The 117,722-nt window shown below is 38.1% G+C and overlaps 2 protein-coding genes and 1 non-coding gene across 3 annotated transcripts; 2 read left to right on the plus strand and 1 right to left on the minus strand.

Annotated features, from left to right (window-relative positions):
- The first annotated feature begins 18,346 nt into the window (after positions 1-18,346).
- On the plus strand, positions 18,347-94,537 carry LOC113189946 (calcitonin). Its single transcript, XM_077797256.1, has 5 exons — positions 18,347-18,432; positions 19,015-19,152; positions 20,053-20,224; positions 21,185-21,269; positions 94,419-94,537. Exons 1-5 carry the CDS (start codon positions 18,347-18,349, stop codon positions 94,535-94,537), a joined length of 600 nt encoding a protein of 199 aa, XP_077653382.1.
- Positions 94,538-96,571: 2,034 nt separating this feature from the next.
- Cyp2r1 (cytochrome P450 family 2 subfamily R member 1) lies at positions 96,572-114,343 on the plus strand. Its single transcript, XM_026398992.2, has 5 exons — positions 96,572-96,819; positions 106,344-106,485; positions 110,418-111,050; positions 111,904-112,233; positions 113,592-114,343. The coding sequence occupies exons 1-5, from the start codon at positions 96,595-96,597 to the stop codon at positions 113,765-113,767; spliced, it is 1,506 nt and encodes a 501-aa protein (XP_026254777.1). The 5' UTR covers positions 96,572-96,594; the 3' UTR covers positions 113,768-114,343.
- Positions 98,852-98,958, minus strand: LOC113189969 (U6 spliceosomal RNA). The gene has a single exon (XR_003301713.1). It is a non-coding gene; the product is annotated as a U6 spliceosomal RNA (small nuclear RNA).
- Positions 114,344-117,722: the final 3,379 nt, after the last annotated feature.

Here is a 117,722-nt window from a genome sequence, read left to right on the forward strand (position 1 = left end):
GTCCTGGATCTGGCAGAACTATCCAGGCTTCACGGAAAGACATCTCCACATTCTGCCTTCTGTTAAGTGGCACTCCTCAGTTCTAACCAACTGCCCAGGGCCCTATAAGGATATCTCCAAATATTCCTTTCCCCTTTCAATTATTTTTTAAAAAGTGAGCATGAGTCACCAAAAAAAAAAATGAAACAAATGAAATTAAACTAAAAAGTAAAGTTTTGTTAAAACTAGATCTTGCTGTTATGTAGAATGGGACGTCACTTTTTTATTTGAGTATTAAGTCATTTTTATTTGAATATTAAATAAAAAGAATGGTCTCAAGAGGTCAGAGGACTTAGAGACATTAAGGTTACTTTTTAAAAAAAATCACTTTATTGAAGAGTCACTAGAAATTGTGATTGACCAAAAAGATAAAGACATATGAACCTATTTAAAAAATCCTACCTAATCACATCTATAATATTTGATGGTTCCACAGGGCAAATTGATACATCTCTTTCCAAAGCAAAGATATTAGGAAAGAAAATTGATGAAATCCCTGCCATTTTGTTGAACTTTTTTACTTATTTCTGTAAATGATAGTTCACCAGTGAGTAATCATATGAGAAATGACTCTTAATCTCTCCCACATGGACTTCTTAATATTTTTCTTTAATAGACAGGAAATTAAACACTGTATTTTCAGTCACATCAGTATATGGGAGTCCCCTTTTTATAATGCAGAGATATTGCCTGACCCGTGTTTACTTTAAGGCTTAAGCAACTAACAGCTTCTGATTCATCAGATTGGCTGGAAAAGGGACCAAGGAAGGAAAGTAGGAAAAAAAGACCACAGTACAGGCACCAAATGATACCCATTAGCAACACTGATGAATTATTTATCAATAGGCCATGTGTCCCTGGAGACCAAGCCCATGGATGCTGTATTCTATCAGTGTGCCCAGAACACAGTAATGCTCAATAAATCTCTTTTGATTAAGTGAATAAATTTCTCCCATTGAAAATAAAGATTAATGAATTGTCATTTCCTATGATATACTCAGTTGCATTTAGGATACATGAAATATACCCACAGTGTCAAAACATCCAAGTGAAAATAAAAAAATATAAGTCAAAATCTTTGACTACTTTAGTTGAGCACGAAAAAAAAGCTCAAGAATATGCACCATTCAAATTGTTACCCACTAGCCATATGGCAATTTGTAGTTAAAAAAATCATCTCCTCAGTTGTCCTAACAGATGTCAAGTCCTCAAAACCACATGTAGCTAATAGCTATGTGATTTCAGATAGCATAGATATAGAATATTGACACCTTTACAGAAAATTTGAAGCTATGGACAGAAAGTTCTCTATGATTGCTTAAAACTCTTATATTTCATTTTAGTGTTCTATGGGTTTGTACATGTATCAGGGCTTCAAGATAATTTCTAAGTATCCATTAAGGGAAATGATTTGGATAGTCAGGATTTCTTGAGATTTGAGCTTGTGAATATTGTTACATCAGTCTGAGGAGGGCCTGTTTACACTGAAGCAGATACAGTAACTCAGGGGAGCAGGGTCCTTTTCTTATTCATTTCTATTCCCCAGCAGCTAAGAAATTATACTTAGTAAAGGCCGAGAAATATTAAACATGCATATATCCTAGCAAATTATAGAGTCTTGTTTAAACATTTCGTATACCTCTCATATGTGGCACATTAATTTCAGATGTCAGGGGTATAGTGGCTGCTATTACATATAGGACAAAGAAAGGGCTTGTCTATCAGAAACTTTATCTTTTTTTCTGGGCTTTATCTTTCTTCCTTCTCCCTCCAGGGCAGTTTCTCCTTCTTGTCCTTTATCTAAAGATGTTACTTTTACAGAATTAGTGCTAGCTGACCATATGCCCACAACTGGGGATCTAGTACAAAGTGAGAATAGAATTTATTATCCAAAATTTATTATCCAAACTGATATCCTTCTGAGAAGGAAAGGGCAAAGTATGAATAGTTCCCCTGAGACACTAGGCAGAACCCAAGATCATTCAACTGGGTTTACTCTCACCTTTCAGGAACTCCATCCCTACCTTTGTCTTCAATCTTTGTACCACCAGGTGATGCCACCTTTTTCTGGGTTTTTAGGGTATCATTTCAAGGAGCTTCAGATGTCCTCAGCAACACATTCCCACACAGATTTTGAACACTCATGGTGTTTGTTGATCTCGTATTATTTATGCTCATCGACTAATTCAATCCATGTTTCACAATTGTTTAGGCACCAATTAATATAGAAGCTTATATAATACAGATCCATACATGAATGCCAAAAGAATATTTCTCCACAACTTGTCAAGTTGCCTGATTCCAAAGTAAATCCTCTGGTCAGTATTTTGTTAAAATGCCAAATCATAGCCTGGGGTAGAAGCATTAGAAAATTTCCATGAGAACATTGTTCAGATTGAAGTTTAAGTAAAGGAGGCACCAAAAGAGAAAGAATCCACAAAAATAATCTTGAGATCATTCTCGCCTGAATTCTATGCAGTAGAAATTTTATTGTTTAAGAAAGGATCCACAGTTAAACCATTTTTTAATTTCAAAAAGGATTGATTTCCATTTAGTAAATACCCTCCAGCTCACTTAAATTAAGGAGCATTCCTTCTTTGGCACCCTTCCCCTGGCTGCATTAGCTGAGGAGAGCTCAGAGTTACCCCTGGCGCAGCCCCTGTCTTGACTGACAGCGCTGATGAGATGCCCCCCCACTGCCCGGAGGCGGGTAATGCAGGGGTGTCTCAGGAATAACTTAAAGTCTTTCCGAACACGAAGCCTTCCCTGTAACCATTTATCATGCTCTCTGGGTGCTCAGCAAAGAGAAATAGCTCCCTGCATTCCCCCTCCCTGTATCTGCTCTTTGAGTGACAGAAATGATCAGTAATATTTGTCTATGGCTTTTATTGTGACAGGGAGGGTTGGGGAAGTAGGAGGGAAAGGATCTCACTGTTTCACACCAGAGATACCATCTTAAGTACAGAGGGTAGAAAGGGTGCCTGGAAAAATATGAACATCCTATCCAGAGTAGCACTTGGCTACTCTGGTGGAAGTGGTGTCATTGCACTCCAGTCTTTGCCATTTTCGTGTGCAAAACAGCAATGGTTTCAACAGAGAATAGCACCTCACTTCTCCAGCAAGAGTCTTTTTCTAGGACAATGGAAACAGTTCCTCCAAGACTCATTCTGAGGGGCAGCCTCAGGTGAGAGAGTCTCAGGGGCTCCCTGCCATTTCTTGGATGGCTGCATTGTCATCCTGGGCCCTGAGGGCTCACTCCACAATGCTCCTCAGGTACAGAAGGATGTAGTCAACACAAATGTGCTTTCTTTGCACATTCTAGTGTGTGCACTCATGGTTGTATCTCAGTAGAATGGAAAAAAAAGTGGGATCTGAGATGGGACCCCCTCATTGATTATCTCAATTATAAAATAAGAAAATCATGAGAATATCTTGCATACATAAGCATAATAAATAAAAAGATTAAGGGCTCTGCCCTTGATTTGCTATTCATAACCATAAAACAACTGTAGGCCAAAGGCAAAATTGGTATATAATCATTGATGTGTTAAGATCTGAAGAGCATTCCCACCAGGAAAAGAAAAACTTTCAATTATCAATGGATGAAGTTCTGTTATTAGAGGCTCATTTCTTTAGCTTAATCCCTATTCATGGCAGACTGGGAATATGCATCCCTTTAAGATCAATAATTCCCAATACATGCTACTCTTCATTTTTTTGTTTGTTTTGTTTTTCGTAGTGCTGGGGATCCAACTCAGTGCATGCTAGGCAAATGCTCTAGCAATCAGCAACATCCAAGTGGGAAATACTCAAAGGACTTGGCTACTCTGGTGGAAGTGGTGTCATTGCACTCTGGACCCTCTGGACCCGCCTCCTCATCATCTGGAAAACTAAAGCAGGACTGGTCTTTCACTTTTTTATAAAAGCTAAGGTCTAGGCTGGGGATGTGGCTCAAGCGGTAGCGCACTCGCCTGGCATGCGTGCGGCCCGGGTTCGATCCTCAGCACCATAAACAAACAAAGGTGTTGTATACGCCAAGAACTAAAAATAAATAAATATTAAAAGCTAAGGTCTGATTGCATATTTCATCATTTAGCTTAACCCTAAGTGAGACTTGGAAGTCAGGAATGAGTCTATCTTTCTGCTCTTCCCTCTGTTTTCTGCCGGGGGGCACAGTGAAGGCTCAGGGGTGCAGTACTGAAAGGCAATTGGGGCAGTATCAGTGGCCACCCCATGGATCACTGATGACTGCATCAACAAAACTTTCCTTATGTCCACAGTTTAGGTGAATGAGGGTGTAACAGATGTGCATAAGGGAGCCTGCTGGGGAGAGGGGATAGAGCCCTGGGAGGGAATGGAATTCCTTACCAGGGAAGGAGCTCTCAAACTCAGAGGAAAAACTAAAGTTCCCAAAGTACACTGAGCCACTTCAAAGTGACCGAAAGATGCTTCCTTGAAGCCTGTGGCTTTCAGAAGAGTTCACTGGCATTCCTCATAAATAAAATAAGCACCATCCATGTCTCCCAGCCAGGTGATAAACAAATCTAGTTGCCATCACATAATGCCTTAATATTCTTTATTCTTCCATTTCTACTTACTTTGACCCCTTCCTATTTTAATAAAAGAGTAAGACTACAAGGGGCTTCAGAGATGATCTAGTTACATGTCATTACTGTCTAAAAATACAAAGGCCAAATCAGTAGAATGACCTTCCCAATATGATCTATATATGAACTAATGACTATATATGATTTAACTTTGCCCCACACATAGTAGGGGTTATGTTTAGATGTGGTATCCCCCAAAAGCTCACGTGTGAGACAATGCAAGAAGGTTCAGAGGACAAATGATTGGGTTGTAAGAGTCTTAACCCAATCAGTGACTTAATCGCCTGATAGGGATTAGCTAAGTGGTAACTGAAGTGCTAGGGTGTGGCTGGAGGAGGTGGGCATTGGGGAGTGGCTTTGGGGTATATATTTGTATCTGGCCGTGGACTCCCTCCCTGCTTCCTGATCATGATGTGAGCTGCTTCCCTCTGCCAAACTCTCCCGCCATGATGTTCAGCCTCGAGGAATAGAGCCAGCCTTCTATAGACTAGGATCTCTGAAACTGTGAGCCTTCAAATAAACTTTTCCTCCTCTACATTTGTTCTGGTAAGATCTTTTAGTCACAGCGGAAAAAAAAAAAAAAAAAGCTGACTAAAACAGTAGGACTGCAGAAAAGAAAAAGTAAAAGCCAGAGGGCTAGTGTAGCTATTTATGCTCAACATACACGACAGATGTAGGAATAAGTTTCTCAACAACCTCCCCCTTATCCTGCCTCTTGACCTATAGGAATCTGGCATCTCCATCTTTCCACAGAGAAGAGGAAGGATTTCCTCATGATATTCTGGGCAGTGAGATCTTAAATTCTGAGACAGACAAAAGGATGGAGTCATTCCCAAGGTTTATCAAAAATGAAGAAGGAAAAGAAGAAAACCATCATTCTCTAACCTGGACTTTTTGCTCAGTCCTTGGACTCCACAGGCAGCCTTGTTCGCCATGTTTTCATTTAACTGGAGGTTTTCTGTCAATGGTACTTACTGATGCTAAGAAGAAATTAGGCATTGATTACTTAAGTGTGTTAAACTACTGCTTACAAGTATACCGAGGACAATTGGCCCCAGGTGTGAGGGTCTTCCAATAGCCTCTTAAGATCCTCTAGGGTCTATGATGCCAGAGTAATTTTGCAATACAGAAATCCATTTAATATCTGAACAATTGAAATCTGATTAATTTCACACCAGCCCCCTGGACTAGTTACATATGTACCAGGAATTGAAAACACAATTTCTACTTGTGAGCTCAGAGGCCTATTAACCAGGGACACTCTCTTCCTAAGATTGCAGTTTGGATCGCTGACCCACTTCACCATTACCATACCTCCTGAAAGAAACTACAAAGACCCCCCACTCACCAGGTGCTACTTGGTTAGTGACCTGAATAACTGACATCGCCATCACAACAATTCATCACTGACATCCTGACCAGTGTCAGGTCCCCACTCAATGTCAACAGCTCTTCACTCACACACAGCTCGAACTTGTTTGCTTGTTCTATTTGTTTTCCTGGGCACAAATTGGTTGAAGCAATTGTTACAAAAGACCATGAAGTTCCTGACCACTACTCATAAGCACTCACTCAGTATCTATTTGCTCTGTCTACACATTATTCTGTCAACATGTGCTTCGGTTCTCTTAAGTAGATTAATTAAGCAGATGTCCAAAAAGCCCCGTTTTTGTACTCCTTGACCAGTATTTACAACTCAGTGCCTGGAGGCTCTTTGTGCCTATACTATCCCACTAAGCTTAGCTTCTATTTTTATTGTGGTTTGGTTATTTTTTTTTTCACCGTATACCAAATGAAAATGGAAGTAAGATGACTGCTAAAACATTACAATGATGCCAGAGAGAAATGAAATAGAATAATCATAAAATTACATAGATATTAAACCTCAAAAAGAAAGCCTGGTATCACCTACTTTGGGGCTATTAGACCTACATGTCTTATATCCCTTGACAGCAGTACTGTATTAGTGCCCGACACACTAAATGATATTCTTGTGATGGTGACAATAAATTATAAAGAAAAGATGGAAGTTAGTTCGGTTTATTCTTTTTAAGAAGGTCGAGAAATGTGCAATGCCTTTTTCCTAATTTTCCATAATTTGTAAGTTGATAGAATTTGGCACCTGAAGGGGGACATTTTAGTTATAATGATAGTCACAGCCACCACTCTGAAGTGCCTGTTCCTTTGTAGGCAATGTGCCAGGTGTTAATATATATGGTCATTAATTCTGCAGGGCAGTTAGGCTGCAACATGGCCAGGCACATATCTGAGAGGGTTGGGGACAGCAGATTCATTCTGTTGTGGCTTTGGCAATTGGTTTTATTTTGAGATTTAAAGACTTTATAGATTGTCTTCTTCTTCAGAAGGTGGAAGAGTATGTAATGATTTTATTTAATTCATTGTATTAAGCTGATGTAACTTGGCCCTTGAAAAGATAAGCTTTTGTTATAATAATAAGAGCCACAATTCTTAAGTATCTACTCCAGGCCAAGCAATGTGACAGGTGTTTTAGCATAAAATGTCTTTAATCCTGCCATGTAGTTATTATTATAATTCAATCTTACATGTTGAGAAACTATAGCTCAGGCAGATTATGATTGGCTCAAGGAGAGTAAATGAATAGCAGTGCCAAGACTCAATTCCAGCTTCACAAGACCCTAAAGCCGTATTCTTCAAGGTCCCATTCAGACTCCATTTATATAGGAAATCCCCTTATATGCAATTTACTGTTCCTGGCAAAGCCCATAAAGAAGTCATCTCTGTAATGAGTTTGCTGGTACAGTGCGAAGTTTCCTATTTCTAGCTCTCTCATTCCATGGAACAGAGTTCCTAGCCAGAAAAAGAAGTCATTCTGGGTCCAGTAAGTCTGAGCCAAGGGAGAATTTTAATCATGTTAGAGGAGCCCATCCTGAGTGATTCCTTGACGTCACCCACTGAGTCCATCCACCTCTCAGAATGACCAGCCTGGCCCTTGTCCACCATACTCAGCTCTTTCCTGGCAGCTGAAGCCACCCTAAAAATAGCTTCTGGACCTTGGAAGGAACATCTCCTGGTGCCTACAGCAAAGAAGGTGCCTTTGGGGTTGAGAAGAGCAGTCCCTTGGGCAATAGTCGGCTCCACGCTACAAGAAAGAGGCCAGGAGAACCCCTCAGACATTGTCTGTCATTCCTTCCATAATAAACACCTTTCTCATTCCTGGTCTGTCCTAAACCTCACTGACTTAGTGCCTGTGTTTCTAAGTACGTGGGCTTATGTGATGGCAAACTTTGCACTCCCCACCCTGACTCAAGTTTCACCAGAGAGGTATACACCAAGTTTGACGCCAGTTGGTTACCCATCTCCCTTTCTTCTGCAGCATATCTGAACAAGGATTATCAAAAGGATAAAAAAAAATATCTCAACACTTAAAAAAAAAAAGATAACCCAATCAATAAATGGACAATTGAACTGAACAGACCTTTCTCAAAAGAACAAACTGCCAACAATTATATGAGAACATGGTCAACATCTTTAGCCACCAGGGACTTGCAAGATTTTATCTCATTCCATCAGAATGGCAATCATCAAGAATACAAATAGCTATAAATTCTGGTGAGGATGTGGGAAGAAGGAACTCTTACACACCGTTGGTGGGAATGTAGAGTAGCATAGCCACTATGGATATCAGTGTGGAGGTTCCTCAAAAAGCTTAAAATAGAACTTCTGTATGATTCACTTATAACACTCCTTGTTATTTATCCAAAAGAATTAAAGAGATACATGCATACCCATGTTTACTGAAGCATAAGTTACAATAACCAAATTGGATTAGCCGAGGTGTCCATCAGCAGATAAATGAATTTAGAAAATGTGGTATCTATACACAATGGAGTTTTATTCAGACATAAAGAAATATAAAATAATATTTTTGCAAGAAAGTAGGTAGAACTGAAGATGATAATTTCGAGCAAAATAAGTCAGACTCAGGGCTGGGGATGTGGCTCATTGATGGAGCACTTGCCTAGCATGTGTGAGGCCCTGGATTTGATCCTCAGCACCACATAAAAAAATAAATTAAATAAAGGTATTGTGTCCACCTAAAACTAAAACATGATAATAAGTCAGGCTCAGAAAATATTACATATTTTCTCTCATATATGGTAGCTATAGGGAAAAAACAGAAAGAAGACAGATGCTATGAACATAGAAGGAAAAACATTCAAAAAGAGGTAGATATCAGGAAGATGAAGAAGGGGAAGATAGGAAGGCTTAGGGGAGTAAAACTGATCAAATTACATTTGTATGTATATACAAATAAGGCACTATGAAATCCACCATTCTATATAAACAATATCAATCAATGAAAATAGTTTAAAAAAGGAACACATAACAAATTGGAAGGTGGTAGAAGACGAACATCTTATACATGAGATTCCCATGATTTATAGACATGATCACCTGAAGGGTGAATGCAGACAACCATATAGGACACATTCAGCAGGACTCCCCTCCCAGCAGGAAAGACACAGAGGGTGTCACCTGATCTAAAGAAGAGTGGTCTTGTCTCCTCACCTTCTGACCCACACCCCATAGATGTGCTTCCTCTTCAGAGACTGTAGATTTCCCTCAGTTTAGCCACTTTCTGCCTCTGGCCTCACCTTCTCCAGGAGGCTTAAGTGTTCCAGCTAATAAAAGCCTCTTTCTATAAGCTCTCACCAATCCTTCCCAACCAGTCCTTGCCACTTAGCACTGCACATACTTATTATGGTAAGAAGAATAACGGCCTTCCCAAAATGTCCACACCCTAATCCCTGATGAGATTAATAAAATGGGACTTTGTAGATGTGATTAAAGACCTTGATATAGAAAGATCATTCAGGATTATCTAGGAGTTGGTTCCAATGTAATCATAAGGGTCCTATCTAGTGGAAGAGAGAAGCAGATGAGGGGGTCAAAGTGTTAATGATATAAGAAGCATTCAGTCCTAGTTTTGATGATGGAGGAAGGAGGCTACCAGGCAAGAAATGTGGTTAGACATTAGTGGCTGGCAATGGAAGGAAATGGATTCTCCCCTAGAACCTCAGAAAGAATACAGTCCTACAAACATTTCAGTTTTAATGAGACCCATGCTGGATGTTGGGCTTCTACAGAGTGTGAAATGATAAATTTGTATTGTTTTTTTTTTAAGATTTATTTTTTTGGTTAGACATAATACCTTTATTTTATTTGTTTATTTTAATGTGGTGCTGAGGATTGAACCCAGGGCCTCACACATGCTAGGCGAGCCACAACCCCAGCCCAATTTGTATTGTTTTAAGTCACCAAATTTATGGCTATTTGTTACAGCAGCAATTTTTCTTTATTCTTACTTCATCTGTGGGTCATTTCTCCCTAAGATACTACATATGCTTTTAATAAGCTGGTCTTATTCATTTCCTCCTTTACCTACTACAGTGACCTCTCAATCCTGTTACTCCATTATCTCACTGGTTCTAGACAACTCTAACCCTCTTGACAACAATAGGGTCATGAACAACAAATGAGACAACTGGCCACCCAATTATAGCAATGTAACTTAGTTCCTAGCAGCCACCAAAGAATGAGCTCTACTATTCCCTAGTTCAGGGTCCCTTCCATGAAGGGATGACAACAAACCCAGATAGTAAGGCAACATGAGTTTGTTCATGTTCAGGTTATACCAGCAGGAGATCAAGAAGCAGGCCCAAGATGGTCTTGAACACAAAATTCGGTATATGTATCCCTTTTATTAGCAATGAAAAGCCTTACTCCTACGATTCCACTCTTTGTCCTCTACTCACACAGTACCCAAACCCTTCCAAGATATTGACAAAGGATGGAACTATCTGTCTGCTTCACTTGCACACAGCTTTTCTTATCACAGCATCATTAAGGAGGAGCCTAATTGGGGGAATCTGGTGGAGCCCTTCTTCACTGAATTTTAGTTAACTAGCTGTATATTTCCTTCTTTTGGTAACAAAGATATAAATAGTCCACACTCCACTCACTCAGATCCTCATGTATCTGACTTAATGTACTTATTGGGTTCATTATATTTTCACTAACAAACCACACAGTATATTTCCAAATATATATAGCCATATAATTAAAGCTCTTCTAAACAAATGCATTTTATCTATTGATTGTATCTATTAGTTAATCTAATATATCTCCCTATGCATATTAGTTGACTTATATCCCAATCAAATTATTTCCCAAACACATCATACATTTCTTGGACTATTGGCTAGGGGTGCCTGAAAGTTAATCTCTCTGTTCATGCCTCCTCACTCTAGAGATTTCCACTGAGCTGATTTTTAAGGTTCCATAAGAAGGGCTCTTTAAGTTCTAGGTGGACAGGCCAGGTAGTCACATTGCAAAGCTGCTGCTAACAACTTCCAGGAAGACAGGACAGCCGGACAAGGACCAGGAGATAGCTGCAGATGGATTTTCATGAGGCAGAGGAAAACATGGTGCTCCCAGTCCAGCCACATGCTCTCCGTCTCCCCTCACAGAAGACACTATGTCATCTTTTGGTGATAAGGAGACAAAACCCAGAACATTTGTTCCCCTCTTCTTCCTATCTATTCTGAAGCTTATGTGTTCCTCATATTTGGGGAGGGGTGGGGTAGTACCTTTCTGCCTGCACCACTCAACGGAGTGACATATCCTGTCTCCTTCATGTTGACCTCTGCAGCTGTTCTTTCATAAGATAGTACCTAAAGGAGCACGTGAAAGAAGCCAAGTAGCCAATGGCCCACTGCTTTTAAAAGTACTGTAAAGACAGCATAGAGTTCACAGCATGTTATAAAAAGTCCGAGTAAGAAGGGAATCTAGGGATCTCCTAATCCAAAAACTCATGCATCAAATTGGAAACAGGCCTAAATAAATTTCTCAAAGTCATACCCTCTGGGTTAGGGGCAGGAATGGAACCCTGACTCCTACCACCTCTCCCCAATCTTTCACCCCAGGGACAAAACAAAGCACTCTACTAAGTCAACCACAGTTCAGACAGGGTAAAGCGGCACATCATGCTAAATATATGAAGTTAAGTCATTTGGATTTGGGTTTGTTTGTTTTTTTAACTTTGAAGGGTTTTAAATTTTTATTTTATGAATATTCTCATGAATCTGATTTGGGTTTTATTCTTCAGCAATTTACTTATCTTAAGTGGTGGCACCAACATTCATTTTCCTGCTGCAAAACTGTAAATCTCCAAAATGTTGGTTCAGGAATTAAAAATGATTTATGCCTAGTCATTGAGCCTCTCACCACAAATCACATTAACCCTGAAGCAGGCAGACATGCCCATATCTTCCTCTGAGTCACTGCCCAAATCCAGGGACCAGACCTCCTACCTGATGTAACAGATAGATAAGCCATACCCTCAAAAGGAGCCCAGAAAAATACAATTCACTGAAACCAAATACTCTTAATATTCCTTTACCTATAAAACAAAGATGATAATACCCATCTTATTAAACTCAGAGAATATGAAAGATAATAAATACATAGTGCATGGCACACAGATGGAACTCAACTGATGGTAGTTTTAATATTTATAATATTTTATTTTCTTCTACTTCAATATGGTTTTATGAAACATTTCATGCATACTGCACATGCAACATCTTTCACATAACTTTATATCTAGGTTGTTAATAAAAAGCTGATGTTCTTTCCAATATTTATAGAGATTGACCCATTCTAAAGGCCTTAGCAAAATCCCCATCAGGGTTCATTTACAGTTGTCTCTCTCTTTTTAACTTCTTTTCCTTTCCATATTAAAGGTTTGTATTATTTAAGGTGTACTATGTGATATTTGCATATACATACACAGTGCAGCCAGCTAATTAACATATATATTCCCTAAGTGGTTACCTGTGTGTGTGTGCACACGTGTGTGTTGAGAACTACCTCAACAAATTCAAGCATTATTATTATCTGTAGTCACTATGCTGTACATTAAGTCTCTAGAACTTATTTATTTCATAACTAAAAAGTTGAACCTTTTGATCATTTATCTCCCTTTCTGCCTCCCCTTAGCCCCTGGTAACCATCATTCTATTGTTTCTATGAACGCCATCTTTTTAAGATTGCACATTTAAGTTTGATAATGCCTTACTTATTTCACTAAACATAGATATGTCCTCCAGTAGAAAATACAGTAGTGGGGCTGGAGTTGTGGCTCAGTGGTAGATTGCTTTCCTGGCATGTGTGAAGCACTGGGTTCAATTCTCAGCACCACATATAAATGAACAAATAAAAAAATTTAAATAAAAAAGAAAAATATGTAGTGCTATTGTTGAGAGTAATGCATACTCCCAACAGTAAGCATATAGTTTCAAATGACAGGAATTCCTTTTTTAAGACTGAATAATATTCCATTGTGTATATAGATGCACTACATTTTCTTTCTCTATTCATCCATCACTGAGGTTGCTCCATATCTTCGTTATTGTGAATCTGGCAGTCACCTTGACAGCCATTTTTGCCCTTCCTCCCCTAACAGGGGCTTTATTACACTCTAAACATGTCTTAGGAAAATGATTCAGAAGCGATCACTTTTCTTCAGTAAACTCAAGGATGGAAAGTTTTGGTTTCTGCCCTTCTCTAACCAGTAAAATCAATTTTCAGTAGAACTTCTCCTGTTCATTTGATAGCTCCAATTTTCTGACAAGCTGAAGAGAAAGAGTTTAGATTCCAATACTATTGTCATTGTTGCTGCTGGAGTTGATATTGTTGTGATTTTCTTCTTGTTAGCTCTGCATCATACATAAGTGTACCGAAGCAATAAATTTAACTTGAGTTCTGAACTTTGAAAGTGCTTATTTTGTTCTTTTAGGTTGTTTGTTTGCCTTACAACTGCTTTCTTAATTAACAGTTATCTTTCAGGAGCAAACCTTTTAATCACATGGAAATTGACATAAGAAGTTCCAGCCAGATTTAGTCTATTTTTATTTCTAAATCAAAGCATACAAGGAGCTGGGTATGGTGGTGCACACCTGTAATCCCAGCAGCTCAGGAGGCCAAAGCAGGAGATCTTACAGTGAAAGCCAGCCTCAGCAAATTAGTGAGACCCTGTTTCAAAATTAAAAATTAAAAAAGGCCTGGGGATGTGACTCAGTGGTTAAGCACCTCTGGATTTTGAATCCCTGATTCAAAAATAAAATAAAATACTGTACAGAATCTGATTTAAACAAATGGGAATAAACATTACAGTTGGAATTTATCACAGTGTTGTTTTCCAATCTGGTTTGTTTCAAAACTGACCCTGATGTCCAGATTTTAAGCTATGAAATAAGACAGTAAAATCAAGGGCTAAATAGTGACGTGGCTATTTTAAAATCAGCATTTTCCTTAGCAACTTTTGCTATATCATGCTGTTTAGTACTAAACTCAAGGGAAGTTCCAGGGATAGCCCGTTGAAATCTAAGAGATTCATCCACTCAAAGTTGTAAACTTTTGTAGGTTCATGCTGCATTCAGGGTGGGCTCTCAAGAGAATAAGTTTGCCTTTTGCACCAGGAGACTTTAGTCTTTAGAAGGAACCCTATCAGAAACCCTTGCCTCAGTCCTGGACACTTCCATCAAGGAACCAATTGTGCCTGGGAGAAATCTAGCTGAACAGTTTGCGCTCCCAACTTCCCCAATTTCGGAACCCAGAGGAATGAAGCTGTATCTCGATTCAGATTTTTTTTTTTTTTTTGTAAATTACCTTTAGAGAATGGTGAATTTGCCAGAATGAATTAATTTTCATTCATTTAACATTGGTGGTGTGTCTACTGGTGTCCCTGGCACGTTTCTAATTGCAGAGGAAAATAACTTTTGCTGTTGTTATTGTTTGTTTTAAACCATTGGCCACCAGCACAGTGCTGGGCACTGTGATTGATAATGTCTGCCCCTCCTTTTGCTGAAGGCTACTCCAGCGCCCTCTGGAATCACCAGCCTGTGATTTGTACCTGTCAAAGATTTCGTAGTGAGGAATTAGTGTCTGTTCTGAACGCTGAAGTTACATACTGAAGCCAGAGACAGCGTTGCAAACCCGCAAAGTGACATGATCAGGAAATCCGCTTCCGGAGTATTCATTTCTTACCGTTTTGCGGTCACCCTTGGAAAATGCACGTCAAGGACACACATCCTTACAAACGATTTCAGGAAGTTCATATCTTAGAAGTCTCTGGAATTTTAAAAAGGAAGTCATTTCTGCAGAAGTTTTTGGCACCTGAGCGCAAGTGCGTTTCCACAACAGCCGGGAGTGGCAGTGGCCCAAGCGCTGCGCGCCATGTAGTGGCACCTCGGCCTTCGCCAATTAGTCACTAAGCTCGGCCAGGAAACCCAGGCCAGGGCTCGGAACTAAACTGCTGAAAAGCCCGAAGCCAAGAACTGGGTCTCAGGAGTGTGCGTCTGCCTCCAGGTTTCTGCGCTCTCCATGCCTAGTGACCCGCCACCCTAAGCCCTGCCTAGCGTGCTGTCCGTGTTTCCTGGCGCTGTGCCGGACTCGCGCTGGCGTCCTGCCTGACCAGTTCTTCCTTTCCCAGGTCTCGCCGCCGCCCAACGGGAGAGCCCTGCGGAAAGAGAATCTCAGACACAGGGTCCCAGCACCGAGTTTTCATTCTCTCACAGTAGTGCTGCCCCAAAAGTTAAGGAAGAGCATCTTGGAAGTTAGGCGTTCCAGATGTCTTCTTGAGCACGGAAGCCACAAATATGCGAAGGGAAAGAAAATGTGGCGCGAGAGACAAGCGTGCCCTAGGAAATGCAGAAGCTTCTGGGGACTAAGAACAGGTGTGCGATGGTCATCTAACTCGGGTTAGATGCCTGGGGCATTCGAGCACCCTTGGGGGCTAATTTCTGCCCCTGGGTCCTTGCATTCCCGGTCTTCCCACCCTCCCGCGCCTAGTCTCCAGATGCTGTATCACAGCATTGGCAGCTTCTTCACGGGCTGCTGCGTATTTCTCGCTGAGCGCCCAGACCTTGAAATCCCCCGGAAGCCGAGAAACTGCTTTCTCCCCACCCTAGCTGTTGAGACCCTCAAACGCCTTAGTCCTGACCTTGGCGCTCCTGGAGCTCAACGCTTAGGCTGAGTAGTCTCCAACCCCGTGGGCTGCGCGTAAGTGGAATGGTAGTCAATCATAATTGCGTGCGATGGTGCGCGCCAGTTCTTGGGAGTGTTTGCGGATATAGTAGAAGCAGACCACCATCCTACCGGTGTGTAAATGCGACTGCATCTGAGACTTAGGCAGACTTAGGACACATTTGAGAGTGAACCCCTAAGGGTGCCTCTGAAAACCGGTGTCTATTTTGAGTAGTGTTACTTTCCAGAGTGTGCGCGTATTTGGAGACTGTTAGAAATGTGTGTGTGTGTGTGTGTGTGTGTGTGTGAGAGAGAGAGAGAGAGAGAGAGAATGAGAAGTAGTATTGGCAAAGACTCCAAAGCACTCAAGCCCCCCCCCCTTGCTCTTTAGGCAAGGACTTTATTGCGGGTGGAGGGGGGTGCGGGCCGGAATCAAATGCCACTGGCACATCTCAGCAAACAGCAGCCTCCGGAAGCAAAGGGGCAGCTGTGCAAATGGCTCAGACAGGCGGACTAATGAGAAGTGATGGATGGCAGGGTAGGAAGAGGATGGAGGCTTTGGGAGCATCTGTCCCTTGCACCTCTCCCCTCAGATCCAGTTGGGTATGGGAGTCCTCACGTGATGAATCTGAACAGCACCCTGGGACAGACCAAAGTGAGTCAAGGCAGTCCCACAAGGTAAGGATTCGGAAACTATCGATAGAGATCTTTCCAAATCCCCTAGGTAGACCTGGAAGCTTCTGGATCTCTGACAAGTGGAGGTTGGGCAGTGGGCTACTTCTCACAAAATTTCTTCAAGATGGGACTGTGGTTCCCATTTCAAAGATGAGTACACTGAGGCTCTGAAAAGTTACTTGCCCGTGATCAGAGTCTGGAATGGTGCATCTGGAATTGAGCTCAGATCCCAAAAAGTTCACTTTCCCACTATCTCTGCTTCCCATGAGTTTTTTTCTCTCTGTGGGTGATACCACCTGCAGAGGTGGGTTCTTCACCGGCAGAGAATCCATCCTGACACCCACCCGTTAATCCTCCAAACCCTGCTTGGGCATGGGTCTAGGGTCAGAATTATGTAAGCCGGGAGTCTCTGCAGTCCTGCACCCTTCCTTCTAAAATCTCACACCTGAGGTTGGAGTGGGCTGAAGTTCAAAGCCAGGAGGAAATTAAGAAGTGAAATCTATCATGACGTCAAACTGCCCTCAAATTCCCGCTCACTCTCGTTCATTTCCACCATCCCCCTACTTCTATCAGTGACCTCAATGCAAATAAAAGTAGGGCCGTCATACTGGATGCTCCAGGTTGGAAGCATGGGGGTGACGCAATTGGCTGGGACATTGGACCCCTCCGCCCATTGGCCGCCTGGCGCTCCCGACCCACTGCGACCGGAATAAGAGCAACCGCTGGCGCTGGGAGCTACTGGAGCCACTGCCCAGCCCAAGTGTGGCTGCAACTTCCGCGAGGCTCTAGCTGGACGACACCGCAGCCCTCTCTGCTCCAAGTCACTGCCTTCCAGGTGAGCCGCGAGATTCCTGCTCAGGTGGTTATCCTCTCTCTCCCTCCCCTCTCTTCTTCCTCCCCTCTGACGGCATTAGTCTGTCTAGTAGTTTATCTCCCTGCCAATCTCAGATCTCTGTCCACTTCTGTCTGGGTCTCTTGGTTAAACAGTCTGTTAGTCCGCGATTTATCCCAGGTTCTGGCCCAGTAGGACTGGGCAGTGTCAGTCCGGGAGCTCCTTGTCCCTCTCTCCCTGAGTGATTGCCGGCTCCGGTTTCACATTGTCCCACTGCACGTTTGATATGCTAAATCTCGGGACACTTGGGCTCACCAGGCACCGCGCAAGCAGCAGGATGCAGCAGTAGCTTTCGGTAGATGGTGCATTCGGTGATCACTTCTGATGCCTAGCGTTCTTGGGAAACTGGTTCAGAGCCTGGGCCAGAGCGAATCCGAATCCGGGGCAAATGGGCTCAACTACGGAATGGCAGCAGCCCTAAACTGCAAGCCCCAGTGGCAGGTTCTGGGAGTGCCAAGAGATGTCTTGGGTCCCAACTTTAAGACTCTGTTAAGCTTGGTTCTTGCAGGCAACAGAGTTGCCAGAGGGAGGAGCAGCTGAGCTCTAGAAATGGTTCAATGTCTCAGATTGCAACTGCAGGGATATTACCTTTCTACTTGTCTCTCCCTCCCTATCTCCTGGTATGTACAAAAGCCCTATACCCCAAGACAGTTCTGGGTCTTGTTATGGGAACAGCTGTGTGGCAGGGCCCCTCCTAGAGTACACGCCAGACTTAGCCAACAGGTGTATGTGCCTGTGAGCAGCATTTGGGAAAGGTGGATAGGTCTGAGACCTCCCCACCTGTATGTCCTGCAAATCTTAGCTAAGATTGCTTCTCCAGCTTGCCAAACCCTGCCACATGCCCACTAGACCTCCCAGCAGTTGACTTGATTGATGAGTAAACAAAGATGAAGTGAAATATAGTGACCAGTCTGAAGCAATGCAACCAAGGAGTTGAGAAGAAGACAGGAACCAGGTCTTCTGCTTAGAAGAAGACAGAAACCAGGTCTGTGGGTTCACAGAACTTTGAATTGGTGGAACTGGTGCAGGAGATGACATCATTTTTTCCTTGCAGGGAGTCGTCATGGGCTTCCAGAAGTTCTTCCCAATCCTGGCTCTCAGCATTTTGGTCCTGTACCCGGCAGGCAGCCTCCATGCAGTGCCATTCAGGTAAGACAGCCTGAGGACACAGCTCTACTCCCCTCCTGCTTCCCCTGGAATCAAACAAATCCTTGTTTTTTTTTATTGTGGTATATACTAAATGTTCCTCTCTGGGGAAAATATATATAAAAGTATGTACTCATATGTATGTATAAAGTATCATACAGCTTACTACTATTTAAAAATTATATGGTACACATTTTATATCAGAAAAAGTTTCTAATAAATGTATATGCATGTATACATACATACATACATGAATTTCCTCCAGAAAGCTGGTTTTAAGTCATTTGGTCGTTATTAAATGATCATTATTAACTAGCTGCATTAACACTTAGTGCACAAAATTCCTGAAAATTTAACCATCACCTGTCTTAAACTTTTATGAACTGGCTCCAGTACACCACCGGCAGGAGGCCACACCAGTGCCTGCCTCCTGATGAAGACAGTGGCTTCAACCCTTGTTCATTGGGAGTTGGAGCAGCTGCATTCTTAGGGGAAGAATCAGAGAACAGGAAGCCTGGCTGCTTATCCCTGGGAGGAGGCAGGCAGGGGTTCAGAACCTGCACTAGGTTTGCTTCCCCTCCGCAGTTCCACCTTGGAGAGCAGCCCAGACCTGACCACACTCAGTGAAGAGGAAGCACGCCTCCTGCTGGCTGCACTGGTGCAGGACTATTTGCAGATGAAGGCCAGTGAGCTGCAGCGAGAGCAGGAGACAGAGGACTCCAGGTAAGCCTCCCCACTTGGCAAGCACAGGGCCTCTCTACCACCCCAGACATATCCAGGAAGGTGAATCCCAAGAGGTAGGAGAGAACATAATGGTCTAAATCCAGAAGTCTGTGTTCAGCAGGACCTGGGACTGGGACTAATCTGTTCTCAGGCTCAGCTAAAGATAGTGGTCAGCTGGAGAGACTATGGTTATGTCATATTTAAAAGTTCCATTTCTGAAAGTAGAAAAGGTATGGAATCGCTTAACTATATGAATCGATCTTGTGATCCTAGGAAGACCTTTCAGCATAGGATGAGTTAAGACTGGTAAGGATAAAGCCTGGAGCCAAGGATGGACCTGGTATATTTCAGAAGATTTTAGAAATTCAATTTGGCCTAGTTAATCTGCATATGATGTTCTTTCACACCCACCAGGAGCCTTCATTTTATATTTGCCAGGGGAAGGCAAAGCATTTGCAGGGGGTGGGGACAGATAGAGCAGTGTCTGAGGTAGGCCTAAGGCATCTGTGGAGATATGCATGTTGTCACAGGGCCAGGAAGAGCACCCTTTCCCAGCCCCAATTCCCTGTGCACCCTAAGCCTAGAAAAGAAATCGGCCCTTGCCTAGCCCCTTGCACTGACTGAGCAGAGGAATGTGTTGACCTGCATCCACCCTGATAATCCCCCTGTCAAGCATGAAGATCTGCACAGCATGTGGAATGCCAGAAAAAGTCACCCTTCCTTACCATTGCCCTGGCCCACTGCACCTCTGAGCCCTCCTAATAGAGGAATGAGCTATCCTCCTCCTGCCTGCATCTCCTTCCCACCTCATGGTTCCCCTGTCTGGTCTAACCTTCTGTTGACTGCCCACGGGGGCTGCCCCTGGTGCATGGTACTGTCTGGCATGTCTTTTCCCTGCAGCCTGGACAGCCCCAGATCTAAGCGGTGTGGTAATCTGAGTACCTGCATGCTGGGCACGTACACGCAGGACCTCAACAAGTTTCACACATTCCCCCAAACTGCAATTGGGGTTGGAGCACCTGGCAAGAAAAGGGATATGACCAGCGACTTGGAGACAGAGCACCGTCCTCATGTTGGCATGCCCCAGGATGCCATCTGAACTCCCCTTCTCCTTTATAACTTTCTTGCTTGCTTTATTCCTATAACTTGATGCATGTGGTTCTTCTCTGCTTGCTCTTCAGGCTGTTAGTGGTAGCTTTTCTATGGCAGAGGATGTCTGGAACCTCGGGTGGGCAGAGAGAAGGGAGAACTCACAATCTGGAAAAGAATCAACCAGGAAGATATCAGAGCAGGGGCAGTTCTCAGAGGGCCCTGGTGATTTCATAGCAAAGCTTTTCAGTCCTGCTTCTGAATGTGCGGATCATTTGGGAAATAAAAATATTTTCTAAAAAGACTTGAGCTGTGGTGGTCGTTGCTCTAGCCTGCATCTCAGGTGCCATGGTGTTTAGGACCTGTGCTTAGAAGTAGTCTTAGCCCTGGGGTAACTGGACACAGGGTGTGGTGATTGGTTACTGTAACTCATCTCAAGCAGCAAGAACAAGGGCACTAAGGAGCAGGTAAGCACCTGTAGGACTAGATGCCACAACCTCTTCTCTTCTTCCAGGTAAGACCAGAGTATTTTCATTTTCCTAAGAAGGGATATTTTGTGCTGGTAACTGTGAAATGAATTCTACAATCCTAGTGAATAGCCTTGGATATGACACTATAATTCACTCTAGTCTCATAAACCTTTGCTGATTTTTAGCTATTTGTACAGGAAAGATTGCCTGTTACAGCCCTGTGCTCCATGACTAGTCACCCTTAGTCACCTTCGGGTTTTCTGACACTCCTGGGAATGTCTAAGGGGAGTGATCATGGCATTTTCCCTAATGGCCTTGTGATTTTCTGCTCTGATAATTATGTTTAGGAGAAACACTTTAGGTTAATTGATGCATCTCAGAGCAGCAACTTTACTATGATGGTCCCATGGGGTGGGTTCCTCCCCCAGCCCTCACTCACAGGCCTTCTTTCCTTTCTCCATTCTGCAAACCAGTGTCACTGCCCAGAAGAGAGCCTGCAACACTGCCACCTGTGTGAGCCAGCGGCTGGCAGGATTGCTGAGCAGATCAGGGGGTGTGGTAAAGGACAACTTTGTGCCCACTGATGTGGGTTCCAAAGCCTTTGGCCGGCGCCGCAGAGACCTTCAGGACTGAACAGTTTTGAATGGACCCAGGAAGAAGGTGACTACCTCATACTGTCAGGTGGGAGGATGGATAACCATGTATTTCAAGGATGTATTCCATACTGCGAGGCTCCTTGGGCCCATATCACTGAAAAAAATCCACAAGGGAAGGTGCACACATCAGTGTCTGGAGAAAGAACACCAAGACCCAATAGCTGAAACACTACTGAGTCCATCTTTTGTTTTTCTATTCTTTCTTTGTGACACTGAGATCATTAGGCCAGGAATACACATCCTGCTTATATGCCATTAAAATTGTGATTACTCTAGCCTTTGAGTTTGAAAGGTAAAGACATTATCTTTTTGGAGCTTATACTAAAATGCCTTGTACTTCTGAATTAAGAGCTGAGTCTTGAGTTCAAAAACTGTTGCCCTCTATTAGCTATAGGACCATGAGCCAGTCACTGACTCTCTCTGAGCCTCAGAAAGAGTAAATTGAGGGTTTAATAGAACCTACCTGCTAATATTAATATAAAGAGCAGATGAAATAATAAATGTCAAGAGCCTGACAATTAATAACTAAACTCTAGGTATTTTTTTATTTCTTGTAGGTCACAATGAAGCTAAACTCCACTTCTTTTAATGTGTAATGAAAGCAATGTATAAAAAAGTTGCCATGGAAGATATACATATTTGCATCCTTCTTGATATGGAAAACTACCTTCTTCATTTGAAAGAAACTAAAGCTGAGTGCAGAATAAGCTCATTGCAATTATCTATTGTACATCATTTTTATATTTGATTCTGTATCTAATAAACATGACAGCATGTCTCATTGGCTTATCTGATGGCAAATCTGGTCCTCATCAGCCATTCTGTTGATGTGGAAGCTCTGCTAAACCTCAGGGGGACATAAAATCACTGCCTCTTGGGCATTTGGGGACACCTGGTAATGTTATGCCTTGATGGAACTATTTGTTTAAAGAAATGTCAGTGTTGTCGTGAACTTCATCAAAATTTTAAAAAATGTATTTTCGATACCCTTAAATGAAATTTCTGCTGCTTTTTATGCTATTTTTCCCAGGAAAGCTTCAGGGGCCTGTGAATACATTGTTGACCAGGCTGACTTCCTTGAAGCAAAGGCAAAATGCTTGGGTTGGCTTCTCAGTCATGTACCCTCAGTTTTGAGTGAAACATCCATTATTCAAATTATAATCATGTGCATATCAAAGAGAACAGCCCCAGAGCTTATCCATGTACTTTCTCTTATCTCAAGGTTTCCCTGGACCCATCTTTGTCTTTCATTCTCAGAAGAGCCCCTTCATGCACCACTTAGCCTACAAAGCACTTTAGAAAGGATGGCTCCAAGTTCAAAATGGGGATCACAATGGCCCACCTAGAAAGATCACCAATGCCATTCAGTCCAGTTTTTTATTCTGTGAGGTACAGAAGAGTATCTTGCTTAAGGTCCTGTAATAAGTTTAACAGATACTTATTGTGCACCTGTCATATGCTAGCATTATTCTAGGCACTGGGAACTGAGCAATGAGCAGATGAGACCAAACTCCTTGTTCTCATAGAGCTTACATTTTAGTTGGGGTAGATTAAGAGGATTCATGCTGCAGAATCCTGGTCTCTCCATATGAGGAGGACTCTGGAATGTAATGGAGTCTCATGCCTTATTCAATGAAGTGAGTTCCCACTGTCAATATCCCTGGCATCTGGTATAATTCTAAGGTGACATGCTGGTTTCACTGGTAGACAGTCAGTTAATAGGGTTAGTTAGTTAGTCAGCCTCTTATACCACTGATTCTAATTATTTTCTCAGGATCACAGAGAATTATGTTCCTTGCGTGACCCCCCTCCAGTCTGTATTCAACACGGTAGCCCACATGTCTCTGTAAAAAACCCGTCTCTCGTGGGTTCAAAACACTTCAGTAACTCCCCATCTCACTGAATAAACTCTCGAGGCATTGCAATGCCTCAATCAAAAGCTGACTTGATCTCTCCCCACTCACAATCCATGTTTGGCTTCATCTCCTATTCTCTCACGCACTGGCTTTCTTACTTTTCTTCAGCCTCAACCATGGCATGTCTTTGCACTTCCAAGCACTGCTGTGTGGAACACTCTCATCTGATGGTCCCCATCTGCACCTGACCTTTACTCATATGTCACCTACCCTGGCCATCCTTTCTGAATGTACTACACCCATACAAGTACAACCTAACCCTCTTCTTTATTTTGTTCTTTTTACCATTTATTACCTTCTCCATACTGTACATTTTCCCTATTTATTTTGTTAATTGTTTGTATCCTTTATCATAAGTGTAAGTTTCACAATGGGCAGGGATGTGGCCATTTCATTAATTGCTATACACAGAACAGTTTGCCTGGCACAAGTTAGCACTTGGTAAGTATTTATTGAATGAATGAGTGAGTGAATGAATGAAATTAAATCTTCCCTTTTATGTTTGCAGTCAACTCTCAGGTTCTCTCTGGGCCTGATTTTCTTCAGTCTGAATTGCCCAATACCCTAAATCCCCAGTAGTCACTTGGAGAGTGAATTCCTCAACTCTCTGAAGGCTTCAATGGCTGCCACTCTGGCAATAATTCTGTTTCCTGCCACCAGGCCTTCACAAAGACATTTCTTCATTTAGACATGTCTCTGACCCAACTCTTCCTTCTCTTGATTAATTATGACCAGGTTTTCTTTTTCTTCCCATGCAGCAAACATAAAGACAGGCAGAGAGATCTCTAGGTTTGATACCTACCCAAAATTTACATGAGCAAGAAAAATAAATATTTGTAAATATAATTAAGCCATTGACATTGAGATTGCTTTGGTGTAGTGTTGCCATGGCAATTGTTAAATAATTTATAAGATTTGAGGCAATTCTACACCAAATTCTCTCTCTCTCAGGTTCATACATTGAAGGCCTAACACCCAATGTGACTGTATTTAGAGACAGAGCCTTTGAGGAGGTAATTAGGGTTAAATGAGGTAATAAAGGTAGGACCCTAACCTGACAGGACTGGTGTCCTCATAAGAAGAGAAAGCTCTCTGTCACTGTCCATGCATACAAAGAGAAGAGGCCAGGTGAGGACACAGTGAGAAGGCTGAACCTGCAAGCCAAGACACCAATTCAAATAGCACCTTGATTTTGGACTTCAGCCTCCAGAACTGTGAGAATATACATTTCTGTTCTAAGCTGGCTAGTCTGTGGTATTCTGTTATGGCATCCTGAGCAGACTGATAGAGGGGGCATTACAGAATGGAATTATTTTTGCTACCATAGCTTGTTTTTCATCTTATTGAGATTTTGTCTCTAGATTAATTTGCTGAATGGCTAATTTGGCAAAATTTACTTGGTTCCTTTTACTAATTCATCTTAGTAACCATTTTCGTTAGATCTTCTTAAAATCATCCCAAAGGATATTCACTTTATCTCTATTCCAGCCTCCTGTTACTGATACTGGAAAATATATACTTTAGACAAATTCATTATGGTTTATTCATATAATACACATATATAATACACTATACTGCATTAACATAAATGTGTATGTCAATTTGTATAAATCATACAACATTGAGTACAAAATAAAGTTAGTTGCAAAGGACACATACCAGGTTATACCATTTGTTTTGAGCTTGAAATATGCATAACAGCACTTTACATAATGTATGGATAAATATGCTGTGGTAAAAATAATCATGTCATGTATAGGGGTGATACACATCACATTTAAAAGAGGGATTACCTTTGAGGGGATGGAAAGGAAATATCATGAAAAGAGAGTTCTACCAAGGTTTTGTTTCCAAAAGTTTTAATTTCTAAGCTGTGTAGTGTGTATATGGATATTCATTATATTTGTGACTAATAGGAATAAATAAACATAGGGATGGAGCTTGTTAAAATTAAGGCAATCACCACAAAAAATAAACAATAACAAATAACTTTTAAACTAGCCATATAATCTGTTCTCTTTAATGCAACAGAGAAACTAAAGAAATAGAAAATGTATAATAAATGGACCATGAGAAAAATAATGGCAGTAATATATTTCTATATAGCTTTAAAATAACTAAATTAAAGTCATCAATTAAAAATCAAGATTATTGATTTTCAAAAGGATCCAGCAATATTTCTTTTAGTTTTTGCTTTTTTATAACTTTATTTTATTTATTAATATTTTTATGTGGTGCTGAGGATCAAATCCAGTGCCTCACACATGCTAGGCAACCACTGAACTACAACCCCAGCCCCATGGTTTTTTTAAAAGAAACTTTTAGAACAAAAGGATTCAGAATTGATTAAAAGGATAGTAAAGGATATATGAAACAAATACAAACAAGAATAATTTGAGACAACTTCTTAGTAGGTAAAAAAAAAAAAATCAAGGCAAAATGCCCTATGGAAAAAGGATGGGTATCACATATCAGAAAAAAAGAATAGAACTAAAGGTATATTTATCATGAACACATACACACCAACAATATGACCTCAAATTATGCAAAAAAGCAACTGAAGAATTGTTCTTAGAGAATGAATGTGCCCTTCTCAAAAAGCCATATACTTCTAGAATAATCATGCCAGTGCTCCACTTCAGCTGTTTGGGATCCTTCCACAAATCCAATCCCCTATCAAAATGTCATGGTAAGAAGAAATTCCAATTCTAGGCTATTTGTACTAGGATGGAATTGTTTTATGAGAGTTTAGTTTAAAACTCCAATTTATAGTTTCCACTTATTTATTTTGTATCTTAATACCTATTTTCCTTTTTTATGACATTAGAGAAAGATCAAAATCTTTGATTTTAAGAATTAGTGCAATAAAATCTTCATTCATCTTATTTTTTCTAGTCTATAACAATAAAGGAATTAAATTTGTTAGAATAAAAAAAGGACTGGGGATGTGGCTCAGTGTGTTAAGCACCTCTGGATCCCCAGTACCAAAAAAAAAAAAGAAAGAAAGAAAGAGGGAAAGAAAGGAAGAAAGAAAGAAAGAAAGAAAGAAAGAAAGAAAGAAAGAAAGAAAGAAAAGAATGAAAGAAAGAAAAGAAAAGAAAGAAAGAAAGGGAACATTTTATTCTCTTTTATGTACTAAGAGTTTTTAAAGATAAATAGATATTAAATTTCTCAAAATACCTTTGAATATCTAATAAGATGATCTTCTGGCTTTTCTCCTTTGACTTATTAATACAAGTAATACATTCCTAAATGTAGAAACCAGTAATAACAGCTAAGATTTTTGAGTTCTTACTACATGGAGGAGCTATTCATAAATGTTTTAAGATATTAACTCATAATCTTTACAACTTTTAAAAGTAGGCAGGCACTAGTATTAGCCCCATTTTATGGACTAGGAAACTGAAACAAAACTGTTAAGTGGGCTGTCTGTACAGATATTAGATTTATATCAAGATGGAAATCTGATCTTAGGCTATCCAATTCTACAGTCTGGATCTTTTAAACCTTTATACTGCTGCTTGATAAACTATACTTGGTCAGATAATAGGTATAAAAATATACTACTAAATTCAATTTCTTTGTTATTTATGTAAGATTTTGTACTATTTTTGTTGGGTGTAGAATTGGAGCTATGTTAATGTTAAGAAATGAGCTGAGAAACTTTTGAAATTTTTCTATTTTAGAATAGTGTAGATACATGGAAACTAGCTAAGTCTTAAGATTAAAATCACCTGTAAAACTTTCTGGCAGAGTGTCTGTTATTTTTATTGATTTTTAAAAAATAAACAAGAGCAGAATGCATTACAATTCTTATTACACATATACAACACAATTTTTCATATCTCTGGACGCATGTAAAGTATGTAGACATCAATTCCTGTTTTCATACATGTATTCTGGATAATGATGTCTATCACATTCCACAATCCTTGCTAATCCCCTGCCCACTCCTTTCCCTCCCACCCCTCTGCCCTGTCTAAAATTCATCTATTCTTCCCATGCTCCCCCTACCTACTCCACTATGAGTCAGCCTCCTTATATCAGAGAAAACATTGGTCATTTGTTTTTGGGGATTGGCTAACTTCACTTAGCATTATTTTCTCCAACACCATCCATTTACCTGCAAATGCCATGATTTTATTCTTTTATTGCTGAGTAAAATTCCATTGTGTATATTCGCCACATTTTTTGTTATCCATTCATCCACTGAAGGGCATCTAGGTTGGCTCCACAGTTTAGCTATTGTGAATTGTGCTGCTATAAACATTGATGTGGCCGTGTCCCTGTAGTATGCTGTTTTTAAGTCCTTTGGGTATAGAAAGAGGAGAGGGATAGCTGGGTCGAATGGTGGTTCCATTCCCAGATTTCCAAGGAATCTCCATACTGCTTTCCACATTGGCTGCACCAATTTGCAGTCCCACTAGCAATATATGAGTGTACCTTTTTCCCCACATTCTCACCAACACTTATTGTTGTTTGTCTTCATAATAGCTGCCATTCTGACTGAAGTGAGATGATATCTTAGAGTAGTTTCGATTTGCATTTCTCTAATTGCTAGAGATGATGAACATTTTTTCATATATTTGATTGACTGTATATCCTCTTCTGAGAAGTATCTGTTCAGGTCCTTGGCCCATTTGTTGATTGGGTTATTTGTGTTTTTGGTGTTTAGGCTATTACTTTTTAAAAAGTTCTTAAAGTTTCCAATTTCTGCCATGGTCATTCCACTTAACATTATTCTGTTTATTTTATTCTACTTTTTGCTTAGATGTATTTTTATAAAACTTGACAATTTTTTATAAAACTTGACAATTTTGACAATTTTAAATGCATTCACATGATTATACTTTTTAAATAATTTTTATAGAAGTTCCTGGAACATGGTAGTCTCTCAGTAAATATTTGTTGAGATAACAAATAAATTATGCAACTATGAGGCTCTAATTTTATTCCCTAAGTTAATCTCTAATGTATACCATATTTAAAACATAAAGGTATCATTTAAAATAACTATAATTTTTGTTTTGATTTACATTTCAACTCAAAATTTACTTAGAAAAATATTTTAAAATGTGAAGTGAACTTTCAAATTATCATTCAGTGATTGCATTCCAGGATATTTTTACAATGAGTTTTGAAAAAGTGATCACTATAGGTTTTAAACTTATTATGATCTTCTATCATGCTTATAATGTAATCTTTTCCCATAAATGTTTTAAGGTATCAGGAGAAAAGTATTTTCCCTGTGATGAAAAAAAAAATATCCATAGCTATCCATTTAAGTGTATCTACAAGTAGGTAATTATGGTGATTAATTATATTATTCTTGTGTTATTTTTGCCTGGATAATTAACCTTGGGAGGACTAAGAGAGAAAAACAAAGTTTCCAGGTGCTATTTTGGTTTTTCTGAATTGTTCTTTGCATTTCTAAACATTTTTAGATTATATATTTTTAATTTTTCCTTCTTTTATAATTTTTTTAATTGTAGTTAGACACAATATCTTTATTTATTTATTTTTATGTGGTGCTGAGGCCCGAACCCAGTGCCTTGCACGGCTAGGCGAGTGCTCTACCGCTGAGCCACAACTCCAGCCCCTAATTTTTCCTTCTTTTAAAGTCAGTTTTCATAAGGTACAAATGTGTACCATACAACACATACAATATCAATACAACAAAAGTATAGAATATTTCCATCATTCCAGAATATTCTTTGTACCACTCTGAAGTCCATGTCCCCTAAATTAATACTCTATGAAATCACTAACCTGATTTCTAATACTATATATTCATTTTTAGATAGATAGGGAATGTACTGTCATTTTTTTCCTTAGTCTAATGTTCATGGAACATTTATGTTGTTGGGCATATCATTATATAATTATTTGGGGGGATTAATTTGGTATTAATTCTTAAAGATGGGATGGGAAAGTTAAGTTGGATGAACATTTCAATTTTTTCAAGATTTTGATTATTTTGAATGATGCTGTTATGAATTTTGACATAATCAGTCTTTCTGATAATAGTTGAAGTCATTTTTCCTGGATGAATATCTAGAAATGGTACAAAGTTCATGTAACTTAACTGTTTTCAAATAATTAATAATTACACCATTTTACTCTTCTAGCAGAAATATATGATCATTTGACTTGTTCTACATATTCTTATAATGCTTGATGTTTCAGTCTTTTTAATTTAAGCCATTCTTATAATTCTGCAGCAATATGTCATTGCAGATTTTAATTTTTATATCCTTGCTTACTAGAGATAATTGGGCATCTTTTGATGTGTTTTTTGTTTATCTTTTGTGAAGTTTCCATTTAAACATTTTGTCCATTTTTAATTGGACAACTTATCTTCATATTATTGAGCTATTGGGAACCTTTGTATATTCTACATGCCAGTCCTCCTAACTTTTATGGTATGCTTTGACTCACTTGCTCACATTTCTCTCCCTCCTGAATCACTTCCTCTGTAGCAAACCAGATGCCATGTCAGGAAACCACTCAAGTAGGCTATGGAAAGGCCCATGTGACAAAAAATAGATGTCTCTGCCAACAGTCAGCAAGGAATGGAAGCCTGCTAATAACCATGCATGCCATCTCAGAGGTATATTGTCCAGCCCCAGTTGAGCCTTGAGATGACTAGAGCCCAGACTGAGAGTTTGACTATATCTTCACAAAAGACTGAGTCAGAACCACCCAGATGTGCATCTCCGTTTCCCAATCCTCAAAAACTGTGTGAGATAAGTATCTCTTGTTCCAAGCTGCTAAGTTTTGCTGTAATTTACTACAAAGCAAGAGATAACTAATAGCCATCTAAACTGTAACTCTAGCTCAATTCCCCAAATTTAGAAAGCACATCCATTGGCCTTGGATGGAGGTGCAGGTCTGAGTCCAACTTGGAGGCCATTGTTCCCAGAGGGATGTGTTATTAGATTTCTTTCTCCTGGTTCCCAAATGAAATTTAAATGCAATGACCTAAGCTTCCTCCACTCAAGATGAAATTAAGTCCTTCTCTTCTTCTTTATTATTGTTTTTTTTATTAGCACCTTCTTTCCCTTTCTGATGTCTCATTTCCTCCCCTCCTATAGCAATAGTTCATTCTTTAGGCCTCTAAGAGTCTCATGATGGGAAGAAACCCTTAGGCCATGTAGAGCAACCCACAGGATTGAATCTCCTCTATAACACCCCCTAGGTGGTATTCTAGCTTATATTTGAAATTTTTGAGGTCCATGTATCCTGATTATTAGAAAAGTTCTCCAACAGTGAGAGCAATTCACTTTCTTTCCTCTCCTGCTTCATTTGGTTCTAAAGCGATTCACTTTTGGGCAGACTCTCCAGGAAGAATTGTCTATGACTGAAAAGACTTCCAAAGCAAGGATTACCTATGAATTGTCAGGAATTTAAGTACAATCACTGTTTTTGTTTATTTGTTTGTTTACTTTGATGTCACTAGCTAGACTTCGTTTTCTATGAGCTATCTCATTGGCTGGATCCATTTTAAACTATTATCTATTCGTTCTCAAGAATGCATCTGACTGTAGGAAAATCAGGTTCTTCAATTATTTCAATCTTTACAATATCTTTGTCTTTGAAGAAATTTTTCTGAATATTCCTATCTAGCCACTCCTGCATTTAAATGATGGGGCAGAGCTTAACAAATATCTTGCCTGGGAACACGTATCAGAGATGTACCTAGGAACTAGGAAAGAAGCTCTTCTAAGACATAATCTGTAATTAGAGATCTGAGATTGGAGGAAGGTGGTGGGGGGAAGGAGGGTATAGAGAGAGAACTTGGACATTCAGTTACAGAGACCATGGGCATAGTCAGTATCACTAGCATGCTAAAAACCTGTTCATACCAGCTCATGGAAGCCAAGTATTAGAATGTCTTCCCAACTCTGTATTCAGTGATATCTCATTGGCAGTTTGAAATTAGTCTTCTCGGAAGTATTCACACAGTGGAAATTGGCTAATGCTACATATCAGGGCTTTTCTTTCCAGAGAGTTGCCAGCTGTTAAACATATACAACATACAGCTGCAAATATGTTTAATAAACAGAGAATAAAGTTGGAGCACAGAGTATAAAAGATAAAATGGAAAAAGATGAGACTAAAATTAAACTTTTAGGGGTGGAGGTGGGGCCCAAACATCTGTGTTACTTGTTTACTCATTCCTTTATTCATTCACTTATTCATTCATTATTGATTTTTGAGGTGTTGAGGATCAAACCCAGGTTCTGAAGCATGCTAGGGAAGAACTCTAGCATATCAATGTTTTTATTCATTTTTTTGCAATCAAGTGTAAAAACAATTGCATTAAATTTAGAGGGCATTTAAACCACAGTAAGAGGTTGGTATATGTTTTAAGATTAAAGGTGGAGGGGTGGCAATCTGTGACAAGCCATTGCCAAGTGTCTGCATGAATATAAAGGGTAAAAGTCAAGATGTAGACAAGGGGTCTATCAATCAAGGTTTTTCCAGAGAAACTGTATGTGCTAGAGGATGGGGTTCTCAGGAGATTTCTTAGAATTCTGCCTAATGGAATCCACTCGTTGATCCCCAATGATTCACACACTGCTTATAAGCAAAGGATCCAAAAGACTTATTCCACTATAATGTCAGTTTAAAGTTCAAATTTTCATCTTCTAAGTCAGTTTGGGGTACAGATTAGGCTCCAGGATGTAGCCCATCAAATGTAACTCCTTGGCACAATTTCTTTCCATCTGTGGACCTGTGAATCTAAAGAAACAGAATATTTGTCCCAACACACCCAACATGATGAGATGGTCATAGAATACCAGCTAGAAACATGCTGGTCTGAAAGGGGCAAAGTATGAAACATCAAAAAACAGTAAGTAGTCTGTGTCGATTCTGGATTTCAGCTGAGCAAACATCTCTTGACTGGGTGTCACGCCTGAGAATACTCCTCCCTGGCTCTCAGCTCCACCCTCTGAATCACTGATCCATTTTCATAAAAGGTAGCAGCTGTCTACAGTTTTGTCAGCCTTCCTCTAACCAATAGTTCGGAGGGTTCCAGAGCCTCCTTAATTTTGTGCTTTCCCAGTCCCTGCTGAGATGCCTAAGGAACAATGCTCTAAGTCTCCCAGAGACCCTCTGCTCTGATTAAAAGAACTTGAAGCACACGCTGAACCACTTAAAAGGAGCCAAACACAGACCCTTTTAGTATCTAATGGAATACTTGGGTCTTAGTGGAATTAATGCGACAAACACTCTGATCTTTTGTCTTTATGAGATTTTAGCAAAATGTATTATAGCAAGTTCAGCTTTTTCCCTAAAGCATGCTTTCCTAAGAATAAATCTTTTGATTTTTATATCTTTTACTATCTAGAGAGACTGAGAATTTTTAAAAGCATTAGGTCCTTTTTATTCAACATTTCCCCCTCAATTTCCCTCTTACATTTACTGTAAATGACAGGAAGAAACTGAATGGCACCTTTAATGATGTGCTTGGAAATCTCCTTAGCTATAAACATGTTTATCACTTATGATTTCTGCTTCCTACCTAACTTCAGGAGACAATTTTGCTGAGTTTCTGTCATTTCATAGTGAGGATTTCCCTTCCTCTAATTTCCAAAATCATCTTCATCCCTTCCTTCTTAACATTTAACAGCCGTGTCCTTAAAGTCCAGATTTCTACTAAGAGTCTGTTCAAGGCAATATAAACTTTCTCATGAATATTTTCCCAAATTCTTCTAGCTGCCCTCTGTCAGACTGCTACCATATTTTTAGGTATTTGTTAAGAAATCATCTCACTTCCAGATATCAAAACCTGTGTTAGTTATCTAATTACTACAGAATGAATTACCACAAATTTAGCAGCTTAAAATAAGATCCATTCTGACCACATTGCCTTACCTCCAGTCCTTATTCATTCCATGCCAAAATTATGGCAATTAACTCCTCCAGGCTTCTTGCTGTTGTTTGGCTTTCTCTCATCCAACCTCTCATCCAATCGACTGTCTTTATTTAAGTGAGAGGGATGTGGTCTAGTTGCTCCTCTGCTCAAAGAATTTCTTGAGTCCCTCTTGCTATGTTGTGTCCCTGCTGACACAGCTCAAAAGATTTCTCATTGCCTATATTATTACCATTACTTACCATTATAACTACCATTTCCCAAAATACACTTTCTCATGCCTCTGTGTCACCATCTGTGTTATTTCCTCTTCCTGGACATCTACCTACTTGTCCTTTCCCTTCATCCACTTGGCAAAGTTCTCTGTGTCCTTCCTTGCCCACACACCACCTCTTCCGTGCTGCTTTCAATGACACTACCCCTTTGCTCAGCTAGGCAGAACATCCCTTCTTTTGTGCTCTAAAACTGCATTTTTCAAGGTGTGATCCATGCACCAGCAGTATTAACATCACCAGGTAACTCACATGCATGTCATGTTAAAATTCAAATTCCAGGTTGGGGACAGAAATTTTGCACTTCTTACAAACTCCCCAGTGTGACAATGCTACTAATTTGAAGACCACACTTTGAGTAGCAAGATTTACAGCATAGGGCTGGGGTTGTGGCTCAGCAGTAGAGCACTCACCTTGCATGTGAAAGGCCCTGGATTTGATCCTCAGCACCACATAGAAATAAATAAATAAAAACAAAGGTATTGTGTCTGACTACAGATAAAAAAAATAAATATTTTTTTAAAAAAAGATTTACAGCATATAGCCCATTTTTATTATATTTCTACATACATGATATTATAGTGGGGTGATATTTATGTCTCTTCTTACATATTCTCAGTATCTTAAAAGCAAGGGTTGTTTTTCTTTTGTATTCTCCATAGTACCCCATACAGCACTCAGCACTTGGAAGATGATAATAGCATAATAATTATTTTACAAAAAAGAACAATGCACAGATCCCTTATAGAAGCTGCTGAGTTTGGAGTGCCTTTTTGAGACTACAAATTGAAGGGCCAGGCATGGTGGTGCATACCTGTAATCCCAGAAATTCAGGAGGCTGAGGCAGGAGGATCACAAGTTCGAGACTGGCCTCAGCAATTTAGTGAGATCCTGTGTCAAATGAAAAGGGCTGCAGATGTAGCTCAGAAGTAAAGCATCCTAGGATCAATCAGTAGTAACACACACACACACACACACACACACACACACATACACACACACACACACACAGACTACATATTCAAGAAAAAGGGAATTGTACACTGAGCTTGGGAAGAAAGGATCAGCAGGAAAAGCGGTCTGAGGTCAGAATCTTGGATGAAGGTGTAGAAAAGAGTCAAGATTAAAAAGCATCTTTGAGGACCAAACCAGGAGGCAGATGTATAGCCCTACAGAAGGAAGAGATAGTTCTAAAATCTCTAAAGTCACCCCTGGAGCCAGCATTCCCTTTAGGGATAGGCTGGCATGCTTGCCAAAACAAACTCCTAAGAGTCACTTTAGCTGGGATCTGGGCACCACCATCTTCCCACAGTATGCCCAAGCAAAGGGACTAGCACAAGCCCCTGAGTCACTAACTCAATCAAACACCATGAACACAGACTGACAACAGCCTCTTCCTGTATCTCTGTTCCTTCCTGTGTCACTGTGTTGTTTCTGGGAATAGATTTTGGTCAAAAGTGGCTCCACCTTGGCTTAGGACTCCCAGTCTTTGCTCAGATTTCTGTGGTTCCTAGACAATGGGACTGGAGAGGCTGGAGAACCAGTGTAACTGGCTATAGCCCACACAAGGCATGCCTGAGTACTGATGGCCTTTCTCCCTGAGCAGAGTAGCCACAGATTCTCAAGCAGACACTATCACCAGAATATATAGCAGTATACTATATGGAAAAGAGAATCAGCCTGAGGTGCAAGCTAGGGGTCCAGGATCCTGACCTAATTCTGCTCTGCTTTGGCCTCTCTGTGTGGCCTTAGTCAGGCCAGTTTCACCAGACCTCAGCTTCCCCTTGTATTAAATGGGGGGATAGAGACCACTCGATTTCTAAGCCCCTTTATAGCCCATAGTGTATAAGGACAATGGCTGAATATGAAATAAAAACTTGTGGTTTCTAGGATTTTTGTCCATCTCTTTTATCTTCAGATATGTCAATCGCTATGATTTTGACCTGAACTTCATTTCCATCACAGGGTCTGAATCCTGTCTTGTCATCAGCTATTTTTATGCCAATCTCACATCTTGATCACCTTCTCTATGCAAGCACTGATGGGAAAGATGAGGCTGTCCTAAATCTCAGGTATGTAAAAAACAAAGCGTACCATCACAGAACCCCTAAAAGGCCCACTAAGAGACAACAAAGCTGGTATTGAAGCTAGAAAGACTGCAGTTAGACAAAGAGGACAAACTGCCTAGAAGATTTGCAAGGAATTTTCCTTAGGGAGCTTTCAAGAGAAAACAATTGAAACCCTGAAATTATTCTAGAAACTTAGTTTTGGACCAGAATGGCCTTTTTTTTCTGATTCAGGAAAGGGTTTGGTGTTTAGTAATTCCCTTATTTTCTGGAGGGAGCAGAAATCCCCTTATTCCCTTACTTGTCCTTCTCCTTGTCACTAAGGCTGTTTGACCCTCTCTGGGGAACTAGAGGAATAGGGGGCAATGGAAGTCTCTGGATATTTCTGGGCCTAGGGGGGTTGAGGGAGGGAGAGCTGAAGCCAATCCCCAGCATGAAACTCTAACTTGCAAACCTTCTGGGCACCTACAGAGGTACAGCTTCAGCTGGAGGAGGCTTAGTGCCTGTGGTTACCCTCAGCTCAGCCTGGATGGAGAAATGAAGTTTCTATGAAACAGAAGATAGACAATAATCAAGCTTTTACAGCCTTGGCCTGCACACTAGCTGTGAGTATGAGTGAATATCTGTGCATGTGTGAGAAGATTCATCCGTGTGTGTACACAGTGAAACACAAGGCAGTGACAGAAGATCTGAGCCTTGTGCTAGTTCTTTCATGGACTCATCACTTTGGGCTTGGTAGGAGAGGCCTAAGCAAGTAACTTTGCTTCTCCAGGCTTGATCTTAATTTTATTAGTTTTTGTTTTGTTTTGTTTTTTTAAATGTGATGCTGAGGATTGAACCCAGTGTCTCACACATGCTAGGCAAGAACTCTACCAATAAGCGACAATCCCAGTCCTCCAGGTTTGATCTTAAAAACTGAAGGCACTGATTTAGCTCAGAGCTGATTATTCATGTGGGCCACAAGTGAGCTGCAAGGACTACAAATAAAAGATAGTGTTTCTCAAACATAAATACATAGGATGAATCACATCCCTTTCATTACATTCAAAGGTGATGCTTTTATGCTCTTGTTTTCCTTCAAGACTGCACCCTTGTCCCATGAACCTGCAGAGGTGATGAAGAGTGGATAAAGAGGAGTAAAAACTGTGGACTTTTGAGACTAAGTAACCACTAATCCTGGTTTCAGCCTTCCAGATTCTGTTATTTATAAATAGTTATCCCCTGGGCAAGAATGGCCATAGAGAAGAATTTGAGCGTGGGATGTTAAAACTCTCTGGTAGTGAGATGTTCTTCCAGAAGATTCTGGGGTTTATTAGATCATAGAAAATTATAGGAGTAGTAAATAGTGATATTATGGCACTGGCTCATGGTGGCTTTCATGAGCTGATTACTAAGTGTTCAGAAACACTGAGCCAGTTATTAAACACTATTGAGTTATTGATAAAATTTAATTATATAAAATTACAATAAAGTTATATTTAAAATGAATACTTGAACTCACCACTTCCTTCTTATTTTACTTTTAGTTACTATCATCTGTGCTCTGGAAGCTACTTATGTCTATTATATCTGTTTGGTAGAAATATTATAGAATGGCGTGCTAGTCTCTTTCCAACTTTCACTCAGCAAGGTCACATTGGTAGCTTGAATTTGGTCATTAAGTCATTATATGGTAGCTTGAATTTGGTCATTAAGTCATTATACCACAGAAATTATCGAAGAGTGCCAGTCAGGGCTTGATTTTTTGTTTTATTGATTGCCTAGACTTAAGATAGTAAGTCTTACAGAGACAAACCCACATAAATACAGTTATCTCATACTAGACAAAGGCATCGTAAACATACATTGGAGAAAAGACAGCCTCTACAATAAGTGGTGCTGGGAAAACTGGAAATCTATATGCAACAAAATGAAATAAGACCCCTATCTCTCAACATGCACAAAACTCAACTCTAAGTGGAACAAGGACCTACGCATTAGACCAAAGACCCTGCACCAACTAGAAGAAAAAGTAGGCCAAAATCCCCATCAACAAGACTGTGAAAGCACAAGAAGTAAAATCAATCAATAAATGGTATAGAATCAAACTAAAAAACTTTTTCACAGCAAAGGAAACAATCAAGAACATGAACAGAGGACCTACAGAATGGGAGAAAATCTTTGCCACATGAACCTCAGATACAGCATTAATCTCCAGGATATATAAAGAACTCAAAAATCTTAACACCAAAACAACAAATAATTCAATCAATTATGAGCTAAGGAACTGAACAGATACTTCACAGAAGAAGCAATGCAAATGGTCAACATATATATTTAAATGTTCAATATCACTAGTAATTAGAGAAATGCTAATTAAAAACTATACTGAGATTTTATCTCACTCCAGTCAGAATGGCAATTATCAAGAATGCAAGTAACAGTAAATGTTGGTGAGGATGTGGGGAAAAGGGGACACTCATACATTGCTAATAGGACTGCATCTTGATGCAATCACTCTGGAAAACAGTATGGAGATTTGCCAGAAAATGTGGAATGAACCATCATTTGACCCAGTTATGCCTCTCCTCAGCATATACCCAAAGAACTTAAAATCGGCATACTATAGTGATGTGGCCACATCAATTTTCATAGCAGCTCAGTTCACCATAGCTAAGCTATGGAATCAACCTACATGCCCTTCAATGGATGAATGGATAAAGCAAATGTGGTACATATACATACTGGAATATTACTTAGCCCTAAAGAAGAATAATGAAATTATGGCATTTGCTGGTAAATGGATGGATCTGGAGGCTATCATGCTAAGTGAAATAAGCCAATTCAAAAATTCAAAGGCTGAATGTTCTCTCTGATATGTGGATGCTGACTCACAATAGGCAGGGGGTAGGGTGAGTGGAGGTTCACCACATTGGACAGAGGAGAATGGGAATAAGGAAGAGGAGATGGGAATAGGAAAGACAGTAGCATGAATTTGACATAACTTTCCTATGCTCATATATGAATACACAATCAGTGTAACTCCATATCATGTACAACCACAAGAATAAGAAATTATACTCCATGTATGTATGACATGTCAAAATACATTTTACTGCCATGTATAACTAAAAAGAACAAATTAAAAAATAAAAATAATTTTGCCTAGACTTTACTATCTTCAGATAATTTGGAAAAAATATTTAAAATGGAGATGAACTTAATGTTTCATGTCTGCAGCTGATACACTGTGAATAGCATAAAAATTATGAGGAAACAGCCTTTCAGTATTTTTCATACTATTATCCAATTCAGCAAAATTACTCATGTCATTGATGAATGAATGAAGTTTAACCTGTCATCATGGTTTCACTTTTGTTTTATCTGTATAAACAAAAAATATTGACCAGTGCTTATGCCAGAATCATATTCTTTCATCAGTTACAAGTATAGATTTTCTATGGATATAAGAGTTCAGCAAAAGTCAATAAATATTCTGTGAGGATCAATTGCCTACAAAATTTACAATAAATATTGTAGCATATTTCACTAATATTTGCAAATTATATGCTACATAGCCCAAATAGCAGTAAAACTTATAATAAATTTAAAGTCATAATTTTTCTTTCAGAGATCCAGTAATTGAACATTTACCAGCATTCTACCAAAATTGGGCTCTTGGGGGTCTTGGAAAATCAGAATTTCAGATGAAAGGCATGAGTCATCCAGGATCAGACAGCCAGATGAAGTATTTGGTTTGAACTTATGTTAGAGGAGCTACTGATTCTTATTTTATTAATGAGTTTATGTATCTCTTTTTAGTCTGATATACAACAAAAGCTCAAGATATGTTTATCTCCATTCCTGACCTAGACAAGGTAAGATGTTGAACTGGCCTCAGGAGTGCTTAGAAGTAGGATCTTCAGAAAGGGCTGCCTGAGGTACTGAGGGCCCAACTCAGGATCCCCATGCTCTGAATTATGACCAATTTCTGCCTCTATTATTGTTACAACTTAGAGCAAAGTCTTTCTTGTGGTCATGAACATGAGTGCGTAAAAGGGCTATTGCCCTAGAGATTAGTGCTCTATCTGATGTATGAGGGGTAAAAACTCGCTCCCAAGATGTAGGCTCTCTATTAACCTTACAGATTGTTTCTTTTGCTGAGAAGAAACTTTTTAGTTTGAATCCATCCCATTTATTGATTCTTAGTTTTAATTCTTGTGCTATAGGAGTCTTATTAAGGAAGTTGGGACCTAATCCCACATGATGAAGATTAGGGCCTACTTTTTCTTCTATTAGATGCAGGGTTTTTGGTTTAATTCCTAGGTCCTTGATCCACTTCAAGTTGAGTTTTGTGCATGGTGAGAGATGGGGTTAATTTCATTTTGTTGCATATGGATTTCCAGTTTTCCCAACACCATTTGTTGAAGAGGCTATCTTTTCTCCAATGCATGTTTTTGGCACCTTTGTCTAATATAAGATAATTGCAATTTGGGGGGTTAGTCTCTGTGTCCTCTATTCTGTACCATTAGTCTACCTGCCTGTTTGGTGCCAGTACCATTCTGTTTTTGTTACTGTTGCTCTGTAGTATAGTTTAAGGTCTGGTATGATAATGCCACCTGCTTCACTCTTCCGAATCTCTAGGGTATATAAAGAACTCAAAAAGCTAAACACCAAAAAACAAAACAAAACAAAACAAAACAAATAACCCAATCAATAAATGGGCAAAGGACCTGAACAGACACTTCTCAGAAGAGGATATACAATCAATCAACAAATATATGAAAAAATGTTCATCATCTCTAATAATTAGAGAAATGCAAATCAAAACTACTCTAAGATATCATCTCGCTCCAGTCAGAATGGCAGCTATTATGCATAAAAACAATAAGTGTTGGCGAGGATGTGGGGAAAAAGTTACACTCATATTGCTGATGGGACTGCAAATTGGTGCAATCAATATGAAATGCAGTAAGGAGATTCCTTGGAAATCTGGGAATAAAACCACCATTTGACCCAGCTATCCCTCTCCTTGGTCTATACCCAAAGGAATTAAAAACAGCATACTACAGGGACACAGCTACATAAATGTTTATAGCAGCACAATTCACAATAGCTAAACTGTGGAGCCAACCTAGATCCCCTTCAATAGATGAATGGATAAAAAAAATGTTGCATATATACACAATGGAATTTTACTTAGCAATAAAAGAGAATAAAATCATGGCATTTGCAAGTAAATGGATGGCATTGGAAAAGACAATGCTAAGTGAAGTTAGCCAATCCCCAAAAAACAAAAGAGGAATGTTTTCTCTGATGTAAGGAGGCTGACTCATAGTGGGGTAGGGAGGGGGAGTATGGAAGGAATAAAGGAACTCTAGATAGGTCAGAGGGTGAGAGGGAAAGGGAGGGGGCAGAGGGTTAGCAAGGATGGTGGAATGTGATAGACATCATTATCCGAAGTACATGTATGAAGACATAAATTGGTGTCAACATACTTTATATACAACCAGAGATATGAAAAATTGTATTGTATACGTGTAATAAGAATTGAAATGCATTCCACTGTCATTTATTTTTTAAAAAATCAATAAAAAATAAAATTAAAAAAAAAATTTTAAAGGGCTGTTGCTGTAAGGTTCCTGCTAAGGTTAAGAGAAAGGTGTGTGGAGTCTCTTACACCTAATGTCACTGCAGAAGGCAAAAGCCTCCACTCAGTTTAAAGTAAGCAGTATAAAAAGTGTTTCATCACATCTGGGTGGACACCTACAATACATATATGGTCCTAAGAAAGTCCAGCACTTGGACCCTCTTTGTATTTATGGTAAAATCTTCCCATTTCTTTTTGCTTTTTAATATTTTTCTTGTTCCTTTCTTCTCTGAAAATACACACACACACAAATATAGATATTGATATTTTCCTTCAACATTTTGAAGATACTATTTTACCATTTTCTGACTTTCACTGTTAAGAAATTAGTTGTCAATTTCATTGGCTTTTATTTGCAGATAATGTCTCTTTTCATTCCACTGCTTTTAAGATCCCATCGTTGACATAGATCTTCAGCAATTTCATATACTTGTATCTTAGTGCTGGAATTTGTAGGGCTTCTTGAATTTAGAGTCATAAATTCTTATTAGTTCTGGAAATTTTGTATCCATTTCTCTCACCCACATCTCTTCTCTTCCCTTCTCCCTATCCTTTCCTTAATCAGTTGACATTAGATCAAGCTTCTTAACTTTTATATCATATTTTCTATTTCTTTGTTGCACTACTGAATCTGGGGAATATCTTTAAATCTGTGTTCCAGATCATGAACTTTGTGTTCAGCTTTAAAATTCTATTAAACCTACCTATTTATTTAAAAATTTTTATTGTTATTATTTGCTTCTAGAAATTTTATTTGGTTTGGTTTTTTATATTGAGCTGATAATTTTATAGACTTTTTGTTAGTTATACTTATGTTATAAACTAAATGTTTGTGTCCCCCAAAATTTATATGTTGAAGCATCAATTCCCTATGTGATTATATTTGTAAAAAGAGACTATAAGGGTTAAGTGAAGTCATAAAGGTGGAGCCCAGTCCAATAAGGTTGACACCCTTATAAGAAGAGGGAAAGACATAAATGGGCGCTCTCTCTCTCTCTCTCTCTCTCTCTCTCTTGCTCTCTCTCTCTCTCTCTCTCTCTCTCTCTCTCTCTCTCTCCTTCACCCCTCCCTCTCTCCCTCTTTATTCTCTCTGTCATTTGAGGACACAGCATATAGGTATCCATCAGGAAACCAGGAAAAGAGACCTCGCTAAGAACCAAATCAGCTGTCACCTTGATCTTGAACCTCCTGGCCTCCAGAACCATGAGAAAACGCATTTCCCTTGTTTAAGCCACCAAGTCTGTGGTATTTTGTCATGGCAACCCAAGTTGTAACATGATTTTTTATTCATTTATAAATACTAAACAAATTTATTTAAAAAGCCAATCATTCCTATGTCTGCCTTATATGTGTCTGCCTTATAAGTTAATTTACATTTGCTTCTTTCTGTCTGGGAACACAATCCATTCACAATAACTTTAAATTGAATTCCATATTTCATTAAGAATGTTTTATGTTGGGCTGGGGATGTGGCTCAAGCGGTAGCGTGCTCGCCTGGCATGCGTGCGGCCCGGGTTCGATCCTCAGCACCACATACCAACAAAGATGTTGTGTCCAGCGAGAACTAAAAAATAAATATTAAAAAAAATTCTCTCTCTCTCTCTCTTCTCTCTCTCTCTCCTCTCTCACCTCTCACTCTCTCTTTAAAAAAAAAGAATGTTTTATGCTTATTCACATTAGCCTCTCTTTTTGAATTTGCTCATGTACCTCAAATATTGGATAATTTTTATTTATTTATTTATTTATTTTAGATAGATAGATACTGCCAGTTTGTGCTAGCATGCACCCATCATCCCAGCAATTGGAAAAGCTGAGAGAAGAAAATCATAATTTGAGGTCAGCCTGGGGAACTTAGTAAAACCCTGTCTCTGCTGTCATGTATAACTAATTAGAACAACATCAAATGTAAAAAGGGCTAGATATATATCTCAGTGTTAGCATGTCCCTGGGTTCAATCCCCAGTACCACACACAAAAAAAGAATTAAAATAATGAATTAAAACCACCATAAATCTGTGTTGGAAATGTATTATATCCTAGTAAGTCTATAGGTCATTATTCAATTTATTTTGCACTCTTGGGTGTGATGAATGAGCAAGGCACACATGCACAGGTAGATTTTCCAGAGTTGCTCCAATGTACCTTGTAAAATTAAAAATGAAGTAAAAAATTGTTTTTGAAACTATAACAGTTGAAACTTCAGATCACACATCTTTCATCTTTTTCATGGAAGCACAGAAATCTTCCCAACCTAGGTCTTTATCATAATTCATAAAGGGAAAGAGGTTGCCAAGTAAAATCTCTGTAGGTGATATATAAAACATGATATATATCCAAATTCTCTCTACATTAAAGTTATTCATTTTCCTCTAATGGTTCTTGTATTAGAAAGAACCATAGCAGACAACACCTGTGAGTCGTTTGTTTAAATTTAGTGCTTGTTCACTTTCAACATTAGTGACTTGGACTTAAGGAATCTTGCAAGTCTGTCTAAAATAGCTGTCTTTCATATTAGAAAATTATAAAGTCAGAACTTTATAAGGATGAATAAAATGTTCCTCACAAAAGAAAAAAGAAGAGGAGGAAACAATGGCTCAACATGGTGCCATACTCTTCAGCCTCTGCTCTCTGATCTCTCTTCCTTTTCACTGATCTCAAGGATAGCTGCATGAGAAACCTAGTGTAACCTTATCTCTAAACGTGATACTGAAAAGGAGAATGTAATAATGATGATCAACATGTAATCACAGCAATCCAGCCTGGAGAATGTTTGCCTTTATAACAAAGCAGTTGTGAGATAAAACTTTTATGGAGGGAAACCATAATGTGGCCCTAGCTTGGAAAATTTAGCTCTTCTCCATTCAAAATCTCTGTCATTCTCACCAGCATCCCAAAACTACCAAATAAATATGTGGTTAAACAATATGCTTGCTGTAGAAATGCAACTGCAAGAAGAGGAACCCAGCCTCCCTTAAAACAGTGTTGTTCCATAAGCCTCCCACAGATAGACTCTGAAGCTGCCCTTGCATTACCAGGTGAAGGGCAAATGAAGCTACATACAAATTTTATGTTAAAAATTTTGTAGTTATTAAATCATTTACTATGAGTAAATTGCACAGAACTAAGATCTTTATGTGTTTATTTAGATAATATGACAGAACTTTGAATGTTTGAAAGAAAGAGCTCATAATGAAAATATCATTAGCTAACTTCTGTATAAGAACTAAACTACAACGAAAATGAAAGCAACAGGAAATCTCTGTCTTAAGGGTCAGAGATATGGATTATTAGTATGTATAATATGTAAAAATATATTCAAATATACACAAATATCATAAATGTTCCCAAAATAAATAGGCAAAGACCCAAACAGAAAGAAATGTAGATAGTAAGAAAACATGGGGAAAACGGTCTGAGTGCAACAAAATTCAAACTATGAGATGTTTTCTTTTCTTTTTTTCTTTTGATCTATTAACTTGACAAGGAATATGTAATAATAATACTAGTCCCAGAGAATTTGCAGCTAAATCAATGTGTGTATGCATTTCTGGTTGTGCATACAAAATGGGGAAATAGCAGTGCATACTGAAACTTATAAAAGTGTTCACACCTGTGTAGTTTGGATGTGAGTTGATCTGGTCAGGTCTTTTAGTCCTAGTGGCAAAAAAAAAAAAAAGCTGACTAAAACAAGACCTTTGACTCAATAATTCCATTCATTGTAATTAGAACTAGGAGGTAATTCAAAAGGAGGGCAAATCCCTATGTATGAGCTCATCACTGTAATGTTCTACAAGAGCAGAAATTAAAAACAGCCTAAATGTCCAGCAATAGGGAAAGTAAAAACAGTGAAGTAAACTGTAGTGAACTAACTGGATGGATCAACCTACAGCTATCACAGTAATAATGAAGGATGTGAAACAAGGAGTTGTTCAAAATACCATTTTAAAAAACAAAATATCCAGTTATGTAGATGTTTTATTTATAGCTGGGTAAAACACACCAGCATGTAGACCAGAACTCTAAGGGAAGAGAGAAAATAACCCAGGTGTGGTAGCACACCCCTGTACTCCTAGAGACTTGGGTGGCTGAGGAAGCAGGATCACATGATTGAGGCCAGCCTGGGAAATTTAGAGACACTGTGTCAAAATAAAAAAATACAAGGCTGGGGGTACAGCCCAGTGATACAGCACCCCTAAATTCAATCCCCAGTACCAGGAAAGAAAAATAGTGAAATTAGGCCATATTTGTTCCCTCTCCTTCTCTCAAAAAATATGAATCTGGTAAAGTTTCTCTGGCATCTACACACCCTTCCACCTGCATTCTCCCTCTCCTTTCCATGACTCCTCCTTACACGATTATTTAATGAATTTATGCTGTTCAAGGGCACCACTGTCACTTAAAAAGAATCTCAATCAATCTCTCTCTCCCTCTTCTCTTCTCTTTTCTTCTTCTTCTTCTCCTTCTCCTTCTCCTTCTCCTTCTCCTTCTCCTTCTCCTTCTCCTTCTCCTTCTCCTTCTCCTTCTCCTTCTCCTTCTCCTTCTCCTTCTCCTTCTCCTTCTCCTTCTCCTTCTCCTTCTCTCTCTCTCTCTCTCTCTCTCTCTCTCTCTCTCTCTCTCTCTCTCTCTCAGCTTTTTCATTGCTGCTTCCAAAAGACCTGATGAGGACATAGAGGAGGAAGAGTTTGTTTTGGCTCACAGTTACAAAGGTCCAGTCCACAGCCAGCAGATTGCATAGCTCTGTGCCCAACATACGGCCACATCATGGGGTAGAAGCAAGCAGCTCAGAACAAGCCAAACAGGAATCAGAGAGAGATTTGCTCACGGGGAAAAAATATAAACCCCAAAGTTATGCCCCCAGTAACCTACTTCTTCTAGTCATACCTTTCCTGCCAACAGTTACCACACAGTTAAACATTATCAGTGGATTAACCCACTAATTAGGTTGAAGCTCTCATAACCCAATCATTTCACCTCTCAACCTTCTTGCATTGTCTCACACATCTAACCCATAACAGATAAATTTGTTATTTAATTATGGAGTCTGTTTTGTATTAAGCACTAGAATACAAAAATGATTAAGTTCTGTCCTCTATTCAAAAAGCTCACAGTTTATACTGGATGGTTGCGAATATATTTACAATGTAGGATAGAAATTCATAAAGTGATAGGGAAATAAAGAAGCTAAGTGGGAGCCAGAATCCTTAAGAGTCAAATATTTTATCTCTTAAAGGTATTTTGCACTTAAAAGGTACTCCAGGAACTTGCTTCTTTGATAACTTTACCTTCCTACAAGTCATCCATTTCTCTTTCTGGCTCCTTTCTGGGAAACGTCAAAAGGCTCAAGTCTCCCCTACATGTCAAAAATCAAATTGCGAACTCCACACCCCCTGCTCATCATCTCTTCCAAACATCTCCTGTCTTTTAGTTCCAGTTCCATATTCATTGTTTTCAATTCCATACTGATCAGTTACTGCTTTGCCCACTGCTTTTCAATTTATTTATGATATTTAAATCCACAAGAAAAGATGAGATTGCACAGGAAGATGTAGGGCTCATGCAATCCAGTCAGAGGAAAGAGTAATGGTAAAGGGAAGGCTGACCTCCGTGGGTTTCAGACAAGAGAGCAGGCCAATGTTTCTAGAGCATGGTGAACACAGTAGAGAATGGCAGGAGCTGGACCTGGTGATAAAAGCAGGATTCCCACCATGAGGGGTCTGTGGGGCAGAGTAGAGTTATGGTTTATCGAAAGGGCAATGAGAAATCACTGGATGAAGGCAGAAGGAGTGGGACCTTCAGCAGGCAAGTGACATAATCTAGTTGTTATTTCTAAATGATCACTCCAGTTGCAGTGTAGAGAAAAGATTCTTGGGTCCAAGGATGAAAACAGATCTTGCTATAACCCATATAAAAGATCTTGGTGCTTTGGGTTAAGCTGATAGCAGTAGAGATGGGGATAAATAAGTGGATAAGGCATTTATTTTGGAAATAGAACCAACAATTTGCTGATGAATTTCAAGGATTGATACTAAGGAAATCAAAGGAATCAAAGAAAGCTTCTAGATGTTTGTCTTGAGAATCTAAGTGAATAGTTTGGCCATTTGTTGGGATGGACAGTACTGAGCTAGACATAAGTTTGGGAAAAGGGAGATCTTCATGGGTTGTACTAAACATTGACTGTCACAAAACTACCATAAGCCACACTTGGCGCAGGTCTTCTTAGAAGGATACAGGAGAGAAACCCAGTTTTCTAGTAGGGAACATTATAGATTCCTCTTCTGCTAGAGTCATTGAAGCTGTTCAATAGCACTTCATTCAATTGCCCAGAAACCATTTTATCATCAGGTGACAAAGATTCTGTCATCATACAAGGATTCTGGATCTATATTGGTAAAATGCAGGGACTTATCTAGCTTCATAGACTCATGGCATAAAGAAGTCAGTATCTCTTAACAATTTAAAGACTATCACTTCTAATTTTCCAGGAAGGTTCATGGCAATTACCATACTCAAGACAGATGCCAAAGCATGTTCTCCTACCAGATTTCCTCCCACTCCTGGTACAGATTGCCATTCAGATATTATTTATACTACAAGCAATGTTGCCTAATAACCATTTGATATTCTTACCCTTTTCCAGTTAGTAGATACTAGAGTGCTGCTCTCAACAAATGGTGCTGGGAAAATTGGAAAGCCACATGTAACAAAAAGAAATTAAACCCCTATTTCTCACCATGCATATAACTCAACTCAAAGTAGATCACACCCTGCGCCTAATAGGCCCAAATCTTCACTATGTCTGCCTAGGAACTGATTTCCTTAACAAGACTCCTAGAGCTCAAGAAGTAAAATTAAGAATCAATAAATGGGATGGTATCAAACTAAAAATCTTCTTTTCAGCAAAGGAAACAATGACATCATCAGAAAGCCTACAAAATGAGAGAAAATCTTTATCACATGTACCTCGGATAGAGCATTAATCTCCAAGATATATAAAGAACTCAAAAAACTTAACACCAAAACAACAGATAACCCAATCTATAAATGTGCTAAGGAACTGAACAGATACTTCATAGAAGAAATACAAATGGTCAACAAATACATGAAAAAATGTTCAACATCACTAACAATTAGAGAAAAGCAAACTAAAGCTACAATAATATTTCATCTCACTCCAGTCCGAATGGCAATTATCAAGAGTACAAGCAACAATAAATGTTGGCAAGCATTGGGGAAAAAGGGACGATCATATTTTGCTGGTGGGACTGCAAATTGGTGCAATCACTCTGGAAAGCAGAGTGTTTTGTCATAAAACTTGGAATGGGACCACCATTTGACCCAGCTATCACATTCCTCAGTGTATACCCAAAAGACTTAAAATCAGTATATTACAGTGACGCAGCCACATCAATGTTTATAGCAGCTCAACTCACAATAGCTAAACTATGGAACCAACCTAGGTGCCCTTCAACAGATGAATGGATAAAGAAAATGTGAGATATATATTTCTTAGCCATAAAGAAAAATGAAATTATGGCATTTGACAGTAAATGGATGGAGCTGGAGAATATCATGCTCCATGAAATAAGCCAATCCCAAAAGGCAAAGGCTGAATGTTTTCTCTGATGTGTGGATGCTAATTCACTAAAAGAACAGAGTTACTTTAGATTAGGTAGAGGGGAGTGAAGGGAGGGGAGGGAAGAATAGCAGAATGGATCAGACATTATTACCCTACATACATACGTAATTATATGACGATGGGATTCTACATCATGTACAACCAGAAGAATGAAATACTCCATCTATGTGTGACGTATCAAAGTGCATTCTATTGTCATGTATAACTAGTTATAACAAATAGAAGAAAAGAGAGCTGCTTTGTAGGATGGAGCAGATCAGAAACTATAACTATGGCTATTATGCAAAGGATGTACCATGGACTTTGATGAGTTCTGACTTCTGACTTTCATAGCTGAGTCCACTGAGTTCCTGTGTGAGTTCATGGGTGACCTGGGCACCTTCCCAAGCCCAGCTGGTAGTTTCAGTCTAGAAGCAGTTTGCCAAAACAAAACAACAACAACAACAACAAAAGTCTTTTTCTTCCTCTTCTATTTCCTTCCCTTTTTCTTTCTTCCTTTCCTTTCCTTTCCTTCTTTATCCCTGCTTGGTCTGGGGAGTTCACACCCAGGTTCCACTCTGCGATGGCTTAACCATCCCATCCAAAACTTAGAGTAAAATTTAAATTTAAAATTTAATTTCTGTGGCAGAGGGTGACACCATCATGAATTGTGGCCACTATGGCAGGAATGGGTTAATTATCATGAGAGTGATTTTGTTATAAAAATGAGTTTGGTTTCCTCATCTCTCTCTGATCCTGTCTTCTTGCTCTCTTGCACGTGATGCTCTCCTCATGTATGACACATTCAGGAACTTTGGTATTTGACTACAGAATTTAGACAAATAGATTCCATTTCTTTATATATCTGTGGAATTCCACATCGCAACATAAAATGGATACTCCCTAATCCAAAACCTCTTTGCCACCACCTATATTGAGATCTGGCCTCTGAGGTCACTATGTGGATAGTCTACTATGGGATGCCTGGTTTCTACCTCTAGCCATCCTCAATTTGCTCTCTCCCCACCTCTTCTGCCTCATTACAGTGACTAAGCCCTCAGAAGAAGTAGTGCTATTATTGAGTTCAAGGAAACCAGCATTTTGTTCCTGTCCTTATAAAAGAGGTCAACTACATGCATTAGTACCCCCTGAGTCTTTGCAAGGTTCTCTGGGCACAGAAGCTAAGTAGGTGGAGAAACACCCACTTAGGACATTAAATAGTGACTTCCACAGCATCTTGCTAAGATTCCTGTGGGCAGTTTGTTTTGTTTTGCTACACCATACTGGAAACAGAACCCAGGGGTGCTCTACCATTGAGCAAAATCACCAGCCCTTCTTATTTTAATTATTCATTTTGAGACAAGGTCTGGCTAAGTTACTCAGGCTGGCTTGCAATCTTCCTGACTTAGCCTCCCAAATAGTTAGGATTACAGATGTACACCATCACACCAGTTGACTCCTGTGGTTCAATTCAACACAGAGCATATGGCTTGTAGAAAACCCTGGCTCAGTGCAGGGCTGTAACAAAGTAATTTCTAAAGTCTCATCAAGGAAGGAGAGAACTAGGTGGGTAGGCAGGCTGACTGGCTTACAGGCTCTACAGAGAAATGCCTCAGTAATTTGGACTAAGAATCAGAATTCTCTTTGGAATCATTAAGACTGAAAATAAACAAAGTGCAGCAATGAAGCATGTTTGTTCTGGGTGCTTGATGGTTGGGATTGCAGCTTTTCAGGGGCATGGTAATCATTTTAGCAGTATGAAGGAGGTGCTTTCTAGAAAAGTGGAAACAGAGACTAAGACATTAAAGGTCCAAGAGTTCATGTACTCATACACCCAAAAAAACTTATTTACCATGAACCAGGTATGAGCCAGCTCTGAGCATGGTAGCTAGGGATGTGGGCAAAAGCAGTAGAAGATTCATGGCCAAAGGCTTCTTGGGGACAAATGAATTCAGCAAGGAAAGATGTATCCTGACTATAGAACTTAAAACACTCTGACCAGATTGCACAGTAGTCCTTTGGAGATGAGGGTAAAGTGTAGTAGAAGGCTTTGAATATTATTTTTTTAATCCATTCCTATCCCACCCCTATCAGAGCTCACCTAAAGTCTTTTATCTAAAAGCTACACCTTTGCTGTTCCAGCTGCCAGTGCACATCATCTTCATGAACCCTGATTCTCATGGTAATAAAGAAAATAAGTAGAAAAGGTGAGAATATCCATTTTACAGATGAGTAAATTGATACTTAACCAAAGTCACATGACTAAGTGCAAACAGAGTGATGATGGGAAAATTAATTGACCTGAGAACTCAAGAATTATTGGTTCTCTCTTTGTCAAACTAGCCCAGGTAGGTGATTTTCCCCTTGACTTGTTTCTTCGCCTGAGAAACTGTTCTGTAGGGTCCTTCCAGCTGATGACTATGAAATGATAAAATCTCTCCATTCCCTTTCAGATTCCTCACCTGAGGATCTTCCTAATCCTGATGCCCAGGCCACAAGCTAGAACAACTCAATCATAATCTGGGAGAGAGGATGGAATCCAGGTGTCAGCTTTTCATAACACTCCTGGGAAATTTCTATGTACATCCAAGGTTGACACTCAATGGGTTAGAAGTCTTGGAGGAGCAGGCACAAGAGTTAGCCAGACCTGCATTGCCCTACACCTCCCTCCTTACCTTCCATCACTAGCCCCCCAGGTCCCTCCTTCGGTCTTAGAACCAGTACTGAAGTTGCAATCAGGCCACATTCCTTAACTGTTTTTCAACAGTATTTTCTATCCTGTCCTTGTTGACAGCCTGAATGGACACTACAGATTAAACAGTGCTAGTGATCTTGAGCTGCCCTAGGATTGGCTTGTCAGACAGTGGCAGAAGCTGCTCTGCCCCTGGTTCTAATTGAATAATTTACTGTAAATAGCCTCTATTTCCTCCAGTGCCCAGACTCATTAGCCAAATGGAAGTGAGTGAGGGTTGCCTCTAATGGGATATGGGAGGAGAAATGAGCTGTCCAAATGGAGTGGCTGTTGCAACAGCTGCTGAATTAAGTCAGAAACACTTAAGACTTCAAGCCCTTTGTATAAACTAGCCATCCCTGTGGAGGCAGAGCCAGGAGTCCTTCAGAAATAAGGCTGCAGGATTTATGAAGAGACTTTCAACTAGGAAGGAGCTCATGGAAAGTGATGGAGAGACTTGACCTAAGTCACATGACCAAGTGAAAACAGAGTGATGATGGGAAAATTCCATAACATCCCTCTTCCTTACTCATTTTCTACAACACTTTTCCTACTTATCATCCTTCTACCCCGCTTCCTCCACCCTTAATACTGCTCTACGTTAGTATGGCAAGGGATTCCTCAGACCTTATTACTGCTCAGTTTGAGAGAGAGGTCTTCACTGTTCTAAACTCTTCCTCTTGACTCTGGTTTCCTCCATCACTGTATGGGAAGGATCCGACATTAAGATGCTTGATATCCACTATCACTAGTGCCTTTCTGGGATCCAGGACTTGGTGAAGAGGAGAGGACATTTTCCATGAACTTTTCCATCTGGAAGGATATTGCCACAGGGTTATTTTATTTATTTACCCATTATTAATTTGCTTATCCAATAAATTTATTTATTTTAATTATAAACAAGGTGAATCTTACATTCTTTCTGCAAGTTCCATGCAGCCCAGCAGCAGAGGTGAGCATGTACACATGGCAGGACACTATAGCTGCAGTTCTGATTCCACTGAATTATCACTCTCATCTTACCCAGATGTTCATGTTCATGTTCATTTGGTTTTAGAGACCATAGTAGGTGGAGTACACTTGGGGGAGACTTCTAGGAAGGAAGTGAATTTGACTGTGGCCATTCCCCTGATTGAGGTACAAAACAATTAGATGGATTGGGGTTGTCCTTGTCAAGGTTAGAAAGCAGGATAAAACTATGGTATTGAGCATGGTATGTAAGTACCCAGGAATTGACTGGGCTTCAAGGACTTGGCAATCAGTAAGAAATATTGTTTGTGGGGATGTGTGCTGCTGGAAACAGGGGAATCCCAAATTAGAAGCATATGTGCACATGGAGTGTGGGGACTCAAGAAGGGAATATGTAAGTATAGCTCAGAGCTGTTACAGAAGCACCTTAAGACTAAATCTCAGACGAGAAATTATTACTTGCACTTGAGAACAAGACATTGGCTCCCATTGATCTGGACTATGAGTTGCATTTAAGCAGGCCCACCCTCACATGGACGATGATAGAGCTCCCACAGAAAACACTCCTCATCCCCACTCTGTAAAGCTGAGGATCACAACCATGGTGAATCACTTTTAAATCATGTTCACTAATGGAAATGCATATTCATCAACTTTGTTGTCATAGAAAAGAAGGATAAGAATCATGGGCCTAGAAATGCATCAAGTGCATTTACTGTGGCATACAAACCCCCTAAAACCTAATTTCTCCTCCTGACAGCTTTACTGAAGCATAATTGCAACAACCCAGGTTTAGCTTACCTCTTAAATAGCCTCTAACCAGCTTTTTCCATAACATCCAATCTGTTTAAGAATTGTGTGATTTGGGTGAAATGAATAATCCCTTCCCCAGTTGTAAGAGTAGGTGTAATAAATTTTAAATGATCACAAATTTTTACAACTCATCCCATAAAGATGTGGGGACTTAGGCTGGGGTTGTAGTTCACTGGTACAGCACTTGCCTAGCATGTGCAAGGCACTGGGTTCGATCCTCAGCACCACATAAAAATAAATAAATAAATAAATAAATAAAATAAAGGCATTGTGTCCATCTACAACTAAGACAACAACAAAAAATTTTAAAAAAGATATGGGAACTTGCTTTGACCAATACACAAGATGGCAGAAGTCCCAAGTTAAGGTCAATAGTCCTTACCACTTCTTTTCTCACCCCTGTGGAACATTATGCTCATGTGAACAAGCCCAATCTGGCTTGCTGAAGAGAACACGGAGAACCAAAGCACCCCAGATAATTAGCAGATATGTGACTGACACCATCCAGGATTAGCTAGTCTCTAGCTGATTTTCCAAGTGACCTGAAATGCATGAGTGAACCCAGTCAACACCACGTGGTAGAGATGGAGCCATCCCAGCTAATCCTAGCCCAAATTCCTGACCCAGAGAATTATAAGCAAATAAACTGCTGTGGGTTTTGAGTCACTAAATTTTGGGAGGTTTTGTGAAGTAACTGAGACTAATGGAAACAGTGGGCTAAGTCAATCAGAGTAAATCCTTTCCTCCTACCACAGTTGTCCATGATAGAGTCCTAAGCTAATCAGTGAATGCAGGGATTGGATCAGGAATGGTGCGAACTTCAAGCCTTTAGCTGGGAATACCAGGTCAAAGTTATTCTTCTCTGCTCCGGATGGCACATTATGGAGTGGATCTTGGAACTATGGCAGCCATTTTGCTACTGTAACAAGAGCCAGCCTGAGAAAGAAATCAGTACATGAGAACTCTTCAGAATGCTGCAGAGAAATGGAGTAAGAACCTTGATCTGAGCTGTCTTAAACTGCACAAGAACTCATATCTCCTTTAGACCTTTTAAATTATATGAACTATTAATCTTCTAGGTTAGAGAAATCATTTGACCTAAGTTTGGGGTTATTTACAATTTGCAACTGATGAACTCTCAAAGCTTTGTATCTGTTGTTTTCATGTTCTTTTAATGAACAAACTTTGATTTTTAAACAAAATCTTATATGCAGAAAACAAGAGATGCTGTGTGCATTACAATTTAGATATGAGATGTCCCCCAAAAGTTCAGGTGTGAGACAATCAAGAATGTTCAGAGGTGAAAAGATTAGATTACGAGAGATGTAGCCTAATCAGTGGATTAATCCCCTGTTGTGAATTAACTAGTTGTAACTGGGGGCAAGTAGGGTGTGGCTGGAGGAAATAGGTTACTGAAGACATGTGTTTGGGATTTATATTTTGTCCCTAGTCAGTTGGTTCACTTTCTCTGCTTCCTGGTTGGCATGTCCTGAGCTGCTTTCCTCCACCAGGATGTTCTGTCTCACCTTGGGCCCAGAACCTTAGAGTTGGCCCCCCGGACTGAACCTCTGAAACCACGAATGAAAATAAACTCTTCTTCCTTTATGTTGATTATGTTGTTCTTTTCAAGTCTATTGGCCATTGACCAAAAACCTAACTTCAATACTGTTGTTTCAAGTAGGAATAGACAACCCAGAATCCTAAAAGCCTCTTCTTAATTTCCTGTATTAGTTTCCTTAAATTGGTGTCACAAACTGCCACAAACTGAAAGGCTTTAAACAACAGAAATATATTGTCTCATAGTTCTATGGGCTTGGAGACAGGAATCAAGGTTTCATGCTTGCTAGTTTGCCAAAATCTTCATCATTCCTTGACTTATGGATGCACCACTCCCAGCCTAAGTCTTCCATGGCATTCCCTTGTGTCTCTTTACATCATTTTCCCTCTGTACATGTCTGTTTGTGTCCAAATTTCCCCTTTGTATTAGAACACCAGTCATATTGTACTAGAGCCCACCCTAATAACCTCAAATTAACTTAGTTATCTCTGTTAAGAACCTATTTCCAAATGAAACCACATTCTGAAGTATTGGAGGTTAAGACTTAGACATGTCTTTTTGTGATTTTGTCAAATCTAACCCATAAAATTCCTTATCCTGCAGCAGTACTTGAGATAGTCATGCAGGACTATAGAGCACTGAGGGAGACAAGTCACATTTTTATTTATCTACCATTTTATCTGCCAAACCTCTTTCTAAAGTGTTCTTTCTGTTCTCTCTTATATTTCAAGGCTCAAGTTGGATGACACCTATTCTTTATGCTTTTCCTCCAAAAAAACAAATAATCTCTCATTCTTCTGTGTTTCACAAGACTTGCTCATATCTCAAATAAACCACTACCAACACATTACTACAGTTAATGTGTGTGTGTGTGTGTGTGCATGTCCCTAGCTGTACACTGACCAGTGATCCAATGGTAAGATTATCACTTGCACCTAGCTTATTACCTAGTAGATATTCAGTAAATATTGGATGAAATAATGTTATGTACCTAACACCTTGTATTTACTATTATAAGATATTATTCATTAAATAGAAAAATTAATTTTCTTTCCCATCCTTTTAAAGAATAATGACTTGGTGAAAGACTCAGGATTTGAGGCTCCAAGTTTATGATATGAAAATGATCTTGAGAATGAGTCGGGGAAGGAACAGTTTGAACATTGACAGGAAGTCAGCCTTGTCCCAGATTCCCCTCATTAGGCTTTTCCCCAATGCTGGGAATCCCATTACAAGAACCCCCTAGACATCAAGCACATCATTCTCTAATTGTTCATTGTTGTCTTTTGTGGTTTGTAATTATTGTTCATTAGTACTTCTCTAATGTTCATGTAAAGATTTGTATGAATAGAAAAACAGAAAAAATTCCAATTGGCAAACATTCATTGGGTTTACCTGTGAAGTTGTCACTGTATTTGTGTGTGTGTTGGGAGAAAGGGAAGAGTCTGTATTTAACAGTGCCATGTTGCTGGGTGCAGTGGTGGACATCCAGGAGGCTGAGGCAGGAGAATTGCTTGAGTCCAAGAATTTGAGATCAGCCTGGGAAATATGGCAGGGGGTGGAACCAGGAATCTGAGAGAGTCTATCTCAAATTTTTTTTTAAAAAAGTGCCATATGGGAAGTAATCCTGAAGAGTGAAACCCACAGGGTGTTGGGTGCAGAGCAGGCTGAACTGTGTTGTCTGCAGGGCAGGCTGAACAGATGTTGGCTGCAAGATAGCCCATGCACTCAAACCCCCCTCTATCTGGTCCTTTATCACCTGTTTGCCTCAAGTCTGAACATTCAACCCCGTTCAAGGCTGAACACTTAACCCCCCCTTGGGCCAACAAGGCAGCTTGCAGACCCAGAGGCCCCATTAGATTTGGGCTATAAAAACTCCCCCCTGCCAGGCCCCCCTCTCTCTTGCTCTCTCTCTCTTGCTCTCTTTCTCTTGCTCTTTATCTTTCTTGCACGCGCTCTCTGTCTCTCTCTTGCTCTTGCTCTCTCCCTCTTCATCTCTCCTCTTCTCTCTCTCTCTCTCTCTCTCTCTCTCTCCTTCTTTCCTTTCTCTTTGTTGCACTGCTGCAATAAAGATCTTTTGGTTGCTCCGAGTGTTGTGGTCACTTTCCTTTCACAGAGGATGAGGAGGGTGGAGAAGGAGAAGTGGCATCCACATGAAATTTTCTCTCTACTTAAATAACAGTTCACATTATGGTTTGGCTATAAGGGCTCCTGAAAGCTCATGTGTGAAACAATGTAGGAATGTTCAAAGATGAAATGATTAGCTTCTGAGAGCTATGGCCTAATCAGTATATTAATCCATTTGATTGATTCATAATTTGAAAGGACCATTGTGCTGGGTGGTAACTACAGGCAGGTAGGGTGTAATTAGAGGAAGAATGTCACTAGGGGCATCCTTTGGGGTTTATATTTTGTTCCCCATGCCTCAATATCCCTTCCCATCCATTCCCTTCCCTACCCTTCCTCCCTCTCTTTCTCTGTCCTTCTCTCTCATGTCTCTTTCTCTCTCAGGTCTCTCTGTCTTTGTCTCTCTCTCCCTCCCTCCCTCCTGATCACCATAAATTGATTACTTTCCTCCACCATGCCCTCTTCCATGGTGTTCTGCTTCACTCAGGTCCAGAGCAATGGGATTGGCCAAACAGGTACTCATCCTTTGAAACTATGAACCCAAAAATAATTTTTTTTTCTTCCTCTAAGTTGTATTTGTCAGATATCTGATCATAGCATTGAAAAGATGACTAATACAGCTTACTTGTTCATTGGCTGCTCTGGGTTCATATGTACATCATTGCAGAGCTGAGCTTAAGAAATAAATTCAACTCCCTCTTAATGCCTTAACAGAATCTTCCTTCTGTCTTGCCTGTTCTCCAGCTGACTGAATGTCAGAACTATTTTACATAGTGCCTAACCCAGTAGGCTCACGGTAGGCAAATGCTCATTCATACAACAAATATTTAAAATATCTGTCCCATCTAATTGTGAGGATTAATTGGCATAATGAATTTAAAAGGTTGATACCTAATAAGTGTCCAGTGCATGGCAGATTTACATTGAATTGTTGTCACCAATTCTTCACTTCTACCCTGTAATATTTTTATATAGTTAAGCTCTTTGCCATGCAACTTTTCAGTGTCTTCTACTTGGGTCAAATGTAGGACCCTGCTCTACTAACACTTGTCCATATGACTTGTTTTGGTCAATGGAATGTGAATGGATATAATATATGTCACGTCAGACCAAAGGCTTTAAATGTGCTGGAATGGTTTTCCAGGCCTCTTGAAGATTCCACCCTCCTCTATGAGAAAAGCATATCTCAAGTGATCACTGCTTCTTCTGCTTGGGTATAGAAATGGAATATTTGGAGCATCCTGAATCCAAGCCAAATTCTGGAGTTCACTCTGGCCACACAAGTAAAGATTTGATCAACCAAACCACAACCTATCTAGAGATTCACCAGGAAGAAAAATAAATGTGATTGCCAGTCACTAAGATTTTTTGTGGTTATTTGTTATGCAGCATTATTGAAGCTAACTAATAAAGTGGATATAATAAAGCGAAACGTCGGAGGGAGAGACCACCCAAGAGACTGACTCCATGCAATTGGCAAAAGGGGATATTTATTGGGGATCCATTCCAGCGCGCTGGGACTCTGTGCTCACTCAAGAAGGGAGAGCAGCCCAGAGCCCGGAGCAGAGGTTCAAACCGAGCTTAAGTACACTTTTTGGGGAGGGCAGGAAGCTTTGCATACATCAGAACAAATCATCATGAGGCGCGGGAAAATTGAACAACAACTCTGAAATGTGATTGGCACAATCATTGGTGGGAACAGGTGGGGCGGGGGTGATTGGTCATTCCTAAGCGGGTCACACATTCAAACTGATTGGTTTGGGCCCTGTGACAACTGCACAGGGCCCTAGGCTAAATGGCCAGTAGGGTGTTGTCTTAACTATCTCAGGAATCTGGGTGTAACAGAGGAACTTAATAATACCTAATCTTTTACATTCAAGCTTTCCAGCTTAGAAACTTTATCCTTTCAGATATCATTGTTCTTGTTTCTTCCCAGTGAACGTTTCAGCCTTCAAACTCCCCCTGAAGGAAGGAGTTCAGGATATCATACACTAGGAAGAGATCTGAAATTAATTGCCTGGAGTCTCACAGGTTATCCATGGACAGAACTGCAATGAGATTTGCTAAGAGCCACAGCCAAGTAATATGATGCATGGCATTTTTGGTTGAAAGGTGACAGCCAGCTAGCCATTGAGATGATATGATTATGTTAAGATTTGCATTCATATGGATATTGGACTCCTGCTGTTCACCTCAGCCTGCTACAGGACTCCTGGAGAGTTCCCGTTGGTTGGGGAAGTGCAGTAGGAGGGAATTCCTGGGGAAGACATCTCTGGGGTTCCGGCAGAACACCGCGTGAGTGGATCGGCAATCTTCCAGGGCGCGTATGGGGCATTGGCGGCAGTTTCAAAAAATAAAGTTTGTTTCTGCTTGAGTGGCTCGTGATTTTGTGCCCAGCCAGACTGCGGCAGAGATTATGCGTCAATAGCAGCTGCCTGTCCCCACATCTGTTTGCCCAGCACTCTCCTGGTTGACACTTGTTGCCTACATAATTATTTATAGCTTTCCTTACTCCCTTAAAATGGACCTGATTTAAATAATAAATCATATGGTTACCCTACTCACTGGCTAACTTTGATAAAAGTGAGTTTGGAAATTATCAGTGAGATAATTTCAGTTGTAAATAGTTGTAAAGAAGAGACACCCCAACTCCAACTAGATTAAACAAAAGGGATTTACTGGATCACAAGGTAGTGTGGGAATACCTCTCTGTTCCTGTGATACTTTCGCCAAAGCATGACACTATAGGGAAAAGTGAAGTTAGCTTCTGCCATGATCTGCACAGATGAACCCAAGAAATCAGTGAGGGGCATTAGAGGGTTAAGACACACAGAGAAATTGAGAGAAAGCTGGGATCAGGTGAAACACTGTGCTTTGATGGAGAAACAGTGACTGAAGAGCTAGCCCAGTACGTTTATTTATATGGGGTTTCATAATCAAGAAGTTAAGGACTGTAGAGGAATTATTCTTTGTGCACTAGAAAGTTCCAGGGCTGGAAACATACTTGTAGCTGTTTCACTGTTGATGCTCCCTAGGTGCCACAGGAAGCCCACTGTTCAAATTTCCACTAGGCAGGCAGGCTTGAAGTTTACAGCCCTGGTAAACACTGTAGTTATTTTGCTATGCTCAGAAGCCTCTATCCCTGGGAGCTGGCATTTGAACTCAAAGCTGTGAGGTAATGAATTCTGTGGCAGGCCCAGAATTCTGCCTCTTAACAGGGGTCACCAACACCTGGGCAGTTTTCAATTGGTGGCTTCCCACTAAGAGAAATTCACAGGAGTGGTGTCACCTCCGGCCAGGGGTCAGTTCAAAGCAATTCTTCATTCCCTGTTCCTGACAAGCTTCCTCCTGTTTCCTTACCCACACCTCTGTGCTACATGCTTTCTAATTCATATTCTAAAAGAGAGGAAAGAATGTCCCTGCTACAGGAACCAAGCATCTCTCCCAGAGGCTCAGCAAATGAATCCTTGGGACCCTTGGCCCAATTTTGCTCAAATCATGCCCATTCCTTAACCAAACTCTGGGCCCAGAGATGGGGGTCACACTAATCTGAATTATATGTTTTGCCCCAAGTGCCAAGAATGGTTAGACAAAAATCAGAGTAACTACTAAGAGAAGAGGAAATGGATGTCAAGGAGCCACATTCTTGTAGATTCACTATGAAGCTTGCCCTCTTCAAAAGATTTGCAATGAGTGTTCCATAATATAATCCCAGAGAGCAGGTTTTGCCATCCTCAGGTAGGATGATTAAATTGCATAGGAGTGCCGAAGGGCATTTTTTCTGTGCTACCATGTGGGCCTGGGAAGAAGGAAGAACAGGAATCCCTGCATTACATACACCTGGATTTGAACCCATATCTCTGTCACACACTACATAACCAGGTATGTTGCTTAACTTCCCTGAAGGTGTCTAATTTACACATGTAAATTAGAGGAAGATGAAGTCTACTTCATAATGTTTTAAAGAATTTTAAAACATAAAGCATTTATATTATCCAGCTCAGTGCTGACCACAGAAATACTTAATTTCTGTTTGTGCCCTAATTGTTTAGAGAGAGTAGAGTCAAAACAAAGGAACAATAATAGCCTGAGGCATTCTCTCTACCAAAGACAAGAACCTGTTGGGTCTATGAGACACAGCTGAAGCCTACCTCCCACTGCCCTACTGGAAACATGTTGGCGAATTCCTTCTTTATCCTCTATTCTTTTTCTGGATTTGATTGCCACCATAGTCAGATTCTTCCCTCAATCTGTTCATTAATAATGTGAGTCTTCTAAAAGATCGATCTCTTTCAGAAACCATACTTTGATCTCTACAGATGCCTTCTCAATCGTTATATGTGAAATTTCTCATTTTATCCTAAGGTCCTGGAAAAAGCTCCCTCTAGTCTCTTAGGAACTAAAGTAATTTGTTGCGATGGACAGGATCAAATGCATTTGAGGATGTAAAATCCTTCCATAAAATAAAAATATAGAAAATTATAATATTTAGTATATTTACATTGTGAGAGGACCAAGATTTCTTGGGTTCCAAATCAGGCAAGCATCCTGCTCCTAGAAATTGTATTTCCCATAAATGGACCTGCAGCCAAACCTTGTGTGGCATTTTTTAATTTCTTTTGTTGTTGTTTCTAAATAGACATTTACAAATGAGTTACAAAGATAGTTCCCACATAGCCTTTACCATAGTCCATTCATGAAAACTAAGAAATTAGCATTGGCATGGTAATATTAACTGAACTACAGAATTTATTCAGTTTATACTTCTTTCCACTCATATCCTATTTCTTTCCAGGATACCATGTGGCATTTGGTTGTCATGTTTCTTAGTCTCCTCTGATTCTTCACAGTTTCTCAGTCTTTCCTTGTTTTTCATGAATTTTTGTTTTGTTTCGGTTTTGTGGTGCTGGGGATTGAACCCAGGGCCTCACATGTGCTAGGCAAGTGCTCTACCACTAAGCTGTGTCCCCAGTCCTTTTCATTTTTTGAAACAGGGTCTCACCAAGTTGCCCAGGCTGGCCTTGAACTTGCAATCCTCCTATCTCAGTCTTCTGAGTAGATTTACAGGCCTGTTCCACTGTACCCAGCAATGACCTTGACATTTTTTTTAATGTACTAGGCAAACATTTTTTTAAACTATCTTCCAATTAGAGTTATCTGATGTTTTCTCATGATTAGATTGAAATTATGGACTAGGGGAAGAATATCCGAAAGTGAGATGTCTTTCTCATTGCAACATATGAGGAAGTCCATGATGTCAATATCTGTCATTTATTAATTTTGATCACTTGTTAAGCAGGTATCTGCCAGTTTTTCCTGTTAACCAAAGTTACTGATTTTTCCTTTCCATATCATTTGTTAGATGATACTTATGACATTAGCCCATAGCTGGGAGCATTTGAGCACTTTCTTATTTTTTGTCACTAAAAGATGCTCCAGGGTCATCTTGTATTTTGCCTGCCCCAGACCTAGAATCACCCTTTTATTCAAGCATTCTTGCCTCATTTTATTTGACAGTGGTATTTCAAAACTCAGATCTGGGTGCTAAGTATGCTGCATCTTTTTATCAGCTTAAATGTCCAAGAACATAGCTATTATCATAGCTTGGAGATGGATTCCTAATCTCTTTATTCCTGAGCTTTCCCCTGACAATTGTACCCTCCTCTCCCGGACATCCCTTCATTCTTTCACTCACTCACTCATTGCTTCACCATCATTTACTGAGCTTCTGTCGTTTGCCAGGTACTCTTGTGCTCAACACTTAAATAGTCTAGATGCACACTGCCTAATGCTGCTGTCACCCAAATAATCTAGATGCACACTGTCTGAAGTGATGGCTCTGCTGAGATTTATTCCTAATGGATAGGAAATAGGCTAACAAAAGTGAAAGAGTGGTGATTGAAGAAAAATAATGGAAAATAAACATGAGCACCCCAAAGCCTGTGTCCAGCAAGACAATTAGAATTTAGGGTAGTTGTTTCTTAGTTCTGTTAATGAACTAAATAGCATTATTTTGTATTTGAGAGTAGCCCACTCTCCAGCAGCTATACTCACTCACTCATTGCAAACAGAAAACAGACTGTGGGAGGGCAGAATATGTAAGCAGGCATAAGTAAGAGAGCAGGATATGTGCTTAAGGAACTGAAAGGGGAAAAATAGAATTTTAATTTCAAAGGGAAGCACTGTACCTTGAGAAAAGGAGGTAGGGGAAAAAGCAACGAGAAATGAGGCTGGAGATGTGGGAAAACACCATGTCCCAAAACTCCTTAACATCTGGGTAAGGGTTTTGGACATTATGCCAGTGGCACTGGGGAACCCTGGATGACTGTTAAATCAAGGATCAATTCAACCAGATAATCTGGCTGCAGTGGTGTGCTGGAAAGCAGTAAGGCATCCGATTTCTGTAAGACTAAGGAAGACTTGGTTTCTCTACTGCCTCACAGGATGGGGGTAAGGATTAAACAAGGGGCTACATACAAAACCCCTGGTGTAGTATTTAGCATATAACAATCAAGATATGTTGGTGTGTTTTTTAGTTCAATAACTGTGATTCTTTTGATCTATTTTCCTGATCATATTTTAGAAAGAAAATTTAACAGTTATACCTGTGTTGCAATTTCTTTTTTTTTTTTTGAGAGAGAGAGAGAGAGAGAATATATGAATCTTTTTTGTAGATGGATACAACACAATGCTTTTATTTTTATGTGGTGCTGAGAATCGAACCTGGGTCCCACCCATGCTAAGTGAGCCACAATCCCAGCCCAACAAAATATGAATAAGACTCTGACCCTTCCTTAAGACAAATTTGCCACAAGTAAAACATGGCATGATATGAACTATGCTAATAACATGAGCCAAACATGTTATGGGGCAAGAACAGCATCCTTCACCTCTTGGTTCTTAATGTCAGACAAAAATATGTGGAACAGAGGAGTTCAATATAGACGTCTTCAAATGAATGCATGTTCTGGTGGCTCAGAGAAAGGGACAGGAGGTTTAGATGTGCTATAGGCTTAATATCTTAGAACTTTATACATGTACATCAAGGACTGCAGCTTTCTTTCTGAATATTTTGTTGGTTATTGTTTAGTGATTATTGTTAGTATGAACTGAAATTGAAGAAGCTGCATCTATATTGCAGATCCTGCAGGCTTTTTGACCTTCATTGACTAGAACATCATGATTATAGACAGAGGGCATGTTATACATCAAGAGTCAAAGTTATCTTGGGCTATCTTTAGTTTCTTTCAATAGCCATTCACTATTATCCTCTGTAGCTGACATAACATTCTCATGACTACTAGGTAAACTTCTGGAATGCATCCCTAAGTTTGACACAGTCCTAGCCTCCAGTGCTAAAACTAAGAAAGTGAAAAGATCACATTTGAAACAAACAAAAGATCTCTCTTGATAAAGAAAACATCTGAATCCCATAAAAGGGATTTCCCCACTTGCTATAGGCCTCCATGATTACCCTGCCGATGTATTTCAAAAACACATTGATTCATGACTTTGTTTTGACCTGTAACTATAAAAGTTCATGTAACTTCCATCATGAGGAAACACATCATTCAGGGCAACGTGAATCAATGTTCCTGGGCCATGGGCACTTGTATTTTGATCAGAACAAACTACTTTCTTATTTGTCTTGAAGTAGAGCTATTACTTTTTCATCTACACCGGTATACTTCCTTTTTTGTCTTTTACTTTTCATAAAAGTTTCTTCAGAGAGATTGTATAATCACATTTTCAATCAAAACTTTCCTATCCTGAAACACATAACATGAAAACATCAAATCTATACTGAGTTGCTTGGTTTGATAATATTACATTCCTAATTATCATATTTCCATCTGAATTACAGATAATATAAGAAAAGTTCAATCTCTATTACTGCCTTTTCCCACCATCTACTTTCACCCTGGTTACCTAACCTAACCCCTAACTAACATGTGTTTAGAACACCAGAGTAATTTTATCTTTAGCCTGAGCAATATGTACCTGTGAACTGTTACAAGAATCCTGTAATATTGGATAAAGTAAATGATTATGAGGTCATACCTAACACTGGTCCTCTCTATTAACATGAGCAGTGGTCCCAGTTGCTGTGCTAATGTATTTTGTTTCTTAAGCAACTTGAAAAATGAGGTAAGTAATCATGTTGTCCATGGAAACACTTTCCATTACTGTGGGAAAGTTAAAGGCTAAAGTTGTCATATTCTTTATTTATGGTTCTTCAGATTTTTATGGTGGAATTGACCTTGATCAAACTGCTTACTTTTTCTTAAGGAGTTTTACTATTCCAGATGAAATCCATGGTTGCTTGTCATCAGATATGTTATAGTTAGTGGTTCCATGTGTCAGCTGTCATCAACAAATGTGATCATACAGGGAAGACAGATATACTTCCAATAGCTACAAATGCCCCTCAGGTAAGAAATATGTTTTTAAAACACTTCATCTGAGTGTTTTTAATATGTTTTTAAAACACTTCATCTGGTGCACACTTGTAATCCCAGATAACTGGGAGGCTGAGCAGAAGGATTGCAAGTTTGAGGCCAGCATCAGCAATTTAACAAGACCTTATTTTTAAATAAAAAAATAAATAGGGCTGGGGATGTAGCTCAGTGGTAAAACTTGAAAGATATTTCTGATACTTTATAGCTAATCTGTACAAATTTGATATATCTGAAAAGCATTTTTTATAAAATCCATACTCAAAATTTAAAAATATAGTTATAAAGGAAAGAAAATATGAGTTCCTAATTCTCAATTAAATCCCATGTTCCCATGTCTTAGGGAGCAGATTTGTTGTTAATAGTTTCTTGGGTCTCCTTCCAGAAATCTTTCTCCTTATACAACTGCATAAATGAAGTGCATGTTACACATTTTAACACACATGTATCATCCCATACATACTGCTCCATTTTTTTTCCACTTAAAATTAGATCAGAACATTTATATCCTTATCTTTTTAGTGTCTATATATCATTTTACATATGGATGTACCATAATTTATTTTACCTATTAGGGATCACATAAATTATTTCCTTTTTCTTCTCTTTTTCTTTCTTCCTTTTTTGCTAATAAAAATTGTACTACAGTGAATATCCATTTACATGTATTTTTTCCAAACTTAAGGCAATATATCCACAGCTATGATTTGGAGTTTTATGTCCCCTTCAAAATTCATGTTAAAACCTAATCCCTAAAGCAAAAGTGGAGCCTTTAGGAGGTGCATAGGCTATGAAAACTCTGCCTTCGTGAAAGGTTAGTCCCTTATAAAAGGGCCTGAGGGATTGAGCGTTTCTCTTCCATCCCTTCAGCCACACGGGACACATCTGTCATTCCCTACAGAGGACACAGCTCCAAGTGCCATCTTGGAAGCAGAGAACAGCACTCAACATGCACTATACCTGCAAGTACACTGTTCTTCAACTTCCCAGTCTCTAGAGCTGTGAGAAATAAATGTCTATTGTTTACAAATTGAATAGTCAGTGATAATAAAAAAATTGAAGCACAAGTGAATTAAGATATCCATTCTATGAATGTCAGGCAGGAATCCTAGCACTGCTTTTAATGACATCCTTCAGTTTAAGTGGATGCCCAGTTACTCCATCCTAACACCCCACAGGGTAAAGAAAAATTAACATGTAGTATTGATATATACCTGCTCTAGAAAATTAGACAATGTTTTGATTATCTATTGCTATAACAAACTCTCCACAAACTTAGTGGTATAAAACAAATCGATCATTCATTTAGTTGAGAAATCTACAATTTGGGCAAGGCTAGGCAGGAAAGACTTGTGTCTGCTCCACACAACATTAGCTGGAGTTGGTGTGGCAGAAGGCTAGAGGATCCATTTCTAGGAAGGCTTACTCAACTTTTTGTTGCTGGCTATTAGGGGGAGCTCACCTGGGGCTGAGAGCTTGGAACCTCAGTTTCTCTGTGCACAGGTCTCTCCATGTGTCCCAACTATCCTGGTGGCATGATTTCAAAGGCAAGAATTCTGAAAGCCAGAGCTAGGCAGAAGTTGTAATCCTGTTTATTATGATCCAGACCTGCTGCACTGTATTTATTGAGCTAGTAACAAAGGTTCATCCAGGTTTAAGAGACATAAAATCTAGCTCTTTAGAGAGCCAACAAAGCAATGTCTAAAAGCATGTCATTGAGTGCTGTTCTCTGCTTCCAAGATGGCACCTGGAGCTGTATCCTCTGCAGGGGATGACAGATGTGTCCCATGTGGCTGAAGGGATGGAAGAGAAATACTCAAGAAAATGTGGCAAAATTTTCAAGAAGAATGTGAGATAAGAAATATTATTATGGCTACTGCTGGAAAATACAATCAGACACAGTAAAAAGATACCTTCTTCAATTCCAGATAGATAGTTTTTAATATTGCTGATTTTTTTTGAAACCAGGATATCTAAGTTTTTGTGTTTTTTTTTATTTGATATGACTCTGAAAAATAAATTTTACTAGAACCATAAATTTTCTTTCTTTCTGGAGATGTAATAATCAGGCTGGCCCTATGTAACTACTGAATGCTGTGGGAGTTGTATGCTCACCAATATTTCTTTAATGAATAAAACAATTCATTTTGTTTTCACACTCACCTTCCATTTAGCATAGCACCTCATAACTATAACCCGTTATTATTATCCAATACAAGATATTGAATCTTCGTTTTACTGATGAAGACATCCAGATGTAGAAAGGTGAAGCAACTTACCTAAAATCACATTAGTGGTATAGTTGAGATTTGGATTCTAGATCTTGAAGGTTATATCTGTGTTCTAAGGCTACGGTTCTTACCATTCATTAAACTTTGTAAAGCATAGGGTCAAGAATTGTGTTATGCCAAGGTCATCAATAGGAAAATCCTTAGCTGGGCCTCATCCAAGTGAGATATACTCTCCCAGGAAACTGTTTTTCAGCATCTTTCTTGACAGTGATGTGGGATACCTACACATTTGTATTTGAATATTAACATGCCCATTGTTCTGAGAGAATGCTCAAACCAATATAACAAAACAGGATCCAAAGATTCAATGTGGGGATAAACTAAATATTATGTTGCCTTTTCTCCATTCTTTTCCAAACTCATTTTCATGATTTTATAAAAATAATATTCTCTGATTAAATATCATATTAAGATAGTGGATTAGTAGATAAAAGGAACCACAGAAATTTTGCTAGTAGGTATAAGGAATAAATTACAGAAAGCTTCTTGCAGGAAGCTGATCCTGACCAGTGAGATGAAAAAAGGAGCTATGAGCTGTAAAGACTGTGACTCTTTAATGTTACATTTTAAATCTGGCTGTGCATCAGAATCACCTGGGGAGTTGGGTGTGATGGCACATGCAGATAATCCCAGTGACTTGGAAGGTTGAGGCAGGAGGATTGCAAGTTTGAGGCCAGCCTCAGCAACATAGTGAAACCTTGTATCAAAATAAAAAATAAAAAGGGCTGGGGATATACTTCAATGTAAAGCCCCCTGGGTTCAATGCCAGTACCAAAAAAAAAAAAAATCACCTGGGGAGCATGGTAAACCCCTGGTGGTTCAGTTTAGGTCAGCATAGAGTAAGGCATAGGAATATGTCTTTACCAGCCTCCAGATGATGCTTCTTTGGGAATACATAGGTTTACAGCATGATTCAAAAGTTGGTATTTTAACTTTAAAACTTTTTTTTTAAAAAAGAAAGTTTTGATGTCATTCTCTCATCATCAAAATTTGTTTTTCTGGTGTTTGCTCTCTCTTGAATGAGCATGTGTGCGCATGATTTTCCCCCACATCCCCCCTGTCTCTGTGTAATACCAATAAGGGAATATCTAAATGTCTGTTCTTTAAAAAGAGCCAAAATTCTGATTCATTCTTTTGCAATTATCATATTAAGTTATTGTAATATATTTTGTGCTGAATCAGATGAAATTCTATTTTTATATTTTCATTGGAATTTTAACAATGAAATAAGACTCCTAGAATATGTGATTATAGGTTTATTGACATTTTAATATTTACATTTCCTTTGAATATCAAAATTTATTGCCAGTGAGCTATATCAGTACCATTCTGTTGAACCTTCTTACTATAGAAATTACTAACCACTATAATAAATTTGATTTCTTTCAGTGTTGGCAACAACTTTGGAAACATGATGGATATTCCATTGACTTACCATAGGGATGATTTCTCCAAAGACTGAACTGTTATTATTTGACATTCCTACAACTTACTAGAAGTATCTAGAAGGCTTTTATCCCCCTTCCTTCTCCAATCCTAGAATGCACTAAGCAGGGTTACCTACAGCCATATTGAGAATTTTCATATTGGATTTGTGTGTGTGTGTGTGTGTGTGTGTGTGTGTGTGTGTGTGTTTATTGGAGATTGAATTCAGAGGTACTCTACCACTGAGCTACATCCTCAGCCCCTTTTTAATTGAATTTTTAGACAGGGTCTCCCTAAGTTGCTGGAAACTGACCTTAAAATTAGGTCTCTTATATTCTTTGAGTAGAAAATCAATTCATTATTTAACTTTTTTGATCATACACCATATTTTAAGCACTAGAAATACAAAGGTGATTATTACAGACAGCATTCTTGCTCTAATGGTGTTTATAGTCTGAAGTGACTCTGAAAAATAAATTTTACTAGAACCATAAATTTTCTTTCTTTCTGGAGATGTAATAATCAGGCTGGTCCTATGTAACTACTGAATGCTATGGGAGTTGTATGATCACCAATATTTCTTTAATGAATAAAACAATTCATTTTGTTTTCACACTTACCTTCCATTTAGCATAGCACCTCATAACTATAACCCATTATTATTATTCAATATAAAATATTGAATCTTCGTTTTACTGATGAAGACATCCAGATGTAGAAAGGTGAAGCAACTTACCTAAAATCACATTAGTGGTGATTTTACAAAGTTTAATTATATAATCTGGCATGGCAATTGTATCAGTCAAGATAGTGCTGGACATAGAGAACCAGACATAGAGAACCAAATATAGATACACATACATACATATATATATATACATACACATAGACATAAGACACATGTGTATGTTTGTGTGTATATATAATACATTTGCATGTATGTGTGTATGCATATGTATATATAGATACAGGTTGAACATCCCTAATCTGAAAATCTGACATCTGGAATGTTCCCAAATCTGTAAGTTTTTGAGCCACAAGATAGTGCCATATGTAGAAAATTCCATACCTGCCCTCATAAAATAGTGGCAGTCAAAATGCAGGCACCAATATATGATGATTATATGACCGATGTACTCTAGATCATATACAACTAGACTAATGAGAAGTTATACTCCATTTACATATGATATATCAAAATGCATTCTACTGTCATGTATAACTAACTAGAATTTTAAAAATATTTAAAAATGCAGGCACAATAAAAATATTATTTAAAACTATCTTTGTATGATATATATACAAGGTATACATAAAACAAATCAACAAATGTGTTTAAACTTGGATCCCATATCCAAGATATCTCATTACATATATACAAATATTCCAAAATCAAGAAATAAAATCTGAAACACTTCTGGACCCAAACATTCAAGATAAGGGATACTTAACCTGTATATGAATATAAAAAGATTTATTGCAAGGAATTGGCTTACAGAATTGTAGGTGCTGCCTAGGTAAGTCTAAAATCTGTAGAGCAGGCCATCAGGAAGGGAAGGCTGGAAACCCTCAGGCAGGAACTGATGCTACAGGGAGAATTTCTTCACAGAAATACCTCGGATAGGAATGTTTTCTTTGATATAAGGAGGCTGACTCATGTGGAGTAGAGAGGGGGAGCATGGGAGAAATAGATGAATTCTAGATAGGGAAGAGGGGTGGGAGGGAAAGGGAGGGGCAGGGGATTAGCAAGGATGGTGGAATGTGATGGACCTCATTATCCAAAGTACATGTATGAAGACACAAATTGGGTGTCAAAATACTTTATATACAAACAGAGATATGAAAAATTGTGGTATGTATGTGTAATAAGAATTGTAATGTATTCTGCTGTCTTTTATTTATTTATTTTTTAAAAATCAATTAAAAAAAAGAAATGCCTAGGTTAGTGCTTGTTAACTGGGTGCTACAGCTTAGCCAAGGTGATAAATAAAACTGAACATCATAGTAATGCTTAGAAAATTTAATGGTGAGGAAAGCATAAAATACCAAGGAAACATATCTAACATGTATTTTATAAGATAGTAAGGGCATCTATCTTAGTGTTAGTCAGATAATGTTTCCCAAGAGATGACAGTTCAGACCTGAAGAATGAGTAGGTATTATTACCCAGATAGAAAGGTAAATAGAGAGAATCTTAGGATTTATCTATCTAAGTAAAGGCCCAGAAACCAGAGAGAGAAAGAGCACTAGAGAAGTAATTTTTGCTTACCATCAGATTTTTTTCTGGCTCTTCCCCCCCACCCCCAGAACACTTTTACCAGAAGTCAAGATTTGACTTTCATCCATCTTTCTCTCTCTCTCTCTCTCTCTCTCTCTCTCTCTCTCTCTCTCTCTCTGTCTCTCGTAATTATCTATATTGGATTATTTTAATGTTCTTAGTGCTGAATCAGATGAAATTCTATTTTCATGTTTTAATTTCCATTTCCAATTATGATGAGATGAAGCATCCTTTCATGTATTTATATGACATTCAAGTTTCTTCTCCTCCAGAATGCCTATTTGTACATTATTCTACTGAGTAATATTTTTTCTGGACTGATTACAGCATTTCAATGCTACTAGAAACTTGTTGTGTTTATATACATTGCAGGTATATTCTCCCCCAAAATATAAGCCAAAACTGGAAGGAGCTTTTAGACTACAGTTTGCAGGTGAGAGCAAGGGGACCAAGTTAAGTCAGAGAACGCTGAACAATCTGGATTCTGGGTACAAATATCACTTCTAGGACACAGCTCTTGCATTGAGCAGGAGCAATGAAAGGGGAGAAGAGCCAGCTCATCTCAGAGAGCACAGTATTTTTTAATCCTTCAAATAAATGATAGAATAGGGAGCCCTGAAGTTAGCAAAACTAAAAAAATGTTCAGAAGTAGAGAATAAACTAGGAGTAACACACTAGTGAATCAACACCATGGATAGTGCATAAAGAGAAATAGAAAATGGGAAGAAGAAAATAAGTTAAAAATATAAAACATAAGCCCAGCATGGTGGTGCACACCTGTAAACCCAGAAGCTCAGGAGCCTGAGGCAAGAGAATCATGAGTTCAAAGCCAGCCTCAGCAATTTAGGGAGGCCCTAAGCAACTTAACAGGACCCTGTCTCAAAATAAACTATAAAAAGGAACTGGAGATGGGATGTGACTCCTCTGGGTTTAATCCCTAGTACAAATATATAGTTATATTTACATATATATGATCATATTATATATAATAAAATAAATTCAAAGAATGCAATAGCAATAAAAATGATGATCTTATTTTAAATTAAGCAAATGATCTGAATAGACATTTCTCAAAAGAAGACAAATGACCAACAATAATATGAAAAAAAATGATCAACACTGCTAATCAGAAACATTAAAATCAAATCACAAAGGACATCTCACCCCATTTGCAATGACTTGTGGGAAACCAACTGTGCACGTGACTGAATCACACACCCTGGCTGGGTGCTGAGGCGCTCAGTCACAGAAATGTGGCAGAGCTTTCCCCACCCTTCTTGGGTTCAAGGGTCAGTGTCTTGTGCTTGGGTGTGTCTTGCTACAGCCCCATGGGTGAAGCTATGCTCACCTCTTTCTTTGTAATATAACCCCTGGCCCTGTTTAGGATAGACTCTTCCATGGAAGTGCCTTGTGTGTATCCCCTTCTCTTTACTGTGCCCTTGGGTGTGGCCTACCTAGGTGTCAGTCAACCTGCTGACAGTGGACATCATGAAGATAGACTCAGCCCCCTGAAACCTGACCCCTTGCCTCATTTGAATAGCTTCTCCTCAATAAAAGGGGTCAGGGTGTGCTCTCGCTCTCTCTCTTTCTGCGGACCCTTAAGGTCAGAGGAGCCGACACAGAAACCCCAAAGAAAAAGGTATTTGTGTCTCTTGTGTGGTTATTTCATGCAGCCCAGTTAGCCCAGTTTAACTAGAGTGACCCCTGAGCCGGCAATAGTCAAAATGCTCTTACAGAAAGTGACAAGAGTTCTCTAGTGGGATGCTCAGCAGCCGGGACAAGGTCCAGAGCAAGGCACATATGACAGCTGTGTGACCCCTGAGCCTTTTAGTCCCAAGAACAGAAACCTGGCAATGACTATTACTAAAAAGGCAAAAAACAACATGCTGGCAAAAATGTCGAGAAAGGGAAATTCTCCTGCAGCGTTGGTAGGAATGTAAATTAGCAAAGCCATAATGGAAAACAGTAAGGAAGTTCCCCAAAATCCCTAAAACTAAAACTAGAACTACCATATTATCTAGCCATCCCATAACTGATTATATAACTAAAGGAAAGGAAATAAGTATCGCAAAAAGATATTTGCCCTCCCATGCCTGTGTCAGCAACTATGCACAACAGTCAAACTATTGAAACATCTAAGGTATTTATTGATGAATGAAGAAAATGTGATATGTATACACAATGGAATATTATTTGGCCACAATGGAATTAAATCCTGTCATTTGTGGCAACTTGGATGAGCTTGGAGTATATTATGTTAAGAGAAATATTCTAGGCATAGAAAGATAAATATTGCATGTTCTTGCTCATATGTGTTATCAGAGGCTAGAAGGATGGGGGAAGGAGGGATAGAGAAAAATTGGTTATTAGATATGAAAATATGGTTAGGTAGGAGAAATAAATCTTAGTGTTCTATAGCACAGTAGGGCAATTATAATCAATGATTAATTTATTACATATAGAAAATAAGCTATAAGAGGATTTTAATATTCTCAATACAAAGAAATGATAAGTGTTTGTGGTGAGGGGTATTCTAACTATGCTGATTTAAGAACTACATATTGTACACATTTACCAAAATATCACACTGTGCTCAATAAATATATACAATTATTATGTGTCAATTAAAAATTTTTATTTAAAAATGAAACAAATTTAAGTTTGCTTTCCTTCCTTCCTATTGTACCCTATATAACTCTTCTATTAGCTTTTCTTTAAAAATCAACTTTGTGGATGTTTGGTTACATAAGATAAAATATATTCATTTTAAGTTTATAGTTTGACAAAGTCACTACTTCAATCCAAAGGAAGAGAATGGAAAGGAGAAGAAAAATGGTCAAACTCAATTCATATAAAAGAAAAAAGAATGAAAGAACACAGACTGGCTGAGACAAAGACAAAATAAACAGAAGACAGAAGACAAACTCAACCATATCAGAAATTATATTAAGTGTAAATGGACTAAACACTTCAATAAAGATGGTCAGACTGTCTAAAGAAATATACCCTAATTATATGCTGTTTATAAATGTGAAAGCAAAAGAATGGATATGGCTGTAATCCCAGCAACTCAGGAGGCTGAGGCAGGAAGATCACAAGTATGTGTGTGTGTGTGTGTGTGTGTGTGTGTGTGTGTGAGAGAGAGAGAGAGAGAGAGAGAAAGAAGAAGAAGAAGGAGGAGGAGGAGGAGGAGGAGGAGGAGGAAGGAAAGAAGGAAGGAAGGAAGGAAGGAAGGAAGGAAGGAAGGAAGGAAGGAAGGAAAGGGGATGGGAAAAGATATGCCATGGGACTGGGGTTGTAGCTCAGTGGTAGAGCGCTCAACTAGCATGTGTGGTACATTGGGTTCTACCCTCAATAAGACATAAAAATAAAGGTATTATATCCAACTACAATTTAAAGAATATATTTTTTTAAATATGCCATGAAAATTATGAAGCATTATTAGTGATAAAGGATATGTCAAAATCTTAAAACAGGTCATATTCAATGGTAGGAAACAAATCCTAATTTTATTTATTTATTTTTAATTTTTTTTTATGGACAGCATGCCTTTATTTCATTTGCTTATTTTTTTATGTAGTGCTAAGGATCAAACCCAGTGCCTCACACATGCTAGGGGAGCGCTCTGCCACCAAGCCACAGTCCTGCCCACAAATCCTAATTTTAAATGCAACTAAACTGCATACCTTAAAAAAAATATACAGCAGAAATATAGCACTAAAAGAAAAAAATAAATGAATTCATCTAGTTGGAGAATTCAACGCATTTTTCTCAGTAGTCAACAGAAAAAGTAGTCAAGAAATACAGTGTACACGAGATTTAACAACCCAATTAAGTAATTTAACCTAATTGACCTACATTCAACAATTATAGAATACAAAATTTTAAAAAATACACCATCAGTATTTACCAAAATAGGTCATATGCTAATAATGATGCAATGCTTAATAACTATCAAAGAATGGAAACATTAAGAGTAGTTCTCTGACCACTATGAAAATAAATTAGAAATTTAAAAAATTAGAAAATACACAAATATCTGAAAATTAAACAGTATGCTTCTAAATAACCAATGTGTCAAGGCAGTAATTCTCATGGATACAGAAAATATGTTGAACTGAAAATGAAAAGATAACAGATCAAAATTCATGGACTGCAGTTTTAAATGATTATAGAAAAAGGTATAGACTTCAACACATATATTGAAAAAAATATTGAGAATATTCTGTTACCTCAGACTCCCTCTCAAATAGCAAGGAAAAAAAAACACAAATTAAATTCTAAGAAAAGAGAAAATAATAAAAAGCAGGAATCAACGAAATAGACAGAAAATCAACAAAACCAAAATTTTATTTTTTGGAAAGATTAATACCATTCACAAGTTCCTAGCAAGACCAAGCAAGATAAAAGGAAATACAAATTATTAATACCAAGAATTAAAAGGGGGTATACCACTGAAGACTCTACAAATATTAAAAGATGATATTGTGAGTAATTTTGTGTGAAAATTTTTGTCAATTTTGATAAAATGATAAATTTCTTGAAAAAGACTAGCTAACCAAAATTTACACATTAGTAAATGGAAAATCTTAATAGTACTACTTCTGATATGGAATTTGAATGTGCAATTAAAATCCTTCCCACAAAGGAAACTTCAAAAAGAAGAAATAAACCAGATGCAATGGAACCTGCCTATAATTCCAGCTACTCAGTAGGCTGAGACAGGAGGATCCCAAGTTAAATGGCAGTCTGGGAATCTAAGGGAGATCCTGTCTCAAAATAAAATAAAAAGGGCTAGGGATGTAGCTCAGTGGTTGAGTACTTGCCTAGCATGCACAAGACCCTGGGTTCCATTTCCCAGTATAAGAAGGGTGGAGGGGGAGCTGGGGTTGTGGCTTAGTGGTAGAGTGTTTGCTTAGCACGTGTAAGGCCCTGGGTTCCAATCTCAGCACCACATATAAATAAATAGAATAAAGGTCCATTTACAACTAAAATAAATATTTAAAAAAAGAAAGAGAGGGAGGAAGGAAGGAAGAAAGAAATCAAAAACTTTATCAGAGAAAAGATACATTTCCCAATAAATATCACCAAAATTTATAAGGATATTACCAGCAAAGCAATTATACCTCGTGAATGTGATTGTGATGATCCTAAAAAAAAAGCAAATCCAAACCATCAATATGGGGTCAGAGTAGGGGTGGTGGAAATCATGGAACCAGACTATCTGGACCCTAAAGCCCAGCTTTACTACTTTCTAGTTTATGACTTTGAAAAAGTCACTTAGCCTTCCTTACTTAGTTTCCTCCTGTGTACCTGGTGTTTATTCTGGGAATCAAGATTGGTCTTACATCTAAAAGTTAATGTAATTTACCACATCATAGAATGAAGAAGAAATAGCATAGGTCATCTTGATAGATGTAGGAAAAATATTGATAAAATGGAGGACCCTTCTTGATAAAAACTCAGAAAACTAGAATAGAACTTGCTTATTCTGAAAAAATATATCTATGAAAAATGGCACAGCTATCGTCATAGTTAATGGACTAATAATGAACTCTCTGCCCCTGAGTTTGTAAACATAACAAGGATATACACTATTGTTAGCTCTTTTCAGTATCACATTGGATAGTGGCAAATGTCCTCAAGGCTTTTCAGTATCAATTAAGCCCTAGTGATTTCACTTACTTTCCTGTGAACTTAATAATTCAGAAATGAGAAACATTTCCATGAGTTCTAGATCAGTTTTTTTTTTTTCTTTTTTACAGATTAATTGATCTTCCAGTTATAAAGAGCACTGCTCTTCTCTAAATAGTTCTCTGTTGCCACCTGGTGGTAAAGTGCTGCCTACTGGAAATTTACCACCATAGAGATGGAGTGGGGAAAAGCAGCCCTCAGAAGTCAAACTAACTGATCTGGAAGGATAAATGCAAAAAGAGGAAGTCTGAAACCTCCCATCATGTTAGAATACCTCCTGTATTCTAGCCCTCATACTAACAAAAGTGGAAGTGGTTAACAAAATGGACTGTGGAGCCAGACATCCTACCTAAAGCTCAGATCTACCACTTACTAGCTTATGACTTTAAACAAATTACTTGGTGTTCCTAGCTTCAGTTTTCTTGCCTGTAAAAGGAATAATAATGGTACCTACCCCATGGGATTGTAAGGATCATAACTGTCAGCTATTCATAATGGCACAGCATATCATCATTCCATATAATGAGAACTATTGTTGCGTTTTGTAGGCTCAGGATAGAATATGAAAAAGTTTTGCACAAAACAGTACTTTGTAAAACAGTTTGGTAGTTTCTTATAAAGTTAAATATAGACTTATATGATACCAATAATCCCAATAATCCCTTCCTAAAGAATGCTACAGAAAACCAGAGCCCAAAGAATTGAAAACATAAATTCACACAAATATTTGTACATGAAAGTTCATAGCAGCATTATTCCTAATAGCCAAAAAATGGAAGCAACTTGAATGTTCATCAACATATAAATGGGTATACAAAACTTGATATACACAAAATTTAATATTTTTCAGTCATAAAAATAAATGAAGCTGAGCACAGTGGTGCATGCCTATAATCCCAGCTACCTGGGAGGCTGAAGCAGAGGATCTCAAATTCAAGGTCAGCTCAGGCAACTAAGACTCTGACTCAAAACAAAACAAAACAAAAAGGTCTGGGGAAGTAAATCAATGATAGAGCATCCTGGGTACAATTCCCAGTCCTAAAAAAATACATAAATAAAAGAAATTAAATGCTAATACATGCTACAATGTAGATGAAACATGAAAATATAACACTGCATGAAAAAGGCAAATATAAAAAGCCACATATTTCATAATATCATTCATATTAAAGATCCAATATACACAATGCTATAGAGTCAGAAAGTAGATTTGTGGCTGCCTAATTGAAAACTTACATTTATGCAAAAAGAATCTATAAAATGTTTTGGTGGCTTTGTTCATAATTATCTAAAACTAGAAAGATTTTATTATTTTTTATTTTATTATTTTATTTAATATTTATTATTTTATTATTTTTAAGATTTATTATAATTATCTAAAACTAGAAGAAAGCAAGATTTACTTCAACAGGCAAATGGAAAACAAACCATACAATGGAGTACTATTAAGCAATAAAAATGAATGTGCTACTGGTCAGAATGTGAATGAATCTTAAATACATTTTGCTAAGGAAAGGAAGTTGGATCTGAAAGACTATGTTTATGGTTCAATTCATATACAATTATAGAAAAGCAAAAATATACAGACAGAAAATAGAACAGTGGCTATCATGGGTTGTGCAGAAGGGAATGGTTAGCTAAGGAACATACCTGTGATATTTGAATGATTCCATCACCCTAGGGTGGTGGATATACAGCTACGCATATGACAAATCCATGGGAACTATATATTACAAAATGTGAACTTTAAAGTATGCAAGGTGAAGGGAAAAAAAAACAGGATGTTAGAGGATCCCAAGACTGAGCACAGACTGATCTGCTGAGCAAGCCTGCTTACCAGCCAATGGACCACACAGGTGATAGTGTTTGTTGCAGGCTCTTTTCTGGGAAGTGATGCTGATTTTCCAGGTGGAGAAAGAAGAGCAGGCCTGTAGGTGAGAGGCTGGGAGGTGCCTGCCCCAATGGACTCCATGATAAAGTAAAAGGGGAGGACTGTGAGTCTCTGAGGTTAAGAAAGGATAGAAGGGAGGAGCCTGCCCCATGGGATCTTCTTTAAAAGAGCTAATGGCTAAGCTTTATCACTTAACCAATTAAGTGTTTCTCCTAAACATAATTATCAAAGCAGAAGATTATAAGGGCCATTAAAGGAATTTATCAGGCCAACTTTTAAGAGCCCTTCCTAAAGAATGATACAGAAAACAAGAGCCCACTGAAATTCCTGGTTTCCGGATGGAAAGCACCTGCTTTTCCTGTCCCTTGTAGTTAGTCCCTTTGGTGCCAGTAAGAGACTGACAAAGACCAGAAGAATGTGGAAGTTACCCACAGTTCCACTCAGAGACATGCAGGGAGTCTCTAGAGGCCGCAACCCAAGAATAGGCATCAAACATACTTCTACAAGAAAATGAAAAGTCTCTGAAGTCTTACCTGGAAGAGTCTCAGAAAATAGAGCTTGTGCTGCCCTGTTTCAGAAATGTTTACCTGAGCTTCTGCACATCTGTTCATGCTGAGTGAATGGAGTCACAGGGGCCATCTGCCAAGTCTGAGATTGAGTAACCCCGAGCTGACATTGTTCCTAACCACACCCCCAAAACCTGAAACAAGGGCCAGAGCAATCACCACAGATGTTGAGATACGGTTTTATAAACCAAATAACCAGAAATGAGGAACACACTAACTGGTGATTAGGAGCTGTTCTCATGAATTCCACAATCTCTTGTCCCATTTTGAAGGACCAGGCAGCCTGTCACAAGCAAAATCTCCAATACCAGCCTGAAGAACAACCAAAGAACAACCACATGCATCAGGTTATATGAAGGAAGCAAGAATAAATGGGCCAAGGAACTGAACAGACACTTCTTAGAAGATGATATATAGTCAATCAACAAATATATGAAAAAAATGTTCAACATCTCTAGCAATTAGAGAAATGCAAATCAAAACTATTCTAAGATTTCATCTCATTCCAGTCAGAATGGCAGTTGTTAAGAATTCAAACAACAATAAGTGTTGGCAAGGATGTGGGGGAAAAGGCACATTCATACATTGCTGGTGGGACTGAAAACTGGTGCAGCCAATATGGAAAGCAGTATGGAGATTCCTTGGAAATCTGGGAATGGAACCAGCATTTGACCCACTTATCCCTCTCCTCGGTCTATACTCAAAGGACTTAAAATCAGCATACTACAGGAACACAGCCACATCAATGTTTATAGCAGCACAATTCACAATAGCTAAACTGTGGAACCAAACTAGATGCCCTTCAATAAGTGAATGGATAAAGAAAATGTGGTATATATACACAACGGAATATTATTCAGCATTAAAAGAGAATAAAATTATGGCACTTGCATGTCAATGGATGGAGTTGGAGAATATAATGGTAAGTGAAGTTAGCCAATCCCAAAAAACCAAATGCTGAATGTTTTCTCTGATATAAGGATGCTGATTCATAATAGGGTTGGGGATGGAGCATGGGAGGATTAGATGAACTCTAGATAGGACAAAGGAGTGGGAGGGGAAAGGAGGGGTATGGGGGTAGAAAAGACAGTGGAATGAGATAGATATCATTGCCGTAAGTACACGTATGAAGACACGGATGGTGTAAATATACTTTGTGTACAACCAGATATATGAAAAATTGTGTTCTATATGTGTAATTTGAAATGTAATGCAATTCTGCTGTCATATAGAAAAAATTGGGAGGAGTTTAGTTGGCATCCTGGGGCACCCTAAAGTGAAGATAGCAGTCCCAGATAGTTCTGGGAGCCCATGATGACGCAAGCTGCTAACTATGTCCTTGTTTTACCAGGTATTTCAAGTCTGAAGTTGATGCTAGAAAATATATGAAAGCGGTTTAGGTCCTGTCATTACCTAGCCATTGTGCAGGTACATTGTTTCTATCTGGGGCTGTCTAGGCTGCAGGAAAAAAAGACATTCCAGATACTGCCAAGCCTTGACCTTTGAGATTTAGGGCTGCCTTGAGCAGCGACCCAGTTTGCAAAGGCAAACCAGTCCAAACTAGTTCACCTGGTATCACCTGAGCTAAAGGACTTTCACTGCAGTCCATCTTCCAGCGCCCTCTAGCGGAATGAAGGAGGCACAAGGACCCAAAAGCAACCAGGTGGTCTCAAATAGATTTCCTGAACTTATCCAGGCCCACGGGATTCGAAATGTATGCCCCAAAGGGTTTGACCGCCTTCCAGCCACCTGCTTGCTAACTCATTCATTGTAAAACCCAGCAGCACTCACGCTGAGCACCCATGCATACATCACCAGCAGAATCGGCCTTGGCATTCACGTACTGAACTCACAGACCATTGCACTGCAACACAATCGATTCCAACGACGCTATGCAGGGTTCAGGCCCCTGCACCAAGCGAAGAGTTCGAGGGTACTGTCTGTCCCACAGCCGCAAATTGCCTCGGCATGCCCTGTGAATCAGGAGGGAGAACTCTGGGTTTCTTAGTAAAGCCAGAGGTCCTAGCACCCGGTGCTGTGCCTCGGAGTCAGCCAGTCTGGTGGTAGTCGTCCCTTTGCAGCCGGCAGGGGGCTCTATTTTGATGCCTTGATGCCCCTTTCTCTCCCTGGGCTCAGAAAGTCTTTTGAAAGGCAGGTGCCCAGCGAATGCTCCCAGAAAAAGAGCAGGTGAACTGATTTCTTCCTCTTAAGATTGCTCAGCCAAAAATCCCATGTGCTGATGGTCCAGTGCTGCTTCAGACTCCCAAAATAAAAGCCACCCTACCAGGATAGTGGGCCAACAGTGAGTTCTGGGGAAACATGCCCAGATAAATTAGTTGAAATCTACCAAATTAAAGCCATTTTGTTGCTGCTAACTGGTGTAATTCCCAGCCAAGAGTAATTCCAGAACACATTTGCGTTTTATAGTTGGTCTTTCCTTAGCTGGGAAAGCAAACTGCTGGGGCAGACTCCCCTCACTTTATTTTGGTGAAGAAAACCAATTTCCAGATAGAGGTGTTCTGTAAGGCCAGAACTAGAGTGAGGCAAGAAAGGCACTTATCTCCACTGCAAAGTGTGAAAGTGCCCACAATTTCATGAATCAGATTAATATATTTTAAAAAATGTGTTGTTGTTGTTGTTGTAGGTAGACCAATACTTTTTATATTATTTATTTATTTGTATGCGGTGCTGAGGATCAAACTCAGGGCCTCACATGTGCTAGGCAAGCATTCTACCACTAAACCACAACCCCAGCCTCCAGATTAATACTTTAATGTAACGTTTTCAAAGCTAAAATTTAATACAAAAATAAATCCATGATGAACAAAAAGTCTGCACTTCAAATAAACACAGAATCTGAAAGGGTCAGAAATAGGTGAGGCAAGTGAGACAGGCTCATGTAAATGAGCCTCTGGTCTTCATTTAAATTGCTGATGTTTTTGTTCTTCATGGATTTTTGCATTAATTTTTATTTTTAAAGATATTGCTGTATTAGTCAGCCCAGTCAAGTTGGCATAAAATTAATTGCAATGTCTGAAAGTTTAGTGTCCCCTTAAATTTTATACCAGAGAAGTATGCTTCATTCACCCTAATACGTCCTGCTTACCAGCTTTTTCAAGCACTAATTATTCTTCCAACTTGAAACGATTCATGTGATCCATTGCTTGTTGGAGGGGCTTCTCATCCTTTTGAATCAGTACTCCATGGAGTTTGGTTGGCTTGTGACTTTAGATCTCTACTGGGCTCAAGAAAAAAAAAAAAAAAGAATGACTATTGATTATGCAGCTTTTTCTCATTTTTAAAACAGAATGACACAGTTGTATTGCTTTCTAAATCTTGAAGAGGAGCAGAATCCTTTTAACACCATTTCAATCGTTTTGAATTGTACAGTTCTGTGGCAATAACTACATTCCCAAGGCTGAGCAACCATCACCACTATCCACTTCCAGAATTTGACATCCAAAATGGAAACTCTGTAACCATTAAATAGTAACTCCCCTCTCCCTCTCTTCCTCAGTCCCTGGTAACCTTGCTCATTCTAGATGCCTCATATAAGTGAAATCATACAATATTTGCCTTTTTGTGTCTGGCTTATTTCACATAGCATAACATCTCTAAGATTCATCATGTTGTGGCATTATTTTTTGAAGCTGAATAATATTGCAATATATATATTTATATACATATATATACACACACATATATATAAATATATATATACACACACTACATTTTTGTTTATTCATTCATGGTGATGAGCATTTGGATTATTTCTCCTTTTGCCTATGCTGCTATAAAACTGGCATACAAGTATCTGAGTCATTGCTTTCAACTCTCTGGTATATCCACCTAGAAGTATCAATTTTTCAACTTGGAAATTATTTTTATTTTAAATGTCTGTAAAAATTAAAATTGGGGAGAAAAATATTCTTATATAATTACTGTATTTCTTTCCTAGATTTCATTGCCCCTGCTTTTTTTTTTAACAATTGCATAGCCTATAAAGTTCCTTGGGAAACAGACAGTTAGGGATTCCTATGCAGAAAATTGATAGGTGAATACCCCTGGGACTAACACTTGAAAACGAGTGAAGAAAGGGGATGGGGGAGAGAGAACAGATGAACTGTACAAGAAAGGTCTATCCCACAGAAGGCTCTAGAGCTGGGCTAGGACTTCAGAGTTGTGGAGCCTTGAGGAAAGAAGCCTGAGTCTTTGGATTTTCCTGGAATAGTGCCAGTTTCACTGACAAATGACCTAGTTAATCACACTGGGCCTACAGAAAAAAGAAAAGTTCCATGCTTGTTTTAAAGCAATGGTGTTATTGGCTTGAAATTCTTAATATTTTTGGAACAAAGGACCCCAAATTTTTACATTTCATCAGTCCAAGCAAATTATATATCCAGTCCTGTCCATGATCATATATTTGAGGAAAATTATTTCTCCAGGGTCTGGAAAGACTTTGACCAAGGCAAATCCCTCTGACTGAAAACCATTCTCACAGAATTACTCATCTGCAAACTACCAGTGACCTTTACTCCAGGGAGTTGAAGGAATGCAAGCCTCAGTTCTAAAGGAGAGGTTTGGGATCCTGCACTTCCCAGCAGCTTGGAAGGCTGAGGCAGGAGGATCGAAAGTTCAGAGTCATCCTCAGCAACCTAAAAGAGCTGTGGATGAGGCACAGTGGTTAAGCACCTCTGGGTTCAATCGTTGGTATCAAAAAATAAAATAAAAGAGAGGTTTGAGCAATATACAACAGCATCCATTACAAACAGCTTCAGCTGTGTAACATGTTTACACAGATAGAATTACGGTGCATATATAAACACCTATTTCCTTTGCATCTAACATCACATCACAGACATTTTCAGTGATACTTCTTTGTCTTCATACTTATCCTTTTTTAACTATAATATTTCAAAGGTAGATATGTTTTTGCCTAATAATTTCATTTCCCTCAGCTTCCATTTCTATATCTATTTCACTATTTTATCATCTTTTATTTTACTATCAGCACCTCAAATTTTCTGTGGAAACAAGGGATACAAATTTATCTAATGACATAATATTGAATGGTTTTCTAACTTATTGCTATGTAAATAATGTTAGAATAAATATCTTCCTTTTTGTAGAACTTTCCATGTTTGGGACCATATTCTTGATGTAGATTTCTATAAATAAAATTATTAGATGAGACAAGTCATTTTTCTAGCTTTGGAAACAAATTGTTAAATTGTTTTTCAAGAAGTATATTAATTATATACACATTGAAAAAGCAATAACAGCTTCATGGTATCATGGTCATTATTATGTTTCTTTATTTCTTTGCTAATTATATTTAAAAATTATTTATACACTATTTCTTTTTTCACCAGTTTTCAATAGCTCATGATTTATTAATTTTCATGCTGTAAGCTTAAATAAATGGCACATCATATTAATAAATAGCTTACTTTTTATTTTTTTAAATTGTTATAAAATATTCCTGGATCATTTAATAGGCAAAATAACATTTTTGACATGTGTTAGACAGAAATTTACTAGGAAAAACCTGAGATACTCAGAAGAGTTGAAGAAATTGTATAACAAGTGAGTACCTGTGTACCTGATGCCCAAACTTCAACATGGCTATCCTTGCTTTAAAACTTAAGTAGATATCTACTTACTCATCTGTACATGCAACAATGCATATTATTTTTAATATATCACAGAATAAGTTGCATTCAACAAGACACTTCACCCCTAAACACTTTAGTATGCATATCATTAAATAGAATTTGGTATTTGCTTACTGGTCTTTTTTGAGGTAAAACTTTAATATAACAAAATGCATAAATCTTAAATGTACAAATTGATGAGGTTTGACAAATGCATATATGCACGAAATATAAATCTCTATCAAGATACAAGATGTTATTGTTTACTCTAAAAAAGTAATGTTTTATGCCCCACTTTTCATCAAACCCTGCCCCCAATACCTGACCCTCCTCCCAAAAGCAACTACTGTTTTCAGTTTTTTAAATCAAAGTTTACTTGAGCCAATTCCAGAACTCATAAAAATGAAAGCATATACTATGTACTGTTTGGGATAAGGGTTTTTTCACTTAGCATGTTTTTGAGATCCTCCCAGTTTGTTTCTTATAGAGCTGTTTTCCTCCCCCCTTTAAATTGCTGAGTAACATTACATTTCGTTAACATACCACAAGTATTTATTAATTCTGCTGATGGACACCTGAGTTGTGTCCAATTTTTTACTTTTCTGTTATAAATTTCAGAGATGTTTTATTTTGAAATTTTATTATGAATGAGGCTATGTGTTATGTTTCTTTACCCTTTGAATTATATATCTACTCATGGTCTTTGTATAATAATTTCTTGGAATTTCAAAAGTTTTATTATATTTAGTAGTCTTTTTAATAGTAAAGGTATTTCCTTCATAATGATCTTGTTTGATATTTGGCCATTTCCTTTTATTTGGCCAGCTATGGCCAATTCTCAAAAGTTACTTATGAAATAAAGCTTCTATTTTATATGATCTAAAACAATCTGAAAGGATTAACTGTATTTATTTTAAACAAGTCATTATTTTCCTTGGGAATTTAATACCACTGCTGCCAGAATACACACACACACACACATCTGACACATTCACTCATATACAAAACCTTATAGAGAAACAATGAATAGTATATATTTCATTTTAAACTCAGATGTAAGTTCTAGGCTATGTTACTAAGTTTATAACAACGCTTATTATGAAGTTCTGAAATTAATACCTCATGCAGTCAAAACACATTTTTTATTAACTTTTAATTTGTTTTAATTAATTATACATGACAGTAGAATACAATTATGCATTTTGATATACATAGATGGGATATAATTTCTCATTTTTCTGAGTGTACATGTTGCAGAGTCATATTGGTCATGATATATATATATATTACATATATAATAATGATATATATATTACATATATAATAATGTAATATATAATATATAATAATCTCTGTTTCATTCTACTATCTTTCCTATAACCACATCCTCTCCCTTCCCCTTCCTTAACTTCCCTCTACCTAATCTAAGGTAATGTTATTCTTCTCTAGTGCCCCTCACCTTATTGTGAATTAGGATCCACATATTAGAGAAAACATTTGGCCTTTTGTTTTTTGGGATTGGCTTATTCGCTTAGCGTAATATTCTCCAACTCCATACATTTACTTGAAGATGCCATAATTTTTCACTCTTCTTTAAAGCTGAATAATATTCCATTGAGTATATGTACCATATTTTCTTTATCCATTCATCTATAGAAGGACACCTAGGTTGGTTCCATAGTTTAGCTATTGTGAACTGTGCTGCTATAAACATTGATGTGGCTACATTAAAGTAGTATGCTGATTTTAAGTCCTTTGGGTATAAACCGAGGAGTGGGATATCTGGGTCAAATGGTGATTCCATTTTCAATTTTCTGAGGAATCTCCATACTGCTTTCTATAGTGGTGGCACCAATTTGCAGTCCCACCAGCAATGTATAAGTGTACCCTTTTCACCACATCCTTGTCAACATTTTTTGTTTCCTGAATTCTTAATGATTGCTATTCTGACTGGTGTGAGATTAAATTGTAGCGTATTTTGCTTTGCATTTCTATAATTGCTAGAGATGTTGAACACTTTTTAATATATTAATTTATCAGTTGTATTTCTTCTTCTGTGAAGTGTCTGTTCAGTTCCTTAGCTCATTTATTGATTAGGTTATTTATTTTTGTGTGTGTGTTAAGTTTTTTGAGTTCTTTACATATCCCAGAGATTAATGCTTTATCAGAGGTGCAGGTGGTAAAGATTTTCTCCCAATCTGTAGGCTCTTTTCTCATATTATTGTTTCCTTTGCTGAGAAGCTTTTTAATTTGAATCCATCCTAGTTATTGATTCTTGATTTTACTTCTTGCACTCTAGGAGCTTTGTTAAAGAAGTCAGATCCTAGGCCAAAATGTGAAGATTTGGTGCTGCGACCAGTGCAGCCAAACTAGCAGCTTCCAGTGAGGGGTGATGAGAGATTGGGAAAAATAAGACTCACACATGCAGATCTTAAAGATAAAACATCTGGGATTGGGTGGAGAAACTGCTCTCTGATGGAGAAGCAGGGCTAAAGAACTACGTCAGCAATCTTTATTATATATGTCTGATTAATCAGATTAAAGACTATGCAAGCATTATTCTTTGTATTCATGAAAGTTACAGAGTTAGCAACATTATGCAGCTATTTCCTCAGTTACATTCTACAGTTGCAATGTGCAATGGTAGGAGCATTGTGTAGCTCTCAAGAAAGTTCATTATTCAAAGTTACTATTATGTAGGCAGGTTCAGGAGCAGTGAGTTCCTTCATTCCCTGGAGCTGTGTGCCTGAGAACAAAATTGAGGTTGTTAAGACTCTCTAGCACAGAGCCTCCCCATGGGGAGCATTGCCATAGTAACAGGGCATCCTGCACCTTTGCACAGAAACTTTCCCAGGCACCAAGCATGCCATAGCCATGAAATCATCAGGGACCCTAATCTTAGACACTGGTTGGTTTTCCAATCACTATCACCGCTCTCCACAATTTGGGCATATTTTTTCTTTTCTATTAGGCACATAATCTCTGTTCTAGTGCCTAGAACAGAGATCCTCTTTGAATGTTTTTTTTGCAGGGTGAGAAATAGAGATTTAATTTCATTTTGCTACATAAGGATTTCCAGTTTTGCCAGCACCATTTGTTGAATAGGCTATCTTTTTTCCAGTGAATGTTTTAGGCACCTTTGTCTAGTGTGACATAACTGTATTTATGTGGGTTTGTCTCTGTGTCCTCTATTCTGTACCATTGGTCTACAAGTCTATTTTGGTGCCAATACCATGCTGTTTTTGTTACTATAGCTCTGTAGTATAGTTTAAAGTCTGGTATTGTGATGCCTACTGCTTCACTTTTCTTGCTAAGGATTGCTTTAGCTATTCTGGGTCTCTTATTTTTTCCAAATAAATTTAGTGGTTGATTTTTCTATTTTTAAGAAGAATGTCATTGGGATTTTAATAGGAATTGCATTAAACATGTATAACACTTTTGGTAGTAGGGCCATTTTGACAATATTAATTCTGCCTATCCAGAAGCATGGGAGATCTTTTCAACTTCTAAGCTTTTCTTCAACTTCTTTCTTTAGTGTTCTGCAGTTTTCATTATAGAGGTCTTTTACCTCTTTTGTTAGATTGATTCTCAAGTATTTTATTTTATTTTTGAGGCTATTGTGAAAGAAGTAGTTTTCCTAATTTCTCTTTCAGTGGATTCATTGTTGGATGTGTTTGATTTATGGATGTTGATTTTATATCCTGCTACTTTGCTGAATTCATTTATTAGTCCTAGAAACTTTCTGGTGGAATTTTTTTGATTTTCCAGACATAGAATCATGTCATCAGCAAATAGTGATAATTCGGGTTCTTCTTTACCTATTTGTATCCCTTTAATTTCTTTCTTTTGTCCAATTGCTCTGGCTAGAGTTTCAAGGATGATGTTGAATAGAAGTGGTGAAAAAGGACATCCTTGTCTTGTTCCAGTTTTTAGAGGGAATGCTTTCAATTTTTCTCCATTTAGAATGATTCTGGCCTTGGTTTTTTAAAATGTTGAGGTATATTCCTACTATCCCTAGTTTTTCTAGTGTTTTGAACATGAAGGTGTGCTGCATTGTGTCAAATGCTTTTTCTGCATCTATTGAGATGATTATATGATTCTTATTTTTAAGTCTATCAATATGATGAATTGTGTTTATTGATTTCCATATGCTGAAACAACCCTGCATCCCCTGGGATAAACCCCACTTGATTGTGGTGAACTATCTTTTTAATATGTTTTTGTAAGAGGCTTGCCAGAATTTTATTGAGAATTTTTGCATCTATGTACATCAGGGATATAGGTCTGAAGTTTTCTTTCCTTGATGTGTCTTTGTCTGGTTTTGGTATCAGGGTGATATTAGCCTCATAGAATGAGTTTGGAAGGGTTTCCTCCCTTTCTATTTCATGGAATACTTTGAGGAGTATTGGTGTTAATTCTTCTTTGAAAGTCTTGTAGAACTTAGCTGAGAATCCATCTGGTTCTGGGCTTTTCTTGGTTGGTAGGCTTTTGATCATGTTTACTATTTCATAACTTGAAATTGATCTGTTTAAATCATATATGACCTCCTCATTCAGTTTGTGTAGGTCATATGTCTCTAGAAATTTGTGGATGTCTTCAATATTTTCCATTTTATTGGAATATAAATTTTCAAAATAGTTTCTAATTATCTTCTGTATTTCAGATGTGTCTGTTGTGATATTTCCTTCTTCATCTTGTATTTTAGTAATTTAAGTTTTCTCTCTCCTTTTTTGTGTTAGTATGGCTAAGGGTCTGTCAATTTTATTTATTTTTTCAAAAAACCAACTTTTTGTTTTGTCAATTTTTTCAATTATTTCTTTTTTAAAATTTCATTGATTTCAGCTCTGATTTTAATTATTTCCTGTCTTCTACTGCTTTTGGTGTTTATTTGTTCTTCTTTTTCTAGGGCTTTGAGATGTAGTGTTAGGTCATTTATTTGTTGACATTTTATTCTTTTAATGAATGCACTCAATAAAATAAACTTCCCTCTTAGTACTACCTTCATAGTGTCCCAGAGATCTTGATATGTTGTATCAGTGTTCTCATTTACCTCTAAGAATTTTTTTATTTCATCCTTGATTTCTTCTACTATATATTCATCATTCAACAGTGTATTATTTAGTCTCCACTTGTTACAGTAGCTTGTTTTTTTTTTTATTTTATCATTGATTTCTAATTTCATTCCATTGTGGTCTGATAGAATGCAGGGTATTATCTTTTTTTTTTTTTTTGTATTTACTAAGAGTTGCTTTGTGGCATAAGATCTGGTCTATTTTAGAGAAGGAGCCATGTGCTGCTGAGAAGAAAGTATATTTGCTCATTGATGATAAAATATTCTATATATTTCTGTTAAGTCTAAATTATTAATTGTATTATTTAGTTTATAGTTTCATTATTTAGTTTTTGTTTGGAAGATCTGTCTAGTAATGAGAGAGGTGTGTTAAAGTCACCCAGTATTATTGTATTGTGATCTATTTGACTCTTGAAATTCAGGAGGGTTTGTTTGATGTGCATAGGTGCTCCATTTTGGGGGCATAAATATTTATAATTGTTATGTCCTGCTTATATATATTTCCCTTAAGAAGTGTGAAATGTCCTTCTTTGTCTCTTCTGATTAACTTTGATTTGAAGTCTACTTTATCTGAGACGTGAATGGAAACCCCTGTTTGTTTACGCAATCAATATGAGTGATAAATTTTTTCCCATCCTTTCACCTGCAGCCTGTAGATGTCTTTGCCCAGGAGGTGAGTCTCTTGAAGACAGTATATTGTTGGGTCTTGCTTTTTAATGCAATCAGCAATCTGTGTCTTTTGATTCATGAGTTTAGGCCATTAACATTCAAAGTTTGTCTTAAATTTTCATTTGGTTGAATATCCCTTTAGTTTTCATTTGCCCTAAGATAATAGTTATTGAAAAACTATTTCAGAACTTTGATTAAAATGCTGCTTTTGTATCAATTTATGTGCAAGAAAGACAATACTTTTTTAAGATAGGCCCCCCCTTTTTTTTTTTTTTTGGTTTTGACAGGGTTTGATGATTTCTAGTTAAGTGTTCCCAAACCGTACAGAGATATGGTTTTTCAAAGGAGAGAACCTAAAGCTTCTGTCATAGGGCCTAATGCATGAGAAAGAAAATTAAATGATAGCCTTCTGTATATTAGGATATTATCAGAGCACTTGTCTTTAGAGGTGGGGATAAATCCAGACAGTAGGGTGCCCAGATGGGGATTCTGCTTATTGAGTGGTCTAGCAGTGATCAAACAATTCTGTTTGGAAATCTACACCAAGGAAATTATTTCAGACAGTCTTATAGTAAGGAAGATGTTCGTTAGAATACTATTTGTATAGCTTTACACAATCAAACACAGGGAAATTTTGAAACTCGCACATCCACTGCCATCATTATCATCACTATTGCCACCACCAACAATAAATAAGAACCATCATGCCACCCATTCTGCCTTGTCTCAAAATGTTTGAATAAACTTTTTCCATATAGTTACAGTTTTAGTAATTTCCTATCACTATATTCCAGAGATTACTAACAGGGTTTGCATTTTCCAACTAAACATTATTTGGGGGAATGTTTAACTCATAAATTATTTTTTTTAAAGACTGCACTTCAGGCAATGAGGTGGGGAGAACTCAGAGTTAAAGGTAGACTTTTCATAAGTGTCTTCAAATCCTACCCAAAAGGCTTATATTCTCATTTGGTTGAATATCCCTTTAGTTTTCATTTGTCCTAAGATAATAGTTATTGAAGTTTGCAAGTTCCATATCAGTGCCAGGCCCCTAACAATGCTGAGAAAATCCAAAAGTTGGGGCCTAATCTGACATGATGGAAATTTGGGCCTACTTCTTCTTCTATTAGATACAGTGTCTCTGGTTTAATTCCTAGGTCCTTGATCCGCTTTGAGTTGAGTTTTATGCATGATGAGAGATAAAGGTTCAATTTCATTTTGTTGCATATGGATTTCCAGTTTCCCCAGCACTTGGTAGAAACCAAGTTCCCACACCCCTTTGTAATCAAAATCATCATTTGGATACCCTATCTCACAGGAGTGGGGTAAAGTTCACTTTGGAAGCAAAATTTAAGGGGCACAAAAAAAACTTGGTAACCAAGAGAACTTTTTTTCTTAATCTTTTTTTTATTCTAATTTGTTATATATGACAGTAGCATGCTTTACAATTTATATTACACTTATAGAGCACAACTTTTCATATCTCTGGTTGTACCCAAAGTACATGTATGAAGACACACCATTTGTGTCTTCATACATGTACTTAGGGTAATGATGTCTATCTCATTCCACCATTTTTTTCTATGCCTAAGTACCCCCCCTTCCCCTCACACCCCTTTGTGTTATCTAGAGTTCATCTGATCCTCCCATGATCCCCGCCCCCCCAACCCCATTATGATTCAGCCTCCTAATATCAGAGGAAACATTCAGCCTTTGTTTTTTGGGGATTGGCTTACTTCACTTAGCATTATCTTCTCGAACCCCATCCATTTACCTGCAAATGCCATGATTTTATTCTCTTTTAATGTGGAATAATATTATATTGTGTATATATACCACATTTTTTTATCCATTCATCTACTGAAGGGCATGTAGTTTGGTTCCACAGTTTAGCTATTGTGAATAGTGCTTCTATAAACATTGATGTGGCTGTGTCCCTGTAGTATGCTGTTTTTAAGTCCTTTGGGTATAGACTGAGGAGTAGGGTAGCTGGGTCAAATAGTGGTTCCATTCCCACTTTTCCAAGGAATCTCCATACTGATTTCCATATTGGCTGTACCATTTTGCAGTCCCACCAAAAATGTATGAGTGTGCCTTTTCCCCCACATCCTCACCAACACTTATTTGTATTCTTACTAGCTGCCATTCTGATTGGAATGAGATGAAATCTTACTTTTGAATTGCATTTCTCTAATTGCTAGAGAGGATGAACATTTTTTCATATATTTGTTGATTGATTGTATATCATCTTCTGAGAAGTATCTGTTCAGTTCCCTGGCCCATTTATTGATTGGGTAATTTGCTTTTTGGGGATTAAAATTTTTTAGTTATTTATATATCCTAGAGATTAGTGCTCTATCTAATGTGTGTGTGTGGTAAAAACTTGCTCCCAAAATGTAGGCTCTCTACAAAATGTAGGCTCTCTTTTGCTAAAAAGATTTTTAGTTTGAATCCATCCTATTTATTGATTATTGATTTTAATTCTTTTTTACGCTATAGGAGTCTTATGAAGGAAGTTGGGGCCTAATCCGACATGATGGAGATTTGGGCCTACTTTTTCTTCTATTAGATGCAGTGTCTCTGGTTTAATTCCTAGGTCCTTGATCCACTTTGGGTTGAGTTTTGTGCATGATGAGAGATAAAAGTTCAATTTCATTTTGTTGCATATGGATTTCCAGTTTCCCTAGCACCATTTGTTGAAGATGCTATCTTTTCTCCAGTGTATGCTTTTGGCACCTTTGTCTAATATAAAATAACTGTAATTATGTGGGTTAGTCTCTGTGTCCTCTATTCTGTACCACTGGTATACTGTCTATTTTGGTGCCAATACCATGCTGTATTTTTTACCATTGCTCTGTAGTATAGTTTCAGGTCTGGTATAGTGATGCCAACTGCTTCAGTATTCCTGCTAAGGATTACTTTAGCTATTCTGAGTCTCTTATTTTTCCAGATGAATTTCATGACTGCTTTTTCTATTTCTTTGAGGAATGCCATTGGGATTTTGATCAGAATTGCATTAAGTCTGTATAGTGCTTTTGGTAGTATGGTCATTTTGACAATATTAATTCTGCCTATCTACAAGGTAGATCTTTATATCTTCTAAGGTCTTCTTTAATTTCTTTCTTTAGCATTCCGTAGTTTTCATTGTAGAAGACTTTCACCTGTTTTGTTAATTCCAAAGTATTTTTTTTTTGAGGCTATTGTAAATGGGGTAGTTTTCTTCATTTTCCTTCCAGAGGATCTGTCACTGATATACAGAAATGCCTTTGATTTATGGGTATTAATTTTATATCCTGCTACTTTGCTGAATTCATTCAGTTTTCTGGTGGAATTTTTTTAGGTCTTCTAGGTATAGAATCATATTATTGGCAACATTTTAAATGCAAAACTTTAAAATCAAAATTAAGGCAAGTATTTGAGATAAAAAAATGTCAAATTCTTAATGAGAATCAGTATCATCAATTTTTTTCTTTCACTTTAGGTTCCAGTACAGTTCAGTTTAACCTTCCTGAGTTGGGTAAGGATAATGGAATGTGCCAAGAAGATAAACCTGTGCTGGATGCATCATTTGTCATTGGGGGAACACCAAGGAATAACTAGAATTTCAACATTCAAAATCTGTTTTTCTCACATAACTGCTGCCTTACAGGATATGCCCTGGAGAGACAGTTCATATCCTAGTCCACTTCTGTTGCTCTAACAAGCTTAGTAATTTATAAAGAAAAGAACCTTATTTATCTCACATTTCTGGAAGTCCAAGAGCATGGCGCCAGCACCTGCTTGGCTTCTAGTAAGGGCCACATGTTAGCTCTTTGGAAGAAGTCAAAGGAAAGCAGTTGTTTGCAGAAAAGGTCACATAGCAAGGGAGGATACAAGAGAAAGCTGAATTTGCTCTTATTATAAGCCCCCTACTAGGAAAATTAACCCATCCTCATGAGGTAGCCTAGAAGAAATATAAAAGGTAGAAAGGATAAAACAGGGGAAAAAATTTAAATATACAACTTGAATCTAAAAACCTCATTCTAAGCCAATTAGTTCTTCTACCAGGTCTGTCACTCCCAAATTTATAGGAAATCTGTAAATCTTAAAGTTACCAGAAATCCACCCACTTATGAAAATTACTTTGAATAATGTAATTAGCCTACATAATAAGTATATTAAGCAAAGAAGATAAATATTATGAAACCTATAATCTAGGGTACTTTCCAAACGTTACCTACTTACTGATCAGATAATGGAAATCATATCAACATAAGGATCTTGAGAAGCACATGGCCACATAAACTGTTTTGTGATCACCAGACTGATGTCACCTCCACTTACCTTCCCACACCCAACCTTCATCAAATTTCCATTAAAAGAACCCAAAACCCCCAAAGCATCTATCAAGGTGACTTGCATTCTCAATTGAATGTATATTTCTTGATTTTTCTTTCTTCTTTTTTTTTTTTCTGAGATAGAGCCTCACTAATTTGCTGAGGCCGACTTTGAACTTGTGATCCTCCAGCGTCAGTCTCCCCAGCTGCTGGAGACTTCTTGCTTTCATAAATAAATCTTTGAGCCTCTAACATATCCTTAAGCTGATTTCCAAGATGTTTGCTGGGAATCTTTAAAGAGACTATCAAGCATTTGTAATAGGCAGTAGGTGCTTATTCTGTAGGAATGGATCCTATGGAAATACCTTGTGGGAATTTTGTTGTTCCTATTCACCTTTGTGTCTCCCTTGCTTAGGACACCAGCACAAAGTAGTCATTCAATAGATATTTGTTTACGAATGCAACTTAAGATAATGAGGACATAAAACCCTTACCCAAATTTAAATCATAACTAGGGGGCAGCTGTTAGAAGAGTCTTAAGTCCAGCAAGTCCTGTGTTGCAAGGAATTGCCCTATTAAAAACAGGAATAGAAACTGAAATAACAATATGAAATCAGTTGTTTAATTCTAAGTAGTAGAAATAGAAAACTTGAGTAGTAAGAACAATCCCTGAGTAATTGCAGACAAGAGAGAGACCTCTGATTACCAAAAAGGAACTAACTTGGGAAAACCAGAGGTAAACCAGAGTTAATCACATAAACAGGGCTTACTCATCACAATTCTTAAAGGATCGTACACAAAAACGCTTTGTAACAGGAAAAAAATGATGAGTAAAGTAGGAGAAAAGCGTAAAACTATTTTATTTTTATACTGATGGGCGAACTCTACAGAAAATCTGAATATTTTCATGTTGAACTAAAGAGTGCATAGATAATAACGATTCACTCTTCCTGGTCTTGAATACATAGCCTTGGTACCTAAAAAGACACCATAAGAAAGGCTGGTCTCCCAAGAGACAGGATCCTGCTAGCCCTGAATGAAACTGCCCTAACCAGTATTCAATGTCCTGGTGTTTATTTCCTAGAAACCCCGGCTCGATGCCCGCTACGTTGATGCTCACCTAGTGCCAAACCAGATCCAAAGGGTCGCAATGCGGACTCTGAGCTGGGCCAGGAACAGAGGTACTGACTCCAGTAGCCCAAGCGCCCTGCACTCAAGAGAGCCAATGGCCATGGAGCTAGGGCGGGACCTCGGGATACCGGGCCAATGGGAGTGAGGCGGGGCTGGAAGAGGCGCCTTGCTCTCAGGGCGGTGGCGGGCTTCGCAGCCTTGGCAGGACCAATGCGGGAACCCCCAGGGGCTGTGGCGTGCGCCCAGGCCGTTGGCAGTGCTCTCTTCCTGCTGCTCTTCGCGCTGGGGATCCGTCAACTGCTGAAGCAGAGGCGGCCAGCGGGTTTCCCCCCGGGGCCATGGGGGCTGCCGTTTATCGGCAACATCTGCTCCCTGGCCGCCTCCGCTGAACTTCCTCACGTCTACATGAGAAAGCAGAGCCAGGTGTACGGCGAGGTACAGCCCCGACGGGCGGCGGGCAGGGAGGGCAGCTTTCCTGTGTTCAGGCCGGCGCGGGCCGTCCTCCCCTGGGGAGACCTTTCTTGCTGTTCTGACCGCCTTTTGAGGGGAACTCGGTCCGCGGGCCAGGAAAGGAGGAGCCTTCGACACAGCGACGCATCCCTGGGGCAATTAGGGCGCGACTTTCCCCCTCTCCCTGGGCGCTCGCGCCGGTGCTCCCGCGCCTGCGCCCTGGGCTCTGTGGGCGGAGCCGTCGCGCCCCCTGGGGCAGGCGCGTGCACTCAGCCCAGCGCCTGGTGGTGGGAGCTGCTCCGCCCTGTGTGCGTGCTTTAGATTTCAACCCTTGGCCTGTTCAACAGGCTTCTTGAGTTCTAGGACAGAATTAGTGGTTAGTAGATGGTTCTTCGATGTTTGTAATTGACAAATGACTGGTCAAAGCGTTTGCTCTGCGGATGGAAAAAAAAAAAAAACTTAAGTTGAACGACCCTAACCTAGAAGTGAGCTCTGGTACATGATTTTGAAAAGTATGAATGAATTATTGACCAAAATCTGGTGAAGAGCCCTACAGCAGCATAGTGGGAGCCAGACTGGTCAGGAACATTCTCACAGCATGTACTAATGTGCCAGTGTCATTGTCAATTCGTTCTCATTTAAAACATCCTATCCAGTGAGGTACTTCTCGCTTCCCCCATTATTCACAAGAGAATTATGACACTGGAATGCTAAGGGACTGGAAAGAGAAAATGCTAGAACTCATGTTTGTATTTGGAAGATTGTCCTTCAAAAGGAAGCAGAAGTTTCCAGACCCCTGGTCAAAACTCACCTTTTTTTAAAAATTACTTACGTTCATTTCTGTGTAACCACAGGCTGTGATCTTGCTTGGTGCTGGGAATAAAAAGATGAAGAAGGAAGACCCGGACTTGTTTTGAGGAGTTATACAGTCTAGTAGCAGGGAGAAACTTGATCTAATTATGCACTACAAACTAAATACTATGAAGGAAAAAAACAGGGGGCTCTTTGGCAATTATATTTCAGAATATTCCTTAAGTCCTTACCTAATTGTATGCATCTACTTAATTGTGTTGCAGGTTTGTGCTTAAAGTAATCTTTAGAAGAATTATTCTAGGTTTCTGCAGCTCACTGTGGGAAGCTGGACTTAGGTATAGACAATACATGTAAATCTTAGATTCTGTTTTCCACCTTCTGGTTCTTCAGGAATTGAGTTTATTTTCATGATTTCAATTTAATATGTTTGATCTCTTTGGGATCTTTGTACAAAACATAGTATCTCTGGAGATACCATAAGATGTGAAAATATAAGACTTGCCATTGAGTCCTCTTTTCCCAGTTGATACTTCACCTTTACTTCACTGAAGCCTAAATTTTTCTGATCTGGGTAATTAGAATAATGATAGCCAAAAACAATAAAGTGTTGCTCAAATGTTGTTGGTTCTCATATATGATCTTGATGGTTTAGTCAGATTTTTCATTGCTGTGGCCAAAAGACCTGACAAGAACAATTTTAGAGGAGGAAAAGTTTATTTGGGGTGCAGTGTTTCAGAGATCTCAGTCCATAGCCAGCTCCATTGCTCCACAGAGATGAGGCAAAACATCATGGTGGGTGTGGTGGAGGAAAGCAACTCAGAAATTGGCACCAGGAAGCAGACAAACTGTAGACCAGGGACAAAATACATACCCAAAGGCATACCCACTCCTCTAGGCACACCCTACCTGCCTATAGTTACCACCCGTTGATTAGTTTAAGATTCACATAACCAAATCTTTTCACCTCTAAACTTTCTCTTTTTAAAATTTTTTAAATTTGTTTTAATTAGTTATACATGACAGTAGAGTGCACTTATATACTTTGACATATCATACATAGATGGGATATAATTTCTCATTTTTCTGAATATACATATTGTAGAATCACATTGGTCATACAGTCACATACATACATAAAGTAATAATGTCTGTTTCATTCTGCTATGTTTCTTATCCCCACATCCCCTGCCTTCCCCTCCTTTCAAAAAATATGGAACGCTTCACTAATTTGCATGTCATCCTTGTGCAGGGGCCATGCTAATCTTCTCTGTATTGCTCCAATTTTAGTATATGTGCTGTTGAAGCAAGCACTAAATTTTTTTACATTGTCTCACACATGAGCTTTTGGGGGATGCATCACATCTAAACCATAACACTAGTTACTATACAAAGAACAGATTTATTAGGCCTACAAATTTAAAAGTATTTTTAAAGAAGTTGTAGAAATGGTTTCTTACAGAATAGAGAATTAAGTTTTTCATGTACAAATATTTGAACTGAAAGGAACTTTGTATTTAATATAAATATTCCTTTGGAACAGGGTGAGTTGGCTCCTGCTATAATAGGTTATGAGATGAATTATAAACATCTTGGTAGACTGTCATCCCAGGTTTAGACAGATCTAATTCAATGGGTAAGAATTTGGCATAAGTAACTAGTTTTATTCCTGGTACCACTGTTTGAAATTATGGTTCTTTAGAAATAATACTCTTACCACAAATCAAATAGGCCTAAACTGTGTAATAATGGCAAAAGGGGTAGAAGAAAAACAGAAAGGAACAAAAATGAGGATATATGCAATGAAGAGTAGACATTGTTTGCCGATTGCCTTAAATAGTCACCAAACATTAACTCTTTAAACTATGGCAGCATTTGATCTTTGTTTTAGTTGTGGAATGCTCCCAATAATCTCCTTTTATCTTGGGGGATATTTCTTAATTCTCACAAAGTATTACAGTTAATATAAGTTGTTTAAATACTCTTTCTGGAGGTTGAAGGCAACTATTATCTCTTGTACTTCAGGAAGATTTGTGGAAAGTAGTTTGTAGGACTTATTTGGAAATAGAATCTTATTTTTCCACTGTCTCTCTTTTTAATTTGAGATGTGTGCTTACAGAAAAAAATGTGGGCTTTAAAATTACTTATGACAGTCGCTTAATACCTACTTTTGTGCAGACGGAATTTAATTCTTGTTTATAATTCTTGAAAGGAAGATAGCTAGTCTCAAGACTTGCACATTCATTTTAAAGAAAATCTTAAATTGAAATGAACTACACAAAAAATACCATTTCTTTAGACGATCACTGTGAGTGTTTACACTTTTACAGTCACTTTAGTCGTAATCTAGATTTTGGTAAGCAAGTGGCTTTGTCAGATTCTTTTCAGGCGAATGCACTTAAGGACAATAAAATAAGTGGAATTGATAACTTACTAATTTATTTTTGCAGCAAACATTAACTTTATGCAAGGCACTGAATCAGATTCTGTGGAGGATTTAAAGATAAAAAATTATGAAATCACTGCTTCAAAGGAGTTCATAATTAAGCAGGCAGACAGAAAATAAGAATATGAATGTTTCTGGTTCAAGGTAGTATTAAATAAGGGCCATGGGAGCTTCCAATCATGTGTCATAGTCGTTCAAAGCAGAGAGAAAAAGAGAGAACACCCGAAAAAAAAAAAAATGCACTGTGGAGGAAGGTCCCTGAAGACTTGGTTTGGGGCTGGGGATGTGGCTCAAGCGGTAGTGTGCTCGCCTGGCATGCGTGCGGCCCGGGTTCGATCCTCAGCACGACATACCAACAAAGATGTTGTGTCTGCCGAAAACTAAAAAATAAATATTAAAATTCTCTCTCTCTCTCTCTTAAAAAAAAAAGACTTGATATGGTTTGAATAGTATGACAATGAAGATAAGCATTCCTGATGAGAAAACAAACTGAAGCTAAGTTGAAGCGTGTGTCACACACTATGACACACACCTGTAATCCTAGCAGTTTGGAGGCTGTGGCCTGAGGAGGATTGCAAGTTCAAGTCTAGCCTGGGCAACTTAGCAAGACCCTATCTCAAAAAATAAAACAAAAAGGGCCTTGGAATATTGCAATAGCTCAGTAATAGAGTGTCCTGGGCCCTGGGTTTAATCCCAGTATTGGGGGGGGGGAGTGTGGAGTGTGGCATTCACTTTGTAGTTTACATCAACGGTACTTGGTGCATATTTTTGTTATTAACACTTAGCCTATGATTTTGTAATGATATGCTTTAATGCATGTTTCTACCACAATTCATTAATGAAACTTAAATATACCAATTGTCATCATATGTTATTTACTATCCTAGGCACTGAATATATAGCAGTGAACAAATCAGAGATCCCTGCTCTTATGTACCTTATATTCTAGTGGGGGGAAGACAGACAACATAGCACAATAAGTAATTTATAAAATATGTTTAAAGAGTTTAGGGTATAAATCAAGGTAAATTAGGAACTGGAAAATGCTAAAGGATCAAATTTTAAATTGGCTAGTCAGAGCAGGCCTCACTGCAAAGATAGCATCTGAACAAAGACTCTAAAGGAAATAAAGGAGCAAGCTATAAAAATATCTAGGGGATGAACATTCTGGACCAAGAGAATAACAAATACAAAGACCACAAAGCTGAAACATGTCATGTTGAGAATTATGTATAAAGAGACATGAATGAAATTAAAGGGGCCAGAAAGGAGACTGCTTTGGTAGCATAAGGGAGAAATGAAGGAGGCTTGGACTAGAGTGTTAGAATAGATTACACTGTCACATAATACCTGAGATAATCACCTTTAAAAGAGGAAAGATTTACTTTGGCTTATAGTTTGGGAAGTTTCAGTCCATGGCCAATTTACCCTATTGCTTTTGGACCTATGGTGAGGCAGTACCTCACAGCAGGAGCACAGGACAGGGAAATCTGCTCACCCCATGGCAGCCAGGAAGCAAAAATTAGAGAGGAAGAGGAGTGACCCAGGTTTCAGTATCCCCTTTAAGGGCACATCCCCATGACCCAAAGTCTCCCATAAGGTCCTACCCCTTAAAGTTTCTACCACCTCCCTGTAACACAAAAGAGGACAAAACCTTTAATTCAGAGGCCCTTGGGGGACATTTAAGGAAACTCAAACTATAGCAGAGGTGATAAGAAGTTACCAGATTCTGTTTATATTCTGAAAGTAGGAGTAACATGATCTCTGAGTAATTGGAAATGGGGTTTGGGAGAAAATGTGTCAACACTGGTAATTGCAGGGTTTTGAACCTGAATATTTGAAGGAAACATAAAGTGATCATTAACTGAGAGTGAAAAATTCTGGGTAGAACTGGTCTGAAGCAAGAGGGAGTAACTTGAAGATCATAGAATGACTTCTAGAAGACAAGGAAAATACTTCATGTATTCCTGTTTACATCTTTGTCAGCATCTTAATTAGCCCACAATAGGAACTAAAAACTATCGACTAAATCAAGGAATGCATATTCTTAATTTTGGACTGTTCCATAGATCAAAGCAGCTTAAGGGTATGTTTCTCCAAATTGATTTCAAACCTTTACAAAAGTCCTTGAAAATAGTGTATACTAGAATATATACAAGTTGAAATAAAAATTCCTCCAGTTCTACCCTGAAATAGAAGACTATCTCAAATTTTTGAGTAAAGGTGGATTGTATAACAACTTTCTCAAGCTGTGGTTCCTCTTTAATTTTTATAATCCCTAGTGTCACAGCCTAAAGCTTTACCTTGAAATATTATCTCCCACCAGCAATGTACATCCTTGCCAGCACTTGTTATTGTTTGACTTCATAATGGCTGCCATTCTTACTGGAGTGAGATGGTACCTTAGAGTGGTTTTAATTTGCATTTCTCTGATTGCTAGAGATGGTGAGCATTTTTTCGTGTACTTGTTGATTGATTGTATATCCTCCTCTGAGAAGTATCTGTTCAGGTCCTTGGCCCATTTGTTTACTGGGTTATTTGTTTTTTTGTTGTTTAACTTTTTGAATTCTTTGTATACTCTAGAGATTAGAGCTCTATCTGAAGTGTGAGGGGTAAAAATTTGTTCCCAGGATGTAGGCTCCCTATTTACCTCACTTATTATTTCTCTTGGTGAGAAAAAACTTTTTAGTTTGAATACGTCCCATTTGTTGATTCTTGATTTTAACTCTTGTGCTATAGGTGTCCTATTAAGGAATTTGGAGCCCGACCCCACAAGATGGAGATTAGGGCCAACTTTTAATTCTATTAGACACAGAGTCTCTGGTTTGATTCATAGCTCCTTGGTTTGATTCCTAGCTCCTTGATCCATTTTAAGTTAACTTTTGTGCATGGTGAGAGAAAGGGATTCAATTTCATTTTGTTGCATATGGATTTCCAGTTCTCCCAGCACCATTTGTTGAAGATACTATCCTTTCTCCATTGCATGCTTTTAGCATCTTTGTCTAATATAAGGTAGTAGTAATTTTCTGTCTTGGTTCTGTGTCCTCTATTCTGTACCATTGGTCTACCTGCCTGTTTTGGTACCAGTACCATGCTGTTTTTGTTACTATTGCTCTATAGTATAGTTTAAAATCTGGTATTGCTATATCACCTGTTTCACTCTTTCTGCTTAGAATTGCTTTAGCTATTCTGGGTCTTTTATTTTTCCAGATGAATTTCATGATTGCTTTTTCTATTTCTGTGAGGAATGCCGTTGGGATTTTGATTGGTGTTGCATTAAACCCATAGAGTATTTTTGGTAATATTGCCATTTTAATGATATTAATTCTGCCTATCCATGAGCAAGGTATATCTTTCCATCTTCTAAGGTCTTCTTCTATTTCTCTCTTTAGGGTTCTGTAGTTTTCGTTGTATAGATCTTTCCCCTCTTTGTTAGGTTGATTCCCAAGTATTTTATTTATTTTTTTATTTTTTTGAGGATATTGTGAATGGAGTGGTTGTCCTCATTTCCATTTCAGAGGATTTGTCACTGATATACAGGAATGCCTTTGATTTATGTGTGTTGATTTTATATCCTGCCACTTTGAAGAATTCATTTACTAGATCTAGAAGTTTCTTGGTAGAACCTTTTGGGTCTTCTAGGTATAGGATCATGTCATCTGCAAATAGTGCTAATTTAAGTTCTTCTTTTCCTATCTTTATGCCTTTAATTTCTTTTGTCTGTCTAATTGCTCTGGCCAGTGTGGCTATTTAAAGCAATCGGCAAACAATGTCTACTCTTCATTGCATATATCCTCACCTAAACAACAAATAACAAAATAAGGACCTGAACAGACACTTCTCAGAAGAGGATAAACAATCAGTCAATAAATATATGAAAAAAATTTTCATCATCTCTAGCAATTAGAGAAATTCAAATCAAAACTACTCTAAGATATCATCTTACTCCAGTCAGAATGGCAGCTATTATGCATAAAAACAATAATAAGTGTTGGCAAGGATGTGGGGGAAAAGGTACACTCATACATTGTTGATGGGACTACAAATTGGTGCAGCCAATTTGGGAAGCAGTATGGAGATTCCTTGGAAAGCTGGGAATGGAACCACCATTTGACCCAGCTATTCCCCTTTTCAGACTATACCCAAAAGACCTAAAAAGAGCATACTACAGGGATACAGCTACATCAATGTTCATAGCAGCACAATTCACAATAGCTAGACTGTGGAACCAACATAGATGCCCTTCAATAGATGAATAGATAAAAATGTGGCATTTATACACAATGTAATATTACTCAGCACTAAAAAATAACAAGATCATGGCATTTGCAGGGAATGGATGGCATTAGAGCAGATATATTCTAAGTGAAGTTAGCCATTCCCTAAAAAACAAATGCCGAATATTTTCTCTGATATAAGGGGGGATGACTCAAAATAGAGTAGGGAGGAAAAGCATGAGAAGAAGATTATCACTAAACAGGGAAGAGAGGTGGGAGGGAATGGGAGGGGGAAGGGGAATTGCACGGAAGATGGAAGGAGACACTCATTGTTATAAAAAATACATATATGATGGTGTGAGGGGGAAGAAAAAGAGAGAGAAATGTGTCACCAGTAGATTGGGTAGAGAGAGGTGATGGGAGGGGAGGGGAGGAGAGGAGAGATAGGAAGGGCAGCAGAATATAACAGACACTAGTATGGCTGTATGTTTAAACGTGGCTGTATAACCAATGTGAACCTGCAATCTGTACACGTGGAAAAATGAGAATTCATACCCCATTTGAATCAAATGTATGATATGTCAAGATCATTGTATTGTCATGAGCAACTAATAATAATAAAAAAAGAAATATTATCTCCTCTCTGTTTTGCCTTCATACCAGTGTAACTTTCAGTGTCAGGGTCTCTCAGCTCATCCTTATGAAATCATCAATTAGTGTTTGGGTTTTTTTTTCCTTTTTCCTGTACCAGGACTTATTGTTTTACTTATTTTTGTTAAAATTATGTTTCTGGGAAAAGGCTTTTCTTTAACAGCACTATATTACTGTTTTGGGAACTGGTGTTCCCTCTTTGTTTAGCTGGTAGCCGTTCACTTTGTGCTGGGAGCCATTCACTTTGTGAATAATTCCAATTCACTTTTCTTTATTAATGACACTACTTATGGCAGGCAGTACATGCTTTTTCCCCAAGGTTAAATGTCCCTATTGCTCAGTTCCAAGGCCTACCCTCCTGCCAAAGACTCTACTGGCCGTATTGCTTGGCTGGGGTTGATTCTGTTTCAGTTTGGTCATCTTCATCACTTTTACTGATGTAACCGCTACTACAGAACTTTTGTTTTCTGTTAAACCTAACATTTTCTCCTGAAGTCTAGTGTACCATGGTTAACTCTGCTCTGCTTGTCACACAGAGATAAGATTTGTCTTAAGTATTTTGTCTGCAAGAAGTTCTCAGGGAACAGAGAATGAGAGGATGAGCCTCTCAGGGTGTTTTCAGATCCCACTGACAAGGCAGCATCATTTCTCACTAGAGTAGGCCCTTAAATTGGGGTAGTTATAGTAGACTGCAGGGGTTGTGACATTGGGAGTGAGCCTGAGGTGAGACATACCATAGGATGGGTATTCTTATTTGCTTTCCTTTTATCTGAAACACAGCCACTTCTTCTGTGGTGAAGGTCTCTCTTCCAAGGTCTGATTCCTTTAGGGCCTTCTTGGTTAACTTCATGAAATTCGAAGAGCTGAATACAAATAAGCCTACCACTCTATGTTTATACTTCAAAGTTGTCTTTCAGATCATTGACAACCTCCTCCCTTACCTGTGGCTAAAGGAATAAAGGGGAAGATGGTGCTGCTTCTTTATTCATATTGGAAGTGAAAAGAGATTCCTGAACATTGAATGTTTTGAGGTAGCATGAATCCTAAAAGAACATCTAAATCAAATACATTTTTTGTGATCACACTGAAGCCCACAAAATTAAAGTGTTCTGCATAGGGTCTAATATATATTTAATGTCAAACCTCAAACTAGAACCCAAGACTCCCGAATTCAGTACTCTTTCCATTATTCTGGTATGAGATTATGGTTCCCAGACACTGAATGGTGTAACGAATCACATTGTCTAAACATTGTCAGTTGAGTAATGAGTCCTTAGATTTTTAGGGAAGTAACAAATACCAGGAGAGCTGGGCTTAGCACACATGGATTTCCATGGTTATATTTCTCTATACATTCTGCTGTTTACATGTTTTTCTTCTCACAGATTTTCAGTTTAGATCTTGGAGGCATATCAGCAGTGGTTCTAAATGGCTATGATGTAGTAAAGGAATGCCTTGTTCATCAGAGTGAAATTTTTGCAGACAGACCATGTCTTCCTTTATTCATGAAGATGACAAAAATGGGAGGTATGTTTATTTTCAACTATTTAGTGATCTACTAAACTATTTTAAATCACATTCCTTATTTTAAGTAATTTTAGTTACAGTTACAGCATACAGTTGGGATCCTTGTATTGGTAACAGGAAGGCATCTATAGACTTACTTACAGAACTTAGTTTTTGAACACCTTTCAGGTTATATTACCTAATATTTTAGACTACTAAATGCTAATTTTATTGTAGTCTAGATCTATTAAATATTATAAATAGTATTTTAAAGAATTAGTACTTAATAACATCTTCAGGTTTTATGAAACAAGTTAGGAGTACACTTGAATCAGAAGTGTCCTTTGATGCCAGGCTTGAATACTTGGTGACATTTTTACTACCTTTTTAAAAATAAGCTTACAAAACTTGAATCAGCCTTTCTTTGGGGGGATGGGGTGTACCAGGGATTGAACTCAGGGGCACTCAACCACTGAGCCACATCCTCAGCCCATTTTGTATTTTATTTAGACACAGGCTCTCACTGAGTTGCTTAGTGCCTTGCTTTTGCTGAGGCTAGCTTTAAACTCAGGATACTCCCATCTTGGCCTTCAAAGCTGCTGGGATTCCAGGCTTGTGCTACCATGCCTAGGAGCCCTTTTTAACTACTACTCATTATGTTGTATAAATGGAGCATTGTGGGGTTTAAATAAAGGAGTGGTTTGCATAGTTTAAGGTTGAATAATGTTGTATGATTTTATATTCAACAAGAGAAAAAAGCTGAAAGTTGACAAAAATCAGTAAGAAAAAAAGCCTAAAATATAGAATGTTGAAATCAGATTCAGTGGTTTTAGTTGTATAAGAATGGTGTTATAGTCGTTGCCATTACAAAAAGACCCAACAAGAACAAGTTAGAGGAGGAAAAGTTTATTTGAGATTCATGTTTCAGAGGTCTCAGTTCATAAATGACCAACTCCATTCTCTGGACCCGAGGTGAGGCAGAACATCATGTCAGGAATGCATGGCAGAGGAATGTAGCTTGGGACAGGGCAATCAGGAAGAAGAGAGAGATATCTCTGATCACCAGGAGCAAAATTTAAACCCGAGGGCACACCCCCAGAGACCTATCTCCACCAGCCACACCCTATTGCCTTCATTTATCACCCAATTAATTCCTATGAGGAGTTAATTCAATGATTGGGTTACAACTCTCATCATCTAATCATTTCACCTCTGAACCTTCTTGCATCATTCCACACATAAGCTTTTGGGGGACACCTCCTATCTAAACCGTACCAAAAAAGCTTCACACCTTCTTATTCTTTGTATGTGTATGTGTGAGAGAGAGATAACTGGGGATGAAACTCAGGTCTTTGCATATGCCAAGCAAGTGCTCTACCACCAAGCTATATCCCCAGCCCCCACTTATTTTCAAAAGAAAATTTAACAGTACCTTGCTTTAGATAGCCTAAGAGGCATTGAAAAGAAGAAAATAACTTATACTAAATTTATACTAAATCACAAAATAAAGCAACTAATGCAAAGAAAGTACACATTTTAAAGACCAAATTCACAAGCTAGAGTATGATACTTGAAAGCAATAAATAAATAAAAAGCAAATCTCTAACCTCTTAAGTATTCTTACAAATATCAAAGAGGCCAAAGAATAAACCACAATATAATAATAGAAAACCTTTAAAGAAATTATAAAAATGAAAGATGATGTGATTGGAGTAATATTTAAAACAAACACATATTTTTCAAAGTTATAATTTATAGTTTAAGCTGTTTTTATCATGAAGATAAAATGAGTGTTAAAATTAATATTTTCATTAATAGTAAGAGAAAAAATAAGTAAATAATGATATATGTTGTTTTAAGGTACATATGCACTGATTTTGGAATTGGAAATTCATGGCCACTATTAACCCATTGCATGAATGGGAAAAAGCTGCCCCTTGGGTGGGCCTAGCACTGTGCCCAGGCACACAGCTTGGCCAACATAGGGTTATTATGAACAGTGTTCCTTTCTCCCCTTAAGTATAGTTAAAAAGAGCTGGGAGTAGTGGCACATGCCTGTAATCCCAAGAGCTTGGGAGGCTGAGACAGGAGGATTGAAAGTTCAAAGCCAGCGTCAGAAATTTAGTGAGGCCCTAAACAGTTTAGTGAGATCCTGTTTTAAGATAAAAAATAAATAAATAAGGCTGGGGGTGTAGTTCCTGGTTGAGTACCCCTGGATTTAATCCCTGGTATCCAAATATATGTATATGTGTTTGTGTTTGTGTTTGTGTGTGTGTGTGTATGTAAATTTTTTATTTTTATTTTTTTGTGCTATGGATTGTGTGTGTGTGTGTGTGTGTGTGTGTGTGTTTTGAGTGTACCCATACACATATACATACATAATTAAAAGAAAAAAACTTTTTGACGGTACCAGGCATTGTACCCAGGAGTTCTTTACCACCAAGCTACATCCCCAGCCCTATTTATTTTTTATTATTTATGTATTTATTTACTACTGAAGATTGAACTGAAGGGCACTTAACCACTGAGCCACTTCCCCGGCCCTTTTTATTTTTTATTTTGAGACAGAATCTTGCTAAATTGTCCAGGCAGACCTCAAACTTACAATCCTCTTGCCTCAACCTCCGGAGTTTCTTGGTTTATAGTCATTTGATACTGTACTTGGCTGATTAACTTTTTAATAAGCTCCAAATTTAAAAATTGTTGTGTAAAAGTTATTTAAATGTAAATTTTGTCTATGCCTCATGAATACAAGAGAACACAACAGTTTTCATTATAGGAACACCTGTGTCCCAGTAAATAATGGAATTGCAAGTAAAGTACTTGGTTTTTTATTTTTATTTTTTTGTGCTAGGGATTGAGCCCAAGGATGCCTTATCACTAAGTTACATCCCTTGTCATTTTTTTATTATTTTTTATTTTGAGGCAGGTTCTCACAAAGTTGCTGAGGAAAACTTTTGATCCTCTTGCCTTAGCCTCCTGAATCACAGTTCAAGTACATATTACATAATACATACACTGAAGATACTGGGCTTTTCCTTTGATAGTTCACTTAAAAAGGAAATTTTTCATACTTTTCACATAAGAACAACAGATATGTTGCGGAAATTTTAGAGTTTTGTGACAAACAATATCAGTATTAGAAAAGTCTGAGCTTTATGTTTGCCCTTTTTAAAATTTTTTTAATTCATTAATTTCTACTACATTGAGAACTGCAGACTGCACTTGACTGTGCCATTCTTACCTTTTTGGGTACCATATGACTTTAATATAAAGAAGAAAATTTGTACTCTAAATTTTATTCTCCTAAACAGAAAATTTCTAATCCTAGAAGAATGATTTTTAGGTGTTTCTTTAATCCAAGACAAAATTTTACCCATAGAATATGTAATATTTGTCTTTTGTATGTTAGACTTACAGCAAAAGTTGAATGATAAAAGTTACCTGGACCTTGTTCACCAAAGTCAAATTACACTGACAGAAAGAATTATAGTTCTTTTCTTCTAGTACCCAGATAAGGAAAAAAGAAGTTTTTTATTTGTTTGTACTGTAGATTGAACCCATGAGTGCTTTACCACTGAGCTACATCCACAGCCCTTTTTTAAATATTTTTATTTTTATACAGGGTCTCTTTAAGTTTCTTAGGGCCACACTAAGTTGCTAAGGCTAGCCTTGAACTTGTGATCCTCCTGCCTCAGCTTCCCAAGTCACTGGGATTACAGGTGTTCATCACTTGGCCTGATGAGAAGTTTTATCTGATATAATATCCTATGACTAATGAGTAACAGAACAGGACCCAACAAGCAGTTATATAGAAAGATAATTTGCAGGAAAACAACTCTCTGTTTTTAAGATTTGTTTTCTTCAACTTTTAAAATTTCTTTTTATTCAATAGGATTTTTACCTGTTATAGAGAAGGAGGAATTATACAAGATTTTAAATTTTCTTTTCAGGCTTACTCAATGCCAGATATGGCCGAGGATGGGTTGATCACAGAAGATTAGCTGTTAACAGCTTTCGCTATTTTGGATATGGCCAAAAGTCTTTTGAATCTAAAATCTTAGAAGAAGCCAAATTTTTCATTGATGTTATTGAGACATACAAAGGTCGACCTTTTGACTTTAAGCAGTTAATAACAAATGCTGTTTCGAACATAACTAATCTGATCATTTTTGGAGAACGATTCACTTATGAAGACACTGATTTTCAGCACATGATTGAGTTATTCAGTGAAAATGTGGAGCTAGCTGCCAGTGCCTCAGTTTTCCTATATAATGCCTTTCCATGGATTGGCATCTTACCCTTTGGAAAACATCAACAGCTATTTAGAAATGCAGCTGTGGTCTATGATTTTCTCTCCAGACTTATTGAAAAAGCTTCCATCAACAGAAAGCCTCAGTCACCTCAGCATTTTGTTGATTCTTATTTAGATGAGATGGATCAAGGTAAAAATGACCCATTATCTACTTTCTCCAAAGAAAACCTAATTTTCTCAGTGGGTGAACTCATCATTGCTGGAACTGAAACAACAACCAATGTATTACGCTGGGCAGTTCTTCTTATGGCCCTTTATCCCAACATTCAAGGTGAGGATTCTTTTGATGATCTCAGGTAGGGATCATATATGTTTTAAGGTCTTTAACCATGTAGAAAGCATTTTTAAGAATTTATGCTAAGCTTGCCAAGATGACAATATTTCATAGTAATGAGGAGTTTTCAATTCTAGTATTAAAAAATAAAAAAAGCACCTCTAGGGCTGAGGTAGTGGCTCAGTATTAGAACTCTTGCCTGGCACATGTGAGGCACTGGGTTCAATTCTCAGCACCACATAAAAATAAATAAAGTAAAGGTATTGTGTCCATCTTAAGAAAATACTCTTAAAGTAAAAAGCAACTCTGAAATGGATCTTATTATGTCTGTTTTATGAATGAGGATGAGGGCTGAGTGTCTGGAAGTGACACAGCTGGGAACTGGACTCTGGTTTTTATCATTCAAGTTTTATGCTTTACTCAGGAAAATTCCTTACTGAAAATGATATTATCCCAATTCTAAGTTTATTTGATTTTTAAATTTTCTCTCCCATTTCTGGGGATTGAACCTGGAGGTGCTTTACCACTGAGCACAGGGTCTCAGTAATTTGTCCAGGCTGGCCTCGAACTTGGAATCTTTATGCCTCGGCCTCCTGAGTAGCTAAGATTACGGACATATTCTACTACATCCAGCTTAATTTTTGTCCTTAATCCTTGTAATATGTTGTTCATGACAAGTTACCCAGAGCATTGGCTACTGTTATAAGACATATGGCATGTATTTCAAACAAACTCCCAAATAATGAGAAATGAAAAATCTGAGTGTACCTGCCCTGTTGGATTAAAGAGATATTATTTTAGACATGATTCTAAGAATTGTATAATAACTTGAACACTGTTTCTCTGACAGGACAAGTTTGGAAAGAGATTGATTTAATTATGGGCCCTGACAGAAAACCTTCTTGGGATGACAAGTGCAAAATGCCTTATACTGAAGCGGTTTTGCATGAAGTTTTAAGACTCTGTAATATAGTTCCATTAGGGATTTTCCACGCAACCTCTGAAGATGCAGTTGTACGTGGTTATTCCATTCCTAAAGGCACAACAGTAATTACAAATCTTTATTCTGTACACTTTGATGAAAAATATTGGAAAGAGCCAGAAGTGTTCAATCCCGAGCGATTTCTGGACAGCAGTGGATATTTTATCAAAAAGGAAGCTTTGATTCCTTTCTCCTTAGGTAAGAGAAATTTTTCCCTAAGTAAGAGAATGTTAGAATAAAATATAACAATGACTCATCACATGTAACATTTTAATCTGAGCATCCTGCTCTAAAATTAAATATTCTAATTCTGAAACCATATTATTGATTCTTTTAGTAAAGAATTGTTTGATTATAGGTATTAATAATTTTTCTTTTTTTATTAGTTACACATGATAGTACAATGATCTTGACATATCATACATTTGAATCAAATGGGGTATAATTTCTCATTTTTCTGAGTGTACAGGTTGCAGAATCACATTGGTCATACATTCACGTGTATACATACAGCAATAATAGTGTCTATTTTATTCTGCTGTCCTTCCTACCCCCCCCTTTCCCTCTCCTCCCCTCCCATCACTTCTCTCTATCCAATCCAATGTGACACATTTCTTTTTTTTTCTCCTCACATCATCATACATGTATTCTGTATTAATACTTTTTCTACTCAAAATAAGCTATTATTTATTAACTAGAGTTAAAGTATTAAGAACCTCTGGATTCTCCTGGAATGTTTTTGTTTTTGCTTTTTTTTTTTTTTTTGACTTGTAATGAAACTTGTAGAGCTAGAAGTCAGTAACAGGTGGCTTTAGAAACTTGACAACTTGAAGTAAAACTATAATCTAACCTTTTTGCCTTCCAGTTTATTGTACTTCATCTCCAGTTAGGAAATATTGCTTTTGCTGTGAAAAAGGACACAGATCACAGACCCATGGAAGATAAACTAGAAATTCTTTCTCATTATTGAGAAAAGTACACATTTAGTTAGTTGAAGTAAAATGGACTTCTCTTGGATCTATAGACCAAAATGTCTCATCTCAAATTAAATCTTTCATAGCATATCTTAGGCTCTGTTGCAATGTGCAAAAGAAGTTGGAGATGAGACTAAAGTCTTCCAAAAGTCCATGATCTAACAAAAGGAGGTAAAGGAATAGTTTCTGTGTGCTGTGCTGCTAATTTCTATTCTTTGGGATTTAAGAGAATCATTTAATAAGTATAACTTCCTCTAACTTTCTTTAATTTCCAGATTTCCTGAATGTCATTCAAATATTAGACATTAATTTTGGTAAATGTAAATTTTTAATAGTCAGGCATGGGTGGCACATGCTTTAATCCCAGCAACTCAGGAGGCTGAAGCATGAGGATCACAAGTTTGAGGCCAGCCTCAGAAACTTGGTGAGACCCTGTCTCAAAATAAAAATTTTTAAAAACAGGCTGGGGATGTAGCTCAGTGGTAGAGTACCCCTGATTTAAATCCCAGTACCACAGATTCACATCCAAAAACCAACTAACCAAACAAACAAAAACATATTATATCTGCTTTTCCTGTTTAGGGAGAAGACATTGTCTTGGAGAACATCTGGCTCGGATGGAAATGTTCTTGTTTTTTACAGCGCTGCTCCAGCGGTTTCATTTGCATTTTCCATATGAAGTGGTTCCAGATCTGAAGCCTAGGTTAGGCATGACATTGCAGCCTCAGCCCTACCTTATCTGTGCCAAAAGACGCTGAAAGTTATAGATGTTTTGGGGAATAAGGATGTATGTTTCCTTACCCCTGAACCTTATTTAATCTAATCAGCGTGGTGTTTGGATAAGTCACAGTATCATAAAGTCAAATGAACACAGATGTGTCATTGAAAACAGCACTAGAGCAAAATTAAATATTAACAATGATATTTTTAAAGCTTCTATGACTTCTAAAGTTAAATTCTCTATTGAGGAGCACAAAGGTTCATAAGATGCTGAGGGCCATGGATGTCCTAAGTAGAGCCACTTATTTGGTGTAAGTTTTCTCTCATCCTTTCTTGACTCCACATGGTTTCTTACCTCATGAGAGCTTGGCCTCCAAATGCCAATTCCTTTTTGACCAAGTCCCAGTCGAGTTTAATAGAAGACTGTGGAATTAAAATGCAAATAAATGAATTTGGACTACAGTGGGGTATTTATATATGGTAGCAGATGATTGAAGAAATATAGATTTAATGTACAGTCTACCAGTTTTTCAAATCTTGCTTCTTGCTGTGTCTTCATAGAACTATGTCATTCTTCCTATTTGTGAAGGTCTCTGTGATCCCTGAACACCTGTCCTTACAGCTGCAGTCAATAAATTGGAATTGCAATATGTATTTAGAATAAAAAAGACACATGGATATTGATTCTTTGTAGGCATATTTTCCCTGATACCACTTTCTAAATCATTCCGTCTTTTAGAGGTCTGGAGGCATTTCCATGGGCTAGTGTTCTTTTTCTAATGAGGGTAATGTTCAAATCCAGAAACATGCTTTAGAGACAGGGTAATTGTGTAAATTAGGACACTTAAAAGTAATGGGATGTTATTAATAATCATGCCATATAGCTATTTTTATATTATCATTTTTTTTCTAAAGTTGTACATTAAGGGTTTCTGCTTTTGTAAGTTGGTTTATAAACAGTTGCTGCTACAGAGTAAGTGCACATAACAGTGACCACAATGGGGGTGAGGCAGGGAAAGGATGGAGGAACTTTGAGTTGGACAGAGGGGTGGAAGGGAAGGGGAGGGGCATGGGGTAGAAAAGATGGTAGAATGAGAAGGTCATCATTACCCTAGGTACATGTATGATTGTGTACAATGAGAGAAATGAAAAGTTGTGCTCCATTTGTGTACAATGAATCAAAGTGCATTCAACTGTCACATACAACTAATTAGAACAAATTTTAAAAAGAATATGGATTTAACCTTAGTTTTTCCTTATCTATTAAGTATTTTCAATTTTCTAGCTATAAATCAGGAGTCTGGGTATCTGATATATTAACATGTTTCTAGTTGCAAGGGAAAGAAATCATGTGCAAATTTGCTTAACTAGTAAAAAGAAATTTGGAGATGATGTGTGGAGTTTGGGGTTGGTGTGGCCTAGATGCTCCAAAGATTCTTTTTCTTCCCATCCCTCCATTTGCCTTCCTTATGATATCAGCTTTATCTTAAGCCTGGCTTATGGGAATACGTGGAGAGTTCTGGGAGATCAAGGGAGTTTTTCAGATACTTCCCTCAAACCATTCTTTGTCCTCCAGAGGTCGTTACAGAGTCACATACACATGCATTAACTTAAAACCATGTTTTGTGAGTGGGATTATAGTTCACGTGGGCTGAATGTGTACCTAACTACCAGAACTAGTGATAAATTTGGCTTTCTCCAAAGTGCATGTGCTACAGAGGATGGTATGGTTGTCTAAACAACAACAACAAAAAAAATGAGGGTAATCATGAAGAGAAGGGAACTAAGTCAGAAGATTAATTACAATACAGTATCTCCCTCACCTGCTTTCTGACCACTTGCTTTCCAGCTCACCTTTCTGAGTCTTACAAATGTATTATTCAAGAAGCCACTTCATCTTCATTCTTTCTTTGGAGTAGCTGCTCTCATATTTGGACCTTCTCCTTCCTATAATATTTCCTGTAAAAACCTAAGTTGAACTCTATTGTTTAGGGATGCTGGCAGCCTGGCAGTCACACTGAGCAAGGTAACTTTGTGAACTGATGTGGATTGTAATAAAAATTGAGAAGGTCATATTTACTTTTGAATGCTGCCGCTATTGCTTCTATGATTGGAAACTCTAGAATACTATTTTTCTTTCTTTTTTTTTTAACATGCCTAAGAAAATGTTTGTATTTTACCTTAATCAGGGTAATGTGAACCTTGCAAAAAATCATAAAAAATATAGATTTGTAAACTGTTAAAAGGTAGAAGAGCCACAATTTCAGTTAATTACATATTCAAACAGGGGCAGTGATTCCTCTTCTTTCGGGAGACAAATGCAGTATTTTCATCCTGTTTTTTTTACACCAAATAATTTGAATCCTGCTTTACAATTTATAAGGTTTTTCATTTACTGTCACCTCTTGATCATATGGAGGCAATTAACTGTGGTAAGAATATTGAACTTTTGAAAACATATAAGTTAAATATGAATTATGCAGGGATCCATAATAAAAAATATCTATTTTTTGGAATTACATAGTAACAATTTTTTATTGTTCATAAGAAGGCAGACATGGGAAAAAAGGCAGGATCCATAGATGTATAAGTATAAAGATTATCACTGACACAAAGCTAAAAACTTCCTAAATATCAGGAGAATTAAAACGACTTTTTAAAGAAAAAACCAAGTTAAAAGAAAAGAAAAGGCCAAGTAATATGAAGAATTAAGTTCTATCTATATAGTCACATGAATAAATGTAAATAAGCTTATTGCACCTAAAAAGGTTATTCATATTAGAATCCAAACTAAATTCAGTGCTTGATTATGTTGTGTAAAAGAGATACTTAAAACTTAGGTTAAAGGTTTAGGAAAAAATATACTTAGTTATTTTATTTTGAATATCATCAAAATTTTTGTAGAAATGTTCCTCTCATTATTAAAGTACTTATATAATGTAATTGGTCTACAAAGCTTAAAATATTTACTATCTGCCCATTTACAAAAAAAAAAAATGTTTGCTGACTCTTGAGTCAGATAAACCATTAGCTAGCCTGATTAATCAAGGAAAAGAGGGAGACAGCAGAACTACTCAAAATACAAAAAGACAGGGAGTAATAATCACAAAACAATTTCAATACTCATGAGAAACTGATTGATACTAGTCAATGAAAAGAAGTCTGAAGACCTGAGTAAAATGGATAATCTTCTAAGAAAAATATAATTTATCAAAATTATATAGGACATAGTGGATGCAAGATCTGACATTTGCATACTTGAAGAGCCAGAGAGGAAAAGAGAAAGAATGAGACAGAGGGTTGAGAATTTCCTAAATCTGATGAAAGACATCAAGCCAGATATTTCAGATGCCAGGAAATGCCATGCAGAATAAATAGGAAAAAACAATCAAAGAGATGAGACAATTGCTAACTGCACTTAAGGACAATGGCATGTTGGAAAACAAAGGCATGATATCATCAAGATACTGATATAAAATATTAACCTAGAATATTCTATGTGGCCTTAGTAACCTTCCTTAAAGAAGACAAAAGACATTATTAAGTTGGGAGGGAGGGAATTTGGATTGGGAAGGGACCCTAGGAGGGCTTCTAGCGGAGCCAGCGTGTTTGCTTTACAGTGCTATTTGCTCTATAAAATTTTGGTTTAGTGTGTATATTTTTTAATATGAGAATATGTCACAAATGTTAAATTTACTCATTGCACTCATTTTTATATGCAAATATTTCATTTGTAAATTATCTTCTAAAGCAGATGAGCCTCTATACTGAAGAATACTCAATAGTTTTTTTAACTCTCACAAGTATTATACATGGTAATGATCAATGAAAGTTTTAAGTATAAAAGTAATTTAAAACCAGGAGATATTTTTGTAAAATGTGAATTTTCAGCTGTTCTTGTTTGTTTCTCTGGTACTGAGTATTGAATCCAGGGGCACTCTACCGCTGAGCCACATCTGCAGTCCTTTTTATTTTTTATTTTGAGGCAGGGTC

This window comes from Urocitellus parryii, chromosome 4 (assembly GCF_045843805.1).
Source record: "Urocitellus parryii isolate mUroPar1 chromosome 4, mUroPar1.hap1, whole genome shotgun sequence".
Classification (NCBI taxonomy): Eukaryota; Metazoa; Chordata; class Mammalia; order Rodentia; family Sciuridae; genus Urocitellus; species Urocitellus parryii.

Bases quoted from the DNA above. Each gene is read 5' to 3' on its own strand.
- Cyp2r1 (XM_026398992.2), top strand. From the start codon at position 96,595: ATGCGGGAACCCCCAGGGGCTGTGGCGTGCGCCCAGGCCGTTGGCAGT. The intron at 106,486-110,417 runs GTATGTTTATTT...TTTTCTTTTCAG, and splicing joins GAAGATGACAAAAATGGGAG to GCTTACTCAATGCCAGATAT. The intron at 112,234-113,591 runs GTAAGAGAAATT...TTTCCTGTTTAG, and splicing joins TTTGATTCCTTTCTCCTTAG to GGAGAAGACATTGTCTTGGA.
- LOC113189946 (XM_077797256.1), top strand. From the start codon at position 18,347: ATGGGCTTCCAGAAGTTCTTCCCAATCCTGGCTCTCAGCATTTTGGTC. The intron at 19,153-20,052 runs GTAAGCCTCCCC...TTTTCCCTGCAG, and splicing joins CAGGAGACAGAGGACTCCAG to CCTGGACAGCCCCAGATCTA. The intron at 21,270-94,418 runs GTAAAGGACAAC...CTTTCACTTTAG, and splicing joins TGAGCAGATCAGGGGGTGTG to GTTCCAGTACAGTTCAGTTT.